The sequence below is a fragment of the Oreochromis aureus genome, linkage group 16, assembly GCF_013358895.1.
Source record: "Oreochromis aureus strain Israel breed Guangdong linkage group 16, ZZ_aureus, whole genome shotgun sequence".
Lineage (NCBI taxonomy): Eukaryota > Metazoa > Chordata > Actinopteri > Cichliformes > Cichlidae > Oreochromis > Oreochromis aureus.
The window spans coordinates 29,336,579-29,458,474 of record NC_052957.1 but is presented as its reverse complement, the minus strand read 5'-3'; the positions used below and the strand labels follow the sequence as shown (position 1 = coordinate 29,458,474).

Below are 121,896 nucleotides of genomic sequence, written 5' to 3'. Positions count from 1 at the left end.
GATTAATAATGTGGTTCTACTACCTATGCTACTCCATTCATATCAATTAAGGTTACAAAATATTTACCCTGATTTTAATTCCATTTGAACTTTAACTTTAACCTTCTTTATCCCATTTAGCTGCTTTCTTTTCAGCTTTTTTATTTTATTTTTTTACATTATGTTAGTATCATTCAAACACTAAAATATAGTTAAACCTGTCACTCTGCAATTCTTTCATAAACAACAAATTACAATCAAGTTATAATTTAGGAAAGCGGTACAACAGTGAGTGTCTACAGCTATCTGTAAAACATGGTGGAGGCTGTGTCATGGTTTGGGTTTGCATTTCAGCCAGTGGTGTTTGAGGTCTTGTTACAATCATAAAGAGAGTCGCATTTTCATCCACCATGTAGTTCCATGTGGCCTGTACACGTTTCAACAAACTGCTGCACCTATTTCCCATTTTCTTAGAAAAATATAAAGAAATGAGGGGTGACTCTAATACACAGTACTGTATACTGTTTGAATGACAGCATGAAAATGACCCATACCATTCCAATCAAGTATTTACCAGAAAATCGGAGATCCATTTGGTGTATACTCTGAATTATTCACAGCATTAGATTAAACCTATTGATGCATTTAGAACCACAACATGATAACATTATGTTAAACCATTAAAAAAGGTTAAAATGTTGCTTTAATAATATTACAATAACCCATTCTAACTGATCTATTTCAGTTTGACAAGATGACAGTGTCTACAGACATGCTGCAGCGGTTTAGCCTACACTGTGTGCTAATATTTTAATACTTGCAGTATTTCTCGGGGACACGCTGGTGCAGTTTGTGGCCAGCATTTCTGTGCTCCTAATGTTTTGCAGAAAAGTCTGTATTGTGCACACTTGGACTTCACTCGACCTTTACTGTATGCAGCGGTCAGCAGATGCTGAGGAAACCGCTCAGAAGAATTTCCACCGAGCGTTAGGACTTTCCAGAGTGGGCGGAGCGACTGTGCAGTGCAGGAAGTACTGAGTCAGCTGTAGTTTCTGTAGTTTTTGAGGTATGTTGGTTGTCAAAGACGTTCCTTGCGGTCCCACATAAAGGGCAGGGAGTCTGCATTTGTCTGAGTTTTCTCTGTGTGCTGAGCGGCAGATACTTCAACTTCTCCGCGATGAGTCGAGCCGTGCTGGTGGATCTGCTTCACCGCTGCTGTGCATCATGCACGGGCGCTTCTCTGCTGGAGGACTCGGTTTCGGACTCGCAGGTCTTTGTGCTGTGCGGGAACACTTACCGGGAGAAAAACGGCTTCGTAGACACGTTCCTGAGCTCCTGCAAAAGTGTGCACATCCTGGACTCGAGCTCCACAGTGGAGAGTTTGTATCGTTTCAAGCAGACTTTGGACCAGCTGGACCTGAGCTCGATCACGGTCCTCACCACCGCACAGGGCAAAGAGGTGCTGGCTCATTACCAGAACCTCCTTTTTACGGCCATATACGACTTCCAGTACAAGCAGAGACCGGTGGACGAGACCTGTCCTAGTTGCAGAGGCTCCACAGATTCGGTCTCACCTGGCGAAGAAGTGCGCGAAGAAGTGTCGACGTTTATGCAGCAGCTTCCTGCGCTGAAGGGAGAACTCACAGTTCTGAAGTCTGCGCTCATTCCAGGTCGGCTTAAGCAAAACATACATATGAGATTTCTGGAGTTATTAATTACTGTATAAGTGAATGGAGTTTGGATTTCTCCTCCTACATCAAGGGTGTCAAACATAAGTCTGGAGGGCCAGAATCGGTCGGTCAAAGACTCCAATTTGGGCCATTGAATTCTCTTTAAAAATGTGAAAGACTGCATAGATTTTAAACTTTTAGGTGTGTTTTTATATATTTTACAGCTTCTCCTGTTGATAAAGATCTCCCCCACTGCTAGTCATACAATAGCAAAGTAAGGTAATAAATAAACAATTAAGGTTCCTGTTAACATTAGTGCACTATATGTGAAATACAAACAGTTTGACTTCCCCCTTCGACACTGACTGTTTGGGAACAGCGTGTTTTCCATTTTCTGTAAATGGGTGTATATTTGAAAGGAGGCTAGAATGAGCTTGTCTATCAAAACTTAATATGTCATACACATACTATATATTGGTAGTATATATTGCACAATAGTAAAGTCCAGAGTCTTTACTATATGGAGGAAAAAAAGTGATTCACTGCTACTCCACTGTTAAATTTTATAATAAAGTCAAATCATTTGATAACCACTTAAACTATAGTGATGTATCTATTAGATAAAGAGGAAACTGAGAATGTACCAATACCCAACACTATATACCGTTGGACTCCTATGTCCATGCAAATATGTACTAGTGTACTGATAACAGGAGACAAAAGACTTTTTCACACCACTGTGCATGAGATCAGCTCATGTTATTATTTAATCCTGATATTTAATGAAGTTTCTTATCATTTAGTGCATTGTGTTAAATTTTCTATTAAAGTATAATCTGTTGACAAGATATTGGTAAATAAATACAAACCGAGCTAGAGGTAGCTTAGCATTCATTTAAATGCTATTAAATGTATTTATTTAAATGTGTTATTTTAGAAAAGCCGTTTACCTTTTTTCTTTCTCTCTTTGTCTCAGATTGTTTTGGTCATGGCTTCAGCACCCGTACAGGTGGTGTGTCCTACATCCCGACCTTATCCTCCTTGAATCTGTTCAGCAGCTGCAGGAGGAGGGACCCGGTGGCTGTGGTAATGGAGAACAGGCGCCGATTAGCCCTCCATGCTGGTTTCCATCCTCAGCCCATGCATTTAGTCAAGGTACTCAACACTCATTATTTGAATTAAAAAGGGGTTTGGAACATTATTGTAGTAATTAAAGCTAGAGTCTGACCAATTGGCAGCCTGCAATTATCGGCTGATATTAACTATATGAAAAATAAAAAAGTAAAGAAGAGATGGGAGAAACAACCATGTTCAACCATGTTATGAATGTTGATGTTACATGACTTGTCCACCAGAGGGCACCCTGCAACGTCCACGTTCCAAACACAACAAACAACCATCTGATCCAAGCTGTCAGACAGAGCACAAATGAGTAATAAATAAATAGCTACATGTAACAGACATAGACACACCTGTTTGTGTTCTGTGTGTCTAAAAGAAAAAAATATTATATTGGAATATGTGATTTTTAAATCACCAAAAATCAGACTTAAAATATTGGCTGAGTGGCATCTTAAAGTACCAGTAGCATTTATAAAATTGTATCATCTTACATATACTAAGGTGCAAGTTTTACATATTTAATTCTGGGTGCACATTTGTTTGATATAGTCTTTTGTTTTTAATATTTACCAACGTATTTCACATATTAACAAACTGAAGCAAACGAGCATTCACAGTCAAAGAAAATGAATATGCAACAGTAACAAATAATGAACAGATTAACACTCCTTTTTTTGTTTCAGTTGTTTATGTTTTTTTGGTTTCCAACTTCGGGCCAGTTTTGTTCTAACCTCAGCGCTGAGGGTCAGTGATGTGAGATCATTGTTTTGTTAAAGGCGTTCAGGACTGTCAGCTTGTTTTCTGAAGGTGAACCACGCTAACGATGTCTGGGTCTTGGGGAAAGCTGAGCCCGAGAGTTACGATGCAATGGTGACCAATCAGACTGGACTCGTCTTAGCAGCTCCAGGAGCCGACTGCATGCCGCTCCTCTTTGCTGATCCGGTCGCAAAAGTCATCGGAGTCGCACATGCAGGTCAGTCCTCACTGCTTCTCAAAGTTTTGATCACTGACTGCTAATTTAGGGAACCATCATATCACTGGGGGCCAATCAAGAAAAAAAATGCACATCAGAACTATTAGTTAGTGTTTGTAATATGTCTATGTGTGTGAAAGAGAAACTTGAGAAGAGGAACTTGAGAAGACTTTGCAGAAAGCACACGCTTCAACATTCTCTGGAATCAAAGTAAATTCTTCAGTGTTAATCATGCTATAGACTCTTTATATAAATTCTTTTAGCCTTTGGCGCCCCCTAGAGGATTTATTTATTCAAGCTAAAACCAAACAGTTGAAGAGAGCGTGCAAAAGAGGCTGCAGTGGTACAACTTTACAATATGAACTCTGACAATGAGATGGCTACATTTACAGGTTGGAGAGGAACCATAATGGGGGTTGCCATGGCCACTGTGAATGCCATGGTGACAGAATTTGCTTGCCAGGTTAGCAACATTGTGGTGGCTGTGGGACCATCAGTGGGCCCCTGCTGCTATACCATGGAAAGAGACCAGGCGTTGGACTTCATGAGCGTCCATCCAGACTGTGTCCCTGATCCAGAGTCAGCCAGACCACACGTCGACATCCGTCTCGCCAACAGGTACGGCTCACGAAACAAGAACACTAGCACAATAGATTAACTAGAGGTGACAGAAGTACAGAATGTCTAACAAGGAAAAGAAAAAGAAAATAGTTCTATATTCTGTTGCCTACATTGTAGAGGGAGTCTTGGCTGTAATAAGAGAATGAATAGGGAAGAGGTTAAAGTGGGATTCAGCAGGTGGGGATCCCTAAAATCAATTGCAAGGTCTCAGAGTGGGGAAAAGAATCACAGCTCAAAATAATTTCTCTAGATTTTCTTAAATTTCCAGTTTATCAAACACCACTGAGCGGTCCTTACCTTTAAATCTAAGCTCTCTCCTTCCTCTCTTGTCATGTCTTTCTTATCTTTCTCCATCTGTGAGTGAAGTTAGCTCTTTCTTTTCTCTCCCTGTGAAATACAGCAGCCAGATCTTTAACAGTTTGTTTGTTAAGCTGATAGAAACGCTGCATTTGAAATTACCTGTCACTTTTTAAAAAAACTACTCGAGTAAAGAACAGATAACTGGAAATTCTACTTAAGTACAGTATTCTACTTTGTTACTTCCCACCTCTAAGATGAACCAATGAGGGAAAACTGGTCGTAGCAGTGCAAGAAACAAATTTAGGATTTATTGTGGATGTTGATCAGCATTCACATAAAATGTATATTTTCTTTGTTGAGGTCTTAAAGGCATTCTGAAGATGCCCTTTTCATTTGAGTCTGGTTCAAATTTGACCCGAATTTCAGAAAATGTTCAAGATGTTTTATATGCAAATTCAAAGTGTATCTAAACAGACTAGTGGATGCACTGACTACCCGGATTCATTTTAAGAGATGTTCCAAGATGTACTAGTCTCGTTCTTTGAAGATGTAAAAGGTAACTGTGTGGCAGCCACTCAACGATGACTCAGACTTGAACTTAAATACATCTCAGAGGAATTCATAGCTGAGTGAATTCTCCAAGTTCACTTTCATTCTGTCACTAGTGTTGGAGTGTGTTATATTTATCATGGAGTTAATCAATAAGATCAAGTAACAGCTTCAGTTTAAGACTAAGGGTCTTCTTGCATTTATCCATTCTGGGTTGTCTGGAGAGAAGGTAAGAGGAGAGAAAGGAGGTCCTTGTTTAAATTTTCAGCCATTACTATTTGAGTATTTGTTGGAAATAGTACACCGAAGCTTTAAGGTCTTTAATATTGAATTCACATATGGGAGTTGCTTTTCGCTCAGCTGTGAACCAAACCAAATGTCTAATTTCCCATCCCAGAGTTCTCCTCCAGAAAGGTGGCGTCCTGCCTGAGCACATCCATGACAACACGATGACGCACTGGTCCTGCGTGACGCCCTGCACCTCATGTCACCCTGAAAACTACTTCTCTCATGTCAGAGATGGGCTTAACTTTGGCACACAGGTGGGCTTCCTGTGGATCAAACAAACGAATGAATGAATGAGTGTTTAGCACATTTACCTCATATTGTTGTTAGCTAAAGCTCCACAAAGTCAATATGCTTTTTTGGTAAAATTACGTGGTACAAAAAATGTAGCAGACAGAAAATAGCTAAAAACCAATTGTTTGCTAATTTACTGTTTGATATTTACAGCTTTAAGGATAATTTTGCATGTCCCACAGACTCTAATCTTCAAATAAACTAGAGGATTAAAGTTACAATGTGCAAAATCTCAATACTAGATGTCAGTACATAGCAGACTGCATTCAACTGAGTTCTGTTTTCGTACCCCTCCTAATTCAAATACACAATCCCAGCTAAGGTGGCTTCCATTCATCTGTAGTGAGTGCAGGCTGTCAGTCCACTGTTCACCTCAGCAGTACCAATATGTATCGACTCTAGCGGAAACTGCAAAACTTTGTGGCTGAGTCCAATACGAGTCGATGAGTCAGTGAAGCTCATTTCTGTCTGACAACGATACTGCGGTGTTGTTCAAGATATCCCGAACTTTTCTGTCAGTAAGCGCTGCCCTTTAGTGACACTTTCTTTGAAGTGGAGCTAACTTTGTTGGATTCAGAATCTTAGCGATTAAACTCTCATACGATGTGAGAATGTAATCAAATTGTTTATCAGGGAGGGAAAATGTGATTTTTAGGACACTTGAGTCTAACATTAGCTAATATAGCATTAGCTTATTGCTGCTGTGTTTTAGCCAGCTCATTGTTAGCTGTCTGAAGGTAGTAGGGTCGCATGTCTAATCTGCTAACAATAAGTAATTATGATGACATCAGGAAAAAATGTTTATGCACATTTTCATGTGTTAGAGCTCTGACTTCAGCTCAGTAGATTCAGCTGAGGAGAAAGAGGATGACATTTTATCCAGTTATTGCCTTCCCTCGCATTTTCACTTCTTTAGTGAAAACAACCACTTCTCAGATGATAAAACATGGGTATGAACCTTCATATCTTGAGTCTGTAGGTGCAGACACAAATTAATATTTCACTAAGCTAAATTATTACTATTTTATTTTTTAAAATTTCACTAACTTTCAGGGATTTCTCACTTGAACGAACATGTTTTATAGCTCATAAGATTTTTTGGGTGAATCTAATTCTGCAGGGAATTATTTCTATGTTGTTGGAAACAGCATAGAAATACTGGACTGATACCGTTTGTCCGAACACGTACATTTGGACAGTTGTGGGTCCAACGTACCAAGCAAACTACCCACTAGCCAGTAAGCATTCATCTAGCTGCTCTAATCTGTCTCTCTTAATTCCAACCTGAGCCAACAGAATTATTTAGAGAATGAATTGGTGGGTTTAAACACTTGGATGACACCCAGACTAAATATATCTTTTCTTTTTATTCTTGTACTGAAAATTTTGGAGATCTGGTTTTTAATGGCATTTAACACAGTTAAATATAGGATTTAAGACAGAACACACATGATACCTTAAAGGAGTGGGGCTCAAGTTCTCTTGGTGAATGACAGTAAAAATCTGTACAGCATATTTTACATTGATATTTCTCTTCCTGCATTGTAAAGCATGGTAATTTTAGTGTTCAATAAACTTTCAGTCCAATGACCGGCTACGTGGGTTTTATTAATAAACTGAATGACAGATGGCAGTTGCAGCTGCTTTTAAAGTAGGCCAAATAACATCCTGCTGCGAGGTTCATCAGAGTTCAAATCTGTCACATTTTACAGTAGAACATCCAGGCGATAGATGGGTCATTTCATATGAAAACCAACCAACTGCACCAGTTTAATGTTTCTGATGGAGAGGAACAGAAACAACCATTAGTTTGAGCTGTTTTCTGATTATTCTGTGGGAAAAAACTTTTGGGTGCAACTTTTAAAGGATTGCATCACAATGTGAGCATTAAACTTTCTGTTGTTTGATTTAATAATAATAAATAAATGTAATTTTATTAGGTGGAGACATGACATGTCACACAGATGCATTAAACTTTCTGTTGTTTGATTTAATATAATGGATACAGACAGGGATTTTTATTCTGAGAAGACAAAAGTCTTGATTTGTCTTACAAAGCAGCCCTTTTCCTAAAAAATAAAATAAATATAACAAAGATCATTTTATTAACGCATAAAGTGACTCATTGAAAGGATCGGCTGTTTTCTCAACAGCCTCATCACTGCATAAAATTAACTGGAAACACAGAGAAACATCACATTTCTGCATGTTTCACCAACACTGACGTGGGATCTGATTTTTTCTTCCCCCCTCAACTTAGTGCAAGTTCAGTCATCACATTGAACAGTAATTACAAAAAAGTAAAAGCAAAGCACAAACTCTACAGTTCAGTCAGTTTTAGCTGAGATTCACTTTTAACATGATCAAAGTGAACTGAGGTCAGGTCTGCACAGGACTAACAGCAACAACACAAACTCTACAGTGCATGAATCGAAACACTTACATCATATAAATCATGTTACTGACAAAGTTATCAATTAAAACATTTCTTACACAGACACACATGCGTGACTGACCTGGTGGCAAACTTCATTTGTGGGCTTCAGATAATAATAAAACCTCTCCTGGCATCAGCTTTCAAACAGAGACATCCCTTCACATTAAGGCCAGTTCGTTTAGTGCAAACACAGAAATGCAAAGTCAGTCTTAAAATGAATGTAATGAGCTCCATTAGTCGGGGAAATGAGCCAGATTATTAACATCAATCACTAAACCAAGTTGTCTAATGTTAGATTGTATTTTCTTTAAGTGGTGAATTTTTTTTCTTTTTATTACTGACCGAAAATTATTTTGTACCCACACTACTAACTTAAATTTATGTGCAAGTCACACAGTTTCTTTGCAATTTTAATTTGCATCTCATTTCAAAACATTTTCAGGGCCTTCATGGTCACTTTGCCACTATTGGAGACATTTAGCATGCTCATGTGGTTATTTTGCATCTCTGTGTGGTGATTTTATACGTTTTTGTTTTCTATGGAAGGTCATTTTTGTGTCTTTATTGTTCTTCTCTCCTTACTGAACTGGTAGAATTGTGTCTCAACCTACTTAAGGTAATCAAAAATTTATTAATAATAAGTTTGTTAATAATTTTGTGTCTTTGTTTGTTTTTGCATAAATAAGAGCAAAACATTGCAGATTTATCGGAAAAGAAGGAGCGTATCATTATTTCAGACATTCATTCACTCTCCACCACAAAAAACAAACAAACAGAAACTCGCACTTTTTTCCTAAAGCATTGCTATTGTGGCTTCAGAGGTTGTTCTCAGTTGGCTCATGCAAAAGAGTTTAAATGAACCACAAATGTAGGAGCCCTTCTCACTCTGGGCCATAAAGTGAAAACAATCACTAATCCAACAAATGTATGAACTGCTGAGCGAAAGAGTGCCCGTCATTACAGAAACAAAGAGCCAAACATTATAATCTGAATTTAAACAGTAAAAGTGTTTCCATTACAGGCTTCATGATATTAAGCACCACTGGATTCCAGCCAGTTCCATCTTGGTTTAGCTCATTGCATCACCACCTAAGCCGGGAACTGTAAACAGGCCATTTGGCTTGTTTTGGCCAATAATTAACAGAAATAAGCAGTCATGTATTTTTAAGACCAATGGAACAAGGACAAATCCAGTCTTGGTTTTGAATTCAGAAGGAAATTTGAGAGCTTTGTGCTTTTGAAATGTCAGTGGACTCATTTGTGGAAACGTTGCTGGGTTTTGGCCCTGCTGAGGACACACAATGAAATGAAACCTGTGGGAAACATTTTTTGGATTTTACTTCTCAGTAAAGACCTTCAACCATTTAATCTCCAACCTCTCTATTAGCTCTAAGTGGCTGCAGCAGCAGCAGGCTTGACAATCTGAGTTGACTGACTATCAAAACAAAAAACCACCACATAATTCATTTGACTTTTACAACAAATAAATTCCTATACATTTGTGAGGTTGGAAAATAATTCTAGTAAAGTGAATGTACAGCATCGTCATCAGCAAAACTTCTACTTGCAGAAAGCAAAGGCCTCGACTGCAAACGCTTGAGCTCGTCATGCAGAGAGCAACAATCATCAACATTATCAATCTGCACTCCAACAAAGATCCATACCTACATCTGAACAGCTACATATCTTAAATAAGGATAAAATGACTCTTAGAAGAAAATGAGGTAATGAATTTAAGCTCAAGTGACGTGTCAGGAGGTGGCAGGGAAGTCCTTCCACCATATTCCTGTCCGGTCTCATATTTTTATTTACAGAAAGAGTTTTCAGCATAAAAGATCCTGCTTAAAAACTTTGAACAGTTACCTTCTGCTGCCACCAGAGGTCAGCAAACTGCACAGAGCCTCATGTTGTTTCAGAGGAAGAAGTTTGCAGGTAGTTTGCACCATTGTGGTTTTGTTGATCGACAGTCAGTTTGTCACAATCTTGAAATAAGTTTGAACCAGAAGAGATCAGCTAAAAAAATACAGATGTCCCGCTTTTATCACAACAGTGTAAAGAAAAAGGAATCTGATGAAGTACGATGATCCCAAAGCTGAAGTAAAGATGTGAAATTTAAGAAGAAACCAGAGTGAATCTATCTGAAAATAAACAAGTGTCCAGAACTAAAATGTGTTTTGTATGGAGGAATGATGCTGCAGATACTCTACATGCTGAAGTGAATTAACCATTTTCATGCACTTAAGTAACCAAATCACTGCAAGCAACCTGGTTCCAGCAGAAATCAGATAACATATTAAACATATATACAGTAACCTGGTTACTTAAACATTCAATGACGTGCTTAAAAAAATCTGTGGATACAATTTAAAGTGTACACAAAACAATATTACACTCTTACAACTTTTGATATGTCAGCTGACCATCTGAATAGCTAGCTGTAGCAACAACTGGTCAATTATTATAAAAGGGCTGACAAATTTTATTTCAAATCACATAAATGATTCATTATAAAATAACTTTAAAATTCTTAATCCTAAAATAATCTTAAATCACTGTTTATTAATCGACTAGTATATAAAACATACTGATCAAATGTCTCGTTTTGCACTAAACCCTGTGTGTGACAACATGAAAAATAAGCAGATCTTTGAATAAAAGATGCTAAAATCCGAAAATATTTGGCATTTTTTTCATTATTTTTTACATACAAAAACTTATTTCTATCATGCGAGACTTTTGTTTTGAAGAGTTTGTTATTATTATTAATAATAATAATAAATAATAATGATAAAGTGGTAATAATAGGTGTGTTGTAAGTACATATATGTATCATGGTCTTGATAATAAAAAAGAGGTATTAGTGCATTCTGAGTATATGTAATGTGAGTAATCCCTGCCTCACTGAAAAGGAAAAATTACACTGCTTATTTTTCATGTTCCATTGCTCTGCCATAAAAATGGTCCCTGTCGATCCAACTTGTTCTTTTTGCCAATAATTCGTCCACAAATAACAGTATTAGCTGCCACATAGCTGCTTTCCATGTTGATATCTGACAGAGTTTTGTCTCTGTGTGTCAGATAAATCTTGTTTAAATGAAAGCTGGCTATAACCTGATTACTTAAGTGCATGTAAACCTGGTGACAGATAACTGAATGGACCTTCCTTTAAAGAAAGGAACAGAAGAGGGGATGACGGGGGGAAGTGGGGAGGAAATAAGGAAGGAAGAAGGAAGTAATGAATAAAACAAAAAGGAGAAACATCTGCAGTCCAAGACCTCAGGCAACTATGGTATATAGTATGTATACACAACAGAATTTGAATGAAAACAACAGTTAAACACAAACACAAAACCCCTACAATTTTTTAAACTGTGATTTATAGAGATAATGAGAGGAGGGAGTAAAGAGATAAAAACAAAAAAAAAACATGACATGGCCTATCCCAGTCACTCCGTGTCATTAAATGTCTTTTAGCTAAAGAAAATGAAAGAGTCCCAAAAAGAGGCAACGGAAAAAGAAGTGGAAAAAGAATTCTGGGATGTGTAAAGAGTTATTACAACGATAATCTCTAGTTTAAAGTTGACCTCAGAGACATCGCATGGCTATGTAAACTATTGCTCACGTGTGCCCTCCTATCACAGCAACTTCTGCAATTTCATACTATAGGTTTGTCATTGACCCCAGCTCCTTTTCCCAGACTGTGGAGAACATTTTCCACGTGTCTTTTCTGATCAGATTAAGGCATTTACTGAAGATTTAAAGTGAACTCTAGTGCCTCCTGGTGACTGTAAGCAGGCGTGACGGTTTCATTCGTGTCTCAGGATGGCTTGGTGTAAGTGTCACAGAAATGGTTTATGTATAAAAGAGGTTAATAGTTGGTTCCAGCAGTTAAAATGTTCTTGCATGTCAATTTCTGTGGACCATATAGTGAAGGTATGTTTTATCTGGTGTATGAGGCATGTTTATCTTGGGACAAAAAAGCTCGAAAAAGTTTTTGTTGCACCGCTATTATCGCGAGGTTTGGGTGTGATCATATAGGCTGTGAGGCCACACCAAAGGATTTCAGTGAGCCATCTGCAGAAGTCTGGTTTTTCTACTATCTGTACAAGGTATTTGTTATAATTGTATTTTGTAATATTGTACAAATTTTCAATGTATGGTGTTCTAATTATTTTATATCTTAATTTAGAATGCACAAGACTTTAAGGTTATTTGACCTCTGAAATGGCAGGCAGTCACGAGGTAATCTTTGTTTGAAGCACATTAGTTACTTTGAACTGATTGAAGGGCCTAAAGCATGTGTTTATGTTTGTCGTTTCACTGCGTAAGCGCTTGTCTTGAAGAAGCTGTGTCTGTGTTTTCATTTCGGAGCTACACTTGGCACAGATGTATCTGGATGAAGACAAATTGCCATGTATAGGTGAGATGATGTGACACGTGTACTTTTCTGACTGGGGATGACATAGAAAATCCCTTGAGGTATAAAATAAAATTAAAAAATGTTTTCATGTCTCAGCTCCTGTAGAGGAGGGGAGGTGGAATCTGGAGGTTCACCAGACATAAAACGTGTATCCTCTCTGTCAGCCCAAAGATATGGAAGGTTAGCAGGTATTGGGTCTGAAGTGCAGATTAATGAAAAAAAAAAAAAGCACGGTAGCTACAATCAAGATTTTGTTTTGTGCCTGTGATATTGATTGTATAGTTTGTTTTGTCCTTCTCAGGAGCTCAAAGACTCAATTATTCGGCCTCCGAACACAGGCTGACTGACTGACCGAACCACCTTCTCCATAGGAAAACCTCAGCGTTGTTCTCTCCTAATTAACAGAATGAATTTGTCAAAGGAACGCCCTTTAAAGCTGCCCTCACAAAAACAAAACAAAGGACGTTTTTGGTCAGATGCTTAGATTTTCCAAGTCCAGAAGTAGAAAAAAAATATGAAGCTGCTGGAAAAGGTTTACAGTTTTGTATACTTCAGTTCAGTTATAAGGACATTTAAGGTTCAAAAGACCTGATGAATTCACCCGCAACATCTGAAGCGGGTGGTTGAGTTCATATTTTAATCACGAGTTTAAAGGCTGTAGGTTGCAGCCATTGCTCTAACACTGTATAAATGTAACAGGGCTCAGTGCTGGTTCTAATAGTCTGAGCTGCTTCAAGCTTTATTTGTGAAGAGCACTGCAGCTTACAAAACACATAGCTAGCTTGTACAGCTACGATGTAAAATTTTCACAAGCTAAGATGATCTTAAAATAACAGGGCTAGGTGCAGTGATGCTAGCATTAGCCATGTTAGGTTAGGTAGGCTGACCAACCGTCCTCTTTCCCCCGGACATGTCCACTTTTCACGTTCTGGCCGGGGCGTCCGGGGGGATTTTCGAGATGGATGAAAATGTCCGGGTTTTCCTATAGGCATACATAGGAATATGTGCAATATGTGCAACTTCGTCCCCGAACTGCTGCGTTGTAAGTGGTTGTTCCGCGCTCACAGACGGGACAGAGTGCGCAGCGGCGCACTGAAAGATGCCACAAGATGCCAAAGCGCAAGTGCATCTTTTCAGACAAACTGCAAAACAAATTTCCCTTGTACCATCCCTCGGAATAAATGGGAGGCGGAGTGCACTGTGTGCAGAGCTGGCAAATACGCTTATGTGTCTAACAAAGGTTTAAAAACGTATAAACAGCCCAGATAGCAAGACGACATTGAATCTATGTTGATTTTTCATCCGAACCGTGAATATATGGTCGGGTTGAAATGCCAATGTTGTAACAACATTGAAATACTGTGGTAAACCGACGGTCTTACTATAGAGACATTGTAACGATGTTGATTCACCGTTGTTTTTTTTGTCATTGATATTTGATCTATTTATAGTCGACCAGGTGACAACAACAACGTCGAGAAAACGTCTATTTATAGTTGACGATCATTCGGCTCGGTCACCATCAAAAACCATCGATTTGTAGTTGAGCATTAAATTGCATTGCAACTGATCGGGTATAAAGTACCCAGAGAAAGTAGATTTATTGTTCATTTGTTATCAATGACTTGGTCTAGTTCACCAGCTTTAAAAAAATCGTGTCTACGTGCAATTTATGTATAGTTGACCGGGAAATTAAAGCAGCGATCACTTGACTATTCCGCAGCACCCCTCTCACATTGGTACATCCCCCAGGTATTCATTGTCTTCTACAGTAGAGCGGGACATTTGATTTACTCTCAGCAGAATTGACCGGAGAAGGCATCAGTTCATGCACTGCACTGGCCTGCACCACGATTAGTATAAGGTAAGAATGAATGATTTTTTCCCTACTCGTTATTTCCATGCAAGATTTGAATAACAGTAAAAACTGGTTAATGTTGTACATTAACGAGTTTTTACTGTTATTACGTTAACTCCACAAAATGTGGGAGCCCCAAATTGTGTCTACTTCTTGCAATCCGGCAACAAATAAATTGCACTGCGAGTAAAAGTATATCAACAAAGAAAACATTTTTGTTTCATAATTTCTTCGTTATATTCCCTTACAAAGCTAGCTTTAACGCTTCGAGGTTTCCTTTGTTCTTGCCGTCGCCTCAGCGCTTGACCCAGACTTTCGCTCTGTAGTTGCTTAGTACTACAAAAAATTCTAAATCTGTGATATATGATTGATAAACGTAAAGTTAACTGTATAAACGTGTTCAATGACTTTGTTACTTTGATGATTGAGAGCACTCGCTTCAGTTCGCACACGAAAAAACTTTAGACTCAGTTTGAATGCTCAAAGCGGCATGCCCACGTGACTGTACGTTTAACGGTCACCTAACTTTACGTTGCACGCGTACATGACTTTCCGTTTGTGCCTTGAATAATGAATAAGGCTACGTCCGTACCAGCGTATTTTTGAAACCGCTGATTTTTCATGCGTTTGCACCTTTTGTCCACACGTAACGTATGTCTGGCCGTACATTGTGTTTGTATTTCCAGGCACATTTCACGAAGCAGAACGCAGTCTTCAGAGATATCCACGTGAACGCTGTGATACTGACCTTCAGTCCGAAGAAGAAACCCAGACCAGTCTTAAAAGAAAGCACAAGTAAAACCTTTTTATTTGCAAACATATCTTTGATTGTTAAGAATTTATAATCTTGTCTTTTGTACATATCTGTGGTGCTTGCATACTGCAATATCACCATAATATAGTCCAAAAAGTGGAAGTTTGTAAACTTTTTAAAATGCAAAGCCGTGTACACTTGTGCACTTCAAAAATTCATTGTATACTGTACCTTCTTGCACGTCTCTGTTTCCTGTGTGTGTTGTTAGAAATCAAACTAACTTTAGGAAACAATATGCCAAAAGCATATTTACAATTACTTAAGACCGTTTTAATTTCTTTTTCTTTAGACCAAATGCCCTGTGTACATATACGGACTCAGAGGATGAGCAGCCTACAAAAACGGTTTCCCCAGGCCCTTCGAGTGAAAATACCAGGTAATAAAATACTGTCTAGTGTCTGTGTACATTAGAATCTGTGTCTGACAGGAGGAAACTTTTTGACAAGTTGTCTGTATTCTTAAATACTTAAAAATTATCTTTTCTAAACAGCCCTCATCACTCCGCAGTCTGCCCCCAGCCCACTGATAGCAACCATCATAATGCCCCACCCAGCTTCGGCACCTTTCGCCACTCTGGCACAAACCGACACAGCTTTGCGATCTCGCCAGCATGCAGTCTGATGTCTTCCCTATAGATGGTATGCTTTTAAAAAGCTTTTAAAGCTGCATCACAATGTCATTGTACTCTTATCTAAAAAAAAAACCCAATTTATACTCCTGAATGTCATCTTGTTGTGATTTTTTTTTTTCTTTTTTCTGTAGATTCCAGAGACTCTGTGAGGCCACTATTACAAGGCAAGTTTGAAAATCTTGGAATTTCACAGTTTACATGGTATAACAAATATATGTGACAGGCAAAAACTAGTAAACACTTTTAGCAGTTACAAGAACTAACACATGAATATCCAACAAAAGGGAATAGAAATACATTGTACTGCCAATACTTTGGTTTATTCTTTGTATGACTTGAAAATCAGGCTTTAGGGAAAACTAAATGACATGTTTCTATCATCAATTACATGAAGTAAACACACAAGCACTTGCATACACATTTAAGACATGAGACACGCTAATTCCATCTCATAAAATGTGTCTATAGGTGAGACGCTGCGTTGATTGGTGCTGCTGGACCACACTGGGAGGTGAGAGTCCGCCGTGTAATGGTTTATGCCATTACAAAGGAGCTGGCCTCTGTACTCAACTGGGCAGGGAAAAAAAACCAAGGACCAGACAAAGCAAAAAGGGCATTTAAAGAGACAGCGCTGTGCAGATGCATATTTGGTAAGTTTTAACATTTATTGTAGTTTATGAACCTAAAAGTGAACAATAAAGGGATCAATTGATGTGCTGGGTGCGTTTCACATTTCCTATGTCTGGTTTTTGCTATATTACTTTGTCTTTCTTAATAGCAAGACTTTCATGTCGGTTAATCTGGAGATGGAGTCTTTGGTCTTCAACTTGTTTTGTCCTCGGGTTGTACACTTTGTACAGCCCGAGGACCCCATGTTTTTTTTTTTTTAAAGGATACACGGCACACCATGCTAAGACATATCACATTTTCAGCTTATAGCTCTTTGGGAATCAAATGCGGCAGTTTGCTGATTTCCGCCTGGTGACTTTCATGTTTGTCAGCCTAGGAGTTTACATACTTTCTCCCTGCTGAAGACAATTAACAAGAGCTTATTCATGTGCTCTAATTCCCTTTTTTGTCTTTGTTTTTTGTGTGTGTGTCTATTTTTGTCCTAGATGGCCTGGCGCAGCAGGTGAGGGCGAACTCTATGTCTGAGTTGGTCTTTACTCAAGCAGTCCAGAAATGGCTCAGATATGCTCCAGATCTGGTGGCGCGCGCAGGACGCACATCATCCATCCCCATCCTGGAGTAAATAATAAAAAGTGATGTGAAACATAGAAATGTAAATAGGAAACTTTGTCTTTTAATAAAGTATTTTGCAAATGATACATGTCTATTGACCTTTTTGTTTTTTTTCGTCAAAAGCAACTGCGTTGAAAGAGGTGGAAAATCAATACCATAGCTCAACAGTGTTTCAATATCAGAATCTGACATTGTTTCAATGTCAACAGTGTTAGAAAATATAACGTCAAATCAATGTCAGGTTTCAACATTGACTCAACATCAAAACCTGATGTTGTTTCAACGTTAAAATGGGTGCAAGAGTGACGTTGGTCAACGTCACACTTCAACGCTGCTTCAATGACGTCGCCTGATATTGACTCAACATTGTTTCAATGTTTCCTTGCTATCTGGGAGGGGTGCATATAAGTGGTCCGCAGGTGCGCATTCACTGTCAAAATAAAAAAAAACGCGCAGCAGATAAGAAGTTGCAACGCGCGTTTGCGTACATATAAAAGGCACTGTTTTTGTCCGCTAGAGTGGGACTTTCACGGCATATTCTGCACCAAGTCTCTGTGCGTTCATCATTTGTTTGAAGCCAGCTCACCTCCTGCAACCACTTTTCCGAGAGTACGCGCTTCTTTTGCGGTTCGGACTCCTGACATTTCTTTGGAGATGGAGGAACACCAAAGTAATTGCTTAAAGGAGCTTGCTTCTGCGACATCTTTAAGAGTTTTAAACAAATGTCTGTCCTCCTCCAGAAAATCATATGTACGCTAATGCGCGTTGCAACTTCTTATCTGGTGCGCGTCTTTTATTTTGACAGCGAATGCGCACCTGCGGACCACTCATGTGCGTCCTGCATATAAAGGCTGTGCGAGGCGAAAATTCATCTAGTAAGTTGACTGAGTTCTTTGTTACACCTGGGAAAAACGAGGATGTTGTTGTATCTGCAGCAGAAGGTGCACTGGCATTTCATACTATGAAGGGTCACAATAGCTACAGACCCATGGATTGCACTTGTGTGTTGCTAAAAAAAAAAAGAAGCATTTCCAGACTTTAACAAAGCAAAAAAAAGTGCCCACACCAAGACTGAAGCTATTGTAAATGGTGTCATAGTGCTACATTCAGTTGAAGTCAGTCTTTGAGCTCTTAATAAAATCCAGTACTGTGGCATTTCTCAGACTTAAGTAACCATGGAACAGAGAATATATTCTCAACCATACTTTGACTGGAAGAATGGTGGCGTGCAAAAATATTTAATTGAGGTTAGAAACGCGAAATGAGACAGCAGAAACCATTGCACAATACCTCACTGGTACCTCACTGGTCATTTTTCTTATACAAATGAGGCATTATTTCTGTAACGTTATTTAATTCTAGAGGTTTTTAAATTATTTTTTTGCACTTGTTGATTTGTAAAAGCCTATAAGACATTTTTATTTCACCATTCATTTACCGCACAGAGAAGGCATTATTTAAGTATGTTAAATTCTTCTTTAAGCAAACAGTATTAATAAAATTCTTCATGACTGAGCCAAGTGTCCTCTTTTTTGGAAATCAAAATATGGTCACCCTAATGTTAGGACATTGTCAACAGGTGGTCAGACTGAGTAAACAGACACACACTCAGAGGTTTTTCTGTTTCACTGCAGGGTCCCTTCATTCTTCACATATCTGTGTCGGGCAGAGTGTAAATCCCGAGGCTGAACGGCCTTTGTACAAGCACACACGCTTCTTAGCTTTGCAAAGCTATGAGCACAAACAGCAGCATAGAAAAATCCAGGCAGCCAGCCTGTGTCTGTCCAACTAATCAGAGCTCCTTACATCCCACGGTGTGGCTAATTTGCATTGCAGCAGGATTATTAAAATGAAGTCGCTAATCCAATAGTTAATCCGTGAGCAAAAAGGAAAGGGAACTGGATTTTGAAATGAGGAAAGGACTCGTCATATTAAATTGTGTTTTTAAAAACATTTTGAAAATCAGTTTTTTAATTTGTAATTCAAAAATGAATTTACAAATGCAGAATTTATTCTAAAATTCATTATTAAAGCACAGAATACTTTATTTCGATGCACATGGCTCTTGTGGTGAGGCGGAGCAGTGTTGAGGGATGTCTCCTGAGGTCCACTGTCATCTCTACAGTCTTAAGCGTGTTCAGCTCCAGGTTGTGCTGACTGCACCAGAGTACCAGCCGCACAACAGCTGGTATGCAGACTCATCACCATCCTCAATGAGGCCAATGACGGTGGTGTCATCTGCAAACTCTTTAGCCTACAGCCCTTCCAGTAATGATGGTCTTCCAGTAATTACCAGTGTATGCTCATTATCAGCAGGTTCACTGTCAAAAGGCTCATTGTCAAACATGACGTGTATGGTATCGAGGTGTTTGGCAGCTTAAATATGTGTTTTGCGACAGTAACACTGGGCATTAACTCTTTTTGTGCTCTGCAAAGTAAAAAGGAAACTGCCTGTTATTCCACAGAGCACACCAGAAAGTCCTCAAATAATGGGAACGAGTTCTTCCCCAGAGCCCCTTTCACAGCTGTCAAGCACCTCTACCTAAAACAAAATATCTATGGTGAAGCAAGAAGGTGAGGACAAAGAGGATTTAATGGCAGCCTCTGATAGAAAGGCCGATGTGAGCACGGACAAAAATGTAGAAAATAATGATCTGCTGGGGGCTTCCCATTATGCATGATGGTTGAGAAATGTTTCCTCTTCATTATTGTAGGGTCTTTCCTTACCGTATAAAGTGTCTTGTGGTGACTGTTGTTGTATTTATATAGGTAACATTTAATTATCTGAAGAGTGCTTCAAAGAAAGTAACTTCAAGATATATTATGTTCAGAACTTTAAAGTCACTTCAACTTTATCTTAACTCAGGTCTTCACATCTCAATGCAATATGCCCAGTGGTGACGCTTTACAGCTTGAAAAATGATCAGTGTGTTTAAGCTGACTTCGACAGTAACATAAATTAACCTAAATTAAACCTAATTTAGGTTAATTCAGTGGTTCCCAAACTTTTTTTGCTAGGCCCCCCTTTGTTTTACAAGAAAAATGTTCGCCCCCCGCGCGTGCGCGCGCACATCCTCCAACCACACTCCATTGCGGTTTATTTCACACCTCAAACATTTAGTAAACAATTAAGCAAATACAAGTAAACTGCAATAAATTACAGGTAATGAACTACTAACTCTTTTACGCTACGTCCACACCTACACGGGTATTTTTGAAAATGCAGCTGTTTCGTCCACGTAAACGGCGTTTCGAATCACCGAAAACTGAGATTTTTTTAAAACTCCTTTTTTGCGTTTACGTGTGGACGAGGATTACAGAGTTCGTCACGCAACGTCAAAGGTATGTGCCTTTTTTCACGTCATGTTGTGCGCCAAGTTATTGTTTACATGAGATGAACTGCAGAATGGCAGATAGAGACGAAATACTGTTACTGTTAATCTGACTATCTGCAGGTTTTACACGCAGTTACTGTCCCTCCATTTAGAAAGGCAGAGGCCTCACAGTGTGATTATTTTACATGTAGTTGTTTTTTTCCTGTGCAATAATATTTAACATTGCTATCAATACATTTTTCAAAAAATGCCTCTCTGTGCAAAATGGGTTCAAAAACAAACAACTGTGGGACACTGTTTGTCCGTGATTTGAACCGGGGGACAAATCGTGGCAGGATCAGCCTGATATTATTTGTATCCCACTGTAACTTTACTGTATAAAGAGCTAACATGTCCAAAATGTCAGGAGTAGTTAGTCATTATGAGAAGTGTTTGTGAACTAAAAATCAAGAATGTGGGATACTGTTTGTCCGTGATTTGAAGAGGCCAGCGCTGCTCCCGATGAAGGGAAAACCAATTCTGCAGGGGAGACCTACCTCGGCACTTGTGCAGGTGAAACCAAAGGGAAGATATGCTTCACCATATTTTCTGGTCTTTGGCTTAGAATGAAGTTGGTTTGGAAACATATTCAGCTATGCTTCATCTCCTGCTTTGCGTTTGTGTGGGCGCCGCGTGCCAGCAGTGTCCAGCGTCCCCCCCCCCCTCCTGCAATGGCTCTGCGCCCCCCCTAGGGGGCGGGCCCCACACTTTGGGAAGGTCTGGGTTAATTTAATTTAACCTCAATTAAACAACATAAATTAGCCATAAATTGGCAGACTGATTCTGGGCCCCTGGCCTTATGTGTGACACCAATGTTATTTAGGCTTGGATACATGCACCTCTGCCTACATGATACCCATACAGCAGGTTTTGTTGTCGCTTTGTCGCTTTGCACACACAAAAAAAATGAAAACTAAAAAAAGACTTGTGAATAATACCAGAGATGAGTAGTAATGTGTGAAAAGTAACGTGTTACTGTAATCCAATTGCTTTTTTCAAGTAACAAGTAAAGTAAGGGATTACAATTGCAAAAAAGTAATTAGATTACTGTTACTTTCCCATAAGCACGGTGCATTACTGCATTACTAAACTTTGATTTTGTTTGTGAGACTGTCTCATGACAATGACGTACGAGTGTGCAACATCCCTGACAGCAACAAATGTGTGTAGATCAACAATCGATAATATGGAGTGCGGAGCGAGTACGACCATGCAGCGTTTAAAGCTTGGAAGTAATGGCATTACTTTGAGTTTGATTCCATAAAAAGTGACAAAAAATTACATTGCACGCTGGGACGGAAATTTGAAATTCTAAGAGAAACCCTGGATCCCCTCAGTGACATGACTACAGCACCAGGCAAACCTCCACCGGCCCCATTACTGCTAAACAGGTGAAAACTGAATCTTTAATTTTATTTATTTTTTGCTCTGTTTTCCTTGAAAGAGTGAGTGTAAACACAAAAAATTATTTTATTTTATTTTATACGCTGGTATATGCAGAAAATAGGTTTAAATGTTATAATTTCTTCAAGTCAGAGCATATAATTTAATTTTTGCTTGATGCAATGTGCATGAAGTTAAAAGATTAAAACTAATAAAACAAGTTTTAAAAAGAGACTTTTTCATTTGTTTACCTTTTACATGATGATATCATTTTATATTGCTTTATAACATATTCAAGTTGTGTATCATGTTATAAAGTAACTAATTACTTTTGAAAATAAGTAATCAGTAAAATAACTGGATTACTTTCTTGGAGATGTAATCAGTAATTAGTAACTAATTACTATTTTCAAGTAACTTGATTAACACATAACACATTTCATTATTTACAGACAGTGGATAACACTTTATAGGGAGAGATCAGCTGAGAGTATCGCCATACGGGCGAAAGCCTTGTCCTTTGAATGGGCTCCATGAAAACAACCTTCTCTTTGTCACACACGCAAAATTGTGAAATTCCAACACAAACACGCTTTCGGCTCATAAAACACTTCAATTACTTCCTGAACCAGCGAGGCGTCAGACGTAACCAGTGACGTCACTTGCGCGTGGAGGAGGTAGTTGGATTTCAGCACAGGACGTCCCGCCACTGCAGATCGACCAATAGGAGCCGGAGTTGCTATCCCGACTAATTTAAAGTTGCAGGAAGACTACCAATGTTTACACGCGATACGCATTACACGCCTGTCCTGCGTTGTGCGCGCTGTTGTCGTGCCGCACGTTTTACTTGCAGAAATGGCCTCCGAAAACAAATCGTGCAAGACAGAGGAGCTGCTGGAGATTTCGAAAGACAGTGAGGTAGAGTTGTGTGTTGAAGATTCTTCATCAGATGACGAGGATCTCATCCAGGTAGACAAAGAAAATGGCAGCGATTCGAGCTACGAAATACTACTGCCCCAAAGGTATGCAGTCTCAGTTTTATTGGTGAATACTTTTTATCTTTTGTCTTGTTGCATGCTCAGTCATCCAGTAAGGAAATCCCAGAAAGTGGATTCTGTTCATTTGGACGTCGCGTTTTCAGCGGGAGAAAAGTTTCATTACTCATCCAAGTGAGTCGAATTGAATTTCCCCAACCTTATCAACAGTACATTTGATAATGGCTGAAACAATGCGCTGTGAGGTCAGGTTCGTGATCATTAATATGCAAATTGTCAGGACCATTGATCAATAATCTTGAGTACAATTCACAGAGAACTGAGGAAAGGCTGCAAACACTGGAAGTGAAAGAGGCTAATTGCACCCACATTATAATCAATCTTGTCGCTTTTGGTCAATTAAACTATTTTTATGGAACTGATGTCATATTTCTTACAATTTCTGCTTCTCTCTTGGCAAGATCTCTCTTGGAAACATATTTTCCATGTCAGTAACAACCAAATAATTAAAAGGTGTATATAAAAGTCACTTGAGCAAATATTGTTTGTGCCTTCTAGTTTGTGATACGAATCTTCTTTCTCACTCCTAATGACTTGATAGCATTCATGAGAGAGATGTTTGACCTGTTGTTGGCAGATCATAGGTCAACAATTCATTTATAATAGTTTAAATTCCCACAATCATTTTTTGGCAAATACCGGAAATCCGTTTTTGGCACAACACCGTTATAGCACAAGAAGCAGACGTTGTCCACTGATCAATGGTCGTGATAATTTGCATGTTAGTGATCATGAAACTGACTTCACGGCCCATTGTTGGGCAGTGGTGCTAGTTTCATGGTCATTATCTATGTTGTATTGTTGATAAGGTGGAGAAATTCAGCTGAGACTGAAGAAGTCTTTAAGATGAGTAGTGAACGTTTCTCCCACTGAAAACTCCACATCTAGAAGAATCTAATCAACTTTTTGAACTTCATGTTTGTTTTATTAGTGATGATGAAGACTATGAGCCCCCAAGTCCCTCATCCCCTGCACAGCCATCAGAGCCAGATCATTGCCAAGCCACACAATCTACCTCAGCTCCGGCTGTCCCCCAGTTGCCTGAAAGGTATGTAATCTCAATTTTACTAGTTCTTATAAAGTTATGTTTTTCATAGATTTTGAATAAGTATTCTTTATTTACCACAGCAGCAACAATGATGACTATGAACAACCTCTGCAAAGCCCAGCCAAAAGAAAAGCTAAATCGAAGCCTGCTAGGTCTAAGTCTCGGAAGAGTGGGCCTCCTGAACAGGAAGAAATGTGGCGTAACGAAAAGGTGGAGGACAGAAATCCTGAACCCTTCAAGTTTATGCCCTCCAGGGAACCTGGTCCTACATTTAACAAGACGGCATCATGGTCTCCACTTTCGCTCTTCCAGCTTTTCTTTAGTGTACCTGTTGTACAGACAATCATTCAAAATACCAATGCCAATGCTGCAAGAAGGAAGGCAGCTGGCATAAAGTTTCAATGGACTGATCTGACAGTGAAAGACTTTTACATCTTCTTGGCTATTATTGTTTTCACAGGCCTTGTAAGTATACACCACAGAGCTGACTACTGGAAAAGGGAATGGCCATACAATTTTCACTTCCCCCAGGAATATATGTCCAGGAACCGTTTTGAGGCCATCATGTGGTCATTGCACCTCTCCAACCTGAAAGACGACGAGGAAAACCAAAAGAAAAGAAACACCCCGCAGTATGATCGGCTTTTCAAAATCAAGCCGCTCTACGACCAAATCGTGAATGCCTGCAAAGCAAATTTCCAGCCTTATGAAAACATCTGCATGGATGAGAGGATGGTGGCATCTAAAGCTAGAATTGGCGTCAAGCAGTATATGAAGGCGAAGCCCACAAAGTGGGGATACAAGCTGTTTGTTCTTGCTGATTCAGCATCGGGTTACACTTGGAACTTTTTTGTGTACACAGGGAAGAGTGAAAGCAGCATAAGCCATGGTCTGAGCTACTCAGCCGTTTTAGATCTTCTGCCATTTCCTTTGCTTGGTCAGGGCTACACTTTATATTTGGATAATTTTTATACCAGCTCTGCACTCCTCCAACATCTGCATAAGAATCGCTTTGGCTGCTGTGGAACCATTAAAAAAACCCAGAGTGATTTTCCCCGCACAGAAAAAAATGACTTCCCTAAAAGAGCTGAGAGGGGAGATATGCGCTGGATTAGAAAAGATGAAGTGCTCTTTGTCAAGTGGATTAACACTCGGGAGATAACGATGTGCTCCACAGTGCACAGGGCCTTCAGTGGAAAGACTGTGCAGCGTAGAGTGAAGGAGGCTGGGGTGTGGTCGGCAAAGCAAATACCTGTTCCTGATGCAGTGCTGGATTATAATAAGAACATGCGTGGTGTTGATTTATCTGATGTTCTCATTCGTTATTACAGTGTTCAACAAAAAACAAAGAAGTGGTATAAGACTTTTTTTTATCACTTCATGGACATTGCCATTGTGAACAGTTTTATTTTGCACAAGGAGATATGCAGGAGCCAGGGTCGGGAGCCAGTAACTCAGAAAAAGTTCTGGGAGCACCTTGCTGCGGAAATGCTGTCTTTTGCTGTAGGCTCAGCACCAGCAGCACCATCGCCCACACTCACATGCATGCCACGTTATTACAGCAGCGATGCTACACAATCCAGGAGGTACTGCAGGAGGTGCCTGGATGCTGGCATCCCAAGGGTGAAAACACCTATTTATTGTAGGGCTTGCAATGTCCCCCTGTGCCTCACGTCCAAAAAAAACTGTTTTGAGCACTGGCATAAGCTGCAGGAATATTTATCAAGTGTAAATGTGCACTGATGGCTTGCTTCCCCTCTTGTAATGAAACCTGGAATTTCAAGAAATACTAAATCATTTTGGGGATGTTATTATTATTATTTTTATCAAGAACCTCCCCTAATGTCAACTTTTGCCCATGTATTAAAGAACAATATGAGCAGAGAAAAATCCCTGTAACGGGCACCATATGCACCTGAAACAGATCAGATTTACTGAATGCATCTGATTTGGAGTTCTACACAAAGTGTTTTGCCATTTCTAGTAGCCCGAGTATAGTTTTAGACCCACTGCAACATTCATAACATTCAAGTTCAGGCTTCAGAGTTCAACGCTGGTGATGAAATCTTTTCCTGGAGGATGCCTATGTCCATGTACTCAGTGTAATGCAGTGCAGATTTGTTTGACAATGGAAGTTCTGTGGGTGGCCCAAGTTAAAATGTTCTTTTGTCATCCAGCACTATAAATCTTTCATGAATAAAACCATTGAACAGAGTTGCAAAGAATTGTATTCAATTGAATAAATAAACAGATCATTTCTACTAAAGCACACAGTTTATTTTGTATCAATATGTCATCGATACACTTTTTAAAATTTCTTTTAGCCTGAGATGAAAATGCTCAACTGGGGATAAGAAATGCCCATAACAGGTCTTCATTCCTAGTGTGAAGTTTGAGTCTTGGATTTCCCCAGGAAATCTCTAAACGCCTAATAAATCAGAATAAAGGTTTGGTCTGTCTAATAATTGCTCCTCTTTGGGTCATGGGCCTTATAGGCCAGTAACTAGTGAACTTAAATACAACACCCAGAATTGGATCACAAAGAATAAAGTCTTTATTATACACTTAGGAGAATCAGTCCAGAATTGCATAGAGCTGTGGAAAAGTATACCTCAAGACGGTCAATCCAGCACTCTCACAGGAGTTTTAATATTTTATGTTTTTATACACTGTCAACCTACAGTGCTGGGCTGTGGGCTGAAGTCAGATTCGTATTTAACTTGATTAGGATATGTATTAAATTTATACCCTTAATATATATCCTGAAAAGCCTATAAATGGATGTCCTTATACTGGCATTACAAGGCTCCTTCTTGCTACAGGCCTCAATCATTGCATTCTTTTATTTTTAATTGAGTAGCAAAATCTGGCATTCTCCCTGGCATCCCTCATCCTCCACAGCTAACCAGGCTGTCAGTAGTGGCTCTTATACAAGATACCTACATTAGCTGATCTGTGCCATGCCTGAGCAGAGCAGTTTTCACTAAAAAAAGTTCATTTTTTCTGTTCTTGCTGTATACTGTACTATATTCAGCTACAGTAGAAGTGATTCAGATGAACTCAGTCATGGTATGCACCTGATGTAACGGCTAAATGTAACGACGCACGTTGAGTAGGTGAAAGGATGGTTCCACAGTGTGCGGCATCAACTGTCAAACATGGAGGAGGAAGCGTGATGGTCTGGGGATGTTTTGCTTGGATCCAGGGTCGGTGACTTGTACAGAGGGAGAGACACCCTAATACACCATTCTGCAGCGCCATGCAATACCCTCTGAGTTGCGCTTAGTTGGTCAGGGGTTCATTCTGCTGCAAGATAACGACCAAAAACATAAGTCCAAGCTATGTCGGAACTACCTCAGAAAAAAAGAACAAGATAGTAAGCTTGAAAACATGGAGTGGCCAGCGCAGTCTCCAGACTTAAATCCCATTGAGCTGGTTTGGGATGAAATGGACAGAAGAGTGAAAAACTCGCTGGGCTTTCCCAGTGGCCAATCACTTGGAAGTGAAAGAGCACATCGCACAAACCAAATGGGTGCGAAAAGCCCAGATCTATTGTCATGAAGTTTTACCCCTTAGGCTTATGAAAACACGCTAGTTAAGGGTGTGATTGGTAAATTTTACAAGGAAGCCTCACTCTATGCAGTATGTTAAACAAAGATGGGAAAAGGAAGGAAACATTTCAATATGAAATTGAATATGAAACTTCAGTATTTTTTTCTGCTACTAAAAAAATGCTATATTTAACATTGTGTTTTCTTTGGACCAAAATCTTCTTGTTTGTAAAATGACAATTTGTCTGATGGTCTCAGTAAAGGTTTTTTCATGGATGAAAGAAAATCTGCTGGACTGTAATCCCCTACTTTACCTCTAGGAGGCAGCAAAACTATTAAAATTAGTTTCTGCTGCTGTTATTCTAGCAAGTCTTATGATTTACTTATTTAACTGGTTCCTTCTGAATTTTTCTTATACAGCATGATGTTCACTTGATTTCTGCTTCAGTATAATGAAGAACAATCACAAGGACTTCATGAGAATAAAGAATTTAACTGGGAAAGAAATCAAATGTATGCAGTCAGTATGTAGTGATGATTCTTCTTCATAGCTGCTTCTTCATAAAACCCTCTACAGCTCTCTGGTGGTCATCCATTCTTGCCTTATCAGTGCTCCAAGCTGATCACAGGCTGTTCACTTGCTTCTTAAGGACTGACTGACTAGATTAAGATTTGGGGAGTTTCCTGGCTGTAGAATGTTAATTTGATGACCACCAAATCACTTAGTTATAACTTCTGTCTTGTGACATGTTGCTCCATCATACTGGAAAATAGACAGATTGCCACTAAATTCCTTCTGGATCATTGAAAGACCTTTTGCACCATTCTTTGTTTATGACAGTGTTTTGGGGCAGAATTGTGAATGTGCACAATCCCATGGATGAGAAGAAACCACATACCTAGATAACCTCAGGATGCTTCACCATTGGCACAACTCATGGTAGCATTTACCTTTCCTCTTTCGGACTATCAATTTTTTAGAAGTCCCTAACAGTCAGAAAGGGGCATCATCAGAGAAAATAACCTTTGACCAATCTTCTACTGTCCAGTCCTTGTAGTTTATGCAGAATTTCAGTCTTTCCTTGATGTTTTTCTTGGAGAGAAATGGCTTCAAGCACCTTCTATTTTATAGAGAAGTCTGTGCTCTCAACTGATTGATGCGTGACATCAGTTGACTCACACTTTCTCTTGTGCTATGAGAGGATACGTTGAAACGATGATACTCATTGTTTAATGTTAGGACCAAATTGTCATTGGATTTTTCAGATGAAGTTTACTTTTACAGCAATGGAGCTGTTTACAGTTCATGAATATACTTTTGATCACCCTGCATTAACCTTTGGCAACAAGTATAAGACATAATTGTTATGAGATGCACCACACATACTATATGCAATATGACTATAAAACACACACAAAAAAGTTTCTTTTCCATGTGACATGTGACATGGAAAATAAACATCAATACAAATGTCTTTATACACAATGAAATTACACAAATTTTTATAGAAATTTGCTGTAATTGCTACTTTGTCCTGTATAAAAATCTTGAGGCACATTATATTTTGCTAGGAAAATGAGAAATTGGTAAATTGATTTGAAACATATATGGACTCCATAGTAAATAAGGTGTTTGTGCAGTTCTAACAACATTTACTTTTATTCTTCAGTCCTTGAACTTAGGCAAGCTTTCTTGCCATTTCTTTAAGCAGTCTTCAGGAATAGTTCTTAAATCTCTTCTGTGGATGCTGACTGTCTTATTCCATCAATCCTGTCAATACGATCCCACACTGCTTTATTAATGTGGAGGCTAGGCGTTACATTGTGTGTTTTTCACTTTTCTGTGTCAACTTTTCTTGTTGGATGAAACACACTATGTTGTCTCTATTCCTGAAGACTACTACTTACAAGAAGGCTTGCCCAGTCTTTCCAGTATACTGCATGTAGATTTACGAGTTATCTTTTGCTCACAGTGTTCTAAGACAGTCTCTATAAGTGTTCTGGGCTTGTAGTCTATCTAGTTAAAAAAAATCCCTTGTCTGTACTAGTGTTTGACCCCTTAGCAAAGGTAAATAAAATTCACTTTAACTCAGTGTATCCTAGAGTTCTACAACACTAGGTATACTTTTATACCATATTAAGTTTCAAACACTGAGGTTCAGTGTATCTAAATGCAATCCCTACAAACTTAAAGCTCAGGTGTCAAAGTGGAAAATGAGGGGCCGCACTGAGTGACAGATAAATACAAATAAGGAACTGTGCACTGTGACTCATATAGAGCTACTCTAGAAAGGTCCAAGAATAAAAATAAGGATATAAGCATAAAAAAAAAAATCCTCTTTAAGTTTGTTAGGTGGAGACAAACACCAAAAGTCGTCATTTTCCTCTGTAAGTGTTAAGTGTAGGCTGTGTGCAGACAGGAAGAGGACCCAAAGTGCAGACTACGGAGACAGACGTGAACTCAAAACAGCTTTAATGCTGAACCCAAAAGTGTAACAAAACTAAGAATACAAAATACACTTACGTAGCCAAAACACACAGCAAGTTAAGGGTAGATCGCGACAATGACAAACTGAAACACAGGGCTTAAATACATAGAGGAGCAATCAGGAATGGGCAACAGGAGGGAAACACAGCTGGGGCAAATCAGGACTAACGAGACAAGGAAAGCAAAACCAGATACACTAACATGAAACACGGACTTTCAAAGTAAAACAGGAAACATAACACAGAGACGCAAACTTAACAAGGGGATACAGCCGACAGGGGAGACAGAGCAACTATAGAACACAGAGACATAAACCATAAGACAGAACTCTAAGAAACCCAAAGACTAGAAATGATAAATAATATAATAAACTCAAAAGCCCTGGGTCAACGACCCAGGCATCCTAACAGTAAGTGCTAGATGTTTTAACTGTATAAGTATCACTGACTTAAAAGGGGGTGTTATACTAGTGTGCTAATTTTCATCTGTCGCCACCAACTCTTTTAGGCCTAATCATAATATCAACAAGTTTAACCTCAAACCATAAAAAAGCAAGACCGAATCATCAGATAGCTTTTAAGGAGTCAGACACAGTCCAAGCAGAGGGCCAGCCAAAATGTCCTCACTTTGCAAAAATTTCCTCACTCCTCCCTCTACTACTTTAATTGGCCCTCATAAAGACAGAGATTCAAGAGGATACTTGGATTTAAACATTAAAACCAGGCTAATGTGCATCTGTGCTCTACATGGTACGTAATCTGCATAGTTAAGCCTTACACAATGTCCATTACAACATCTCTCTCAATTTCACAAGTATATTCTCTCTCTCTCTCTCTCTCTCTCTCTCTCTCTCTCTCTCTGCCTGTCTGTCTCTCCTGCTCACTCTGATTTCACTCCTTTACATTCATACAAATGTAACCATGGCACCAAAACCAGGCTTAAGTGTTTATCTTGATGCCTTATGCCATCAACATATGATTCATGCTATGTATTACACCGACGCTGTTTCCCTTCCAAACACAAACATATAACCTCCCCCTTCCTGTGAATCTCAAGGGAGTCCTGCCACACATTCTTGAGTGTACACTTCATTGGAGCAATGATTCAGAGCAGCTCATAGCCAAATAAGACGAAAACGCCTCAGCTTGCCTACTTTGTCCGCATATGAGCTGCTGCTGTAGCTACATGGACTTGGCCACTTGTGCATTCATACACAATGACAAAAAAACTTTGGGCTGCAACTCTGTTAGAGCTGAATGCTATTTGTAATCAGTGAGTTGAAGAAATGAACTCTGTAAAATCGCCACTAAAATTAGATTTTTAAACCACTATTATGTGTACAGCAAAAATGAGAAAAAAAGGAAAAAGGGGGGGGGGTGTTAGCATAGAACAAGTGCAGAGTTGCCCTGGACTGGTCTGTTTAGACTTGACAGATCTGTTTTGACTTGAGCTGTGCCATTTGGCCTTCAAAGATTCCAGACATGTGCCAAACTGCAATGAACTTTGACTCCGATGTCTTGATTTTTTTAGGCTTCCCTGTTCTAAACTGGCCTGTATTGCTGTATGTTATTATCCTGAAAAGTCCCAAACTGAGAAAGCAGGAGACTGGAACTCGGCTCTTTTGATTACATGTTGGGCTCAGGACTGGATTTTTAAAAACTTTTTGTTATCAGACTTAGTTCTTGCTTTTTCTTCATTCTTTTACCTCGTTGCCTTTTCTAGAGCTAAATATACAAAAGTTGTAACGTGACTTTCAAGAACAGAAAAGAACAAAAGTGGTACCTGCCTATCCCTGAAAAGGGGCTCATGCTAATGACTAGTAAACAATAATGTTGTCCCCTTCTCAGAGAAACTTTGATCGTAGCCATTTTTAAAGCAGGCAGATGGATACTTCCTTTTGCAAATATGTTACAAATGTGTATAAAATGTGTAATGTTGTTAAAGACTTACAAAAGTCACCTATTACTGTGTTGGTTTCTTTGGGGCTATTATGTGTGGACAGGCATGCTCTCATTGTGCTTGCATGGGTTTTCACCTCCTCTTGGATAATTCTTAATCAACCTTAGATGGGAGGCAAATTACATAACACACTTGAGGGCATAAAGTGCATAAAATGAGGTGTTAGATAAATAAAAAAGAGGAATAAAACTTGTAGTGTAAAGTGCATTAAGTTGGTGAAAAGAGTTGAAATCTAAGTCTGTTCTGTTCCATTATTATCCATTATATTTGAGAGTTTTATATTCGAAACTTTAATCATTTGGATCTGGTTTGAGGGGTGTCTCTGCAATGGATTGTAAGATTTTACTATAAGAGTCAAATCATGAATCTGTCATATAATAGTGAGGGCCCAACAATAAAACTAGCTTTGCTTGCTGTAATCATTGTTCTTTTCCAGTTTGTCCCAGAGAAGTCTGTTCCCGAACCACTTTTACTGCAGAGGGACAAAATCCACAGTCCTTACTCTGTAAATTTACATGGTAAAGTTGATCTGAAGCATATATGATGCTTGAGCAGTTTAGCTTTGTCCAATCAAGACGATGTTTCCCTAAATTAAAATCACCTCTTTTGTCACTATCACTGCACCACAGTTAATTAAGAAAAGGGGGGAAATTTGCCAATTCTTTAGTTACTTCAAATGTAATTCATCAAGAAATTGCTTTCTTTGGTCTGTTTAAGGAGCAAAACCATTTTCAGTGTCCACTTCAAACTGCCTAAACATAAGAGGTTGAACAAATGAATTAATTCTGTCGTTTAAAGTTTCCATTATCTAGTAACAACGTTTCAGCTAACGAGACAAACCAATCCTTCATATTATCTGCTGACAGTGGCAACGTTTTTTAGAGGTGTAAAATGTGTAATGTTCTCACAAATAGGAAGGGCCTTTTAAATTTTATTTATAAAAGTAAACTATTGACTATTACACTTCAGCGATCTTTTACACATGACTGATGATAATAAGTTGATGATGACCCAGAATGAAGCAAAACAGAACAGAAAACAGCTACATGACAGTCAAAATCCCTCCTTATAGGCTACGCCTGCCTGTCTTGGAAAAGTGTGTGTGTGTGTGTGTGTGTGTGTGTGTGTGTGTGTGTGTGTGTGTGTGTGTGTGTGTGTGTGTGTGTGAGTGTGTGTGTGTGTTCACGCTGTCTGATGCAGGGGAATGGACTTCCTGTTCAGAATGTGTTGTCATGTTGACTAACCAAGGACACCAAGAAAGGGAAACGACCTGGCCTTCAGAATAAAAGCTTGGTATGTGCAGTCTAGTTAACATGATTAAAGGCATTTTAACAATCCCAAAGCTATGGAGGCTAAATAATTTGCTAATAGTCTATAAATAGAGCATTATATTAATAATGTGTTATATAAGGTCACAAACAAACATACAAACAAACATTGGTTTAATACATATACATAGATTAGTGTGTAATAATGATTTCCAAAACAAATGAATATGTTCACATAAACTTGCCTGAATTAATCCATTAAAATATATAGGACTTGGGCCAGTTTGTGGAAGTCACAGTGTTGCCTCTCCAACTTGAATACAGTGTCCGAGATAGTGAGAGGGACATCCCTTTCCTGCCTAACTGTGTCTTATGTATGTGATTAGAGATTGGCCAAATACATAGTACGCCCAAGGTGGAGGACAAGAGAATTCATGAGTGTTTGTGTGTTGTGGAGGCAAGTTTTAATTTGTGTCTGCACCTTCAGATTCAAAATGGGAAGGTGTTTTATCGTCTGATAACAGGTCTCTTTCACCAAAGAACCAAAATGTGAAGAAAAGCGACAGCACGACTGGATTCTGGATAAAATGCTTTCCTTTTCCTCCTCAATTCACCGCTCATCTCCTGAACTGAAGTCAGGGCACTAACATACAAAAATGTGCATATCAATTTTTTCAGATTTTGTTGCAGTTACTTATTGCCAGCATGCGACCCTGTGATTAGCTGACAACCAACTGGTTAAAAGTTAGTTTAGGATTGAGTGTCTTAAAAATCTCTCTTTCTGTCTGATGTAAAGATTCTCATATGACTGAGTGAGAGTTTATTTTGTAAGTGTTTGAGTAAAACAGGGTTATATTAACTTCAAGGAAACTTTCACTAGCACAGGCAAACAGAGGCTAACAGTGGCAAACAAGTGTTATTGGCAGAAAACCTTAGGATGTTTGCAACAACTCGCCTCAATATAGGGCTGGTTAATCTGGGATACCAGGCATCTTCCTGGTGGGCCGATAGGCCCAAAAAGTGACTCAAGGGTAAAAACATAAAATACAGCAAAATATTTGACACATAACCTTTTTTTTATTTATTTATTTTTAACTCTTACATCTATTGTTAAGTATATGTATTCCTCAAATATATTAAAATATAATTTTTTATATACAAACAGTAACAGAAAAAAAGTTGGTTATGTGGTACAGTCTAAATTTAATGTTTTGATCTCTTTTGGCTGACTACAACATGTTTGTCCTATAGCAGCCACCAAAGCACTGAGAGGAGTTGACTGCAATTATGCAATCTGCTGCCATCTAGTGGTGAGATTTTACACACTGTAACTCAAAAAAAAAAAGAAAAGCAAAATATGCTAAACATTTTAATAAAAATTCCTAAGAAAACAGTACTTGATGGACTTTCACTGCTTTTTCAGCAGAGCATCATATATAGTGTTTCTCACAACTGTAATGAATTGTAGTGGCACAAACATTTCTATGACTTTTTTTGTGTGTGTCTCCTGATGGGCTGGATCCAGTTTATTTCTATTTTTCAATTAATTTTATTTTAATTGTTCTCTATTAATGGGTATTTAAGTAATTCATTATGGCAGTTTATTTGGAAACAGCAGTGCTTAGTGGCCAGCTTATTTTGGGCAGGAAGAGAACCTGAGTGTTTATGGACTTGATAGAACGTCTGAGCATTTATGAAGTATCGTCACAACAACAATAACTACCAATGATGCCATTGCGCACTGTGTGTGTAATTTAGCTGAGCAATAGTTGAAAATAATTTAAACTATTTAATATTTATCTATATATCTAGCTAGCTTGAAAGAAACTCAACTGTTCTGAATCCCTTCCTACATTTGAAATTGTAAATTTGATTTAAATTTCCAACTCCCAGCACAGCCGAAAATCATGCTTTTGTTTTGAAGGGTATCAGACGGAAGTTGTTTGCTATGTTTGGACATATAACTTGACTTTAGCTAGTTGGAGCGAGCCTATCCTTGACACACTTACCCACACCATACAACATACACACACACACAGTGTCGCGGCCTCTCCCCGAGCTTGTTCCGAGATTACGCCGCTTTCATCGGTTAGACAAACTAACGAATCGCCGGTGAAAGACTGACTCTGCCCCCGCCCTGCGCTGTGTGTAACGCTGGTTAGCTCCGGTACAAGCTGGGAATGTGTTTTATTTAACAATTACATGACGACTTGTTCTCTGTACGGTTGCGGGGGGGACGCTTGTTAGCAGGGCTGAGATTTTAGGCATTTTAAAGTTACACCGTGGGTGCATACAGGCCACAACACCTCTAAGCTAACTGATTAACTTGATAAGGGACAGACAACATCTTGGGCGTCTGTGTTTGTGTCGGTGAAGCCGCGGAGATCTCCAGCAGCAGCCATGGCAGGGACACGGACAGCTGCTGTGCTGGTCCTGGTGTGTTTACACTTCCATCGCTCCGGCTCTTTCAACCTGGATGTGGATAATTCCATCGTATACTCCGGACCTGAGGGGAGCTACTTCGGCTTTTCGGTGGACTTCTTTAAGGCTTTAAACAACCTAAAGTAAGATTTGTAGCAGAGTAGATGGTTATGGTGATGATGGTGATGGAGAAGCGCCTGTTCAATGTAACCTTTGGTTTACCTTACTTTACATTATATATGCTTCTGTTGAAGTACTTTACTTAAGTTTTACACTTTGGCCATTTTGTTATTTAGTGACAAGTTCTCAGCTAGTGATATGTTTTTAAGATTTAACATGACAGTCCATTAACAGCAGTCCATTAACTTTTAACTTTTACTTCAGTACTTTATTAACCAAATTGTAAGGGCTGAATTTTACAGGCAATTTGAATTTATTGCCCATTATTATAACCATATATTTTAAGAAAAATCCATAAGTCAGAGATTCTCCCTTCAAAGCTACACCAGCTGTGACTTTATTTAAAATGAACACAGACAAACAGGAACAGTGCCCAGAGGCCATGTAGGCTTGGTGCTGTCTAAACTCTCGTCCATGGATATCCATGATTATCCAGTTTTACTGAAGTGAAAGTAGTTCTCTCAAAAGAACACTACTGATCTAGTTGTTTTCAGACTGTATTTGTTTTGTTAATTTACATCATTAACAGACCAAATGCAGTCCCAAAACAGTGCCGACGCCCTCGGTCATAGAGGAGGTTTAACCTGAGGTGCATTTAAATTGTGTTTCCCATATTGTCAAGTGTCATAAAGGTTCCTGAAAAACGTTTTTAAAAAATATTCCCTGGAGTGTGTGAGACATCCTAATAACAGTCTTATCATCGCCTTTATGCTTCCTGGTCTTGTTTCTTGCTGTATTTTTAGAGTGTCTGCATGAAAAGATAGCAAAAAGCTGCCTGTCATCCTCTCTCCCTGCACAAAGTTTCTGCAGCAGTTTTGTAGATGCACATTAACAAACTTGCACCGTGCTACTTTTTATGTATAATAAGAAAACAGGTGGTTTTTTCCCAGACATCTTTAAAGCATCATCCCATAACGCATAGCCCAGTTGTTCATTTTTTGTGTTAAATAAATTCTTGTGGATTTCATTCCTTGTTCAACTAAACATCAGTAGGTACCCAGGAAAATGTCAGTTTATTGCAGATGACTCCCTCAGTGCAGCAGAGCCCTGTTGACCTTGGTAAGGGAACATATTCTGTAACTTTGTGTTGTAACATCTAAAACCTCTATGCTGTGCAGATAAATATCGATTGCCTGCCATTTCTCCATATTTCAAGGTTCAAGGTTCTTTATTTGAGAAAATATCAGAGAAATGTTGCAGTCTCATGTGACAATAGACTGACAGAGCGGACAGAAAGTTAGAGACTTTCATCTGCAGTAGCCTGAAAAACATTGAATCCTTTTAGTAACACTAATTAGATCAGCACTGAAATTCACTGCCCATGTTACAGTTATTGCCATGGTCAGAGTGGATTTGTATAATATGATATCAGGACCGAAGTTGGCTGAACATGGCTTAATAATGTAAATATGTCCTCATACAGAACACGGTCGCTGTGGAGACTCGTTTGGTTCTAGTTATTAAAAAAGAACTATAGATTTTCCTCACAGGGCCTAATGCATGTCAAGCATAAGCTGTATAAAGCATGGTCGTAGCTACTGTGACGCCACCCATCACCCATTAGTGTTTGACTGCTGCCATTTTGGTTTGCTGAACCCAGAAGTGACTGTGGTTAGATGAGAGGGTGGAATGATACGTTGTCGCTAGGAAACATCATCTATAAACCATATGGGTTGAATGCACAGTTACAGATGCCTACTAAATAGTGCTAAATAACAGACAGACACTACAATTTCACTCACCAAAACTGAATCACAAACTTCTTAGATGCTCCGCACCACACCCATGTCAGTTGTTTAAACATGGTGACTCCAGTTAGTGAAGCTGAAACCCAGCGGGTACCAATCAGCTACAGCTAAACATGTTGTCAGCATCTAGATGGATGAGTTATAAAAATAAATACAAATCCCCTCATACTAGAGTTGTTATGAAGCTGGAAACTCTCCACGGAGGCCAAAAACAGTTTTTACACCAGGCTGTAAACAGGCCTTTTAATGCATCTATGGGCACTGCCTCACTATGTTTTTCTGATGCCAAGCTCAGAGCCACTAGAAGAACCGTTCATTTGTGGTACTTTGTGTTGGCTTCATTTAGAGCTATGTATTCTGTTAAATAAAAAAGGTCAAAAGTTTTCATTCATTTTATAAATCTCACAAAGCTATATCAGCCAAATGTTACTAACAATAAGCTACGCTAAGTTCAGCCTGTCCTTCAGTTTTTATTAGCTAGTTTGAGGCAGCAGTAGTGGCTGGAAGCTAAAAAACCCCCCAGTGTAACAATGTGTGGCCTGCAGTAATTACACGTATTGAGAGATCACTTGATTTGTAGCTGTTTTCCTGTTGTTGTTTTAATTTTATTCTACTGAGTGTGGTTCCTGTCAGCTTTTAAAACAACCACATCAATCATTACAACCACCTCGGTCTCACTGAACCAGCAGCCTTTTAGCACGGCAGTGTTTAACGGATGAAAAGTTTTCATTCGTTTTATAAGTGGTCAGTACCTTAGGTAGTGAAAACAGTTGCAGTTGAAAAGGAAAAAAAATGTCCACTGAATGGCTCTTTATAAACAAATCCTGTTTCGCACTGCAGCAAAACCTAAATGCTTTGAACAAAGACCTACTGTTCACCTGAAAACTGTTGGCTGTCTCTTGCAGCATCGCTACAAGCAGCCAAATCATGTTTTATATCGCTGAGGAAATTTGTCATGTTACCGCAGCATCTACAGACGGGAGATGATCTGTGTTTCGTATGTTTATTAGATTAAGAACTAGTCACATACTAGTTATGGGATGTTCCAGGCAATGATACTTTTGGACAAACACTCACTGTTGCAGCGCTGTGGCTCTGTAGACCTCTTTAAACTACACATGAAGGTCATTGTACCAGTCTCGGTCAGTAGTACTGATAATATCATCTTCTGGTGCTCTGGATGTTTCTCCTGTAGATCTGTAGTCCTGTGTGATGTATGCAGAGTGGGGACATCAACACTGGAAGAAATGAGCAGGTTGAAGATAAAAGCAGCATCCAGTGTTTTCTTTCTTTTCTTTTTAAATTTAGTTTGAACCATATTAGAGACTAAAGTTCTGCTTTCACCACAGACTTCCTGGAGAGTATGAGTCTTTTAAAGAACTCTTCTACTTAACATTTAACTGGATGAACCAGAGTTTAAAGTTCTGTGAGATGGTTAAATCCTCAGAAAGTCCCTGCTTTGGTGCTAGATAAATTTAGTTCACTGTGCTTCAGTAAATTGAGCACACGGCTGAACTCTGGGCCTTTTTATGCATTATTGCATTGCCTCATGCTAACAATATCAATCTCTGTGCTAAATATAAAAGCCTGCCTGAAATGTGGTTTAAAAACAATTCTGTTATTGGTATTACTGGTATTACTATTATTATTGGTATTTGTTATTGGTATTGGTATTATTGGTATTATTAGAAGGTGGGAAAATACCACCACAACTAATCACTGCACCTCAGAACCTGAGCTATAATGAATCTTAATAACCACCCAAGACTGTCATTGAACTCTATAGCAGGAATAAAAAAATCCAAAAACAGTGCAGATATATGGCGATGCTGATGTTCGTTTTACTTGTACAGCAATGATTTAAAAATCTGATTTATTTATTACTATTTTCTTTCAGATGCAAGAAACCTAAAAAGATTACGTGAACATTTGTTATGAGCAGTTAAATATGACACTGCAGTTATAATAATACTGTTTTATTGTCACAACAAGTGGTGGACTGCTTGTTTACACTCTTCCTGACTCGGATTAGCTTGTTGTCATGTTTGTGGCATTTGTGTGGCAGAGTGCACTCTGGATAAACTAAGCAACATCAGCACTTGTTTGAAGGGTATTTCTCCAAGCACTTCTTTTTAAAAAAAACCTTTATTTATTGGCTGTTTTAAATGTCATGGTGGATATATCAGCAAATAGCCAGAATTAACCAATATATTAACCCTGTCTATTTATCTATCAAGAAATATGCATATTAGTATAGCTAATATGCACATTGCATATCCATATGCAAGTATTTGATGAGTTCTTACTCACAGACTTTCCTCATATCTTGTAGGCCGAGTTCATTCACAGAAATTACTATGATAGTAAAGCTGCCATATTTTGAAACACCAGCTGAGTCGTGTATGCACAGGTTTTTAGACTGAGGTGGTAACAGATGACTGAAAGATTAAGCTTTGTTTCCTAAGCTGAATCAGACACAGTTTAGCCTCTCTTGGTCAGCTTAATTACTGCATGACAGCATTTGTGGCTTTTTCTGTATGAGTTGGTGTCTGTTTGTGTTACGGAATAACGTCCTCTCCTCTCCTCAGGTCAGACGTTCTGATTGGAGCTCCTCGAGCTAACATGTCTTCGGACAGCATTGTGGAGAGAGGAGTAGTGTACAGCTGCCCCTGGAGCGGTTCCAGCGCCTGTCAGCAGCTGCTGTTTGACAACAAAGGTACCAGAAGACCCTTTAGTTTGGTTAAAAACTCTTCCCCATCACCTTAGGGTGGCTTTAACCTTCAATATCTCTCCCTCCTTTAATGAAAACCACTTAGAATTTACATTTTAATTCCAGACCATGATAGATAACATGGACAGTTTTCAGTAAGCGTATTACTGATTGGATACTGAGGGTTCAGCTCAGCCTGTTTCTGTTGTTTTCATGCTAAGACACATTCAGGAATGTGCATTGAAGCAGAATGTGTGTGGACTCGTCCGTGTACTGTGAGTGACAGAAAAACTGCTGCCTCCTTCTGTTTATCCATTTTGCAATCATCTGTCTCCAGCATTGATCATAATTTAGTAATTTACTGGTTCTCTTTGATTGTGAAAGGCCAGATGAGCAGAGCACTGTCTTCACTGTAAATATTTACACAGTGATAAACAGTTATAATTTGGCAATGTTCTGTGATGTGGGTATTAATCCCTTTATTGTCTTCGTAGAATTTCAGTCATTTTTCTGTGAGGCAGCAGCACCCACACGTTCCAGGAATCCTGGAAGCTTCACACAATAAAATGTCCTTTTCTTAGGTGCAAATGGTGATTATTTCCTTTATATGTGAATGAACTGATTATGAAGAACAGCAGAAGTTGTCAAGGAAATGTTTTTGGTCATATCTGTTGTTTTTACCAGGGGAACCCAAACTTTCGGAGAATATGTGGCATTTTGGATCTATAAATGAGTAAATCTGTGTTTCACACACTTTTCTGACTACACCACATGTGATCCAGAGCTTTAAATGTTCTCGAGTACTAATTAATCTATATTTGTGGCTAAAAACTGCTGTACACTGATATCAAAAATAGCAGATAAACTGAAACTGAGACTACCTGGTGAACCATTGACCCACTCAAGAACCATAATTTCTCTCAGGAGCTCAAAGAGAGTTAGGATTTTACCTGATTATATACTTTGTCATATTCTTTAGTTCATAAGCTGATAACAAAGCAAATGTAGTACCCTCCCACTTTCTGTTCAGCACACTGATAGTCTTATTGTCAATGAATAGAAGTTAATGAGGCTAAAAGGCTAAAATAATGAATTCTACCTATTTCTATAGAAAATGTTTTGAAAATGCAGAACTGATAATATGTTTGCATTGAAATGAAACGATGCTTATGTCGTGTTTGCTTAAAGGAGGCTTTTCTTCCACATGAAATGCTACCATTCTGCATGGTGATTGGTCAGTTAGAGGTTTATGACAGAACAAACTCACTTCATGGTTCCTTTTCCGCTTCCTTTCAAGCGAAAACAAACATGTATAAAGAAGCAATTGATTGTTGTGGTCGAATTAAAATTCCTTAGAAAATTTCTGCTGGTTTCTCGCGTCGTGCCAGAACTCAGAATAGCAAAGCGGGACTTGTTTCTGTGTCATCCTTGCGACTCAACAAATGGGATTACATCTAAGCCCGTCTGTCAAAACCATAATAAAAATGTCTACAATAAAACCATTTCCTTCCCTTATGAAACCAGAAGTTCAGATGGGTGTTCTTGAGTATTTAAATGTAAAAAAGGGAACTGTGTGTTAACTTTTTGTCCAACAGACGTTTGTGTTGCTGTCAGCTTTGCATACATGCAGTGTACATTTTTAAAGTCTCCTCTCTAGACTTAAAGCTAGCCTATGTGACATTTGAAAGGTAAACAAGGAAAAGTACCATTTATATGAAATCGTATCCGTTTTGCCTGCTGTTCTGTCTGTATGTCCTCCTTAATGATTCAGACTGGGAGGTGGTCAGTTGGCTGTGAGAACCTATAAGTGTTTTGTTGTTAAAAGTATTACATTAAGAAGTCTTGTTACTTTTGACAACTCAAGAAGGACAAGCTGTGGTGTGTTCACCGCTGACTTTAAAGCAGGAAGAATCACACCTCTGAATGCCGCGACACCCAGCACAACACTAGTAGTTTAAATTGCTAAATGTAAACTCAGTGTGTAGCTGGTTTATTGCTGGTTTTACCAAGGTCTCTTTGCGTGTCAACAGTATTGGGTCATATAAAGATGTCTATAAGAGCTAGTCTTTCAAAACAGAACTTATCTTGTGGTGAAACAGTGCAGCCGCAGTGTTTCCAAATCGCTGGTGACTGCACACATTGACAGACATGATTTATAGATTTCATAACGGGGCTGGGTAACTGTGGCTATATGATTAACTTTTCATGCTAGCTTTCATTTTTTAAGAGTAGGTGTTAAATGAGTGACTGTCATCTTTTTGAGTGTAGGTTTAATGTCTTCTACACACTGGAGTGAAATACAAAAACACACCTAAAGATCCAAGGAGGAAAAATGGCAGGCACAGGAGAGCACAGACAAGCCAGGTGTTGATGTTACCTGAACAGTATGCTTGGGGCAGTTCAGTTCATGTAGCAACCACTGACACATGCTCTAATAGTGATGGCAAAGCACCGACTTGCCCCAAAGGGATGAATAAACTTCTTTTACGGTGTTTTGTGTTTTAAGTGACGTTTTTATGCACATTCTTAATTTGAGTTTAAGATATAACTAAGTCGAAATGTACAAGTGTTTTGAAGTCTAAAAAAAACCCCTCTTAATCTATAAAAGCAAAGTGTGACAAAGAGCAGTGGAAACAAATGATGACGTATATGAAGCATGTGACCTCAAGTTCCACTGAAGCTCTAGCTCCACTAAAGATGTGCAGAAACATCACATGAAAAAACAGAAATGTCATATTTCCGTTGTCTTTTCTACATTTTTATCTGGCGCTCTTTCAGTTACCTCTTTTTCTGCAGTGGTGTTGGGGTAACCAACCAGCTACTTTTGTTTTGACATAGTCGTTAAGATTGACATAGCAATAGTGAATTAAATTGGTGGGATGGGAGATTTCCATTTGGTAATTAGGGAATTAGGTAATTGTCTTTCTGTGCTTACATTTGCCAAGAAATCTCCAGGGTATACATACCAAACATATTTTCCCCTAAAATGGAACCACACTTTCTGCCTGTTCCATAAAAGAGGACATGGAAGACAAAGGATTAAACGGAATGAGGGAAGTGTAAATAGCCGGAGACAGGGCAGTATGTGTTTCTTTGAGTGAGGCTGTGTAGTTGAGCTTGGTTGGTATTCTGTGGGAGACCTCAGCCATGAAAATAGGAAGTTAAAAAAACAAACCACACAACACTCCAAAACGGTGACGTCCCGCCCCCTCCAGAGACGCAACACAAACAGCATGGCGTCAATATTGCCCCTGCACAAGCTCTTTGCAGACAAAGAATACATGCAGTATCGGGTTAAAGCAGAGTTCATGCACAAAGCAGGAGAACCTGCATTTTGCAGGATATATTTTATGTTTCTTTCACCATTTAAACCAACTGAGATTATTCTCCCTCCTCCTTTGAAAAATTGACACTGACATTTGACACATACACTTTGAGTGGCACATGAATAAAAACTGAAATCTTTACCACCACAGTTAATGAAACTGCTTTCGTTTTCCAGTAAAATAAGTGCAGGATTTAGTTGGAAACCTGCAGACTTTTTCAAAATACCTTCAGCTCTATTATAATTTGGCTTTTTGGCAGATGTATTCAGTGGTATGTACTGTACGTATATCTGTCTTTAATCAACTGATTTTGGCCTGTAGCTCTACAGCACTGGAATACCTGCTGAACAGTTGGCTTCATGCAGCCTGCTGTTCCAGGCCTCTTATGTCCATAAAAGGTAAATTTGTCTTACACAGCCTCAGTAAGTCTTGTAAAGCAGGCCGCCTAGTGCAGGATGTTTACTTTTCAACTTGTTCAGCTTCATCTCCTGATGTTACAGTCAAATTGATCAGCAAGTGCCTTCCCATCTGCCTTAGAGCAGGACACAGTCAGCACTGAGAGCCTGCAGGCTCGGACAGAAACCAAACATGTTCAGTGACACTCTTCTCTTGGTTGTAATGTAGTTAATCAGTGGCCCAGTTATAATGCTGTGTGTGTGTGTGTGTGTGTGTGTGAGTGTGTGTGAGCCCATGTGTGTGCTTTTCCCCACAATAGAGGCCTTTGTTGATGACCTGAGTCATTACTGGCCAAAAGCTTTACTGGACCAGAGAACAGAATTAACTGGAATTTGACTGTGTGTGGGGGTGTGTGTGATTGTGTGTGACCCAGACTCAGCATTAGTCTGTCCTGTCTCTGGTTTTTTTTGGTTGTTTTATTCTGTCTTCAGGAATATTGTGTACAGCAAATATATAATAGTTTTTATATATTTGCTTTTATGCGCAGCACGTAGCAGGACGTGCTAATGGCGTCTCCATCAGCTTTCCCTGGACTTGTTTAGTGCTCATTAGCAAATTTTAGCACTTTAACATCATGAGCGATACTAGCGTGCAGATGTGAGCGTTAGTTAAGTGTCACAGAGCTGGTATAATAGCTGAAGACTCTCAGTGTTGTTAACTCTGACAAGGAGCTTATGCTGTTGGTGTCATTCGGTCTATAAACATGATAGCTGGAAAAGTTTTGAATAAATTCTGATTAAACTTTGTAGGGGTGTAGAGTGGAGTCATGTTAACAATCCATTAAAATTTGGCCTTCAAAATTACATCTTCAAGGTCATCTCAATGAACTAATTGTCTAAAGTGGAAAAGAAGCCTCATAACTTTGACACTATGATTCTTACAAGTGTGGTATGCACTGTCAACATATAGGAAATACTGTATAAAGATTTAAAATATGATGTTACATTTGACCTCTGACCTCTCCTTCAGTGTCAAAAGATTGATCTGAATGTGAAAAGGATAAAAATGCTATTAATAATGCTCAGTAGAGCTACTAAAAATGGCAATAGGTTTTCAAAATGACAGGAACATGTGATCATAGGATGCTTTATGTGTATAATTGATTAATTTTATTACAACATATGATGTACAGTAACTGGTTATAACTGTTTAAATGAATAACAAATTGAGTAAATGTGCAATAGTTCTGATTGTTTTAAACAAAATAAACTCATTTGATCACAAACTTTTCACTTGATATATATCTCTAAAGATTTAAATGAATATTTAACAATTTACTGAACAGTGAAATTAATGCTACTCACACTTTATCCATGTACATTTAAAAAAAAATGTACTGAAAATGATCCCAGGTACAGTACAATGTGTTTCAACAGGATAAACTTTGCAGTTGTTTTTACTGCACTACAAACTTTTTAAAAGTACGTTTAAAAAGAACAAAGAAAAATAAATGTATAGAAAATACAAAACTGTTCCCCTAGAAGTGAGCTGAGAGCGAGCGAGTGAGCTGCCTTGGTGGAGGTTTGTTGTTCTCACCACGTTAATGTGGACAATAACAAATTTTTTGGTTAGCAAACAACAAACAGTGCCTGAGTTTGTTGTCATGGCGACAGTCCTTTTAAGATGGTAACTAGCTGGCAGCAAACAGTTGGCATCATGGCTCCTTGATTCACCACCATAATTACAGATTAGGTAAGACTGATGCAAGTTATTGCCAAACTGGCAAACTAATCCTTTTGTACTTCATCCCTCGTGTCCGCTGGGCACTAGAACGCTCTTTTATCAACCAAACATAGCTCTGAGAGTCAGAGAATTTGAATTTAGCTGGAAATGCCAAGGCTGGAGTTTCCCGTCCTGGTGGGAAAATCCCAAACTGTCCGTGTGTAATATCTGCCCAGGCTTAAATATTTACCTGCTTGTTGCTTGTAAATATTTATCTGATTTCTATGGGAGTCGTCCTTTTGTTTCACTAATTCAGAGCTCAGTTTGTTATTATGTTTTTGTTTTTTTATTGTTTGTTTTTTCACTCCAGCTGGGAGCAGTCAAATGCCAGCTGTTGTCTCCTGACAGCATTCCTATTATACATTCAGTATCAGTCAGTGAAACCTGTGGATTTGTGTGTTATATTCCTCTGAGTAGCTGCTATTTACATTGATAATAGCTTTGTACATTTACAATGTAAGTAACATTTTTTCATGATTCACATTTAAAACAGAGCTTTTAGTGACCCAAGTGCTGTACAAAGTATGTATAGCTACAGTATGTACACACACAAGAATGTCATTAAATGAAAAAGTAAAAAGTGGACACAAAATACACAATTTAAGATGTTTGAAGCACCTCCATTGGGTTGTTTTGTTGAATGTTTTTCAATCATTTATTAAACATTGGTCATTATTTTGAGAAGAACTTTATTAGTCAGATAATGCTGTGATGGCGCATACTGTCAGTGGTTTACAAGACTGTCATCAGTGTGCAAATGCCACTGTAAGGAAAAATGAAGCGTTCTTTCTATTACATGTCATTACATAATTCCAGATGTTTTATGTTGTAGTTCAAATCCTGTTGCTGGTATTAATAAACAGCAACTGTCCATATGCAGTACTGTGCTAAAGAAGGTCAGGATATCTGGACTCAAGAGCAGAAGTGCTGTTTGGTCTCTCAGTCATAGTGAGACCCACTTCTCATCAGCATTGGTGATTCTCTGTAGCTCAGTTGGTCATTTTGAAACAAACATGTGTGTTTGCTAAAGTGTGAGGTCTGTAATTAAATCTCTGATGCAGAATGTGAGTGTTCATAATGGAAATCATACAGACTGGGGGAATTTTGCAGCCATTTAAAACATGCGTCATAGCACGTGGGATGTGCTTATGTGTAATGGAGAGGGCGGCTACGCCAGTCTTGAATTAAATTTTTAAAAAAAACCCAAAAAACATTAAATTTCAGTGCGGTGTTCATCATTCAGTGCTTATTAGGAAAAACTGTGCTTAAGATGGTAATTAATGGTGTATGTTTGCAGTCGTAGTCGTGCTGCGATCTGTCTGATTGTCTCCTGTTTTTCTTCCTGAAATATTCGTCCTGTCTGTCCTTCTTTTAGGAGACTGGAGATTTTCAAAGCACTGCAGTCATTTATAGCCACAGCTGTGTATGTGTCATAAGTCTATCAGAATTCTAAGTTTATCCCTGTTTGAATGGTACTTGGTGGCAGGAAAAAAAAGTATGCTGCCCAAACATTATTAAACATAGGTCAGAGCTTTTCCATTGGAAAACCGCTGCACTAAACTTTTAACAAAGACTGTCCCATGTCACATTAAAATTTACCAATCAAGAGTCTTCCCTGATGAAGATAGAGTCCAGACAGTCGGCCATTCATTTCCTCTAGTTATTGTTAATTTGAAAAACCTGGACAGTTTTGTGCTGCTGCAGCTTTAAAAAGGGGAAAACAGACATCTTGAGTATTAGTTCCAAATTTGTATTTGTGTGTTTAAAGATATATTTCTGCTGCTTTATTTAGAGGCCGTTTATTTGCCATCGCTGTTCTCTAATTTAAATTCTTTAACAATGATCTTTTTCTTTTTGCAGATGACAGGATGAATAATGGGGCTAAGATGGAGTTTAAATCCAAACAATGGTTCGGTGCGTCAGTGCGATCTGATGGAGAACACATTCTGGTAAGAAACATGGCACTAACTTCATGCTTCTCCTTAACACAAATTTTAAGGTGTAGTTTCTCCACAGGACTTGCCTCATGGAGCCTTTCTGTCCAAAGTACCCAGAATGTTTTGTCTCAGGTTTTTTTTTTTCTTCCTGCTGAAGTGAAGACCTCTGAACTTTTGGATTGGTCAAATGTTCTGATCTAGCATTTTCGAGATCCTACAAATCCTGGTTGTAGTCTGCAGATGATTAAATAAACTGTTTCAGTCCACACTTTTATATATCTGATTTGACCACAGGAGCTGCCCATTTAGAACCGCTGTTTTGGGTAAATAAAGTGCGCCTTCTCCAGTGTAGGAGCCAGTAGTTCTCCACCACAACTGAAACAGAAAGGCTGAAAGGATGGACTGCACACTTTCCCACAGTCCCTACAGTTAATGTGACTTAGAGGATCAAGCACAGTTTTACCAACAATCCACACCAACTATTTTTGCACTGAATTAATATGTCGCTGGATTCATTTGTTTTGTCTATGTGTGTATGCTCTGTAGGCGTGTGCTCCCCTTTACCAGTGGTCGACCTTTGGCGTCTCTGAGCGTGAGCCTGTGGGAACTTGTTACCTGAAGAAAGGAAACCAGGTGGTTGAATACTCGCCCTGCAGAACAGGTATGTTTGTTTCTTCCTGTCCTAGTATCCGCAGTGGAATTCTGTTCTTACCCCTCCCAATTCAGGTGCACAATCTGAGCTACGGTGGCCGCTGTAGGACAAACGTATAACAGAAAACATTTAGACTGTTTTCCATAACAGCCGCAGCTGGACATGTTTCAATACTACATGTACACACTATATTTTAACATATTTGAGTAATATTGACAGTTAGAAATACATTAGGAATAAGAAAATAATATGTGAGACATATTGTGCGGCATTTTACATTTTTACCGTGGAGTTACCTCAAAAACTCTGCTCGCCGTTCATGTGTGATAAGTGTAGGCTGTCAGTCTGCTGTTTACCTCAGCTGTCAGAATGATACAAGACGACGAGTCAGTGAAGCGCTCTTCTGTTCAGTGACGGTGATACTGAGGTGAGCTTTTGAGGAGATGCTGAACTTTTCTGTCAGTGAGTGCTGGTGGTGGTTTTTGCTGCTGGAAGTGAATGTAACATTATTGAACTTTTGAATAAACTCTCATACAATGTCAGAATGTAATCAAACTTTATATCAGAGGTAAAGTGTGATTTTTAGCACACTCCAGTCTAACATTAGCCTAAAACCAGCTGCTGTTGTTTAGCTGGCTCATTTTCACATGTCCAGAGACTGGAGGGTCACATTTTTAATTTGCTGTATACAAAGAGTTTCAACTATGTCGGGAATAAATGAGCATGTTCATGCACATTTCCTTGTTAGGGCTCTGACCTATGTTCAGTTCAGACTGAACTAAGATCTTCAGTAAGGAGGAAAAGGATGAGGTGGAAATGAGGAAGGAGACAACAGCAGAGGAGGAGACACATAATAAGATATTAAATAACCTCAAAAAATGACATTTTTTAGTTTTTTGTATTTAATTGATATTTAAGCAGTTAGTTTGTTAGTTTTTACCCCACTTTACAGCTGGGTGGCATGAGCACCTAAGTTTGTGAGTGCGATAACTCCAGAACGAGGCGACGTAGGAATTTGAAATTCAGATCATAGGCGCGTCTACTGTCTACTAAAAAGTCTTGAATGAGTTTGAATCTCAGTGACCTCGTCTTGAAGGTCAGGATGAGAGGTCACGCTTTCTGAAAATCTTGTCGTCATATATCATCATATCCTTGTATTTGGTGCTTTATAATAAATTATGCTATTTTATTTCTTCTCCAGATAAAAACTCACCAGAAGGGCAGGGCTTCTGCCAGGCTGGCTTCAGTGTCGATTTCCTTAAGGTAGGATTCACACACGCTGTCCCCAAATAACTTGTTTTGTAAATTGGCTCAAAGCGCTCATTGTCAACTACGTCAGGAGTGTGTGAGGCTGTGTGCCGACCTGTCTGCAGCACTGCTGCTGTGTGAAGTTGGCTGTCAGTACTGTTACAAATGAACAAATGAGTACCTAATCCAATAGTAATGTTTAGATTCGTGTCTGAGAATGTTATTAATTTTTTTTATTATCCCTTTAGTTTTTTTTGTGGACAGTAAACAGGTGGAAGAAATTGTAGTTTTAAATGAGTGTATCTTGGTTTACCTGGTGCACCTTGTTTATTTAGACAGGAAGAGAAATCTCTCTTGGATATAGTTTTGCAGTTCAGAGCTGCATCCAGGAAATTAAATATTGAGTTTTGCTGATTAATATTTGTTTAATCAACAAAACTTAACAACTTGCTGCTGGACAGTGATTTTAAACAAGTCGAGCCTCACACTACTGGCACTTCCATAAATGGTTCTGCATAACAGCATTTGCTCATAAAAGAAATTTCTCACAGCATTTTTTTCATGTAAGACAAGTTCATGAATTCAAAAACGAGTTTAAGTTATAGGATCACTGTAGTACTTAAGATGTATGCTTTGGAGATTGTGCAAGAATGCACACATTTTCATAGCATCTCAACACTTCAGTCTATACAGTGTCCGTGGGCTGACGTTCCCGTACATGAAGGCACGACCAAATGAGAGTTAGAGAAAACAGTGCAGACTGAGGAATGTTGTATACACTGCACAGTTAAGTGATTGTGAATCAGGAGATAAAAATGCAATAAGTCTTCAACTGCAGCAGATTGTCCTTTATTCACTGCATCATCAACCATCAATTTGAGTTTAGTACAGTCGTGTCACATTCAGCTAGAATTCACTGCCTCTCTATCTGTTACAACATAATGCAAATTAATAATGGTAGAAATGAAAGATTTGGGGCGAGGATATGATCCCATTCAGGAGAGCATCTGTACTGAATCACTAGTTCAGTAAGTGGAACTGTTAACCCTTTGGAAAAGAATGTGTTTTTTACTATGAGACTGAGTAAAGAGTGCAAGACAAAATCTGGATTTTCCTTTCCCCTCTCCTTTTTTTTTTTTTTTAATGTCTTCAGAACGACAACAGGGTGGTGGTGGGAGGACCTGGCAGCTTCTACTGGCAGGGTGAGTGTGTCACTGACTACGTGTAGGTGTGTGTGTGTTTCCTGCTGCCACCTTAAAGCAAGTGTGGTGACTGACACATGAAGAGAGACAGTTCATTTCCAGGTCATCCAGCCAGCCCTGTTTTCACAGCCTCTCTCTCTGTTTTTTAGTTCAGGATGAACAGACAGAGACCGACACCTTTTTATGAATGACAAGTAGTAACAAATAAGGCTATGACAGAGCATTCAGGCAGAACACTGTGTCAAAAAGGTGTTTGCAATACTCCACATCGTTAATAACATGGTCTGCTGCTCGTTGAGGCTTTCAGCTCAGCTGTCAGTGGTTTTTAAAAGCTGCTGGATCAGCATGAGCAGTGTGTGCTGTGTCACTGTGGGGACTGGGGGCAAGAGAACATTTACTGTAACTGTATTTCAATACAGTTACAGTAAAGTTGAGGTACACTAGGTACTTTATCCCTTTCACGCATAGTGGTCACAACAGTGGACAGCTATTCAAAGGCTGTTTTCTTGTATTTGTGTCAGTGTTGATGGTATACTTGCACATAAACCACTACATTGGACACTAATGTGTCACTCCATACCCTGCCACCCACTCCAAAGGTGATGTTGTCCACCTAAGTGGACATGTAAAAAACTATTTGAAAAGTAAAATCATGTTCAAAAATCTTTTTTTCATGCCTAAAGATGGATAAAAATACTCGTCATAATTAATGCATCAAAGGGTTAAAGTAAGGTTGTTTTTCTGAGTCTATCCACTGAAATACAGAGAAATAACTTTGTTTTATAACTCTTAACTGAAGTGGACTTTGTATTCAAATTCAAATTTGGTCCTAAAAACTGTGTTTTGCTTGTGAGCTGCTTATAAAATTCATTTTAACAGTTGCAAATTTAATCAGCATGTGTGGTTGGAATTGAAGCACCCAGAGCTTTTTTTCTACGTTGACAAAAAGTAAAAACCTAATGAACAAAAGCTGTGTTATTATGATGTTGTCTGTAGCGTAGTTTTCACAGGTACAGTTGATCAGAATGTTAACAGCTATAGGAAAAACACACTGATCTCAACTTGTAGTTCACAGCATTACTCACTGCACCATCTCACACTGGACCATAGCATGCATCATCGCACGCTTAAGATTTTAATGAGCAGGTATAGCTATGAGGTGTGTGTGTGTGTCTGCCTGTCTGTCTATATCTCAGCAGCATTTTGTAATGTTTGTCTGGCCATCTGATATTAGAGGGTGTGACATGGATTATACCCCGAACGCTGAGTCAGTCACACAATTTTTTTCCCCCTTTATGGTCATGGTCTTCCTGCGCCTTCCTGTGTTAGCCTAATGATTGTTTCCTGTTGAGTCAGCACTCACAATTACACACCCAACCACACACTCCACACTGTTGTTTCTGATTAGATAGCTGTTAACGCTGCGTCTCTGTGGCTCCTTTAATTACAAGTTGTATGTTTTTTGTTTTTTTCTTGACACCAAAAGTGCATCAGCGTGTAAACACACACGTGAAAGAACTTTTTCTTTCTGCCCTTTACTTCCTTTACTTTTTTTTGTTCCCCTAAATTGCTTGGGTTTTTTTGCTTTTATTGTCTCCTGTGCTCTAACATTTTTCTTTTCCATCTTTTTTCTTTTTTGCTCTCTATCCTCGCTCTTTCCGTGTGCTCTGTCTTGCTTTACTCTTCTTGTTCTCCTCCATGCCGTCTCGTCTGTCTTTTCTTCTTCTCTCTCCTCTCTCTTCAGGCCAGCTGATCTCTGATGACGTCTCAGAGATTTTTAACCGCTTGAATAATGACTACATCACCCGTTATGGAAACACGCTCTCCACCAAGTCAGCCAATGCCCAGTATGACGACAGTTATCTTGGTAACTACACAATCACGTACACACCTTCAGTCACATTTTCATAACTTCCATGTTTATGTCTCACAGGTCTTTGTTAAGCAGTGGGTGGAATCCATCTTTTGCATGTAGTCTGTGATCATCATTAGTGCTAGTCTACAAGCAGGACCTGGTATAAAGAGATTTTTAAAAAAAACTGCTGCTTGAGTTTTTTTATGTATAAAATTAAATAACTGTCAAATATAAAACTATGAAAGCAAAGTTTAACAGTAAAGCATTTACACAAATTACAGCGTTGCAGCTGCAAGCTTTGAGGACGATCCAAACACAGCGGATGAACTTTTCTAGTGTGTCTAGCTATTGAGAATGTGCCTATAAGTTACAATATATTCAAATTACATACACAAATTCTTATTTAGAGGTCCGTCTGCATCTTTAAACATATTTTGAAACGATCAAACCCCAGAAGATTTGAAGAGCCACACTAACCGAGAGACTCTGTGATTGTGTGTTCACAGGATACTCTGTAACAGTTGCAGACTTCAATGGCGATGGAAAGGACGGTAAGAGGGATAATAAAGGGGATTTATACAATGCAGGTGTACTGCAAATACACCAGTGTGAAATGTTCACACAGTTTTCACACACTTACAAAGAAAAGGCTCAGAGTGAGTTGAATTAAATGCTCTGTTTTTAAAGGCAGCGTCCCGAGGACGCCCAGCTTCCCTTTTAAAGCCACAGTAACTGTAACAGTGTTGGGTTTTGGATTATCATATAAGTCAATGACATAATTATAACAACAATATTTGAAGCAATAGCAAAAAGAAAGTCACATCTGTAGTTAGATGATAACCAGTCTGTTAGTGTCTATCTGTTCAACTTCTTATGCTTCCACAGATTTTGTGACTGGAGTACCGAGGGGGGAGAAGGCGCTGGGTTACGTAAGTGTTAAAAGCTCACACACACTTCTCAATGTTTGAACTATGCCAAGTTCCGACTGTTGTCCTGGAGCTTCCAGAGTGCAGGACATATTATCCAGTCAGTCTGTGGTCGGTGAGTGTGCCTACCTCGGGGCTTTAGGCAGAGTGCTTCATAGCATCTAACCAACAATTATCAGCTAGTGCTCTGCTTCAGATATTCACTGTCAGTCTCTCAAGCTCAAGCTGTGATTGGATGATTGGTGGTTTCTCTTCATCTAGTTGTATAACAATTTAAAGCAAACCATTATTGAGAGTTCAGAGTTTTAGTTACAAAGACTAACTTCAATTCTCCTTATGTTCATTACATATGGTTAGAGTAATAAACCCACACTTTAAAGACTTAGATCTTTTCATTACGATACATAAGCTTGCTGTTAAATATTAATCATTGTGGCTTTAGATTCCATCGCAAATAAAACACAGAGGATAATAAGCTATCTGTCCTCAGATTGGTAAACCATGTGTAGAAAAGAAGACATAACGAAGTACAAATCTCTCTCAGGTTTAATTTTGCAGTTCGGAGTCACGTCCAGGATATAAATATTGAGATTTGTTGATTTCATTTTTAAATACTTGTTGGAGCCAGGGTATAATGCAGCTGATGTGGGCTATTATAAACCAGTGAAACTGCTTGCACTGGCTTATTACTGCATAAGTGAAGAAGTGACAAAGATCAGACAAAGTTGTATAACAGAAACAGATTTTTTTTTCTTTCATAACGTCTGGTAAACTTTTAGAGGGGCTGGACCCTTAGGTTGGGAACCAGTGGACAAAGCTGGCTTCAACAGTGCTGCTGACATTTGATGATTCTGTGTTATTACTGTAAATGTATAATGTCACTAACAGAAGCTGAAGATGCTTTATTATTGTGAGATGCACAGCAGCACTGCTGAGTTCTAACAGCGTTAATGGGGATTTCTTAAACGAACAGCATCTGATCTGTGCTGTGTTTTCGATGTTTTAGGTGAACATCTTTAACGGCGCAGTCATGGAGTCCATGATCAACTTCACAGGGTCACAGGTGAGGTGTGGGACAGCCGTACTCTGTGGCACAGAAAGCCACAGCTGCATGCTTCAAAGTGGGTTTTGCCTCTGAGGATTTAATCAGTAAAACAACCACGGGTGGAGAAAAACAAAAAATCAGCCCGCGTTCTAGATCAGTTGACAGATTACATTCATTTAGAAATGTCAGAAGTCGACACGTGTGTTTGGTTGTCTGGAGGAGACGAGCATCAGTGTGCATTTTAATGTAACAGCTTGTACTGTACCGTTTTGAACCTGCTTTGAAATACTGTCTGATTGTGGTTTATTAATCAGCTGTTCACCAACAGTTACTTTCAAGCAGCTGTAATCCAGATGATATTCACTTATTACATTGAGCAAAATGATTGATCGTGGCTACACAGAGGGGTTATATTCAGCTGCACATAAAGCATCTCAGTGAGCTGCAAATGTGTTTTTAGTTTGCTGTACAACACCCAAAATGTCAGAAGAACAGAGCAGTTCTTCCTGCTACCACAAAGAAACGTGCTGGATGCCTTTTTAGTGATGGTCAGTGTCAGATGGCAAGAAGAAGAGAGAGTATTATTAATTTGGTAGTTCTGAAGGGGTGAAGAAACCAGGCTTTGGATCTTTTTAGGTGTAGAAGATCCTGTGAACACTGATCTTAAATCAAGATGTAAACTGCTCCAGATGCAGATACAGCAGAGGGGGAGGAGGGGGAGGAGGGTGGGGAGGAAAACAGACTGTCATCGCTCGAGTTAATTAGTTCCTCTTCATTTTCCTGTCTGTCCAACATAGCTCCCTCTCTGAACCTTCTAACCCCTCTTTTATCAGTTTCCTGCTGCCTGCTTTCTCTTTAAAGAGACAGACGCCTCTCCCTGACGTCAAGCCTCTCACTCCTCCTTTAGTTTTCTCTGAATTTCTTCTGTTTATGCGATCTCACCTCTGATATCATGTGTGTCATTGTGTTAGTCGCTGGGTTGTGGTTTGAGAACGGCCTCTTATTTTACTCAGAAGCTGCTGATGGACTGTGTTTCTTTACGAGGAGAAACATCATTCTAGCTTGTATCAGAGATGCAGCCATTACATCACAACTGTTTACAGAGATGTAACATTAACATGGCGTTCCTAAAGAGTATTAAATTCAAAAGGCCACAGTAGTCTGACAGGCAATAAATGCTTAAACATACAATACATGCTTAAATAAGAAGTTCATTCTAAAGATTTCCAACCCGACTAAAATGTTTGTGACTGCGTGCTTTCTTGTGTAAACTCACGATTCCATCTCCTCTACTCTCCTTCGCTCTCATCTTGTAGATGGCTGCGTACTTTGGACATTCAGTTGCAGCTTTTGATGTCAACAATGACGGGTGAGTACGTGTTTGTGTGTGCTCATACAATTTCCCCGTCTGTGGTTTAAGACAAGTCCTCCAACAAAAGAACAGATATATTCTTCTGTACGTAGATATCCGTGCAGCAGCGCGCCATCCATGGAATTTATGGCAGAACAATTGTTGTCAGCACAGTGCAACAATAGGATGACAACATATTTCCATTGAACCGGCTCTCTATGCAGTTGTGGGGATATGAAGTCAAGTCCAGTGGTTTTGCTGCTATTTGGTGGCGTTCTGTGTGTATGTGTGAGTGTGTATCAGTGTTTTCACTCACCATTAAAATGACAACAGTTGACACTTAGAAGAGCTAATGTTTGTCCAGCTTGGGTAGTGTTTTGGGGAAATATGAATGGCAGATATTTTTATATTTTTAATTAACGCGTCTCTAGTAGACTTTGGCGTACTTGTACCCTCGATGGACTCTAGTGAAGTGCGAGAGCTCCCGGGTTTGTAATTTAAAAGCACATTGAAGACTTTTACAACTGCTTTTGACCTCTGGAAACACTCAAACTTCAACACTGTTCACTTTGCTGTCAGCTTGAGCCTTGATGGCCTCTTTTAAATGAAACCAGAACGCGGCTAAATTTGGAGTGTTTCGAGACTTTACACATGCTTGCGCAGTTTGCGGTGGTTCATACACTTGTTTATGTGTTTAGTTGTGTGCCAACTAAAATAAGTGGTGAGAGAAGCTGGGTGCTAATGCCATAGCTTTAAGGAAGTGGTGGAAATGATCAAACACAACCACCTAACCTCTCAGAGGTTGTTTGACCATCTTATCAGTGTTTCTGTTCAGCATGCTAACACATGCTGACTGCTTGTTCCCATCTGCTCCTGTTGTGAGAGTATCGTGTTAACTGGTTGATGATGATAAACAGCTGGTTAGTCTCTATTGGGGCGTTCAAGAAAGAGGAACCAAGAAGTGTCAGGAAAATCAGAGTAAAGATGAGAGCGGGTGAAATGTGGGTACCAACGTGGAAATGTGATACTAGAGTTGGTGTTGTGTATCAGTCGACACAGCTCTGATGTTTTCTGCGTGACATTTAAGTCTTTCCGCTTATGTTGATGGAGCAATGCTGCACAGCACCTTCTGAAGTAAAAAAGCAGTTGAGATAAAATCGCACCACACTGAGCAATTCGATGACTCGGTGTATCAGTTTCTTTAATCAGCCCTTTCACTCATTCTTGTGCCATCTCTGTCCTCTCTGCAAGCACTCTTCTTACTGTCACACAGATCACAAAGGGATGTAAAGGATGACAGACGCTTTGCCCTTAGAATAATATGGATACACTGTGTTTTAGTTATAAATATAAAAAGCAGATGCTATATTAAATGAGTATAATCAAATAATAAGTGATCTGGTGTTCTTATTTTGTGTTTCATCCGTCTGTCAGTAATATGGATGTGTTCATTGGAGCTCCCCTCATGGACAGAGCCTCATGAAGGAGGTGGGACACAGCACACACTGCATACACAGACACAAAACTGTAAAAGTGTTTGACAGATTAGGTGAACTGTGCTTACTTTGTTTTTTTAAGGAAAGCAAATATATTTTGCTGGAGAAATAATTCAATTAACAACAGTATAAGCTATTTAAATTATTTAAAATTAGTAACTAATTTAATGTAATACTGTAACACAAATTTAAGGCAAAGGGTAAATCTTTCTAAAATATGAGCAAAATATAAAGGATGTGGAGTTTTTTGTTAGCCTTCAGTTTGTTAAAACCGTGTGTGTGTGTGTGTGTGTGTGTGTGTGTGTGTGTGTGTGTGTGTGTGTGTGTGTGTGTGTGTGTGTGTGTGTGTGTGTGTGTGTGTTTGTTCGTTCTCCAGGTGTCTGTCTATCTTGGTCGGGGTGGATTTTCCTTCCAACCACCTCAGTTGCTCACTGGTACACACATTTACGCCAGATACGGCTCTGCCATTGCAGCGCTAGGAGACCTGAACATGGATGGCTACAACGGTAACACAGAGCACCACAACACCACCCTCTCCTCCTCCAGTGTTTTAGCACTTTCTGTCTTTGTGAGGATAAAGTGAAGCTCCAACCAAATCAAGCTCCACACATCCCTTTGAAACAGCAGTTTAAAACTGAAATTTGTCCACAGATACATATGTGTGTATACAAACATAGACACAGGTCCTTGCTGAAGTATACACGATTTAGTAAATGCATGACCTGCTTTTCACCTTGACCACTACACAGTAGTTCTTTACCCACTCCGCGTCTCCCTCCACTCTTCTCCAGATGTGGCCATCTCTGCTCCTTACGGAGGCCCCAACCATAATGGTTTGGTTTACATCCATAATGGCAGCCCTCAGGGGCTCAAAGCAACACCATCCCAGGTAAATACCACACCTGCCCCTTCCATTCAATGTGTTTATATACACTTTAGTGTATACTTATGCTTATAGTTAGATTTCTACAGTAACTGGATTTTGTAAATGTTATATGGGTGACAACTATTTTTCTTTGTTTTTATTTTTAAGACTTTGGTTTAGTGTTTATGGTGTGAAGCAGTGTACACAGTGAAAATCCTGCCCACACTCTGAAGTAGTCACAGGCAAAGACTACTGAAACCAGTGATTCTAACCTCAGATCTGGACTGAAAATACAAACATAAAGTTTTCACTTAAACTGGTTCACAGTTAGTCTGGGATTACCATAAAATCCTCAGCAGACATTAAAAAGAATGGCTGTAAGAGCTATTTTAGTTATGTTTGTTTCTAGTTTCACTTTCAAATAAACTGATTTAGATAACTGGATTCAGTTCTGACCACTGTGCTGCTGCTCACATCGATGTGGCCTTCCCACATCCTCCCAGTCATGTTGGTGTGCTATAATTTTTAACTGAAAGGAAGTTTAATACTATAGCAACAAGAGCCCAAAGATAAACTTTTAATTTGAAATGTTTGCCTCATCTCTCAGCGCCTGGAGGGCAAATGGGCATCCAGTTACATGCCCCCTAGCTTTGGGTACTCCATGTCTGGAAATACTGACATAGACCAGAATGGATATCCAGGTAAAGACACACACACACAGAGAAACGTGTAGATGTAGAGAAGCACAGTGGGAGGCAAATGAATGTCAGTAGCTGTGCTGTGAAAAAGAGCTGATGTGTGTTTCTGTCCCACAGATTTAATAGTTGGAGTGTTTGGAGCAGACAAAGCCGTTTTATACAGGTAATCAAATCCTTAATCTACACTGCGTGTGTGAGTGTGCTCCCCTGCTGTGACTGTGTGTGTGTCTGTAATGCTTCTGATAGAAGCTGATGAGTTTAATGAGCAAGGCCACCTCTGATATCAAAGAGCTGCTGCTTTCATTCAGCTCCTACTGGCTTTATAGATGCTATTAGGACACGTTCAACCTGCATCCCCATCCTAATTTGTTTTTGTTCATTAATATTTATGTACATATATATCCTAAATGTTTACTGTGAACCCTTTTCATACAAAGTCATACTCATTCATAACCGCTTAGAACAACCAGATGTGCATGGAGTGTTTCCATTGTTGAGGTCTTGAAACCAGATGTGATGAGTGAGGGGGAGGGTTTCTGACTGGGGCACTGTACGCTCAGCTGTCAATTGCAATAACTGCTTTCTGAAACATACAGTAGAATCAGTGACGTAGATCACGCAGTCATTATGGAGGCATGTACTCAGATCAAGTACAAGGAGAGTTTTCCAGAGACTTGTTGCAACAACAGCTGTCAACCCCCTGCTGGACATTAAGAGGAATGCAGGTTTAAGGCCTAGAAGCTACACCTGTGTTTTATACTGTCTATGATTTATAGATTCACTGTGATCGACAACCTGTCTGTATCTCCTGATGCCTGGTATGAATAGATGTTCAGAAAATTGTCTTGAAATGATTTTAAAAATATGCTACTTATATCCTTAGGTTTAAAGTTTCCTCCAGTTTCACAACATTAAGTAAAAGTGTCCACATATTCACTGGAATTCCTAAAAGCTTGTTTTTCATACTTAATTTTCCAAAACAAACCAAATGCAGGACGAACAACAAGATTTAAAAACAGCTTTGTCCCAGCAGCCATCACAGCCATGTGACATGATGCTGTGCGGTTTTTAAATACTTTTGTCTGTCTTAATGTGTTCTGCCTTGATCACCTTACAAGGCAATTTTTTAAATATATTTTTAAAAATCATTTGTAAAATGCTAAAGGTATTTTTTGTTTTTGATTAGAGCTCTAACAGTCGATTAGTCTTTCATCAAAAACGTAACTATTTTGTCACTTGTATTTGCTGCTCCCGCCCTGTAAAGCTCGTAAAACTTTTACGCCTTTGTATGTGAATCCTTTTCCTTCTAGTTTACGTGTAGGAATGAGTTTTGTTACAAAACAAAACAAAACACACAGGGACAAACGACTAACGGGATGTAATCAACATAACACGCCGCACTGACCTAACCTCTGTGTGTTGTGCATGTACAGAGCCCGTCCAGTGATCAGTGTAAATGCCACGTTGGACATCACACCCCTGATCATCAACCCTGAGGAAAAGAACTGCACACTGTCTGGTACCAACACGCCTGTATCATGGTGAGCAGTCACATTTCTCCTAAAACATGCACTTGTAGTCTTTTCTGACAGGTTTTTTTCTTTTTCTTGTCAATGCGTTCAGTTCGCCTGCACATAAACACCTACAGTCATCCTTTGCTGTGCATTTTTGTCAATAACTGATTGAAACATCATTGTTAAACATCATTAGGGGGGACTCATGTGTTGTTTTTCAGTTTTAAGGTGAAGTACTGTCTGAAGGTCAGCGGCCATAGGGCTCCAGACCTGCTCAGTAAGTAAATCTGCAGAAGCTACATCCCATTTTCCCTCCACACAACAACAAGAGTTAGATTAGTTGTGGCGGTGCAACATTCAGATTTTGTCTAATAACTCTCCCAGCTTTCCGAGTGGACCTCATGTTGGACCGCTTGAAGCAGAAGGAGGCGACTAAGCGTGTCCTCTTCCTGTACAGTCGCACCTTTCAGTACTCCAAAGACATGACCGTGTCCAACGGCAAAGGGCCGGCCTGCGAGGAGCAGATGGTCTACCTGAGGGTGAGCGAGTCACACAGTTTAGAATCACAGGACTAACGGATGAAAGCTGCTTTTAGAGATACATGTTAACTGGATTTGTGACCACAGAGGAATTCAAAGTTTGAAGGATAAAAGGAAAACGCTTCCCAGGAATGGATTTACAAACATGACTCTTTGTTTCCTCCTGCTCTGTCAGGATGATCGAGAGTTCCGGGATAAGATCACTCCCATCTCAGTGTCGATGGAGTACAGTATGAACTACCAGCAGGCTGCAGACAAAACGGGATTGCAGCCTATTGTTGACATGTCATCTCCATCTGAAATCAACAAGCAGGTAAGCATGTGCAGCTTATTCAATGAATGAACAGCGATCTGTGACTTATAGGGCCTTTGGTAGTCATGTTGGCATGTAGAGAATGATAGTTCACAATTTATTTTTTTGATAATGAAGGTTTTATAGTAGGTTGGACCAAACAATACTGAATGACTCCTTTTATTTATCGTTCTTTGATACTGAGCATCTTCATCTTTGCTCTTCTCTCCATCAGGTTCATATCCTGTTGGACTGTGGGCCTGACAACATCTGCAAACCTGACCTCAAGCTGTCGGTTAAAAGGTGAGAAAACAAACTCAACACAAGTTAAATCAAAAAGGTTTTGCCAATGAAATCAGGACGGAAGTTTAGGTGAGACCCTCAGTTTAGTGTTCTTTCCCTCCCTTCAGTGACCGTGACCAGATTTACATTGGCGATGATAACGCTCTGACCCTCGAGATCACAGCTGAGAATCAAGGCGAGGGAGCCTACGAGGCCGAACTCCACATCTACCCTCCGCAGCAGGCTGACTTCAGCGGCGTCGATCGCAGTCAGGTAATACAGACGTCACTCCACTTTGCCCAGATTCAGCCAAAATCAGTTTAATGTTCACTTTGAAGTGAGGAAACACATTTTCCTGCTGCTGTACTTTGAGAAATAAAGCTGAAAAGTTATTGCATTGGGACCTTTGTTCATAAAGTATTTCTGCACAATCCAATTCATCATTGAGCTGTGTGTGTGTATTCCATTAATAATCTGTGATGTCTTATTTTTCTTAGACCCTGTCTAGGCTGTCCTGTGCCTACAAGAAAGAGAACCAGACTAAAATGGTGGTGTGTGACCTAGGAAACCCCATGAAGGGAGGGACTAAGGTCAGTGATCGGTGCATGTAAATCAGTAAGTGTGTTATAGGAGTTGATCCAACTGTTTTAACAAGAGAAAGTTAAAAGAATCAAAGGTGGTGGTGGAAGTTGATCAGAAAGGAAAGACAAGTTTAAAGCACATTTGCTTTGCCTGAACAAATATTTGAATCAAATATGTTGAACTGCAGCTTTAAAATCAGATTACATCAGTAATGAATTTTCGATTATTTTGAGTGACCTTTGTTCAGCAAATCAAGTCTAGTGGTGTCTGCTAGATTTTCTTGCATCCTCCTGCTCACTGATTGGCCCTGTCCCTGTGCTCTCATTGGTCAGGTGGTGGCTGAGTTGGGGTTCAGCGTGCACCAGCTATCAGAGGATGACACATCTGTCCGCTTTGACCTGCAGATAGTCAGGTACGGAACGGTGTTTGGTCTCTTTGTTCTGAGCCTGCTTTAACTCGTCAAATTTGACCCATTTTGATATTTGATAGAAGCAAAAATACCCTGGATGCTACGCTTTTGTACACGTGCTATAAATGTTTGTACACCAAGGCTGCTCCAGGACAAATTCGACCTGAATCGGTTCAGATTAGGTGGATTTTAAATCTTGGGGAACAGTTAAACTGTAGGAGTGATCATACACACATAAGAACAAAGGTCATGACGAGGTCAGACGGTGCCTTCACACAGAAACAAGAACTGTAATAGGGTGGTGGAGTGGTTAGGAAACAGGGCAAGAATGTTCCTGGTTCAAATCCAAGCTGGGACCTTTCTGTGTGGGGCTCGCATGTTCCCCCTTTGCCTGCTGGGTACTCCTGCAAAAATGCGTGTGTTAGGTTAATTGTTGATTCTAAATTAGCTATGGAGGCAGATAAAGTGCTGTATGAATGTACAGTTAATTTGTGACTAGTAGAAAAATGCACTACAGTCATTTCATTAGGATTAATCATCAGTTTATTTAGTTTATTAGTCAAATGGGCTGTTTATACATTCTAAACAGATCTGTTGTTTAGAATTTGTTGTACACAATCATTATGAGGGACTCAGAATGGGTCAAAATTGAGCCGAACTTACTTTGAAGGCCTGAAATATGAACAGTAGGTAATTCTGGGTAATTGTGATGAGTGCCGCATAGCGCCACCTACTGACAGCACTTCAGTTTGTTTTTTTGTTTTTTTTCATATTAGCACACAAACACTGGTGTATAGAGAGGCAAAAGTTACACAAAGACTAAAATCAAGGCTAAAATTAAAATAAGTTTTCACTTTGTCAATATGGGGAATTAATGGTCTCAAGAAGTGTTTAAAATGAAGGATTTCAGTACGTCCTGTATCCAGTGTGAAACGATTATTCCAAGGACACAAAAGAAAAGCAGAGAACAGTAGCATCAACACACCTCAGGAGGTTCAGCGTGATAGAAGCTAACTGCAATCAGACTGAGTGTTCAGCCTACTTAATTCATTAAAGCAGAGCTCTTTTCCTCATCTCGCTCATCTGAATGACAAAAGCCCTGAAACTGTGAAGGAAGCAGCTCCGTCTTCACATTCTTCCGTGTTAGTGTGTTTTTGTAATTCTGTGGCAGAGAGAGAGAGAGAAGTATGTTAATGAAGGGTTTTCAGCAGTCTTTGGTTCGCCTCCTCTTCAGCTCATCGACACACTCGTACTGCACAGCAGATTTACTGCTCCTTAAATGTGTGTCAGGAGATTTCTGCAGGCCGTTTCTCTCTTTTTGTCATCACCTTTGACATGTACAGATTAACTATGTTTTAACCTTTTCTCATATTCTTAAACTTTTTAAGGTAGTTATCTTTATTATTATCTGGTACATTTGACTTATTCCTGATTTCTTTTGATTTCTTTCATGAGTTCTACATGTTAGCAACATTTTTGGTGATTTCTGTATTTGTCAGGTTGGAGCAACAGATTTTCAGTCAGTTAGTTGCAATTGAGTGTTGTGATGTCTTTGATTTGCAGTTTGGCACTGACAGCATTTTCTTCACGATAAGCACAAATGTAGAATTTAGCATCAGGTTCAATTCAATTCAATTCAATTTTATTTATATAGCGCCAAATCACAACAAAAGTCGCTCAAGGCGCTTTTATATCAGTAGATAGCACAATAATAAATACAGAGAAAACCCAACAATCATAGACCCCTGAGCAAGCACTTTGCGACAGTGGGAAGGAAAAACTCCCTTTAAAGGAAGAAACCTCCAGCAGAACCAGGCTCAGGAGGGGCGGCCATCTCTTCCGGTTGGGGTGAAAGAAGGAAAACAGGATGAAAGACATGCTGTGGAAGAGAGACAGAGATTAATAACAGATATGATTCGATGCAGAGAGGTCTATTAGCACATAGTGAGTGAGAAAGGTGACTGGAAGGGAAAAACTCAATGCATCATGGGAATCCCCGGCAGCCACGTCTATTGCAGCATAACTAAGGGAGGACTCAGGGTCACCTGGTCCAGCCCTAACTATATGCTTTAGCAAAAGGAAAGTTTTAAGCCTAATCTTGAAAGTAGAGATAGTGTCTGTCTCCGAATCCAAACTGGAAGCTGGTTCCACAGAAGAGGGGCCTGAAAACTGAAGGCTCTGCCTCCCATTCTACTTTTAAATACTCTAGGAACAACAAGTACTGCAGTGCAAGAGCTTCTAATAGGGTGATATGGTGTGTCAGATAAGATGGGGCCTGATTATTTAAGACCTTGTATGTGAGGAGCAGGATTTTGAATTCAATTCTGGATTTAACAGGAAGCCAATGAAGGGAAGCCAAAACAGGAGAAATCTGCTCTCTTACTAGTTGTCAGTACCCTTTTGCACATTTTGGATTAGCTGAAGGCTTTTCAGCGAGTTTTTAGGACATCCTGATAATAAAGAATTACAGTAGTCCAGCCTGGAAGTAATAAATGCATGAACTAGTTTTTCAGCATCACTCTGAGACAGGATATTTCTAATTTTAGAGATGTTGTAAAATGGAAGAAAGCAGTCTTACATATTTGTTTATTATGCGTTGAAGGACATGTCCTGGTCAAAATGACTCAAGGTTCCTCACAGCATTACTGGAGGCCAAGGTAATGCCATCCGAGTAAGAATCTGCTTAGATACCATATTTCTAAGATTTTCAGGGCCGAGTACAATAACCTCAGTTTTATCTGAATTAAGAAGCAGAAAAGCGGCCATCCAGGTTTTATGTCTTTAAGACATTCCTGCAGTTTAACTAATTGGTGTGTGTTACCTGGCTTCATGGACAGATAGATTGTCATCTGCATAGCAGTGAAAATTTATGCTTGTCTTCTAATGATGCCTGGAAGCATGTATAATGTAAATAGAATTGTCCTAGCACTGAACCCTGTGGAACTCCATTTGACCTTAGTGTGTGAAGAGGACTCTCCATTTACATGTACAAACTGGAGTCTATTAGATAGATATGATACAAACCACTGCAGTGCAGTACCTGTAATACCTACAGCATGTTCTAACTAATAGGATATTATGGTCAACAGTAGAACGCAGCACTGAGGCTAGCAGGACAAGCACAGAGATGAGTCCACTGTCAGAGGCCATAAGAAGACATTTGTAATAAAGCTAGTGAAGCCAACTTTTAATCAGGATTTTACTTTTTTTTTACTATTTATTACCATCATTCACTGAACTTATTATTAAATAGTGTCTTTCATTTTATTTTATCTGTATATCTTTATTTGCCTTTTTTATGACATATATCTTCTTTGAAATGTCTTTTAGATGCTTTACAAATAAGAATAGAGTAATCGGTAAATTGTAATATTTCTCCAGCCATTCATTCATTTTCTTCAGCTTATCCAATTTAGGATCCTTACATTAGAAATGTAACAGAGTCCAGGACTGAGCTGCTGAGCATAAGATATGGTGGGGCAGAGCCTATCATAGCTGTCCTAGGACGAGAGGCAAGGTTGCCCCTGGACAAGTTGTCGGTCTGTCGCACAGCTGAATCATACAGACAGACAACCATTCACTACAATCAGACCTGTGCGCAGTTAAAATTACTGATGTAACTAATCCTGGCACAGTGGTTAGTAAGATGGCCTCACAGCAAAAAGGTCCTGGGATCGAATCCAGCCTCTACGTGTTGTCCCCGTGTCTGTGTGGGTTCTCTCAGGTGCCTCTGGCTTACATTGACAGATCCACAGTCCAGAGACGTGCACATGGTTAGGTTATCTTAATCAGGTTAGGTCATTGTATTGTGATGTTGTTTGCTTTAACACATTTAGGGGTTAGGGATTTTTTGTTTGTTTGTTTGTTTTTGGTCATGTGGATGTGACTGTTGATGTTGATTTTTCAGCTCTAACCAGTTTGACAACACCAGTCCCAAAGTCACCAGCGTCATCAAACTGGCTGTACTCGCTAAAGTCTCCATCAGAGGGTAAAACACACAGAAACACACACTGCTGCTCCTGAAGGTGTATCAACTTTCTGCTCAAGAAGCTTCAAAAGAACAATATTAGATTATTTCTCTTTTAAGAGGCTGTAATTTATATGATTTTTGCCAGTAATAACAATTGATAAGCTTGTTGCCTCGTCTTTAACTTCCTAAGACCCGAACTCTTCCACGGCATGCATTTTTAATTTCCCTTTGATATTTGGGCTGATTGGGACCTGATAAATGTAAAAACAAAGAATTACCAGATTTTATTTTATTTTTTGTTACCTAATTTTTGTTTCTAAGAAAAATGAGAGCCACATATGAGGATATTCGTTTAAAATTTCGATAGAACAGTAGCAGTATAATGTCCTCGTAAGTGGATATCAGGCCCTTGTAGAGCAAAATAGAGTATTTTGGTCTAAATAACCCAAAATGTGATGTTCACATATGTGGACGCCAGGTCCTAGGAGGTTAAAAAGGGATGAGGCTTTAAAAGTTACAGAATTTGTACAAGTATAAAAATCAAACTGTTGACTACACCCTCGTTTAACTGGTATATCTCTGACTTTGAAACACACTTTAAAAACAGGTTTTTATTAAATTTCAGCTTCAGATTGTTCCTTAAAATGTTTTTCCAGGTCTTCATCTCCTGGTCAGGTGTTTATTCCTATCGCCAACTGGAAACCGAGAGACCCTCCTGTGGTCGGTGACGACATCGGACCACAAATAGTACACGTCTACGAGGTACAGACACACATGCGCGAACATGCAGGAGAGAGGGGTGATTCTGTTATTTATCTCACTGATTTAACTAAGACTGCACAAAATAATAGAGTATTATTATTATTCTTGTTATTATTACCAGCTAGCATAATGTGATGTAGGTCAAGCTGACCTCATGATTTCACAATGATTTATGATATGAGACTGTATTTCTTGTCCCCCCCCCCGTTGGTATTATTGTGTAGTTCAAATGCTTTTTGTTTTTTGAAATGATTTATTAGAGCCCAACATTAACAGCTTCATAGTCACAGATTTAATGCCAGTGGTTATTGAAAACATTTCTTCTGTATTATTTTTTTTATTTCTTTGGACTGAGATTAAAACTTGCGTTCCCCTTTCACAGCTTCTGAACAACGGTCCCAGTACGTTCAGCAAGGCAGCGCTGGAGGTCAAGTGGCCGTACCAGTTTAGAAACGGCTCTCTGCTCTACATCATCAGCTACGACACAGAGGGACCCATCAACTGCACCACTGAAATACAGATAAACCCACTCAATGTCTCTGTAAGGCACACAAACACAGAGGCACACTACACCAATACACAAACAGTTCACATACAGCTTCTTTCCACAGTTTTGTCACCTGTTATCTTAAAGGTACTTCTTCTAAATTTGTGCTCAAAAATATGACTATGACTTTAACATCTGTGGATTTTCTTAAAGAGATCAGCTGACATTAAACTAGTGCTAGGCTGTACTTTTTACCACTTTGTACCACAACTTGCTGCACTGAGTCAGTTTAACCTTCAGTTAAGCGGCCACATCATCACAGGACACACCTGCTTACAGTGGTGGTGAGAGAAAAAGGCAAAGCCTCTTGAGGAAGTAGCTAAATCAAATGTTCAAAGTGGCAGCACAGACCACAAAACATGTCAGCACCAGCTGATAAAATGCTGCCCTCTAGTGGTGAAGGTTTTAGTTAAATTCTGCAGATTGTAATTAGACAAAGTAGCTTTAAACACCTATAAGAAGTGTTTCTGCTGTTCCAGTCAATAATGTGATGCTGTGGCAGTCTCTTACATCTTTCCAATAAATAAGCCTTTCTGTGTGTGTGTCTGTGTCTGTGTGTGTCAGAACCCACTGAGCTCCTCAAAGAACACCAGCACTGTTACGCCTGGAGGACGAGAGTCGGAGGGACGGAATCAAAAAAGCGTCCGCCAGAGGAGAGATCTGGAGTCCAGAAATGCAGAGAACGACCTGCAGACACTGGTAAAGCTACACAAGCAGATATGCTTTGATTAACTCATTTGTATGACATGAAATTACACCTTGACTCATGCCTGATCCTGCTAAGAACAGCTAATGCATCCCAGCAGCTTTAGATGACATCTTCCTGTTTAAGATTTTCAGAATCGAAATATAAAAAGGATTTTTGCATTTTTTTCTATCTGTAATTATTTTCTGACCAAAGTGACTGTGTGTGTGTGTGTGTGTGTGTGTAGGACTGCCACACAGCTAAGTGTCTGACACTGAAATGTCAGGTTGGTCGTCTAGAAAGGAGGAAGAACGCCATCCTCTTCATCTACTCCAGACTGGATGTCAACAACTTCCTCAGGGTAATCAAATAAAAGCACCTACGTTAGGGCAGAGCAATGTTACTGAACACAGTAACCAGCTCTGTGTCTGTGTTCTCTTAAATTATAAATGCATGCACTTTTCTTTCTGTTTCCTTTCCTGATTAACACAACAAACTGGTTTGGGCTTGCCATGTGTCTCCATCATATTATTGTAGTTTACAATATAAAGCGCCTTGAGGCAACTGTTGTTGCAATTTGGTGCTATGTAAATAAAATGGAATCTAATCACACAACAGAACATGTGTGCAAAGTCTTAGAAACAAAAGCTGGCCTTTAAGTTTCACTATTGCACTAACCCAGTGATGGCTGTCTGTGCATCTATGGGTGCATTACATGCAGTGGTTGCTAATAGCTAATCCAACATTCATAATCTGGACTTTTTGCCAAAATGTAAACAAATAACCAGAACACAGTTGCCCAGACTGTCACATTTTTAAACCCCTGTCCTAATTTCTCTAATAGCTGAAGAGCACACGTCTGTTGTTAGGTAATACCCATTCTCCAGGTCGTGATTTATCCTCAGCATTTTGGACTTCATTTGTCAGACATGTGACTTTTTTCCCTCCTTTCAGCCTGAGAATCAGAATCGTTCCTACGTGATACAATCAACGGCTAGCTTCAGTGTGATCGAGATGCCGTACAAGAACCTGGAGATGGAGCTACCATCCAATAGCACCACAGTAAGACACAAACACAAATGATCAGCAAACAGCCGAACATCAACTTGGGCCTCAGTCACAATGGCCTAGTCGGCTACTACCTGACAACTCTGGCCATCTTCTGTCCACAGTTGCTCATAGTTTGCATGGAAGACACAGAATTATCTACAAACACCCCCCCAACCAAACATTGTGGTTACCATGGGATCAGTAGGGCTTGGCTGATCGTGGCAGTGCTTAAAATGTAGTTTGTCTAACTCACAGCTACAGCTGAGCCAGGAGTGACCTTGTGGACTGGATTTAACACACAGACGTTTTATACTCACAACTTTATTATCCAGTTTTATTGGCTTACAGACAGCTGTATGGATGTGTTTATTGACTGGTATCATGTTTTTGTTTTTTTGTTTTTTTTCTACACACAGAAGCACAGAAAATGTAGTCAACACAACATGTGTGTGCATATATACGGAGGTTTCATGAATGAAATACGTAGCAAAGTAGTGACTTTAAAGTTATGTTTTTCTTCTGAAGTGCAAAGAATTTCACAGGAAGATAAACAAGCATACAAAACCTCTCAGTGCAGGAAGTCAGCCGCATGACAGTACACTCGTTATCAGCGAGGAAAATAAACTCTCACCTTGCTGTTACACAAACCAGTTCCTGTCTGCAGAAAAACAAAAGACAAAAGAAAAAATCTTGATTTCTGAATGAGCTCATATTTTCACATAAACCACATAAAATGTATTCATATAAACAGTAATAGTCCCTTAATATTAGATTTTAAATCAGTCAGTGAAAACATTCTTCAGTGTTTTGCTATCATACAGCAATCTCTAAATCACTGATAAAACATGCTAGTGCAGGTCCACAGCGTGTTTGGAAGCACTCGCTGGTATTTAGACTCCCGACTCTTCTGGACTGTAGATTTAATGAAGGGTTGGAACAAGTTGATACCAGTCTTGAGGAATTTATTTTAACAACCTTAAAGGAACACAGATGAAGGACAGTGCATTTTAAAGAGTTAGATTGTTCATTTTATAATGAATAATATATAATGACTTTAATCTGATCAGGAAGAAGTGATTATGTTTTTGGTTTCGTCTCGTTTCAGGTGAGTGTATCAGTGGTTTGGGTGGCTGAGCCTCCTCCACCAGTGCCAGGCTGGGTGGTGGCTCTGGCTGTACTGGCAGGACTGCTGCTGCTGGCGCTGCTTATTTTCATCATGTACAAGGTAGTAAACATGTCCATTCACTGTCACTGTTCTTGTGCTGCTTTTTTCCTTTTTCCTAAGCTTCTGTAGTTTTACACTGAGACGTGTGTTCAGACGTTGCTCTTCTGTGTCAGATTACAGGCTGAAACACCACTTTCACTACCAAATATAACCGACTCTTGTGCCCTCTTTTCTTCTTCTTCTCCTGTGCAGTTGGGTTTCTTTAAGAGAGTCCGCCCCCCACAGGAGGACTGCACTGAAAAGGAGCAGCTGCAGCCGGAGGAGAACGGAAACACTGATGCCTAGATGTCAAACTGTGAGGGACTGATGGCAAATCAGTAGGGGGGAAAAAGAAATCAGGGTAAAAAGGCCTCTGAGAGCATTTCACTGTATTGACTGTTGGATGGCAGATAATGATATTGATTTAAGATTTAATGTGGTGATTTTTATTTTTATTTTGTTTTTTAAAAACTTGTCAAGTTGTATTTGTGCCAAAAGAGAATCTGGAAAACGTCGATCAAACAAAATCCACAAAATTTAGTGTTAAAGGAGCAGTTTGATGATTCCTAAGAAGCTGCATCACAGTGTGTGTGTGTGATGTCTGAATGACGCTGATGTTGCGAACTGCAGATGTTTTGTGAGTTCACACATACATTTGTTTAATTTGTGAGAGTCACATGATCAGATTGCCTGCTTTAAAAATATCAGCTTGATTAGCTTACCTTAGCATGGGACTGGAAACAAAGAAAATCCACCTCATCTTTTCGCATTAATGATATTAAAAATCACAACACTAAGTATTTATATAAACATTTAATAAATGTTTTTTGTTCCCTAAAATCATTATTGATAAAATATGTTAAAATGCATTTACAAACTAGCTGTGAGAGTTAGCAAGTCGATCTGTTGTATTGTATTCAACATTTGAAAAATGCAGAAATTCATATTTACAATTCAAGCTTTTAAAATTAAACAAGCTACAACATATTAGTGAACATTAATGCTGTCAGGCAGATCTTGTTATCTCTTCACAGAACCAGGCTAGCTGTTTCCTAGCCAAGCTAATCCACTGCAGTTTCATAATTAATATTCAAACACAAACCTGGTGTCATTCTGAACATCTAACATGTCCAAAACCGTTGAGCTATTCCTTTAACATATTGAGAAACTAATGGTTTTGTTCCAGCATGAAGTTAAAATCAAAATTACAGTTTTCCAGAAGTTATGAGAAGCATAAACCATCTTAATTTGCACATTTTCCATCCAAACACAAATCCAGCACTAAGATAAACGGCCTTGTTGTTATGTTACAGTCAAGTCATTGTTTTAGAGTTTCTACAGAGCAGTTAATTATTAATACAACCAGTGATATTAAAGGAAATAAAGGTGTGTATAAAGGCTGATAACTAAAAATGTAAAAAGCAGTGCTGTCAGTGCTAATCTCGTTAAAATGATGCTAAGGCCATAACCGCATTAAGGTGGCAAATCTGCTTTAGTGAGTTAGCGCGGAACGCCCCATGCGTGGGGCTGCACAGCGTCAACGCGTTTGCGTGGTTAGCTTGTTAACGCCGTCCAGCCCCACGCACGGAGCGTTAACGTCATCTTAAGGAGATTAACACTGACAGCACTAGTAAAAAGTAAAGAAGAAATGAGAGAAACACCGTTTAGCCTCACCGTTATGAGTGTTGATGTTGCATAGATTGTCCACCAGAGGGCACTCTGCAACTTTTCGGTTGAAAATGTGGAACACCACAAACACGATAGCCAGCTGATCCAAGCAGAACGTAAACAAATAAAACACATATGTCACATTGTTGTGCCATATTATCTTAGTATGGACTCAAATTATTACTACGCAAAACAAATGTTTGTTTCATATGTGAGAATATCGGCCGATATATTGAATTTTTTTTTTTCTTTTTGTTCTAGTGATGTGATTAGTTGTGATCAACCAGCAATGTAAAAACAAACAATAACAAAGCAATACGGTAACTGAAGCAGCTAGTTAGCTGCATTCAGGTCTTTTTAGATTTTGGGGTAAAACTGGTTTATCTGCTGTAGCATGGGATGATGGGAAGGTCACAATAATATATTTGCCCTTATGTACGCTTGTTTTTTCTCTTCCTGCTTTGTGTGTGGGGTAGCTGATCTGATTTTCTCTTGTATGAGTTTGCTTTGGGATGTTGGTGGTTGTTTCCTTTGTATTTTGTACACAACATTGATTAGAGTTTTAGAAGTTTGTCCAGCTTTTTTCAACACAATCAAGAAATTGTTTGGCCAAATGTAATTTTGTTTGTGCAGAAAATGGTTGAAAATCATTTTAAGTTCTGTCTGATTGGTCATTCCACAGAAGCCTCGTACCTCGCATCATTATGTTGAACCTGATGTTATGTTGTGTCTCTGCAAGCAAAGAGCTGTAACTGGCTGAGAAAATGTTTCAGGCTGTACGGAAACTGGTTTATATTTGCTGTACATTTCTAGCTTTGTAAATAGTTTCCAGTAATAGAGTAAATGCATTCTAGATCCTAACAAGTATCGATAAATGAACAATTTCAGTCATTTTTCAAGTGAATAGATAAACGTTTTTAAAAATTTCGTAGGATTTTTTATTTTTAACCTGACCAATGGATGAAAGTATTAAAGTATTTAAGACATTACACATTTTAATGTTTAAGATTTGTCAACATGTGGAAACAGCAATAGTAACTATGGGGGTGGAGCTTAACAGACTATTAGTAATATTACATTAAAACAAGTGAGAACCTGGCAAAGTATGGGCTGTTATAATGTTAGTGAGTTGCGACTTGAGTGTTGACCAGTGTGTGTTGACATGATCACTTGGATTGGATTGTGTATTTGCAAGCATGTGATTGGTTAATGCTTCATTACGTCATTGTTGTCACTAGTTGAGGCCAGTTCAGCTCACACAGCAGCAAGCATCGAGTTTCACTTTGTAGTTTTTAATCACAAACTTCTTTTTAAAAAGACTTTTAGTCCTTTTCACTGAATTGGTTGTGACAGTTTTTCCTGCACTGAGGCCTTTTGGATTTCTACTTATTTACATTCAGATTTCAGACTGGCAGCTTTGCTGGGAACAAGTTAAAACAAACGCAGGTTTCTATTTTGTGTTTTGAGTATACGTTTGCTCTAATACTTAAGAAAAAAAATACTTTGCTATTTACCCATATTGGGTTCGCATTATAAATTAATGTTTATGGCTGATTATAGGTTTACAAATATAATAATGCAGGTAACTTTCATCATAAAATAAGACTTTAAAAGCACGTTATACATCATTGTTTTCTTTCAGTGGCATCTTAACCAATACTTTGAACCAACTTGTCCTACTTGAGCAAAGAGTCGTGTGTTTGTGTGGGAGTCAAAACTGAGCGGCTTCAGTGGACTGTTCATTTTTTCCCATAAAAGTAAATTAGACCAAAACAGCATGTTTCTCTTTGCCAGGAGTCAGTTGGACAGAAATCTGTTCATTTCAGTATCAGTCATTTAGAATTACTCAGAAAAGCTGCACATCACTAAAACATTTACTTCTGTCCTAAAATCTTTGATATGACCTTATTGTCAGCACTCAGTCCTGACCGATGATGTAAAAGCCTTTGGTGAGTAGAAGAGTTTGTGTTAAATATTGAGGAATAATAAAAAACAAAGCCTCCTGGCAGATCCGAGTGATTTGCAGCCAGTCATTTGTATTTTCTATTGCTCCGTGTTTCTTTCTGCCCTGAGAAAATATTGACTATTTTTGATGTACGTATTCTTTCACATAGAGAATAAAAAAGTGATTTCATAAAGAGATGATTTTACCTTTAAACTAAAATAAACTGATTTGTTCACATCTGTTCAGTATTTTGTGGTGATCTCTTCTTTTTAAACCAGGCAACCTTTTACAAATGTATATATGAATATTGCATTTAAATCACATCACCATGTGTAAAGTGGAGGGAATTTGTACCTCACAGACTTAATGGTCAATTTTTGTTTTAATTTATTCAGTTTTTTGCAGAAATCGCTAAAATATACTAGGTTAGCTTACGCTAGGTACCTACAGTGCTAATGTCTATAACATACAGCATTTACTGGAGAGACACATTAGACATTTCCTTAAAATCTTTATTCTGTTCCAACCAGAGACATTAAAAACTTTGTGTTCCTCGTCTTGCTTCCATTTGACCGATCATTGTGCATCAGTTAGCAGGAAGCTAAGGTCACTGCCTGGTTCATACTCCACTGTGGGCTTTTTCCTGAAACACAATTACACAGAAAAAAATAATGCATTTAAAAAATCCTGCTGATATTTGCTGGTCACTGGAATAACTCAACGTGTTTCACGTTCTCAAATTGTGTGTTTGTCCTACTGATGATGTAAAGACCCTGGTTACACAGTCACATTGCCAGGATGCTGTAAGTTTAGATTTAGTTAAGAACATGTTAACATTAAACTAATTTTGTTTTAGTGTAAGGCTAATAAAGGCTACAGTCGATTAGAAAGGAGACTGGATAAGTCAGTGTGATGTCCTCTCAAGTCATGAAAACCTGTGTGTTACCTGGTGAACAGTCTGGCCTTAGTGGTTCCCAGCAGTGTGGCTTTGTTTCCCTCCACTAGCAGCAGGGAGCCCTCCCTCAGACCCTGAAAACAAACAAAAGAGATGTTAATTTTCTAATGAAGCCTCTTCATCTTCTCGGCATGAAAGATTTGAGCACTATTACATGTATGCAGGTCTGCTTCCCCTCACTCTCACTCACCAGGACACACGGAGTATCGGGTTCTTCGTGGTACTGGGTGATCCTCTGCTCTCTTGTTTCCTACATGAAAACAAGATTCAAGATTGTAAGCACAGTAGAAACAGTGGAGGCTGAAACCACAGCTAAAATATAATTATTGATGCGACAAAATGTTCAAAATAACCTCGTCGTTCACTCTTCTTTTTAACAAAAAATAAGGACAACTGCTAATTCGTGACAAACTGTCCTCAGTTAATTCAGCAAGTGTATTTTAATGACAGCATTCCTGTTTTGCTGAATACCTGCTGCTGTGAACACATTACAGTGACACAGAAGAAAACCCAAACCAAAGGGGAAACTCAGGGTTCAGTATCTTACATGGACGCAGACTAGAGGAGCTGGGAATTGAACCACTGACCCTCCAAACAGATGACCCAGTGTACCTCCTAAACCACAGTTGCTCATGTCTGTTCAGCCAAATACTGCTCCCAAATGTGTGATGATATTAAGGAATATATATAAACATAAATAAAAACTAAAATATTTAAAGATACAAATCTAGGTTTATTAAGATTTGTCATTGTTGCAATCACCAAGAGTGACCAACAGGGGGTGGTGGACAGCAATTTATCTTTCAGAAAATAAATTTTTGCTTTATCGACAGAAATGTTTTTATGAAGTGATTGTTTTTCCTTTGTCATTCTTCTCACAGCTGTTTGCTAACAGATGCTAACAACTGATTGTCCATGTAAATCATTTTTCCAGCACAAAAGGCAATTATTCTTCAGGTCTTTTCTAGTGTCAGGATTTGGATTTTGTTATGTTTTGGTTTGGTTTTCTTCTTTTTCTATATCATTACAGCATCAGAATCCTTTCAGTATGAAATGTATGCAATAACAAAAATCATACTCCAGACTTCACCTTACCCTCTGACAGCTTGCAATGAGTAAACTTTTCTTGTTTTCTGACACTTTTACCATCTGAACAAGTAATGATGAAAACCACCATTCCATGAATGACCCTTACACCTCAGGAACGTTTTTAAACCATTTAAGAATAATTATATACAGAAATAATTTGGCAGAAATATGAGAAGTCCATATTTTCCCTTAAGCTGGACACCAGATGCTCACTGCCACGCCCAACCAAGTGCAACCGCTACCCCATGGCCTGGCTCCATGAATTCAGTGTTTCACAACCCTCAAACTAAACATCACATGTCATCACATTGGTCAGAGCTACCCTAAATCGCTTTGCTGACACAGCAGCTTTTTTGTCAGCTGTTGCAGTTTTACAGCTCTGAGTGTTGCATAATTTCCTCAGGCTGTTTTATCACGTGTTAGCTGAAACTCATGTCAAACCTTCTGCAAATCATCTGTCCCTTCATACAGATTGTTTATAGACCCTTAAGGTCTAGAATGTATCCAGCTTAGGCTGGAGTCCAGTCTTGGTTATTTTCTACTGTGTCTCCATTCGTTTCTGCAGAGATACTTAATATGACCACAAAATGCAGGTAGTGCATAATCATTTATTAAAAAGATTCCCACTGGTGTTATCGTCTTTCTCCTAACCATCATTCTGTGGCATTAAAACATGAAGTTATTAAGTAATAAACTGCAGATTTATCCATTCATCTGCCACCGCTTATCTGGTCCAGGTCAGAGGGGCTGCGGTCTCAGCAGAGAAGCCCAGAGCTCCCTCTACTCGCCCACCTCATCCACCTCGTCCCAGGGAGACACGGGGGTGTTCTGAAGTAAGTCGAGAGATATAATCTCTCCAGTGTGCCCTGTACTTGCCCTCGCCCTCTTCCTGGTAGGACGTGTTTGTTGTACGTCATCTTGGAGGCATCCTAATCAGATTCCTGAACCACCTTAACTGGCTCCTTTCAAAGTGGACGAGCAGTTGATCTACTACTGCAGATTTACTGAGGTCCAAATTCACTCAGTGTAAGGCGACATCTTTTTAAAGCCGAGCGAAAAAGCTCTTTATTCCAAACCCCGATGGCACTTTCACCATTTCACTGTTGGAGCTGTTTCAACAGCTTTATTATTTTATTTACATATTACTCATAGTGCAAACATGTTGTTGCTTTGTCGCTTCCAAACATATCTGCTTATCTTTGAGCAGAGGGCAGCCATAAAGCAATGTTAGAGTGTTACTTATAACACTGATACGGCATACAAGCGACAGCTCAGGGCAGTAATCATTTCCTTTTATCTGTCAACCAACTAGCAAATCAAAGACTGCTACATAGTTTTTCACTGATGATTTTTAACCTCAGGCTCGTAGCAGTTCAGGATTTTCAGTAGTTATAATACTCCCTGATCATTTTCATTTAGCTGTACATTAGTGAAGGCTTTGCAGTGGACTGTGGCTGGAGTACCTGTAGCAAGAATTTCAGCTTCATCTAGTAGCAGTGTAAAGCAGCAGAAAATAGAAATCCTCAAAACAAGCATCCAAAGCTGTACAAAGCTGTACTTGTAATAAAATACAGAGATAGTTCTTTCCAGCTCTAACAATCAGTAACTCTTTAGATGATTCTTTGCAGAGACAGAGTCTAGACGAACCTGCCCTAACGCCCTCCTCACAGCAAACAGAACCTCAGGCTGTGTGACTCACCCCCATGTGGCGGCTGGTGGGGTCGGTGTCCAGGTAGTGCGGGTTGATGTTGAAGGGGACGAGACCAATGGCAGAGAAGGATGGAGGGAAAACAATGGGCATGTCGTTAGTGGTACTGATGCTGATGGTGGCCACATTAGTGCCTGCACTGGAGCCCATGTAGGGGACACCATCCTGGGCAAGGATTTAAAGAATGTGGGAGTAAAGAAAAGGGAGACAAGAAGTAGCCGTTACTACTTAAGACTACATAAGACAATAGTATGTGTTTTTATAAAACGTACACAAAATTATATTAAAATGGCATGTTTTTAATAAAAAAACCATCTATCAATCTATATATAACCATTTGTAAAAATGTTACATTTTGCAATTATAAAGTATTTTGTTTGTTTGCTGTCTTGTTTTGTTCCAGTTAATATCTTTGGATTAAATATACCTCCATCACTCTCTTCCTGATCTCCGTCACCACCTTGTTGTCATAAAGACTCTTCAGCAGCCGGAAAGTGTTGCCTCCACCTACAAACAAAAGCCTCTTTTACCATCTTCATACTCCATATCGGGTAAAGTAAAAGTTAGACAGTAATGTAGAATAAGAGTAAGAGAAAAAGTGTGAAATCCCTGAAGAAATTCCAAGAGTTGCTGCTTTCCTCGGATGTTCCTCACCTATAAAAATGCCCTCGGCCTTCCGGACAGCATCAACAGGGTCTGAGGCCTCGTGGATGCTGTCCACCTCATAACCTGCAGAAGACAAATGCTTGTATGACATGTAGGATTTGACTGAATCATATCTAGCAAAGGATGTTCTGTAAACTATCACATACACTGAAATCGAAAACAAAAACAAATATTGAAAGAATGCAGAAAAAAATGGAGAAAACACCAAAATGCAGAAAAAATAAGGAAACATAAGGAAAATACACAGAATACACTAGAATATATAGAAGAAACTGCACAGAAAATACAGGGGAAAATGGTTTCAATATATCATAAAGCATAACACCTAAAACATGCGAATCTACAATGAGCAGTCTGTGTGTCTCAGTGTTCCCATCGACTATTATGTCAGACGGACTTGCCCCTGGTAGGGTCTCTTGTTGGACTCTATCTGGAAGGTAGAGCACCTGATTGCTGGGCCTTAGCCCATGTGGCGCAGACAGGCACAGCTCAAAAAGGCAACTTGAGCCTGTCTACTTGTTTGCTCAAAGAGACAGAGGCCTTCCACTTTGGTGCGCTCTGCTTTTTGTGGTTGATGTGATCCTGTTGGGTTCATTGGTGGGTTCAAGTCTGAAGCCAGGCTTCTGAGCAGGAAAAAGATTGAGTTCCCAATCCGAGTTAGAGACGAGTTGCTGTCCCAAGTGGACGAGTTTGAGTATGACTTTGACTTGTTCACAAGATAGGGGAGTGGAAGACTGACAGACAGGGCTGTATCTCCAGTGATGAGGACTTTGTACTGGTAGATTGCTCTGAGCCATCAGTTTACCAACCGATTCACATCCACACCCTCACCTGTGGTCACAAGCTCTGAGCAGTGACCAAAAGAGCTACAAGCAGTGGAAATGAGGTTCCTTCAAAAAGGTTGGGCTTTCGCTAAGTGATAGTGTGGCGAGTTCAGTCATTCAGGTAGAATTTAGAATGACTGAACCACTACTCCTCCACACCAAGAGGAGCCAGTTAAGGGGATTTGGCCATCTGATTAGGATGTCTCCTGAATGCCTCCTGGGCAAGTGTTCGAGGCATGTCCTAGACCCAGATACACTGGATTAATTACATCTCTTGGCTGGCCTGGGAACGCCATGGTGTTCCCCGACATCAGCTACAAGCAGTTGCTGGACTTCTCTGCTTTGGCTGCTGCTGTCCATGACTCAGCCCCAGATAAGTGGCAAACAATGTATAGATGGCTATAGAACACAACTCTTAAATAAATGTATATTTTTTACACATAAACACAAAGGCATATAATTACATAAGGCTTTATAAATATGGAAGTAACAAGCAGGTGTACAATATGAGACTGAAAAATAATCTTACACGAACCTACCGAGAGTCTTAAACTTGTCCCTGGCTAACTTAGTGTAGGCGTCTCTGTCATGGAGAGCATAAGGAACAAACAGCACCCTCTTCACGTCTCTGAAATACATATAAACAGATTCATACAATCATGATAAAAACCAGACAGGGCATCATAGGAGTCCTACCTCAAGGCCAGTAGTGAATGTCTGTACACTAAACTTAAAAAGATTTCATTCTAAGGATTCTCGCTGCCCTCTGTCCATAACTTTATAGTATTACATTGATGCTGAGTAGCAGAGCTAAGTATATTTATTAGGTACTCTATATGATTACATTTTATTAGTTTCATGGGTTTTCAAACACATTCATAAAGTTGCGTTTACCATTAAATACAACCTTATAAATAGATTAAAAGTGCAGCATAATTTGAATTTCGTACATATGAGGGGGAAGGCTTACATATGAACCAGAAAACTGTGCCCATTCTTTGCTGTTCTGGTTTTCTACAACATATTTATTTCTGATCAGCAATTCTGATTTCCTTTTCCTTCCAACCCCCTCATCCAAACCCCCCATCCCACTCTGCCACCACCCTGAAAAATTCTGCAAACGCCCCTGCTCGTAGAGGGATTTACAAAGAATCAACTACAAATACATATATAATCCACGTTCGCTCAGTAAACTGACAAAATAAAAAAAAAAAAAACTTTAACAAAATTAAGTTTAATTCTTCTTTTACGTCTTTGCATGTCACTTGACTTTGCCCCCACTTCCTGTTTCCTGACCCCATTGTCAACTTTCTGGCCCACATATATGAACCGCGGCGCTGACTTACTTTCCAAAGAAGCTGGAGATGTGCTGCTGACAGTGCTCCAGGTAACCACTGCCGTGCAAAGTGGAGTTGGACACCAGCAGGAGTCTCCTCTTCATCTTGGCTCGAATAGAGAAACAGAAGAAAACCCGCACAAGTTTTACTGCGACGGAGTCCAGAGGTCCGGGGTCACAGTTCAGCTGTGATTAGGCTGATAGCGGCTCCCTGACAGCCAGTAAACCGGCTCTCATCAACTCTGATCCCGCCACGGAAGGAGAGTTCACCTGGGAGCCGTTTAAAGCTCACAGCAGCATTCACGGTGCAGCACACCGTGTTACTGTCAGAGCCGCTCTGTCCTTTCTACTTTAAACTTACTTTTATAAGGAGTAGTTATATTTGATCAATTTTACCACTAGCGGAAACAACACTAGCGCTTCTAGCCAAGTTCTTTCACAATAAAAGTACCTCCTTTTCGTTCCTCCTCAATTCTGCCAAAATAAAAGCGTCTTTTTTCTTGCAAGTCTATCGTCCAGTTCTAACGAAACAAAAGTCCTTCTACTTCATGGGCTGCTTTCTTGGTCTCTTTCCTTCTCTAATTGTTTTTACACCTTCCAAAAACGTGTATTTAAAAAAAATCACAGTCCAGTAAAATCCTTTCAGAGTAGAATTCTCTTTTCTCCTTTCTCTTGAGTTATGTCAAATTAAAGCCTTGTATTTCCTTTCTGGGTTTCCCCAATTTACTCAGAATATAAGTATTCTGTACTTTTTCTACTACTACTACTTCTTTGTTGGTTTTCCATGGGTCCATTTAGGATAACAGGTGTTCCCTTATCCTTGCTTTTTCCTCTTCATCTTGTTTCCTGAAAACATGTGTACAAAGTGATTTCTAGATATAAATACAGAAAAAAAGGTCATTTGTACTTTCATACAAAATTCATTATCTCAAGCTCAGAAGTTTTCTTCGTTCAGTGACCCAGCCAACAGGAACACAGTAACATGGTGGGGGAAAAGAAAAAAATCTTGTGAAAGTAAGTGATACAAAGTTGTGTCAGCATTTATTTGTATTTGCTCACTGAGCCCTCACATCACTGTGGTTTGAGCATAACCTGACTAATGAGCTGGAATAAACCTGTTAGTGCTCACAGTCTCACCCACCGTTTCTTCTTCAGATTGGTTTAATATAAATGCAAAATTCTGTGAAGAAACTTTTAAAACTCTAAACTGAGATAATAAAAAATGGAAAAAATGGACAAGGATGAACAATGATAAAAAGTAAATAAATAAAAGTCATTAAAATATATAGAACTTACCTAGAAAATACTTTCTGAGACTAAGAAAAACCATGAAACATAATAAATGCATTACAATGAAAGTATGATTTTGCTCTATAAAAAAAGAACTGAAAATTAGTTTCATAAACATTCTTGTTTGGCCAAGAATTTGAATTAAGTAAGTAATATCACCGCATTTAAGAGGCTGTTAAAACAGAACTGATACATTTGGATTTTCCCTCCTTTTAAATATGTAAAATTATATCATGAACAACATCAAATCATTATCATGCCCTAAAAACATGCTATTTATTTTCTTTCTGTAACAATAAGATAAATGCAAAATAATAAATTAAATTATAATGATAATTAATGCAGTAATAACAAAACAATAGTAATAATAAAATAAAAGAGAAATAAAAACAAAATTTCTTGTTTTCAAAATTAAATTTATAAAAATAATTACCAAAAAATTTACAATTGTTTAAATGCTCATGGACCTAACTGTAAATGAGTACAGATAATAAACACACCATGACACTATGGGGTTTTTTTTTTTAGGTTTTTAAAATGTACAGGAAAAAAAACTTTTCTCAATGTAAAGTCATAAAAAGGGCACCTGCTTTAATTGTTTTTTCCCCTATAAATACATAATAAGAATAACTTATAATAACTTAAAATACATTTTTAAAAAGTATTAATGATGACGTGTTTGCAGACTTTTACACTGAGTGAATACTGTTTCCACCGCTGTGTGTCACATGTGGAGAAATGAGACAGAAACAGAGGCAGCAGAAGGGGGCGGGGCCAGCCCACATCTGGATGAAAAACATCTGGGCTCCCTCTCTCTTTCTCTGCGTACATGAGAGGCTCTCCGCTGACACCGGGGGCTGAAGACCGAAGCACCAACACACCGACTGACCGGGCGCCCCTGAGTTTCATCGACTTACTTTGCCGGAAGATGATGGCTCAGTGCTGGACGATTTGGACCGGGATCCTCGTCCTCCTGACTGCCTGTGAGTGCTGCCTGATTTCTGGGCTGTTTCTTTCTTTTCCTCGGAGCTGGAGGGCCGAGCGGAGGGCATGACAGAGAGGGGGGACGTTTTGTTTTGGAAAAGCTACTCAGATCCGTTATCTTGGTTGAAATGACTATACAGCACATGAAGAAATACTCATGTGTTATCAAGTGAGAGTGGACGATTCATGCAGCAATACAAGTTGCAACAAAGGTATCAGATTTATGTAGCTTAGTTGGAGTGTCAACAGAAAAGTACACAAATATCATTCATGTAGTTAAGTTTATCAGTTTTGTGTAGTGTCAACAGTCCACAAGTATTATTAGCGCCATCAGCAGATAAGATGCTAAATGTGACTGTCTTCTGATTCACACGATGGATCCTGAGCCATTTAAGTCTCAGCAGCATTTTCCTGTTTAATCTCTCTCTGATACTCTAAAAGTCCTAAGTAAAACGTCAAGTATCCCAGGACATAGTCTTAATTTAAACATATTTTTTTTAAAAAAAATGTACTCAATACAAAGATATGACCCATGTGACCATTACAGATGTTATGTACTCCTGAACATTGTGTTTTACACTATTTTACTCTTGCTGGTTGGAGTGGATTTCGTTTATTTCATGTGGGATTCTAAATAATTTCTGCACCATTCCATATTCAAATACGTTTCTCAACCAATCAGTTCGCTTGACTTCCTGGTTTTTAAAATCATAATATCAATAATTCAAACTTCAAAAAAAGGCAAAAACAAAGTTGTTAAAATATTTCAAAATAAAAGCATGAATTGGTCAGCATTTTTAAATTTAATTTGTGTTGGCAGTTATCAAAAAAGATATATTTTATATCAACAGTCAAATTCTATTTCAGCTTTAGTCTTGTATATATTGTATTTCTTGTTAGACATGGTTCAATCTATAGCAGAACATGCAGTAAAACAGACAGTAACTGCCTTCAAAATGCAGAAATGGATTCTCTTCTCGAGTAAATGTGCTTTCCACCATGGTCATTATGCATGCAGTTCCTGTTAAAGGGCAGCTTATTATCTCATATCTAACAAAGAGTGAGTGTATCTGAAAGTCCTCATGAATGGCTACACACACAGTCACATCTTGGCGCTGTTTAAGACATTGGAGAAGACACAGACTGGCACTAAAAGAAAGAGTGTGTTAATGCTTTTGGACACTTTTCTTGTACTTACAGAAGAAATCGAACAGAATGCATATTTCAAAAAGACAGATTCCCAAACGAACAAGGGACAAAGACACAAACACTGCACAGAAAGAGAAAATTAACACATATATATAATGATATATTAAATAATTAAGTACAAAGGGAGTGTTGAAAAGAATCCACTCGTGGGGATTTACGGACTTTTTCTTTTGTACACAAAATAATTCAAGTCACATACAGACAGAATGTTAAAGTGCATCTGACAACATACTCCACAAAAAGTTGTCTAAGTCATCAGAGTAAAAAACAAAAAAGGCTGTTGTGTCAAATACAAATATCCTGTCACTTCAGTCTGATTTACTGCACATAGTGACAAATACAGCATCTCAGAGACGTCCCAGAGCACCATCCATGCATAAATATCAACTTTTCATTGTTCCAGCCTCTCATACAGCATGAGGTTGTTTTTTTAAAAAACAAAGTTTTATGATTTTGCTCACATTTGAGGAGCTTTTGTTTGCTTCCAGATTTACTGCCCGTGTGAAAAGTGAAAAATGCATTCCCTAGGCTGAAATGTAGTATTGAACCCATTTGTATGTTTCTTTAAATTTAAATTCAATGATAGGAATAAAGAACATGAGCAGTACTAGTGCCCAATCATGGAAGGGATTAATAAGAAAAACGAAAAGGTAAAGATTATGACCAAACAATAGCGATAAAAAAAATCCAGGCATACGAGGCAGGTTGGAGCAACTTTAAAAAGATCTTTAATTCAATGGGAAGCAAGCATAAAACAATACTGACTTACAAGCTGATGTGCATGATTTAATGAGTTTATTGGAGTCTCTGTTGTAGTCGTTCATTGTAATTTTTCTCTTAAATAATGTTTTTGAAGATCAGAACACCATAAACTCCCAACTCTGGAAACTACTAGGATTTTTAATGAGGCTTAAAGTATTCATGTTCCCTCACTCAAATTCATCATTAAATTCAAAACAAATACTAATGGCTACTGGCTTCAACACAATCCTGTGGGACTCCTGCTTGTGTGTTTACTCGCATTAATTAAGAGAAAAATTGGATGGTAAGTTATGTAGCATAAATACTTTGCAAATCTGTAAACAATGATAGTTTTAAATTTCATAATAATGCAACAACGAAACAGTCTGTTATCTGGCTAGTCTCTCAGAGCCAGACTTGAAGTCTCTATGTTTATAGTCTTAGGACTAAGATAAGCCAGCAAGCTGCCGGCTGAATGCATCAGTAATCAGAACATCTAACCAAGGGTGCAAATGAAGGTATTTTCCAAAATGTCAGACCTTTCTGTCAAAATAATGTATATAAAAATCAGTTCGTTTTGCGCGTGTTGCACATGAGTGCAACATGCATATGTGTATAAGCTTAAATCTCCTGTTTTTGTGTGTGTGTGTCTATGTGTGTGTGTGTGTGTGTCTTAAGTAAACTTGGAGTTGTGATAGAGAGGGCCTCCTCCTCCTCCGAGTAGCATGGAGCGCTCACATTTCCCATGAGCCTTTGAGGGAGGAGTGTTGGATGCTAACTTGGCTCTCGACGCAGCTCACTTCTGGCTTCAATTTATTCCTGGAGGCATACACACACACACACACACACACACACACACACACACATACTCACATGTGTGTACTTCTAACTCTTGAGGGTCTTAATGCAGTCCAGGCCACCTACCCTAACCTCAACCTCAACCATATTATAACTTCAGAGGGTGGGACAAGTATTTAGGACTTTTGCTTTAGTAAGTCAATCATGTAAATGTCCTGTTACCAGTTAAATCACGCATGTGAAGCTTTACATAATTAAATACCAAAAAATAAAAGCACTTACCATGCATGATTAGTTATTTGCATTATGGCTATAAATGCATTCATGTATTTATGTATTGCAGCTATAACAGATGCTGCCTGTAACTACTGCTGGGTAACATTATGACATGATAATACATCATCATTTACATGTTGATGTATTTTTACTTTTACGATTAAACAACATGATATTTACCTCTCAAATATTTGGGAGTGTGTTTAATACGGTCTTATATTTGTTGTGTTTTATCTGCGTATTCTACTTTTATTGTAGGTTACTGATATTTTAAATGGCCTTTTTAAGTATCCATGCTGTCACAGCTGCATAAGTATAAATTAATGATGGTGTAAGTAAATGGTAGTAGTACTCGACCTAAAAGCAAACTATACTCTTGCCTACGTAAGTATAGTGGTCCTACTGTACTTGAGCAACATTGTTTTTTTTTCTTTTTACATTACAATGATAGTATTATTAATATGATATTAAAGTTAACATCATGTAATAGGTTTAGTTTTTGTATGATGTTAGACTTTGTATCTGATAAACTAAATTAACTGCAGGCAGCCTTTGAAGGCGGGTCCCTAAATTGGGACCAGTTGAAAGTTCCTTACTTTCCACAAATGTCCACATACCCAATCTCTAAAACTCATACTGGCCCTTACAAAGATAAACATTTGAGTACACGCAGAGCCTGTGATGCTGATTCAAGCTTTTTACATCCCAACTCTTTCTTCCTTTGTCTTCAGCCCAGTTTGGAAGAAACATCTGGAACTGCTTCGGCTTTGTGTGTGTGTGTATTTGTATGTGTATTTGTGTGTTACACAGTTAATGAACTGCTGTGTGTTTATGTGTACTACTCTGTATGTGTGTGTAGACCATATCTAATTATAATGCATTGTGGTTGGGTTTGTGTGTGTAATTGAGTACATGTTTACGTAGATATCCATGCAACACTGGGATTTCTGTTTGTGTATGCCTGTCGTTGAGAGGACCCATTTTAGCTTTCCATTTTATGCCACTTTATGTTGTTACTACACATTTGAATTATAAATATCATACCCTGTAGTCCACTCTACTTTTTACTTAATAATTTTGTACTACTTTTGTTTCTTTAGTTACTTTGTAGATGGTATAAAGACAGACCCTCAATATGCATGAATTATACTGCGCTGCAGAATGGCTACTTTGCATTTACATGACTTTTACCTTCAGCAGAACGTGTTTACCCAGCAGCAGCATTAACTTTGACTATTCTGGGAATGCATGATATCATAAGTACAGCATGTTTATTGCTTGGGCCATTATATCTGTGTCATCTGGGTGGGATGACAATGTGGCAGAGCAACACACGCATATACAAGCTCAAGCATAGTGTAAAGATATTCACTTACTCTACAGACAAATACACAACAACCACATAGTACAAATACCAAAGTCTAAAACCGCACACACAAAGAAATAAAGTCTGCTTATTTCTTTGAGAGACTGCTTGCTAACAGTTTTCAGCTCCAAAGGGACACACCCATATCCTGCTCTAAGTCACATTCACTTTATGTAATTCTGTACGTGGCAGAGCTGATGCAGTAGGATGTTTTGAACTTTACTATGTTGGAACCTCCAGCTAAAACCGAGAACGCAGCTGCCTGTTGCCCTCAACACTTTCAGCTGTCATTATATTATCACATATCACAAGCCTCAAAGCTAATCTCCTCTGTGACCTAAGCAATGTCATGATATATGTACGCAATGTTATTAATGAAGTAGGATTTTTGGGTTACCAATCAGGCAGGGGTTGACACAGAAGTCACAGATGTTTTTTATGTTTCATGTAAAACCTTTTTTACCCTGCACCACACTGATCCATTTCCATAAAAGTCATAACACTGTAGAAAAGGGAATTAAAAGCACAATGCAATGATCTCTTAGTCATTTGATGCAGATTGTTAACTGAACAACATGTTAAATGCAGAAATGTTGATTTGATTTGATTCGAAAACAGATGGTACATCCCAGAAATAATTGGAATTGTTGCCAACAGGTGAGTAACATTGGCATCAAAGAGTGTTTCAGAAGAAAGCATGGGAGGAGGTTAAGCAATGTGTGAGGAACTGTGCAGCCAAATAGTTGTATGTATGATCCATAAAATCTAGAAGGATTAAAGGAAAGCTTGTTAAAGGATAATCCAATGAAATCCCCTTGTGAGAAGGGTACTACTGAAAGGCTGTTATCTCTGGACGCTTCAGCACGTCATTAAAATCAGACAGGCTCAGGAACACGTGTGAAAACAAAACGTGTATGCAGAAATGTAAGTTAAAGCTCTGCCATGCATTGCATATAAATGACATTTGTGGCCCGTGGACTGATTTGAATGTCACATCCATGGGGCCAGAGATGAGTGACACCATCCAGCTTGTGATCCATGGAGCACCAGCACAATGCTGACTGACATAAACAGGTTTTGTTTCAGCACGGGAAGCCAAACACACGGTTTCGTTTTCAGACATGGCTCCACGGTAAACAGTTTGAAAATGGTCTGCCTGATTAGATTCGTATTAATTTTTATCCTAAGATATACTTTAGTGAATAAGTAGCATTTTTGTGCCTTTTTTAAAATTGTGAAAACCGTATGAGATCACTAACTCTACTGCCTAAAACGTTTTATACCAGCGGTCCCCAATCCCCGGTAACGGTCCGTGAGTCGTTTGGTACCGGGCCGCGAGAGTTGAAGGTCAGGTGTGAAATTTGTGGTTTTCAGGTTTTTCCTCGTTAACTCGGTTTCCCTGGGTCTTTTCCCGTTTTGTACTTGTGTGTCTCATTTTGAAAGAAATGTTTACACGTTGCCATAGCGACCAGAGAGCGTTGAGGGACAGAGAGGAGGACGTCACTCTCAGTGTTGTTGGCGCGTTTCAGGAGGACGCTGCTAATATTAAACAGTGAATTTACGTTTATTATTATATTTACAAAATACCACAGTTCTTGTCTTGGTCGTATCATTTTATTTTGTTGTATTTATCCGCGACACTTTAATGGCCGGTCCGTGAAAATATTGTCTGACGTTAAACCGGTCCGTGGCGCAAGAAAGATTGGGGACCGCTGTTTTATACAACAGAATGGGAGTGGAAACAGGAAGTAAACAGGGATCTTGTTAAAGCGTTGTGTTTGTCGACACCAACTTCATACTATATGTGTTATATACCTCTGGTCCTGCAGAACCAGCATAATTCTCACGGCTGCTACAAATGAGCTTTGGGGTTGGCTGAAATGACTCATGTTATTTTTCCTGCTGATTTCTGATTCATCCGTTTCTTACCCTGAAGGTCTTCCAGTTGATGTCCAGTCTTTAAGCCACCTGAGCTTCAATTTATGCAGGTGGTGTGAGGTATCCACGCCGGTGTGCGAAGGCAACATATGCTCCAGCAACTGCAACTTGAGCTCTTTCTGTAACACCACTGAAGAGATCTGCATAGCCATATGGTGAGACCCTTTTTGAGTAACTTATATTCCTATGATTTGTTTTGTCTGTCTTCTGTGGGGAAACTTACAGAGCCTATGACTTAACCTGTATATTGGTAACTACAATGAGAAAATAGACACATGGCAGTTTTTACTTCTCCTCAGTTTGATGTTTTCTAGCTGACTGTTTTGTTATTTGTTTAATACAGCACACCCTGAAGCCTCTAACATCCATAGAAATGCTATAATATGACCATGGCCACATTGTTATTCTTCAGCAATGTCCCATGAGTCTGCAGAAAAGAGAACAGTACAGCCGAGCTGGTTCAATATGGTGTCGATCAGTGTTATGAAACATCCTGAAGTGATTTCTCTCAGCGTGCTACTGTTGGACTTAAATGAAAACACACACAGTCTCACACGCACGAACGCAAACAAAACATGTGACCACAATTTGGCCTTTTTCATAGTTGTTGGTTAATTTTTCTATTAGGGAGAATCTCTGTAGCTTCAAAACTTCACGCCAGCTTTCTGCCGCTGCTTTCTTCATGACTGGAAAGTTTTTGCTGATTGGTAGTTTTGTTTGGATAGCAGTCCTACACTGGGATCCCCTCGCGATCCCCCCCCCCCCTCATTTCCTGTGCACGTGAGCCAGCCTGACCCTCCCAGCTCTCTGAAGGAAACCAGCGATAGAGAACTGACAGAAGAAAAGAGGAGAAGAAAATTGGTTTATTCAGGGCAAATATACACAGTCTGTAGACTCTCTGTCAGGAACACGGTGTTTGTGTGAGCTCCACTTTAATGGTGTCATCTTTGCATCAGTGGTGCAAAGATTCAAACTCTGTTTACTTACGTACTGTAGCTAAGTGAAAGTTTGAGGTACTTTTATTAAGTTTTCTGCTTTACTCTTTGACGTGCTTATTGAATGAAGATGAAAAAATACTACCAAAAATGGTCAAAAGCAACAACAAACAAACAACCCTACAGATTGTTGAACAGCTGGTTTGTGAGCAGACTTTGGGATGCGCTTTGAGATTGCTTTTAATGCAGTAGTCAGTAGCCATTATTCTATTATTCTCTTGTAATGTAAAAAAGACAGTTTCCTAAGGCCCCGGACTCGGGCCTCTTCAAGTATTAGTTTATAGAAAACTACAAGACATAAGAACATCACCATGTAGCTGTGGTCTTGTACAAGCCCTGATCGGGTGTAATAACCAAATCAGGGATTCTCTGAAATGATTGTTTTTCAAAAGAATAAATTGTTATAGTATAATTGCTTTAATAAAATTAGCTTAGATGCAAATTAAGATTCTACAATTAACTTTTATTTTGGTTTGGTGTTTAGCACTGTTGCCTCCCAATAAGAGGGTCCTGCATTCGAATGTACACTCCAGGAGTTAGTCTGTATGTTCTCCCTGTGCCCATGTAGTTTCCCAGCTTCCTCTCACAGTCCAAAGACATGTATATTAGGTTAACTAGTGATTGTAAGTTGTACATCGATGTTAGTTTGAATATTGTCTGTCTCTCTGAATTAGCCCAGCAACAAACTCTCAACTCGTCCTGGGTGTACCCTACCTTTTGCCAGCTGGGATACGCTCCAGCCCTGGCTGAACTGGATAAGTGGAGGAAGATGGGATGCATTTTCTTTTTGGCCAGTTACACATTAACATATTTAACAGCAGGGGTAATAGAAGTGGTATAAAGGGCTGAACTTCCATCCACTTTCTTCTGCTTGTCCAGTCCATAGTGAGAGGGACGGGGTACATCCTCAACAGGTTGCTAGTCTGCAAGTCTCCTTGCTAGTCTTGTGGCTGTCCTCAGTCAGTGCTGTCTCGATGACTGTATGAATGGATTCAAAGATAAATGTATGAATGTAGTAAATGACAGAGCACAGAGCAGAGTTGACCTTCAGCTTTGTGATGCGATCGGTGGCTGTTTACAAGCCAAGTGGGCATGAAGTCTAAATCTGCTGAGCGTCAGGCTGGAGACATGATGTCTCTCAGCTGGCTATGGAGCACATCAGCAGGATGTAAACTCGTCTTTAAGTAAAGCCAATCACATGCATTACTTTATAATGTTGCTATGTTTTTCTCTGCTCTTCCAGGAGGAAGGCAAACAACACAATGACAGTGTACACAATGTGTCACCACCCAAATCTGCCACTGGATGGTATCAGTCCTGACCTGCTGCGGACCTTTACTTCCAGGGAGTGTCGTATGGTCCCACAGGCTGCAAATGACTCCATGATGGTCTGTGGATGCCAGGGTGAACATGAATGTAACGACAAACTTGTCTTCGACAAGGGAGCAAATGGTGAAGAGAAGGAGGAACGAGGGAGTGTGGGAGGGAGGCGTGGGGAAGAATAAATGCATGAAAAGATAAATATGTGAATATAATGAAATCCAGCTAGGTGGATGAATAGATAAAACAATGAACAGGTAGCTAAATCAGTGGTTAACTGATAAAATCCTCTGTTCCTGCAGGATTCTTACCGCTCCAAAGTAAGGATGTGATCCCTGTGGTAGTGGTTAGTTTGGTGCCCCCTATTCTGGTGGCCATAGTTGCCATTGCTGCCTTCTATTTCTACCGCATACGTCGTCCTGACAAACCAGCTCCATCAGTATGCCCTGACTGGCCCACTAAACGCACCCCCGAGCTTTACCAGGCCTTGGATCTACCATGTGGGGGCCTGGGTCCTCAGGGAGAAGGTGCAGGAGGAGGTGTGACCGATGCTGAACAGGATGAGTCCAACACCAAGGTGCAACCTCTTAACAGTGACACTGTTAGCAGTATGACCAATTGGCAGGGCCAGCCAGCTGAAGTGCTGCCTATCAAACTGGATGTGCTGGTGGGGAAGGGGCGCTTTGCCGAAGTGTGGAGGGGATGGCTGCTCCAGGGCGAGAAAGGTGGAGTTAATAGCTATGAAACTGTGGCAGTAAAGGTGTTTCCAGATGTGGAGTACGCCTCATGGAGAAATGAATGCTCCATCTTTGCTGACCCCGAGCTACAGCACGACAACGTGATTCAGTTCCTAGCAGCTGAGGAAAGGGGCCTGTCGGGCCACACCCCACACACCTACTGGCTGGTTTTAGCCTATCACAGCTTAGGAAATCTGCAGGACTTCCTCACAGCTAACATATTGGGCTGGGAAGAACTCGTTGCCATGGCAGGCAGCATTGCTAAAGGATTAGCTCACCTTCATAGTGACACAACACCCAGTGGGCTACCAAAGGTAAATATAACTGATCATCTTCTAAGATTTATTATTATTGATGGTCCCACTGAAGCGCTGAAGGGAATCCACCATGAAGTTTAGATTCAGTTCAATTCCATTTCTATAGCACCAAATAATAACAACAGTAGTCTCAAGGTGCTTCAAAGGGAAAGGGAATGAGCCAGAATTTAAAATGAATTACTAACAATTCAACTACAATAGTGGTATCAAACACTGAAGCTGAAGGCTTTATCTTCCATAGGAACCAAGAGTAAGCCCACAGTCTGGGATAATATGGTGCTATGAGGTCTTTAAGATATTATTGGGCATGATTGTTTGAGAAAAAAATGTAACTTCAGGAAATAATCAAATTAATTATTAGTCATCAAGTAGTAGCTTTGACTTTAGCACATTGCATGGATGACTTTTAAGTTGCATGGCTTTGATTAAATAAGTTACAGTTATTCAAGGATTTGAACACCAGCAATGAAATGTTTTTATGCTTTGCATGTTTATGAATTACCCCCTTTTTATATTTCAAGGTTTCAATGTCCTTTACTAACTTCTAAAGCAGATTTAATGAAACAAATGCTAGCTGAGAGATTGCATTTACAAAGAAGCTGGTTAAAACTAGACTTGCTTACGTGAAACATTTTATCTTTGGTTCTATATTCACACCTAGTCATTCATGAAATGCCAGATCAGATTTCTAACTTAGTCCTGACCATCACACAGTACACTTAACCCACACTGGATGCATATATGACTCAGGGTGATTATAGTGGTTATTATGCCAAAGGGAAGTGTGGCTAAAATCATTTGTTTACAACTCAGGTAAACAACGGAAAAAGTATACTTCATCTTGGTTAGCTAAACACAAGGCCTATGCTCTCTAGCTTCTTCTTCTCTTTTTTCAATCTTTGCTCCACAGCTTCTTCCTAATATCCAAACTTAAGGACACAAGTGTATATTCTTGCATTGCCAGGTAGTAGACTGCTGTATCTATGTCAGTAAATTAACAACACATAATTCACTGAACTCACAGAAGATGAAAAGGTGCCCTTGTAGGACCAAGGCCTAAGCATATAATGCAATTTAATTAATGTTTTCTCCAGGTTCACATAGATTTGGACAAAGCCATTTAAATTGACAAATGCTGGCCAAGAAAACTCTACCAGCATATCTTAAATCAATGCTGCCTACTGTGAATGAAATCATGCATGGTTTGAAACCTCAAAGCCTCATGATTCATTGTATGGATGTGGACCATGATACAGATACCACAGCAGCAATATTTTCACAAAACAGATTTATCTCTATCTGATATGGATATATATGAATCTGTAGGATAAATCTTGGGCACAGTTTTGGGCTCCTTGCTGAAGTTGTTGTTTTGAGCATTGCTTGTTTTTGTAGGTGCCAGTGGCCCATCGGGATCTCAAGAGCAGTAACATTCTGGTAAAGAGCAGGAAGGAGTGCGCATTGTGTGACTTTGGTCTGGCTTTAAGACTGGACCTGTCCCTTACAGTCGATGACTATGCCAACAGTGGACAGGTAATCTGTGCACATCTGTGCAGTTTTTGTTTGATTCTTTTTATTAAATACACTTATGACCCAAACTATTATGCATACCTGTCTGATGTGCTGTTTGCATGCCACCAAAAAAAGAGTTTATCATTCTGTCTAGGTGGGGACAGCTCGCTACATGGCTCCTGAGGTCCTTGAGTCCAGGGTGAACCTGGAGGATCTCGAGGCCTTTAAACAGATGGATGTTTATTCCATGGCTCTAGTCTTGTGGGAGATGGCCTCTCGATGCAATGCAATTGGAGGTATGTATTCTTTTCTGTGTTTCTGTAGATCAAGAGAACAAATCCTTCATAGAGAGGACCTGCCACCCCATGTTTTTCACAGTTTAGGTTAAGGCCCAAGACCATACAAAGATGTGATGCCAGTCATTGTGCAATCCTATGTTAAAAAAAGAAAGAGGTGATCAATCAGAGTCCAAAAGAAGGCTATGACCACAGAAGTAAACTAAATGTGTTCTTACCACACTAAAGGAGGAAAAAAATTAAAAGAAAACAAAACAGATTCAGTATGCAACCTTTGACTCACTGATATCCAACACATGGAGACTTCCTTTATGAATGAAGAGGTGGAGTTAGTTTAGCTTTGTGGAGCCCGTTTGTATGTTTGCTTTGACTGGAAGTGAACCAAAACCAAAGTCTCTGACTTTCTCCAGTTGCTTCACGGCGTAGCACCCCCTGGCTGTAATGCTCAGCCTGCTTCCTGCACTTTCTTTGTTTAAAACTGATCTTGCGTGGCTCAAAGTGCTTTCCTTGCCTACAGCTTGTGTGGTTGATATAGTTAGCATATGTAATATGATACACAAATATAATGACATGTAATCTTTCTAAATCTGTAGGGTAAAGGTGCTTAATTCTGCTTTGGTTTTCCTCTGTGTTTTACAAACGGGGAACGACTGGATCTCTGTCTTATCAAAAAAAAGGGGGAAAAGAAAAAAAGAGGTGACGTGGGACAGATGTTCTCAGTTTTTTGCATGTGTCCAAAATCTCTTTGCACTCTTCACTGTTCTTTAGAGCTTAGCACAAACACGGCGTGTTGACGTGTGCATAAAAGTGAAATGATGGCTACTGTCCCCAGAACTTGATTTAAGCATGACCTCCTGTTGAAGACAGAAATTTAGATCTTGGGAGTTTGCTCCAAAGTGTGGGGGGAGGGGTGCTGCTGAACTAAAGGTAGTCCCTGTGACAACAGCTGCAAGTTCAGTTACAGGTCAGTCAACTCCCATTGCAGAAAAAAAGTTTATGATAAATGTGTGTGTGTGTGTGTGTGTGTGTGTGTTGCTGCAGAGGTGAAGAGCTATGAGCCAGCATTTGGCTCCAAGGTTTGTGAGCAGCCCTGTGTGGACAGCATGAGAGATCTGGTGTTGAGAGACCGAGGACGTCCGGACATCCCACTAGCATGGACGCAGCACCAGGTCAGTAAAAAAGTAAAAGTGCAGTAAAAATCATGTAGCATACTTCTGTAGAAACGCAGACAAACTGAAAGTTTAGGCTTCTGGCCACTGTCCACTGCCCACTCACAATTCAGCCAATCATACGCCAGGCAATTCATTTTTTTCCTGGTTTATTTCAGGGTGTAAAAACTCACAAATCAATTACAAAGATATCCAAAATTTGCTTAATCATGACCAAATCAGATTGTAAGAGTTGCTTGATACAAGCTTATACTCATCACTGTCTTCAAATGAAGCCTTTGGATCTAACTCTGATCTTCTTTAGGGGATGAACATCTTCTGTTCCACCATCACTGAGTGCTGGGATCACGACCCCGAGGCCAGGCTCACGGCTCACTGCGTGGTGGAGCGCTTCAGCGCCCTGGAGCAGGCGGAAGATGACGAGAGGGTGGGAGACGAAGAGGAAGACGAGGAAGAAGGAAGTCAGGAGTAAGAAGACGAGGTGAAACTCTGGCAAGAGAATGAAGCAGAGAGAAAAATGGACTTGGAGATGCCTCATGCTCCGTCTCCTGGAGGAGAGGAGATCTCTTTTCTTCCAAATTGAAAGGGAGGACATGCCTGATGATTCACTGCTTCACACTGGTTTTCCCCCTAACGAGTCTTCATGGTTCGCTGTGTTTGCATTGTCTGAGAAACCCGTGGTTTTTTCTGCTAATCTTCAATGAGACACTTACTGAAAGAGAAGGAATTGATAAGTCACTAAAACTGGCAAGAACCTAAACTACAGTTACAGTTAAAGAATTTTTGACTGATAGTTAGGATGATCTAATTTGCCACAGTAAGGATATTTAAAAAGTCAATATTAGCAAGAGTGGACCACTTCATAGACATTGCCCCAGTTTGTCCAGTCTCAACAGATGGGAATGGACCACACTGGTGCAGAGTGGAACATCTCAACATGGAGAGTGATTTTACACAAACTTTTAAACTCACAGTCGTATAGTCTGGAGAATCTTTAGGTAGTGTTTCCTTTCTTAAATGAAATGTGAAAAAAAGGGTTTTTCCCACAAGAATATATAAATAAATAGAACAAAATAGTCCAACATATAGTATGACAAACCTTTATATGAACCAAAGAATAATTCATTGTTGTGCAATTTGGCTTGAACTTGTGAAAAACAAAAAGTCTATACCAGCAACCCCCTGACTGTACTGTTGCCATTTTATATCGACTTCTAGAGGGACAATCATAAAGAAAAGAATGGCCCCAAATTTCATGTTTTTTTAGACTGTACATTTTCTGAGATATTTCAAGCACACCTACTCTTGGTGCCATTTTTACCCCTTTGCTTTTTCATGTAGTGATCTGGCAGTGCGAACGCAGCCGTTGTCACCCAACAGAGAGACTGTGTTTATTACGAATCTGTGTGTTTTCTCTTTGTTGCTTCCTGGATTTTTCCAGCAGAAGACCAGAGGAGACAGAAATGAACCTAAGACTGACTGTGCCTTAAATGACAGACCTACTTCTTCGCAAACTTTTGCTGAGGATGTGACACCCGAATCCGTCATAGATCTGCTGGCAGAGATGCAGACGCTGAACAGTTTGAAAAAGATTCGATTTGTTGGAGCTGGTCTCCATTTTGTCACAGTATTATTCTTTTATATTGGCTGTGACATGTGACTTATGATTGCTATACTATAACTTACTACTGTAGGTTATATGACTATAACCTACATTTATGAATAAACAGGAGAGAAAGATCTTTTTACTGGTTTTATGTTTGTTTGATAAAAATTTTTAAAAAATAAATTTGACTTTTGTCATCTACACAGTGAATACTTGGTGTATTTTCTTCTTTTCAGTTACTTCTCTGAAAGACATTACTATAAATGCTAATAATATAAACTTACCTGCCACTCAATTCTATACAACTTGCTAGCACTGGTTTGAACCCCTTTTTTGCTGTTTGAGTGGCCTCATATGGATTAAAAATAAGATTCTGCGAGGTGCTGGAAACATTCCTCAGAGATTTTGGTCCATGTTGTCATGAAAGCATCACACAGTAAGCAGCTTAAAAATAACCTATACACCATTACACCACCAGCAGAAGCCAAAACCGTTGATACAAGGCAGGACGGAGCTGTGCATTTGCATTAATTACACCAGATTTCGCAGCAGAAATTGAGACTCAGACCAGGGAACTTCTTTCCAATCTGGTGCTTGACTTTGGTGAGCCTGTGCAAATTGCAGTCTCAGTTTTCTGTTCTTTGCTGACAGGAGTGGCACCTGGTGTGGTCTTCTGCGGTTAGAGCCCATCTGCTTCAAGGTGCCTTGTGCATTCAGAGATGCTCTTCTGCATTTGAGTTACTGTTAACTTTCTATCAGTTTGAAGTGGTCTGCCTCTGACCTCGGGCATCTAAAAGGCTTTTTGGCTTAAAGAACTGCCTCACACTGGATATTTTTTCTTTTTCAGACCATTCTCTGTGAGCCCTGGAGAGGCTCTGTAGGAATATCCCAGTAGATCAGCAGTTTATGAATTACTCACACCAGCCTGTCTGGCACCACCACGCTTGCCTCATTCAAAGTCACCTAAAATCACATTCTGATGTTTGTCTACATACTTGAAGGCATTGAATTACTGCCGTGTGATTGGCTGATTAGATTTAGATTAGATTAGATATTTGCCTTAATGAGTATGTTACATCCCCGAGAGTAAGGGCTAAGGGACAAGGGGAATAACAATGGTATAACAGGGAAAAGAAAAAGCCAAAAAGAGCATATTGTGAAAAACAAAGTTTAAATTAATAAAGGAGTCAAGTCAAAAAGTCGGCAACACCGCTATTTCAACTAAACAAATGACATCCACAAACTAAAACACACCGAGGAAGGACAAAGGAGATGGTGAACCAAATTAAAGGTTCACTTCTGCTACCAGTGGATACCAGCTACTCATTAGAAGCTCAAAGAAAACAAAGTTTCATTAAGACAAGCTGAGTACACCACTAATGCTCACTACCTAAGACGGGTCCACACACTGACTGAGCTGCACTGGCTCCTCAGGAGAGATGGGTGGCAGCTGAGCTCCTGAATGCAACCCAGTGTCTGAAAACCTATATGTTAAAAAACAATATAGTGTTGTTCATTATAAAAAATAAAGTTTTAAAACTTTTAAATCTGTTTTTTATGGTGGATACAAAGCTAAGTAACAATGTTTCTAGCTTGTTTCTATCTGACAAAAGATATTCCACAACAAGAAATGCACCATATATAATAAAAACGATCGTATGTTTGAATGATCTATTTTCTGTTTTAGCCTACATTTGTTTACACTGAAAAAAACTATGCCCATTAGCCAGCAGAAGTTGTTGTGTACCTGTGAATGTAAAGACGACAATCATTTTACTACTGGCTACTTAAAAAACAAAATTAAATGTGATGATTCAGAAGTAAGTTCTTCCATTTTCTGATCATTTCTGAGCCTTTTTAAAAATATAAATGTTTGTTCAAATTTAGGAATGAACATCTGAGATAAATCTCAGAAATCATGTGTTCAGACACTATTTAATCCTAGTTTGGTTATAAAAGAATAAAAATCTGTTCATTCTGTTTGTTGTGGGAGAAAAGAGACAAAGATTGAATAGGTTAGATCGCTTTCACAAAGGAAAGGGAGAGTAAGTGTCGCAGCATTGTTAGGGATAAACTAAAGGTATAACACAGACATTAAGCAACAAACTTATTCTTTAAATTAAGCAATGGATAGAAAACATCTGTTATATTACCTGGTTCATTTTTTAAAATATGAAATGTCAGAAAATATTGAAAATATACAGTGTGTTAATCATTATATCCTTACCAAGCAATCCTTTTGAAGTGGTTGCCTCTGCAGATTTATGTTTTCATATCTCTTTGTTTTTAACCATAATGAAAACGCAAATCTCCAACATCACAGAAGAAACAAATGAAAGGGAAGCTGAAAACCACCAAAACTTTACAACAGCATTTTATGGGTTGGGCTGGGCACTGAGATGGTTTTGGAGCCTGCTAAACAAAACAGAACTTTTTCATTAAGGCCTGAAAAATACAATAACTATAACACAGGATAAATAAACACCTATTACAATGAAAGAACCAATCGCTGAACATAAAAAAAAAAAAACATACTAAATGTGTATGTTTTTGGTGCTACAGTTTGAAATGTTCATTTTAACTGAACATTTTAAGTCATTGCCATGTAACACTGGAGTTTTTCACCTTCCTAACAGAGTGAAACAAGAGCTAATACAATCAAACAGACACAGGGTGGATTCTCATTAGCTACAGCGATCAGAGATGGTCTAACTGTAAGCCATGATGGGCATTCAGATGTAATCACATTTACCTCGTGTGTCTGATGTTTTGGTGTCACAGAGTGTGGGAACACAGCATCACATGGTGGAAAAAGTGAAAAGCTTTACAGACCTGCCTTAAGAAAAGAGGCATTAACTGTGAAGTGAAGGGAGCCATAATGAACCTAACCCATTTTCTGCAAATTTTGGTTAAACATGATGTCTTCACAATTACAAAGCTCACTTCAAATGAACCCAAAAAGAACTTGAAAAAGAAAAGGAGAAAATAGACCCCATAAATCTCAGATTCTACACGAAAAACTGGTCTGCTTTGTGGACTAGTGGGGGATGTGAACTTTCTTTACTGACCTTTTAGTGGTGTTAAGGTAAGTAAAGTGTTTGCTATTCTTAATAAATAAAAGCACATATTTTATGCTCAATATTAATATTAAATACAAGTTAGGATAATGATGTTTCGAGGACTGCTTTTTTTCCTGGAACTGCTAAATCTAATTTATGTCTCAAGTACATTTTTTAGACGGATTCTAACTTTTTATGGATTTGTGAATCTGTATCGCTGCTATAAATAGTTACACTTATACACTTATACACTTACACTTATATTGTATATAATAAAAAAATATTATACAAGCTTTTAAAGCAAATACCTTTCTAAACTCTGCACTAAAAAAAGATAAAATGTTGTTAATTATTTCCTTTGCCCCTTTGAGAGAGGAAAAAGATGTACCATATCCGTTGAATATACCTCATCTCACTAAAATACGATCTTTGGAGCGCTGTCTTCCTTCATTTGGGGAGAGTGAATCATCTTGACAACAGACGATCTTCGGAGTGCACCGGCGCTCTGCTCTTCTCTCAGCTGACATAAGCTACAAACCAGGACCGCCGCAGCTGTCAGGCGTATATTTATCCCCTCACCGGCCGGCGTTACTGCTTTTACTGCACTCTCTTCACTTCAGATATAACTTATTTGAATTTGTTCGCTTGTTTTTATTTATTCATTTATTTTTTGCGGGATGTTAACATGTTTTGATTCACCGTGCAAGCGATGAACGAAACGAGAGTAGAAGGGACCGGACCGACACCGGCGAAGGTTCTGTTGACTTCGGGCTGCCAAGCCCCTTTTGTCGGGCAGGTTGGAGGATGGAGCTGAGGTTAAGCCGGGATGGCAAGCCGTCCGTGTCCTGGTTCCTCCTCAGCCCTGCCCTTTTCTTCTCCCTTCTGGCCGTGCTAGTGAGCTGTCACGGTTCCTGCAAACACCGAGTCCCTTCTCCCAACGAGGTGAGCGTCGGCTGTCTCTGCCACAGCTTAGCTAAGCTAGCACGTTAGCTGCGTCGGCTATTTATGATGGTATTAAATATTATATAGTGTAATAAGACTTTATTGCCTCGGCACGTGGAAAATGAATAGTTAACAAACCCCAGCACGATGTGAAGGACGTGTTTTTATGATAAATACAACGCAAGCATGTTGTTCAGTTGGTTCCTCACTAAGACTTGATGTACAGTATGATAGCAAGCTAACAGGCTAACAGTGATGCCACTGTGGTATACAAAGCTTTTACTGTGTTCACTGTACAGCTTGTGTCATGCACATTTAGACTGTGAAAGCAGCTTTCAGATCACATGCCACTGTCTATAAATCAGTTTCAGCTGTTCAGCTTCAGCCTTTTCCCCTTTAAACAGCCAAAATAACATCTGGCTAGATTCATTATTTCTTAACTTATTAATTCAAAATACAGCTGCACTCTGTATCCCAAACATTGTATTCACAGAAGACAGGTATTTTTAACTAAATTTACACAAAACTCATTCACAGTAAAATGGACAATTACTTTTTTAATAACTAACTAAAAGGCGAGTTTGTGACCCTCAGTTTTTAGCCATTAAAAAAAACAAACAGAAAAGCTTATTGGACGTCGTTTGTAAGGTGGAGCACTTTACCTATTCTGAAGGTATTTCCAGAATCCTTAAAGACTCTGATCACCAGCATCAAATATAATGCTTGCTTCTGATTGAGAGCAAATTGAACTCTGTTTTGAGCATTTCGCAGTAATCACAAACACATTTTTGTACTGCAGTTTCTACTCTTGATAGTTGTCATATGTTCCAATACTAATAGTTTTGTAAAACACTAAACACATCAAATATTATTAGTAGTATTGGTTGTTTTAATTCTCCTCTTATAAATTGCAATTCTCATTCTCATTTTCTGCGGTCCTGTTTCAGATTGTCCACCATGTTTACTTGAAGCCTGAGCGTTTGACTAAGAGAAGCTCGCCTGAAGACCTTCAGCTGAAAATAAAGATCATCTATGACAGCAGCGTTGACCAGTAAGTACTACAGCAACTCCCAGGATTAAAAAACAAAACAAAAAGCCAAAGAGAACAACTGTCACCATTTTTCTAGCATCCATATGCCAGGTTTGTGTGTGTAACAAGGATGCTCTCCATCCACAGACTTACTGCAGACAAAAGGAGACTTGTGAAGGTGAGGACACACCTGAGCACTTTATACAATAAATGTTTTTGTAATAGTTAAAGTCTAACTATAACCTTGTAAAATAACACATCTCAACCACAGAGAAAATGGTATAAATAAAAGTGGAAATTAAGAGTCAACTTGTTGTGGTTTTCCCGATTTTTGCATTTTTAAGCAGTATGTAGGGTTTTCTGTTAAATCTTACATTCAAAGTCCAATAACCACGAGAACTGCAACGTGAGGACATCATCAGTGGTTTTAACATTCAGCCGTGGCTTCTGCTGTTGGTTTTGTTGAGGTGATGTCGGATTGGGCTTTGCAGCATTGTTGGCTGTGCTCAGAGGTGTAACAGATTGAAAGTGTGTTACTCCATGTGTCCCTCTCTAGGATAAGCTGTTTCCTCAGGCCATCGCTTACCTGCAGAGGGCTTTCAGTGTCAGGCGCAGAGTGGGGCCTGTACTGCTCAGCAGGTATGTAGTCCCTGCCATCACTATTTGAACCACACCTGTGCACTAATTTTCAGTTCAGTAATCTAAAAGAAAGTAAAACAATAGAGTCTAGAGTAATTTAGATTTTTAAATCTGTTCAATGGCAAGCATTTTGTTGCTTGCCATTTTGATTCTTTGGCTCTGTGATCAAATTTGGATCAGAGTGCAAAGTGCTAAGCAGTCAGCTAACAAACACTTGGTCAGAAACCTGCATCCACAAGTTGTTCGGGTGCAATGGGCAAACGCAGATAGCTGACAACTGGTGGTAAGTGACAGATTAATAAATACTACAGTGTCACTCGCCAAAAACCGTAGCACAAACCTCTTTATGGGTTGTTTCATGGATTAAGTCGTGTTATTTGTCTAATGATTTGAAGAAGAGTCACCAAACACACCAAGACCAGTTGACTGAGGCCTAGCAGGTGTCAATTAGCTACAGCTCCAGTGTCAGCACTCCTATAAATCAAAGCATCCCCCCTTAATAAAATCCAGATGAGTAAGTTAATCAAGCGCTGTGTGTTTATGTTATGTTATACTATTTTAATTGCCAGATAGTAGTTTAAATGTTTGTTTCTCTTGGATTTCAGGGAACCACATCTGTGGTTATATTTGGTTGGTAATTGGTTGGTAATTTTTTATTTCAACATGTGAACAATATACACATAAATATATATATTTAATTAACTGTTTCCGTTATCTCAGACAATGTGCAACCAACCAGTACATGAGGAAGAGAGATGACCCTCATCGCTACTGCCAGGACGCCTGTGCAAATGTCACACGATGTGGGCCCATTACTGTACCACAGCACCACCTGCAGGTCAGAGCGTGCATAGATTACTGATCCCACAAAGCAAGGGTTCTAGCCTTGCTAGCAGCTGTTTTCTGTTTTTATTTGGAATATATAAAGTCTTAATTGATTGCTAATTAACATTAAAGTATTGACCAAGCATGCAATGTAAAGCAAATGTATATAATATTACTGCTGTAGTTGAATTCTACAGATAACACATAACCATCCAGTGCTGTTGACCATTAAAAAATTCTGACGAACGTTTAACCCACAGTGTTTTTATGCTGTGATGTGAACACTTGTCTGTCCTCACTGGTTCAGTGTGCTCTCTGCTCACTCCAATGTCGTGTTTCTCTTCTAGCAATGCAAGGTGTGCAGTGAGTCTGGGAAGTCATGTGGCCCTACAGGGCCCCCAGATGGGCCTGGAGTCGAAGGGTCCGATTTTGTGCTGTATGTCAGCGGCGTCACCACAGAACGCTGTGGGCAGGAGAACATAGTGGCTTATGCTGCTTACTGCCAGCTGGAGGCGGAGCTCGACAGGTGGGAGGATAAAAACCTTACTTGGTGTTAATTTAAAAAATAAAGAAACTAAAAATACAATCCAGCCTTTAGTCTCGGTTTTTTTGCTTTATAAGCAATGAACTGTCGTCTTGGTTACAGAAGTAAATCAAACTGTCAGAATATTACAGTATAAACTAATGTAAGTCGGGGTGTTTTTCCTTTTAGACCTATAGCAGGCTACGCCAACCTGTGCCCTGCTATGATCTCCTCTCAGCCTCAGGAGTTTGAAGGGATGCTCTCCACAGTCAAACATGAAATCATCCACGCTCTGGTCAGTACCACTCGTCACTGTTGTTGAGCTTCCCGTGGAGCATTAGGTTCACACAGATTGCTCAAAAGACATTTTTGAACCATATTTTCCTCGGCAGATTTTTAACATTTGAATACATTTGGAGATGCTTTACTGTTGACCAACAACATCTTACCAAAGCTGAACTGAAAGCTGAAAATGGATGTGGGTTTATTTTTACCTCATGTGAGCATATTAATAAAAAATGCAAGATTTTGCCCAGAAGATGTGCTGCTATAAACACTGTTGTGATTGGGTGCTAAATAGACTCTTGTTGAGTAATTTGTGCATGTGTGAAATCTGTCACTGACTGCAGTTTCTCCTTACGTCCTCTAGGGATTTTCAGCCGGTCTGTTTGCCTTCTACCACGATGATGAGGGCAAACCTCTGACTCCTCGCTTCGCAAGCGGCCTGCCCGCCTTCAACGAGAGGTGATTACACTTTATGTCATGGTCATTTATGATTTCTAGTGTTCAAGCTCTAACTTCTAATCCTAAACCTGTGCATCAGTCTGGGTCTGTACCAGTGGAGCGATGCCGTTATCAGAAGAGTCACCAGACTGTGGGACATCAGAGGAGGCGTGATGGTCCGACACCAAGTGCATGTCCTTGTCACTCCTCGTGTTGTGGTAAGAAGCTTCAATATTAAGAAAACTGGTTAGTCTCGTAACTCTTCTTCTGTTTATGTGAGTCTAGAAAAGGATGATGTGCTGTCATTTTGCGCCTCTTAGCTGTAGTTTTGACTGTGCTTATAAAAACGATTGTTTTACAAAGATTTATGTAGGATACAGCACCGGGAGGTGTTGAAGGAATGTAATATAAAGGTCTTATTAGAAAGAGTGGACAAAATTGAACCTATGAGATTGTTATTGGAGGTCAGTTTAGGCGTTATAGTTGATGTCAAGTAATAATTAAGTAGTATGTGTCTTCCTTTCCGTTTCCAGGAGGAGGCGAGGAGACATTTTAATTGCCCCATCCTGGAGGGGATGGAGCTGGAGAACCAAGGAGGGACAGGAACCGAACTAAACCATTGGGAAAAGAGACTCTTAGAGGTCAGCACATGTTTTCTCCGTGGCTTTTTGGTAGCCAGCAGTTTAGGCTTCTCCATCATGTTCATCTATATATTTTTTTTTTTTTCCCATTCATCCCAGAATGAGGCAATGACGGGCTCCCACACTCAGAACCGAGTGTTTTCTCGGCTGACGCTGGCCATCATGGAGGACAGCGGCTGGTACCGCGCCAACTACAGCCTGGCTCAGAGGCTGGACTGGGGTCGTGGTCTCGGCTGCGACTTTGTTATGAAGAGCTGCAAATTCTGGATGGACAAGCAGAGACAGAGGTGACAGAAACACCGTGCCAAACAAAGTTGAAGTATTTTTTTTTGCTGTTTCTTTCCCTCATGATCACAAAGATCATGCTTTTAGTTTGAAGCTGGCACCAGTGGTTGAAAAAAATGACGTTTAACACACTGAAAGAGTGGCACATGTATATGTTACAGATAAGTTCTGTACTGTACCAGGTACCCACAGTAATGCCATATCTAACCAGCAGCATTTATTATGTACTTGTTGTTGCAGAAGACACGCTGTAACTCCGTACTGTGACACAGTGCGAGCCTCTCCTCTGCAGCTCACCTGCAGACAGGATCAGCTGGCTGTGGCTGTGTGCAACCTGCAAAAATACCCACAAGAACTGCCACTTGAGTACCAGGTATGCTAACCCCCCACCACTACCAATATTGATATGTTTGTGAGTGTTCTGCTGAAACTAGTGAATGTTTTATCTTTTATAGAAAATGCCTGACAAGGTTATTTATAGCTACCACACAGTGCTCTGTATGTGCATGTTAGAGTAAGCTCTGCTGTGGTCAGTGAGTGTGCTGAGGGTAACTATATGTGCTGTGTCAGTATTTCGAGCGGATCCCTGACGTGGCTTCTGATCAGCTGTCGTTCTTTGGGGGTGCTGTGGAGATCGCTGACTACTGTCCCTTTAGTCAGGAGTTCAGCTGGCACCTCAGTGGAGAATACCAGAGAAACTCCTACTGCAGAGTGTCTGAGAACCAGCCAGGTACTGCTTATACTGCTGTTTCTACTGCTGCCTTTAATCTAGTGGTGTTTTAAATCAAACTCTGTGAACAGCCGTAGTACAGGGAGGGAGGTGAGAATAGTTTCCTAATGATATTTCTTATTCTTCTGTGCCTTAAAAGCAGGTCACACATATCTGATTGAAAAAAAAAAAAAAAAAAAGCAAAAGCAAAGAAACCTCTCACTAGACTAATGGCAGCAATTACCTTTACTCTTTCTTTTGAACATTTCTAAACCTGCTGCATTTTCAAACCATGTACCCAAGTATTGAAATTCAAAGACCGACTTCATATAAAGATGCATAGGATGATCCTAAAGCTCCTTAGGACTAGAACTAATCCTGGTTTGGACACCTTAAGGCCCTTTCACATAGGACACGGCACGTGCAGCAAGGAGTACTCACAGTCAAGTTCAACTTTGAACTTTGACGACTGTTTTCAGTGGCCAGATCAGCCAGACTCTGCATCGTGCTCATTTTTTTATAGTTTTATTTTTATTTATTTTTATTATAATTTTTAAATAATTTGTTAAAATCAAAAAGAGCTTGACAGAGAAGTAGCTTGCCACTGTTTAGCATAAATCCATAAGAACACATGTCCGCCCAGTTTCATTGTCAGGAACGTGAAAGAAACCTTTTCGGTCATAGGTGTTACTGAGAGCTCATCAGTAAAGACAGCGGTCCCCAACCTTCTTTGCTCCACGGATCGGTTTAATGTCAGACAATATTTCCACGGACCGGCCTTTAAGGTGTCGCGGATAAATGCAACAAAATAAATCATACGACAAAGACAAAAACTGTGGTATTTTGTAAATGTAATAATAAATGCGAATTCACTGTGTAATTGTGTAACTTTATTAGCAGTGTCCTCCTGAAATGCGCCAACAACATTGAGAGTAACGTCCTCCTCTCTGCCCCTTAATGCTCTCTGGTCGCTATGGTAACGTGTAAATATTTCTTTCAAAATAAGATGCACAACTATAACACGGGAAATGACCCAGGGAAACCGAGTTAACGATAAAAACCCTGCAAACCATAAATTTCACACCCGAGCCTCAACTCTCGTGGCCCGGTACCAAACGACTTACTGACCGGTACCAGTCCGTGGCCTGCGGGTTGGGGACCACTGAGTAAAGACATTTGGAGGAACTCTTGTATAAAATCTGTTTTGATCTGCTGTTGTTGATGCTGTTTCTGTGAAATATGTGAGATTTCTATCTGTGGTGTTGTCTGTTTGTTCAGACTGGTGGAGGAATTATGGAGCAGAGCAGTATGGACTAGACTCTGTGTGTCTGTACCAGAAATCAGCCTTTGTGATGGAGCAATGCACTCGGAAGATGACGTACCCTGACTGGGGCTCCGGATGCTACAAGGTGCTGACATGTACATATACTTATTTATGTTTGTCTGTGAATTTTTAAGATCCCCTTTACAACTTTTTCCATAGCTGTCCTCAGTGGAGAAGGTGACATCTGTAGGTTGAGACTGTTACCTTATAGAAATCTGTAGATTTCACTTTTATTTGGCTGTTTGACAAACAGATTAATAGTTCAGGTTAAATAAATTAAATCCCACATATTTTTGTCCCAAACTGCTTTGGTGGGATCTCAAAAGGTTTTATACAAAGGGGAAAAAATCCCTAATAAAGTTAGAGAAATGAGAGGAAAGTGCATGTCGCTGTGTGTTTTGGGTCTGTCTCACACTCTCTGTGTGCTGCAGGTGTCGTGCTCAGCTCAGGGCCTCACGGTGTTCGTTCAGGATCGTTCCTTCCTCTGTGTCCGTAAAGGTCAGCTGCTGAGCATCAGCGTACGCGTTAACGAGTGGGTTTACAACGGTGTCCTCATCTGCCCCGCCTGCACCGACTTCTGTGATGACTGCCCCCTACCCTACCAGCTCCCACCCATCAACACCTCCAGGAGCAACCCAATTGGTCAGTCAGTGGACCAGCTGATTTAAATGCTTCTCTTCCTGTCACATGGTGAAGCTGTCTGCCTTTCAGATTTCAACTTATGGTTGAATGAAGTTGTTTAACAAGTAAAGAAATGGGAAAAGATATAAATGAGAACAAAGTAAAGAAACTGGTGAGAAAAGCACTGAAAGGGAAAGATAAAACTTAAGATGTGTTTATAATTAAATACTCAGTGTGTGTGGAATATAATACTGTTATGTAAAAAACAAACAAGATTTGATAGATGGTTATTTTCTGTCTTGATTTTAGATCCATGCTCCAGTTCTCCAGGTTTGGCCACCACTCTGTGGCTCCTGCTGCTCAACCTGCTTCCTCTAGTGGCTGGACTGCTGCTCTGCCACTGCAGCTGATAAAACACACACACACACACACACACACACACACACACACACACACACACACACACACACACACACACACACACGCGCCAGGGTAGCTGAACAGTCCTCTATACCATAGTCACTTGAGGACTTGGACTGCAGCTGGTTTTCCTCTTTGTTTTATTCATTACTTCCTTCTTCCTTTCCTCCCCACTTCCGTTCCTTTCTTTGCCATTTCTCAGCCTATTTTCTCCTTTTGTTCTGTGACTGCATCCTCACGCATCTCTCACCACAGTCAGGTATCCTTTTGCTGGAGGTCCATTCAGTTATCTGTCACCGGGTTTACATGCACTTAAGTAATCAGGTTATAGCCAGCTTTCATTTAAACAAGATTTATCTGACTGACACACACACAGAGACAAAACTCTGTCAGATATCAACATGGAAAGCAGCTATGTGGCAGCTAATACTGTTATTTGTGGACGAATTATTGGCAAAAAGAACAAGTTGGATCGACAGGGACCATTTTTATGGCAGAGCAATGGAACATGAAAAATAAGCAGTGTAATTTTTCCTTTTCAGTGAGGCAGGGATTACTCACATTACATATACTCAGAATGCACTAATACCTCTTTTTTATTATCAAGACCATGATACATATATGTACTTACAACACACCTATTATTACCACTTTATCATTATTATTTATTATTATTATTATTATTAATAATAACAAACTCTTCAAAACACAAGTCTCGCATGATAGAAATAAGTTTTTGTATGTAAAAAAAAAAAAAAAAAAAAAAAAAAAAAAAAAAGCCAAATATTTTCAGATTTTAGCATCTTTTATTCAAAGATCTGCTTATTTTTCATGTTGTCACACACAGGGTTTAGTGCAAAACGAGACATTTGATCAGTATGTTTTATATACTAGTCGATTAATAAACAGTGATTTAAGATTATTTTAGGATTAAGAATTTTAAAGTTATTTTATAATGAATCATTTATGTGATTTGAAATAAAATTTGTCAGCCCTTTTATAATAATTGACCAGTTGTTGCTACAGCTAGCTATTCAGATGGTCAGCTGACATATCAAAAGTTGTAAGAGTGTAATATTGTTTTGTGTACACTTTAAATTGTATCCACAGATTTTTTTTAAGCACGTCATTGAATGTTTAAGTAACCAGGTTACTGTATATATGTTTAATATGTTATCTGATTTCTGCTGGAACCAGGTTGCTTGCAGTGATTTGGTTACTTAAGTGCATGAAAATGGTTAATTCACTTCAGCATGTAGAGTATCTGCAGCATCATTCCTCCATACAAAACACATTTTAGTTCTGGACGCTTGTTTATTTTCAGATAGATTCACTCTGGTTTCTTCTTAAATTTCACATCTTTACTTCAGCTTTGGGATCATCGTACTTCATCAGATTCCTTTTTCTTTACACTGTTGTGATAAAAGCGGGACGTCTGTATTTTTTTAGCTGATCTCTTCTGGTTCAAACTTATTTCAAGATTGTGACAAACTGACTGTCGATCAACAAAACCACAATGGTGCAAACTACCTGCAAACTTCTTCCTCTGAAACAACATGAGGCTCTGTGCAGTTTGCTGACCTCTGGTGGCAGCAGAAGGTAACTGTTCAAAGTTTTTTAAGCTTACAGGATCTTTTATGCTGAAAACTCTTTCTGTAAATAAAAATATGAGACCGGACAGGAATATGGTGGAAGGACTTCCCCTGCCACCTCCTGACACGTCACTTGAGCTTAAATTCATTACCTCATTTTCTTCTAAGAGTCATTTTATCCTTATTTAAGATATGTAGCTGTTCAGATGTAGGTATGGATCTTTGTTGGAGTGCAGATTGATAATGTTGATGATTGTTGCTCTCTACATGACGAGCTCAAGCGTTTGCAGTCGAGGCCTTTGCTTTCTGCAAGTAGAAGTTTTGCTGATGACGATGCTGTACATTCACTTTACTAGAATTATTTTCCAACCTCACAAATGTATAGGAATTTATTTGTTGTAAAAGTCAAATGAATTATGCGTTGTTTTGTTTTTTTTGATAATCAGTCAACTGAGATTAACATTTTAACAACTCAGATTGTCAAGCCTGCTGCTGCTGCAGCCACTTAGAGCTAATAGAGAGGTTGGAGATTAAATGGTTGAAGGTCTTTACTGAGAAGTAAAATCCAAAAAAATGTTTCCCACAGGTTTCATTTCATTGTGTGTCCTCAGCAGGGCCAAAACCCAGCAACGTTTCCACAAATGAGTCCACTGACATTTCAAAAGCACAAAGCTCTCAAATTTCCTTCTGAATTCAAAACCAAGACTGGATTTGTCCTTGTTCCATTGGTCTTAAAAATACGTGACTGCTTATTTCTGTTAATTATTGGCCAAAACAAGCCAAATGGCCTGTTTACAGTTCCCGGCTTAGGTGGTGATGCAATGAGCTAAACTAAGATGGAACTGGCTGGAATCCAGTGGTGCTTAATATCATGAAGCCTGTAATGGAAACACTTTTACTGTTTAAATTCAGATTATAATGTTTGGCTCTTTGTTTCTGTAATGACGGGCACTCTTTCGCTCAGCAGTTCATACATTTGTTGGATTAGTGATTGTTTTCAGTTTATGGCCCAGAGTGAGAAGGGCTCCTACATTTGTGGTTCATTTAAACTCTTTTGCATGAGCCAACTGAGAACAACCTCTGAAGCCACAATAGCAATGCTTTAGGAAAAAAGTGTGAGTTTCTGTTTGTTTGTTTTTTGTGGTGGAGAGTGAATGAATGTCTGAAATAATGATACGCTCCTTCTTTTCCGATAAATCTGCAATGTTTTGCTCTTATTTATGCAAAAACAAACAAAGACACAAATTTATTAACAAACTTCAATTTTCAATTCAATTCAATTTTATTTATATAGCGCCAAATCACAACAAAGTCGCCTCAAGGCGCTTTATATTGTACAGTAGATGGCACAATAATAAATACAGAGAAAAACCCAACAATCATATGACCCCTATGAGCAAGCACTTTGGCGACAGTGGGAAGGAAAAACTCCCTTTAACAGGAAGAAACCTCCGGCAGAGCCAGGCTCAGGGAGGGGCGGCCATCTGCTGCGACCCGGTTGGGGTGAAAGAAGAAAAACAGGATAAAGACATGCTGTGGAAGAGAGACAGAGATTAATAACAGATATGATTCGATGCAGAGAGGTCTATTAACACATAGTGAGTGAGAAAGGTGACTGGAAGGAAAAACTCAATGCACCATGGGAATCCCCGGCAGCCTATGTCTATTGCAGCATAACTAAGGGAGGATTCAGGGTCACCTGGTCCAGCCTTAACTATATGCTTTAGCAAAAAGGAAAGTTTTAAGCCTAATCTTGAAAGTAGAGATAGTGTCTGTCTCCCGAATCCAAACTGGAAGCTGGTTCCACAGAAGAGGGGCCTGAAAACTGAAGGCTCTGCCTCCCATTCTACTTTTAAATACTCTAGGGACAACAAGTAGGCCTGCAGAGCGAGAGGCGAAGTGCTCTAATGGGGTGATATGGTACTACAAGGTCATTAAGATAAGATGGGGCCTGATTATTTAAGACCTTGTATGTGAGGAGCAGGATTTTGAATTCAATTCTGGATTTAACAGGAAGCCAATGAAGGAAGCCAAAACAGGAGAAATCTGCTCTCTCTTTCTAGTCCCTGTCAGGACTCTTGCTGCAGCATTTTGGATCAGCTGAAGACTTTTCAGGGAGTTTTTAGGACATCCTGATAATAGTGAATTACAGTAGTCCAGCCTGGAAGTAATAAATGCATGAACTAGTTTTTCAGCGTCACTCTGAGACAGGATATTTCTAACTTTAGAGATGTTGCGCAAATGGAAGAAAGCAGTCTTACATTAATAAGTCTTATTATTAATAAATTTTTGATTACCTTAAAAAGTAGGTTGAGACACAATTCTACCAGTTCAGTAAGGAGAGAAGAACAATAAAGACACACCAAAATGACCTTCCATAGAAAACAAAACGTATAAAATCACCACACAGAGATGCAAAATAACCACATGAGCATGCTAAATGTCTCCAATAGTGGCAAAGTGACCATGAAGGCCCTGAAAATGTTTTGAAATGAGATGCAAATTAAAATTGCAAAGAAACTGTGTGACTTGCACATAAATTTAAGTTAGTAGTGTGGGTACAAAATAATTTTCAGACAGTAATAAAAAAGAAAAAAATTCACCACTTAAAGAAAATACAATCTAACATTAGACAACTTGGTTTAGTGATTGATGTTAATAATCTGGCTCATTTCCCGACTAATGGAGCTCATTACATTCATTTTAAGACTGACTTTGCATTTCTGTGTTTGCACTAAACGAACTGGCCTTAATGTGAAGGGATGTCTCTGTTTGAAAGCTGATGCCAGGAGAGGTTTTATTATTATCTGAAGCCCACAAATGAAGTTTGCCACCAGGTCAGTCACGCATGTGTGTCTGTGTAAGAAATGTTTTAATTGATAACTTTGTGTCATGTGTCCGGGAACATGATTTATATGATGTAAGTGTTTCGATTCATGCACTGTAGAGTTTGTGTTGTTGCTGTTAGTCCTGTGCAGACCTGACCTCAGTTCACTTTGATCATGTTAAAAGTGAATCTCAGCTAAAACTGACTGAACTGTAGAGTTTGTGCTTTGCTTTTACTTTTTGTAATTACTGTTCAATGTGATGACTGAACTTGCACTAAGTTGAGGGGAAGAAGAAAAATCAGATCCCACGTCAGTGTTGGTGAAACATGCAGAAATGTGATGTTTCTCTGTGTTTCCAGTTAATTTTATGCAGTGATGAGGCTGTTGAGAAAACAGCTGATCCTTTCAATGAGTCACTTTGCGTTAATAAAATGATCTTTGTTATATTTATTTTAATTTTTAGGAAAAGGGCTGCTTTGTAAGACAAATCAAGACTTTTGTCTTCTCAGAATAAAATTGTCTGTATCCCTGAAGACGTCTGTGTCTGTCATGCTTAATAAAATTACATTTATTCATTATATTAAATCAAACAACAGAAAGTTTAATGCTCCTAAAAGTTTGGAACTGAAACTGACATGTAAAATCAACCAGTGTCTCCACCTGACAGCCACAGAATTAAACAGGATTGTAGATTACTGGAAAATGATTTTTGACAGAGAAGGAATTAAGGCTATAGTGGGAATGTCAAACACTAGGTTTAAAAAACAAACCTCTTATTTGGTATAACTTGTTCTGCCCGATCTCACATTTTGATGCAATCCTTTAAAAGTTGCACCCAAAGGTTTTTTCCCACAGAATAATCAGAGAACAGCTCAAACTGTATAGCTGTATAACTCAGATTTCTGTAAAGTTATTTATTTCATATTCTGTATAGTTTTTCATATTTATATCCTGTTCATATCCTGTACATAGCTTGTACTCACTACAGCCTGTACATACCTATAGTTATAGAATATTCACAACATACTTCATACCGTGTACATTATAACATACCATAATAGACCCATTTCTGTAATATACTTACATATCTATATTATTGATAATATATATTGTAATATATCTATATCACTAAAGCACTTCTGGATGGATGCAAACTGCATTTCGTTGCCCTGTACCTGTGCATGTGCAATGACAATAAAGTTGAATTCTATTCTATTCTATTCTAAACTAATGATAAAATGGCCTGTATTTGTATAGCGCTTTACTAGTCCCTATGGACCCCAAAGCGCTTTACACACACAGTCATCCACCCATTCAAACACATTCACACACTGGTGATGGCAGGCTACATTGTAGCCACAGCCAGGTATGGAGGCCTGTCTCCCCTCCCCCCACCTTTTGAATACAAGCGTGCTGATCCACACAGGTGTACACACGTGTTCACAGACACAAACTACACCTTTCTTGGCTGCTACCTCAAAGCACATTGTGCACTGTCGAGCTTGCGTGCTGCACAATAACATTTAGTATTTAGTATCTACTGTTATCTACTGTTAGCTAGTTTATTGTGATGGTGTTGTATTTATTATGTTGCTCTTTTTTTGTTTGTTTTCTCTTCTGTTTTTTTCTTCTCTCGACAGGTGATCCAGGTGTTTGCTTTTCTTTTTTTTCTCTCTCCCCTCTGTTTTGTCTTTCTCTCCCTCTCTTTCATTCTTTCTTTCCCCCTGTCCTATCCCCCAGTCATGTCTGTCCCATCTGTAACAACTGAAAATAAAATAAATACATAATTATAATAAAGGTCAATCAAATGGACCAATATGGCAAGGCCATGATGATCCACTTGGTAAAGTAAATCCACTTGGCATCTTTCTTGGCCTTCAGACAACAATTCTGATGGCTAAAAAAAAAAAAAGAAAAAGCAGCTGCAACTGCCATCTGTCATTCAGTTTATTACAGTTTTTTCTGATGGCTTGAGCACATTTTTTGTAACTATTGGCTATTTTTGCAAAACTCTACACACAAATAAGAAAACTCTTCACCCAATCAGCAAAACATTGTAGTTTTCTTGTAAAAGCGAAAAACCCTTGCTTAACTCTCCACACCTTTGTAAAATGGTATTTTCATATCCAACAGTTAACACAAGCCATCATATTAATAAGCACACAATGAGAAGCACACCAACTACACACTGATGGTATGAATGAAAAACACATCTGGCTTTTGCTTTCTCTGTGCACAAGGTAGGCTATGTCAGATTGAGCTCATACTTTTGTCATAGAGCCGTAAGCACAGAGGGATCCAAACTTCAAGTACTGGTGTTTATTCACACACATCAAAACAAACACAAGTGTTTATTTCCAAGTATAGGATTATTTGCAATCGCCATAATGACTATATGGGTTTCTTGGTCTGCAGTGAACATGCTTCCTCTGCTCCCAGCATCTGGTCGTCTAGCAATTCTGTAAAGTAACAATTTCAGTATTTTTACATCTATGGTATTGTTGTGTTTCTCATTAGCATATGGCAGTGATACAAATCTTAGTGCAAAGTGACTGTACTAACCGATTCTCATTTCAAAATGTCCTTATGATGCTTGCTACAGTGTAGCGGCTCGAGTTAGGCTGAACCGGTTGGCCAGCTTCCCTCAGGGTCATTCCATGGTTGATTGCATGGTCCACTATTGTAGCTCTGATGTCATCAGCAATTCTGTTTCTTACTCTTCTTACCCTTCCTCCCCCCCCCTCCCTGTCCTCCTCCTTGTCCTCTTCATCCTACTTCTTCACCTCCACATCCTCTTCCTCGGCCTCCTCTACTTCTCACTCTTCCTGCTCCCTCCATTGTACTCCACACACAGAGCTTACCTGTATTATTAGTGCTTAGGCTGATTGCAAAGTGAACTAATTATCTAAAAAAGTTTTCACATGTGACAGTGTGCCAGACAGTTGGCAAAATAGTGTAAATAATGGCCTTAAATGTCTTTAGGGCAGCCAGGTGCAGGTGTGATGGACCTATGTGCAACAATGTGAAGGGGAACCCTGCTGCTTACCTTGACTATGAAAGCTCACCTTTACAGGATCCCAGCTGATGCCAACAGCAGCCGAGCCACGAGGCAGACAGAGAAGATGGACGTACGACAACTTACACCTAATGGACATGACACAAGATCACATCCATCCTTGGATGAAAAGTGCCTGATACAGATATGTGTTTAACAAGACCACAGAGAAAGACTGTTACATCTACTCACACATGCCGAGCATTAATGCCGAGTTTTATTTATTTTTTTTATTTATTATTTTTCTTTATTTGAGTTATTCCTTGTTTAAAAGCTGTAATTTCACAGATGATAAGTTTATCATTCACAGCATACGCAGATGTACTGAAATCAATGAAGATCATGAAGACTTCTTTTCCTATTTGTCAGATGAAGATGAAGTGTAACTAATGATGTAGTAACTGAGAATGTGAAAGACAAGTAGTTACTCACTGATGAATTGTACATTTCATTTCGTGATAAACAGGGCGGAATGTCAAGAGAATATTGTATATATGTGATCAGCTGCATGAAATGTAACCTTTCATTGATTGTCATTAAGCAGATTTCTACATGACTTTTTACCTAATAACTTTTGACATGAACTCTTCTGTGATAAACAACTTACAGCTTCCTCTTTCTGTTTTGGAACATACAGACTTAGAAAAGGGGAACCTCAGCTCTGAGTTCTGAGAATAACTCTGTTATCTTTGTACACACACACACACACACACAGAAACATCTTGTATAAATAAAGGACGCAGACAGTCATGAGACGCAGATCCTGTGTTTCATGGCTGCCCTCGCGAGTAAAAGAAAATCTGCAGTGTTTGTGTGTTTTCTAACTCAGGTGTCTCAGCTGAAGAACGGCAGGGTGATTTAAAGAAATCCCCTGTCAATAGTTTTGCTAGGAGTGTGTTGATCATTTGGAAATTGAGTGTAAAGTAGTGAGTTGTGTTCACAGTTCTGCAAAAAGAGTGCTGTGCAGTGGATTGTAGCTACAGGTTTGCAAAGTGTGTGTTACAAAATGGCAAACTGAGTGCAAAGCAGTGTTTGTGCTTTTAGTTTTGCAAACTCAGTGAGTGGTTTTGCTATAAGTATTAATAATTTTAGAAATTGTGCTATAAGAATCACAGTTAGGGTTTAAGCATTCAGAAAAAACTGTAATAAAACCCACGTAGCCGGTCATTGGACTGAAAGTTTATTGAACACTAAAATTACCATGCTTTACAATGCAGGAAGAGAAATATCAATGTAAAATATGCTGTACAGATTTTTACAGTCATTCACCAAGAGAACTTGAATGGCCTCACCGCACAGAGCCCCACTCCTTTAAGGTATTATGTGTGTTCTGTCTTAAATCTTATATTTATCTGTAAGTTAAATGCCATTAAAAACCAGATCTCCAAAATTTTCAGTACAAGAATGAAAAGAAAAAGATCTATTTGGTGCGGGTGTTATCCAAGTGTTTAAACCCACCAATTCATTTTCTAAATAATTCTGTTGGCTCAGGTTGGAATTAAGAGAGACAGATTTGAGCAGCTAGATGAATGCTTACTGGCTAGTGGGTAGTTTGCTTGGTACGTTGGACCCACAACTGTCCAAATGTACGTGTTTGATTAAAAACGGTATCAGTCCAATATTTCTATGCTGTTTCCAACAACATAGAAATAATTCCCTGCAGAATTAGATTCACAAAAAACATCTTATGAGCTATAAAACATGTTTGTTCAAGTGAGAAATCCTCGAAAGTTAGTGAAATTTAAAATAATAAAATAATAATAATTTACCCTAGAGAAATTTTAATTTGTGTCTGCACCTACAGACTCAAGATATGAAGGTTCATACTCATGTTTTATCATCTGGTTGACTTCACTAAAAAAGCAAAAATGTGAGGGAAAGGCGATAACTGGATAAAATGTCATCCTCTTTCTCCTCAGCTGAATCTACTGAGCTCAAGTCAGAGCTCTAACACATGAAAATGTGCATAAACATGTTCATTTTTTCCTGATATCATCACAATTACTTATTGTTAGCAGATTAGACATGCGACCCTACTACCTACAAACAGCTAACAATGAGCTGGCTAAAACACAACAGCAATAAGCTAATGCTATATTAGCTAATAGCTGTCCCAAAGTGTAGGCTGCATCCTTCGGAGGCCGCATTTGAAGGCCGATTACGTCACAGCCAGAAGGCTGTCCCAATTTGTCGACTCCTTCAAATGTGGCCACAAATGCGTCTTTCATTTCCCCTAATTTGAAGGATGGGTCGGGTGTGTCCTTCACGGCCCACCATATCCCAGAATTCATAGTGCGGGCCAGCCAATTTCAGTTTCCAACAATGGTGGCGGCTACTAAGTTTTAATATTACTCTTATTAATCTTTCTGTGTCACAAAATAAACTTTTAACATATTTTCAGCGAGAAAGCTGAGAAAGTAGCCGTGTAAACTAGCCGGGGTTCAATATCTGCTTGGTTTATCAAGACATCAGGTTAAACATGATATATAAGTCACTCGGATAATATTTGTAAAAAGTGCGTTCCGACGGTTTGGCTGAGATCAAAGGAGATTAAATAAACTTTATTAATCCTGTTACCCACCAGCTGAATAAACATCAAACAGAAAACTGATAGCTAGCCTGGGGTTCAATGGTCACTGGAGCCGGTGAGAGCAGCAGTCACTCCACTTTTGGCAAACACACCTTCATCGATTCAAGTTTTCCTTTGCAGACCCCTGCTGTCTGTCGCTACTCAGGTTAAACATATATATATAAGTCACTCGGATAACTTATACACACACACAAAATGTAATTGTTTGGCATTTTTTCTGTGTTTTATTGGTTCCGAGTAAATCGGTTTGGCTGAGATCAAAGTTATTAGATTATTAGATTAAATAAAACTTTATTAATCCATTGGGTGGGTTCCTCCGGGATTTTCACACAGCTGAATAAACATCAAACAGAAAACTGATTAAACAGAAGTGTGAGACGGTGAAAAAATTTAACACCTCGGGACTTGCCAGTGTCCTGTTATGTTTTTAGATGGCAAGGAGCAGACGGTTGAAAATTTACGCCAGTTTATTAAACTCCACCGACACAGCGGTGACTAGGGGTGGGTTTTAATAATCGATTCATCGATTAAAATCGATTCTGGCTTGGATAACGTGAAATCGATTCATTAAAATCCTGAAGCGATTTTTACAGTTTTTTCTGAATGCTTAAACCCTAACTGTGATTTTTATAGCACAATTTCTAAAACTATTAATAGTTATAGCAAAACCACTCACTGAGTTTGCAAAACTAAAAGCACAAACACTGCTTTGCACTCAGTTTGCCATTTTGTAACACACACTTTGCAAAACTGTAGGCACAATTCACTGCTTACACTCAATTACCAAATTTCCAACACACTCCTAGAAAAATTATATACATGTATGGCTATCATTAACACTATTTTGCCAACTGTCTGGCACACTTTCACATGTGAAAACTGTTTTAGAGAATTAGTCCACTTTGCAATCAGCCTAAGCACTATAAACAGGCCACAGGTAAGCTGTCTATGTGGAGTACAATGGAAGGAGCAGCAAGAGTGAGAAGAGTGAGAATCAGAGGAGGCCGAAGGAGAGGACGTGGAGGTGAAGGAGCAAGAAGAGGACGAGGAGGGGAAAGAGGAAGGGTAAGAAGAGTAAGAAACAGAATAACTGATGACATCAGAGCTACAATAGTGGACCATGTCATCAACCATGGGATGACCCTGAGGGAAGCTGGCCAACGGGTTCAGCCTAAACTGAGCCGCTACACTGTGGCAGGCATCATTAGGACATTTCGAAATGAGAATCGGTAAGTACTTTGTAGCACTGCCATACTCTAATGAGAAACACAACAGTACCATACATGCAAAAATACTGAAATTGTTACTTTACAGAATTGCCAGACGTCCAGATGTTGGGGCAGAGGCAGAATGTTCACTCCAGAGCAAGAGACCCATATAGTGAACATGGTGATTGCCAATAATGCAATAAGACTGCGAAAAATACAGCAGCGCATAATTGATAATGACACCATCTTTCAAAATATACACAGTGCAAGCATTTCTACACTAAGTCGTGTACTTGCATGTGGAGATATTGACCAGGCATCATGTCAGGCCTGGATATGGCATTCAAGGAGATATTTTCCCGGTGCCTTGGACTGGAGGATATCGCATGCGATGTGGACGAAATTTTGTGGCGGACCCAGAAAGACGACATGATGTAGGCTGATTGTCTTTTTTTTTTTTTTGTGTGAAATTCCTATTTTGTGTTCTGACTTTGTCTTGGTTTTGATGAGTGTGAATAAACACCAATACTTGAAGTTTGGATCCTTGTATGTTTACATGACACTATGACAAAAGTGTGACCTCAAATTGACATCTGTACACAGAGAAAGCAAAAGCCAGATGTGTTTTGTATTCATACCATCAGTGTGCAGGTGGCGCATTGTGTGCTTAGTAGATGATGGCTTGTGTGTACTGTTTGATACGAAAACACCATTTTTATGAAGTTGTGAAGAGTTAATCTAGCTGTGTTCGCTTTTGCAAGAGAACTACAATGTTTTGATAATTGGGTGACAGGTTTTCTTATTTGTGTGTAGAGTTTTGCAAAAATAGCCAATAGTTACAAAAAATGTGCTTAAGCAATCAGAAAAAACTGTAATATAAATTTATTTTGCCCGAAACGCCAGAATCTCAGGTGAAACCTCACAAAATTTCAACAACCACCAAACAGCTAAGACAGTAAATGAGAGCAGGTACACGGATTCTGCACAAGGACGTAAACACACAGCGCGGACCCGCGGATCAGAATCAGTGAGATGTCGCCTTTCTCACCCGACGGGCGCTGCAGCTTTAAGCGGCTGCGCGCGGTCCCGCGGACGGCAATCACTTTCTGGCAGACAATCACTTTTCTGGCACAACAACTGCA

The 121,896-nt window shown here is 39.3% G+C and overlaps 6 protein-coding genes across 9 annotated transcripts; 5 read left to right on the top strand and 1 right to left on the bottom strand.

Moving 5' to 3' along the window:
* Positions 1–522: 522 nt before the first annotated feature.
* Positions 523–7,203, top strand: lacc1 (laccase (multicopper oxidoreductase) domain containing 1). The gene is made up of 5 exons (XM_031746644.2): positions 523–1,649; positions 2,626–2,804; positions 3,579–3,744; positions 4,137–4,362; positions 5,612–7,203. The coding sequence occupies exons 1-5, from the start codon at positions 1,157–1,159 to the stop codon at positions 5,790–5,792; spliced, it is 1,245 nt and encodes a 414-aa protein (XP_031602504.1). The 5' UTR covers positions 523–1,156; the 3' UTR covers positions 5,793–7,203.
* Positions 7,204–22,715: 15,512 nt separating this feature from the next.
* LOC116312451 (piggyBac transposable element-derived protein 4-like) lies at positions 22,716–26,341 on the top strand. Its single transcript, XM_031729868.2, has 3 exons — positions 22,716–22,974; positions 23,939–24,055; positions 24,136–26,341. Exons 1-3 carry the CDS (start codon positions 22,808–22,810, stop codon positions 25,796–25,798), a joined length of 1,947 nt encoding a protein of 648 aa, XP_031585728.2. The 5' UTR covers positions 22,716–22,807; the 3' UTR covers positions 25,799–26,341.
* An 8,975-nt stretch (positions 26,342–35,316) lies between these two features.
* itgav (integrin, alpha V) lies at positions 35,317–74,856 on the top strand. The gene is given in 32 exon segments (XM_039599545.1): positions 35,317–35,885; positions 40,259–40,386; positions 47,745–47,833; positions 48,368–48,482; positions 49,675–49,736; positions 50,875–50,923; positions 52,668–52,790; positions 53,285–53,329; positions 53,664–53,707; positions 54,711–54,767; positions 56,066–56,118; positions 57,535–57,607; positions 57,973–58,102; positions 58,388–58,485; positions 59,069–59,162; positions 59,277–59,322; positions 60,593–60,700; positions 60,895–60,950; positions 61,058–61,212; positions 61,388–61,525; positions 61,740–61,807; positions 61,915–62,059; positions 62,284–62,376; positions 62,701–62,780; positions 66,685–66,765; positions 67,404–67,509; positions 67,892–68,050; positions 68,621–68,755; positions 68,989–69,102; positions 69,696–69,803; positions 70,897–71,016; positions 71,209–74,856. Coding segments are annotated over 32 exon segments (3,129 nt in total). The 5' UTR covers positions 35,317–35,721; the 3' UTR covers positions 71,302–74,856.
* Positions 74,857–75,102: 246 nt separating this feature from the next.
* On the bottom strand, positions 75,103–81,604 carry si:dkey-69o16.5 (uncharacterized protein LOC100149419 homolog). Its single transcript, XM_031729870.2, has 8 exons — positions 81,197–81,604; positions 80,390–80,478; positions 79,015–79,089; positions 78,788–78,867; positions 78,352–78,525; positions 75,754–75,813; positions 75,555–75,637; positions 75,103–75,251 (listed from the first exon to the last, which is right to left on the bottom strand). The coding sequence occupies exons 1-8, from the start codon at positions 81,289–81,291 to the stop codon at positions 75,185–75,187; spliced, it is 723 nt and encodes a 240-aa protein (XP_031585730.1). The 5' UTR covers positions 81,292–81,604; the 3' UTR covers positions 75,103–75,184.
* A 1,669-nt stretch (positions 81,605–83,273) lies between these two features.
* tgfbr2l (transforming growth factor beta receptor-like) lies at positions 83,274–97,950 on the top strand. Of its 4 annotated transcripts, none has more exons than XM_031729867.2 (8): positions 83,274–83,459; positions 89,787–89,943; positions 92,027–92,235; positions 92,406–93,154; positions 94,553–94,690; positions 94,824–94,965; positions 96,007–96,134; positions 96,439–97,950. In XM_031729867.2, the coding sequence occupies exons 1-8, from the start codon at positions 83,306–83,308 to the stop codon at positions 96,604–96,606; spliced, it is 1,845 nt and encodes a 614-aa protein (XP_031585727.1). In that variant the 5' UTR covers positions 83,274–83,305; the 3' UTR covers positions 96,607–97,950. The 4 variants fall into 4 exon arrangements, with proteins under 4 accessions (XP_031585727.1, XP_039455957.1, XP_039455960.1 ...); XM_039600023.1 differs by having other exon boundaries at positions 83,317–88,595; XM_039600026.1 differs by having other exon boundaries at positions 83,341–83,459; positions 89,839–89,943.
* Positions 97,951–101,276: 3,326 nt separating this feature from the next.
* On the top strand, positions 101,277–112,405 carry lmln (leishmanolysin-like (metallopeptidase M8 family)). Its single transcript, XM_039600022.1, has 17 exons — positions 101,277–101,741; positions 102,689–102,792; positions 102,919–102,949; positions 103,328–103,410; positions 104,131–104,248; positions 104,583–104,761; positions 104,948–105,053; positions 105,408–105,502; positions 105,582–105,699; positions 106,015–106,122; positions 106,222–106,409; positions 106,648–106,780; positions 106,978–107,137; positions 108,395–108,525; positions 108,872–109,082; positions 109,371–109,492; positions 109,547–112,405. The coding sequence occupies exons 1-16, from the start codon at positions 101,604–101,606 to the stop codon at positions 109,469–109,471; spliced, it is 2,004 nt and encodes a 667-aa protein (XP_039455956.1). The 5' UTR covers positions 101,277–101,603; the 3' UTR covers positions 109,472–109,492; positions 109,547–112,405.
* The last annotated feature ends 9,491 nt before the right edge of the window (positions 112,406–121,896 follow it).

Bases quoted from the DNA above. Each gene is read 5' to 3' on its own strand.
- tgfbr2l (XM_031729867.2), top strand. From the start codon at position 83,306: ATGAGAGGCTCTCCGCTGACACCGGGGGCTGAAGACCGAAGCACCAAC. The intron at 92,236-92,405 runs GTGAAGAGAAGG...CTGTTCCTGCAG, and splicing joins CTTCGACAAGGGAGCAAATG to GATTCTTACCGCTCCAAAGT. The intron at 94,691-94,823 runs GTAATCTGTGCA...CATTCTGTCTAG, and splicing joins ACTATGCCAACAGTGGACAG to GTGGGGACAGCTCGCTACAT.
- LOC116312451 (XM_031729868.2), top strand. From the start codon at position 22,808: ATGGCCTCCGAAAACAAATCGTGCAAGACAGAGGAGCTGCTGGAGATT. The intron at 22,975-23,938 runs GTATGCAGTCTC...TTGTTTTATTAG, and splicing joins GAAATACTACTGCCCCAAAG to TGATGATGAAGACTATGAGC. The intron at 24,056-24,135 runs GTATGTAATCTC...TATTTACCACAG, and splicing joins GTCCCCCAGTTGCCTGAAAG to CAGCAACAATGATGACTATG.
- lacc1 (XM_031746644.2), top strand. From the start codon at position 1,157: ATGAGTCGAGCCGTGCTGGTGGATCTGCTTCACCGCTGCTGTGCATCA. The intron at 1,650-2,625 runs GTCGGCTTAAGC...TCTTTGTCTCAG, and splicing joins GAAGTCTGCGCTCATTCCAG to ATTGTTTTGGTCATGGCTTC. The intron at 4,363-5,611 runs GTACGGCTCACG...TTCCCATCCCAG, and splicing joins GACATCCGTCTCGCCAACAG to AGTTCTCCTCCAGAAAGGTG.
- si:dkey-69o16.5 (XM_031729870.2), bottom strand. From the start codon at position 81,291: ATGAAGAGGAGACTCCTGCTGGTGTCCAACTCCACTTTGCACGGCAGT. The intron at 75,814-78,351 runs GTGAGTCACACA...GTTTTCATGTAG, and splicing joins CCACCAGCCGCCACATGGGG to GAAACAAGAGAGCAGAGGAT. The intron at 75,638-75,753 runs GTGAGTGAGAGT...GTTTGTTTTCAG, and splicing joins CCGATACTCCGTGTGTCCTG to GGTCTGAGGGAGGGCTCCCT.
- lmln (XM_039600022.1), top strand. From the start codon at position 101,604: ATGGAGCTGAGGTTAAGCCGGGATGGCAAGCCGTCCGTGTCCTGGTTC. The intron at 101,742-102,688 runs GTGAGCGTCGGC...GTCCTGTTTCAG, and splicing joins GAGTCCCTTCTCCCAACGAG to ATTGTCCACCATGTTTACTT. The intron at 104,762-104,947 runs GTGGGAGGATAA...TTTTCCTTTTAG, and splicing joins CTGGAGGCGGAGCTCGACAG to ACCTATAGCAGGCTACGCCA.